The sequence below is a fragment of the Trichosurus vulpecula genome, chromosome 1 (assembly GCF_011100635.1).
Source record: "Trichosurus vulpecula isolate mTriVul1 chromosome 1, mTriVul1.pri, whole genome shotgun sequence".
Classification (NCBI taxonomy): Eukaryota; Metazoa; Chordata; class Mammalia; order Diprotodontia; family Phalangeridae; genus Trichosurus; species Trichosurus vulpecula.
Genome location: NC_050573.1, coordinates 177535196 through 177636745, shown reverse-complemented (window position 1 = coordinate 177636745; position 101550 = coordinate 177535196). Strand labels below are relative to the sequence as shown.

The following is a 101550-nucleotide window of genomic DNA, read 5'->3' as shown; positions in this document are numbered from 1 at the left end:
ATCTCTGGGGACAATGGGCCAAGATTTCACTCTCTTAACGTTTTGAAGCTCACAAGGCCATAGTCATCTCCAATCTTAAAGTAGAAAGAATAGACACAATAAGCAATATTTGCATAGCACTTTAAGATTTATAAAGCTCTGTCCTCACAACCTGTGAAGCTGGACGTGCAAAGTATTATAATTTCCAATTTGTAAATGAGGACACCAAAGGTTCACTCTAAGACTTCAAGTTAAACTATATGTTCCATGCATATAAAGACTGTTCCATTCATTGTATCTATCTCCAATGCCTTAGTACAATGCCAGGCACATAAAAGGCACTTAATAAATATTCGCTGATTGATTACTGATTTGCCCAAACATCTACTAAGAATTTATAGTATACAAACCTGGTCTCCTGACTCCTAAATCCACCTGTCGCTGCTGTACTGCACTGATCTTGAAGAAGTGGTTCCTGGATTACAACCCCAGTTGGTACACCAGATATACTGCCAAAATTAAGGTCTTATATTCAACTAATCAATTCAGGATTTGAAGGTGATCTTAGTGCCCTTTTACCTAGGAGTCTAGTATCTAGAGCCTTATTAAAGTTTAATTCCTTACTGAGCAATTAGAAAGTGCTTGCAAATTTAATTAATTTCTCGATTAATTGAATATAAAGTGCTATGCAAATGGTTATTAACACAGAAGATAAATTTTTTTCACTTTGTAGCAACCTTAACCCTTTACGGTTTTTATACCCAACTTTCAAGATAATCATTTAAGGTACATTCTTCTTATCTGATCATTCATTTACAAATTAGCATCTCTCACAAAAAGCACTGGTGCATGAAGGGCTGGTAACCTCAGATGTCATAATGGAAAAAACTTGTTGGAAAGGACCATTTAGTTGCTGATGAAATGGCACTTGGCAACTAACTTCTGGAATTGTTGTGAAACACTGCTACCTTGTGATGATTTAATGATATGGCACTGATTTCAGAAGGGAAGATGCTGTTCAAGATGTTTGGTGGTAAGTGAAAAAGAACAATAAGTAATGAAAGTGAAAGTCCTGGTTTTTCCACCAAATTCAGCAGCAGAAACTCCTCTGCCTTAGGTAAGGAACATACATTATGATTTCAGTTTTGTGGTCTTTATTCTCAGAACTACTGTATATGGCATTTCTATTTTCTTTGAGGTTTAAAGGTTTAAATTGGACTACAAATTTTAAGAATACAGTATTTCACATTATTTTTTTTCTTCTAAAAGGACGGTCTAAGACAAGACCTTAAAAAAACAAAGAAGGGACAAGAAAACAGCACACAGCTGCATTTTAGTTGTAGCTAGGTTAGGATTGGATTAGAATGTTAAGGAGGGAAAAATAGAGAACAGCTGCACAACAAAAATATGTACCTTCCCACAGAAAGAAAGTCTCTCCTTTCAATAGAAATTCTAATAGACGGGACAACTATTAAATGGCAAATCCATTGATTCACTGAGTTCCGTCAATAAATATTCATTGAGCATCTAACATATGAAAAGTGAATTCTGCTATTAGATGCTGTGGGGAAACAGGAAGATGCATAGCACACTTTTTGTCAATGTGATTAAGTGTGCCATGAGTTTGTACAGAAACACAGTGTATAAGTAATACGAAAAAAAATAAATAAATGTTTGCTGGATTGGATTAGACTCTCTGAAGAGGGATTAATTTCAGTCTCGGGGTTCAAATACACCTGCCATCCCTTAGTGCCCAAGTGATCTATATCTCCCCCCTCCACTCCCTTCAAAACCAACGAAGCCAAGGCACAGCTAGAAACTGCTTGGCAGACCAGAAGAAGTCACGCCTCCAACCTGTACTACCCTAGGAACCGAACCAAGATGGCGGAGGGCGTTTCCGCTCTGGAAGCTGGAGCCCCGCCCCTTCCACCTGAGCCCCTCCCCCTCTGATCACCGACTGAGAGTGAGGGTGTGAGCGCGCTCCCCATGGTTTCCTAGGAGACGAAATACACACGACGCGGGGGCTTCACAAGGGAACGAGCGAGGTAAGCGGGCGGCGCTGGCAGGTAATCCTGAGAGGGCCTCCGGGGCCCTGCCGCCCTCCTGCCCTTCCTAGTCCAGTCTAGCTGGCCCTGCCCGGCCCGGCCCGGCCCGGGATGCCCCCCCGGCCCCCTGCCCGACCACGGCCAACCGCCGCAGCCGTGAACTGGGGCCCAGACACCGGTGAGGGGGAGGTTGGTCTGGGTGGGGTTTGGGGAGTGGGGTGGCGGGGGGAGGGGCGATGACGGTCGGGGTCGCGGCGGGGGGAGGGGTCAGGGTCGGGGCTCTGGGAGAAAGTAGTGACTGAGGAAGAGACGAGTAAGAGACTTCCCTCCTTTGGGGAGCTGAAAGCAGGCACCTGCGGGATTAGGGATGAGCTGTCAGGGGTCGAGGAGTCCCCGCTCTCCGACTCCCTCAGCTCCTCTGCCCCGGGCCTCGGGAGGATGCGCTCTCCTTCCCCTGCTTGGGCATCTGGTGAAAACACTTGACTGAGTAGGGGACCAAGTTTAGTTCACTATTCAGTGGTGTGTGTGTGTGTGAGTGACAGAGAGAGAGAGAGAGAGAGAGAGAGAGAGAGAGAGAAAGAGAGAGAGAGAGAGAGAGAGAGAGAGAGAGAGAGAGAGAGAGAGAGAGAGAGAGAGAGAGGGAGAGAGAGAGAGAGAGATAGTGTTAGCTTTGGACAGAATACATGACAATATCGATACGTGAATGCATCCCAGTTGATGGCGTGATCCTTAAGTTGTAAGGCTTTTGAATGAGCGGAAAGACTTTGCTTTTCTGCGTTTTTGCTTTGCTGCTTGGACCCGCACCTCCCTGCTCTCTCCTCCATACCCACCTCTGTCCCCTGAGTATTGGAGGTAGCATGTGCTGGTAACTCCTGGAGGAGCTAATAAGCATAAGGTCTCCTTTCAGTAATACGATTTTCTCTCGGCTTAATGATAATCGAGGGCTCAGTGAAGTGCTTCAAAGTAGCAAAGTCTTGATTGACGGAGGATACAATATTTTCTATTAATGAAGCTAGTTCTCAGATCTGGCAGTTTAGGAGTGGGGGTTAGAAATCCCAAATTCCCAGAAAGTGTTCAGAAATACAATTTAGTAACTATATCAAATTCTTAATTGCTAAAATGAAGATTTTCTTTATTTAAAAGAAAAACAGACTTTAAAAAAGATATTCAATAGAAATATCCTCCAAGTTTTATATTAAAATTACTATTCTTTTCGGTGGTGCCAAACTCCTTGTAAAGAAAAACAAAAGCTCAGATTTGCCTTTGGACATAAGGGGGCATGCCTGCCACTTGCAAAAAAAAAAAAAAAGAAAAAAGGTGTCATAGTTTATCTTCCATACAAACAACTTTACCTTTCTCTGTACTTTTGCCTCCCACCCCCCGCCCCGCACCAGGAGGCAAACACTCTCTCCCTTTTATTAAAATTTTCCTCAGAAAAATATACATCAGACATTTGTACCGTAGTAGAAATTTGATGTTTACTACCTCAATGACCTTGAATAGTAACTAAATCTCCTTAGCTCTGTTTTCTCATCTATGAAATGAAAGGATTAAGACTTGATGTCTAATCTAACAGCTGTAGATTGGAGATTCTGTGAACTCAAATTAATCTATTACTCCTCTAGAAGATATTATTCCTCTTTCAAACCATGTCTCTAGTTGGGGAATGAAAAGATTTGTCCCCTGTTAACTGTACTTCAAATCTGGAGTGAGAATCACATCAGTCTATATACCAAATACAAACACATTCACACAAGCACATTATTATGTGTGTATGTGTGTGTATAGGAGGTGGTAAAATGTGTGTTTATTATGTATGTGTATCGGTTGTATGTAGGCATGTGTGTGTTGTTTCTGTATTTTTATGTTTGTGTGCATGTACATAAAATTTCTTTTTGGTTTCATCCATCCAGAGAACTCTTGCAGAGAAAAAAAAAAACTCTACTATATGGAAGGGTTTGAACTCCCTTCCAAATCTGAAATTCTTTAATTCTGTTAACTGTGATTCTAATCTGCTATTCTTTCTACTATAACACATTGACTCTGAACTTCACTTTTTTTCATCTGTAAAATGAGGATAATACTGCCTGCTCTGTTCTCATAAGGAAAGTGATTTTTAAACTTTAGAGCCATGTAGAAATGCACATTATTGCTAATAATTATTATGACAATAATTGTGTTTCCCAAATGCAATTCTAATTTAATGTTCAATTACAGCCCCTCCCCCAGCAAAACTCTAACTGATTTTGGTGTGGTCCCTTTATGTTTATACATTCATCCTTTCTTATCTCATATTTCGTCCAATGAGATCACTCAAAATGGAACCTTTTAAAGTTCAGTTGTGACTTCAGTTTCCTCAGAAATGAAAAGGACACTTTGCGTGATCTATGGTTTAAACATTTTCTAACTTCCCTAACCTGGAATCATCCTTGGGTAGAAATCACGTAACTTGTCTTATCTAAAGAGAATAAAAGGCCAGTCTAGTTTATTAGTAAGAAAGGCTGCTGTGCTTTAGGAGAAAGAATCAGGAATCACAGCACCTGGGGCACCAAGAAGATAAGTGACTTGCCCATAACAAGTTATGCATCAGAAACAGGACTTCAGTCCAAATCTTTCTTATTTCAAGGCTCTCCTTCAGCCTAGTGTATTTGTGTGCCTGAATATGCACATGCATGTGCATGTACTTGTGTGTGTATGAATGTATGCAATATGTTGCATTGCATATGTACGCATATATCTGTATGTTTATGTATAAGCATGTGTCTGATCATGTGTAGATGTATCCGTGTATTTGTGTATTATATAAATTATCATAAACATCAGGTGAGACATAAAATAGGGAAGACATATAGTTTAGGACATATATTTGGATGGAGAACCTATAGACTTTGTCCACCAATTTGTATGTCTGGAGACAGGAGACAGATGGTGCAAATGGCTAAGTTGGGCCCAGTGTTGAACAAGAGGAAAAGGGCCTTTTGGAAATTGCAGAGGTCCTCTAATGACCCTACACTTTCCATGAAAACAAAGGCCCATTTTTTATACCAGCATTCTATTTGTATTGCTGTATAGCAGTAATCATGGGTTACAATTCAGAATTTACAATTCTGAAAAATTAAAAATGAATATTACACAAAGAGCAATAGAAGAAAATATGTTAGGATATGAATAGACTGCAAAATATAACCAATGAATAACTTTAAAGAACAGGACTTAAAGGTAGTATCAAGAAATGGTATAATAAGAAAATAGATTGGGCCTATATGGCCAGATCAAGAGATGACTGATGAATAGCCAGAGTGCTCTGTAGGTATACCCAGGATATCAAGAGAAATCAAAGGCCTTCAGCACATTGGGTGGAGTCCTTACGTTGAATTTACAGATTGACGTGGCAAAAATTGACAAGATGGGCAGGTATGGATGGATTGTGATCTATGGTGTTGGAGGGAACGTCTAAATCAACAGAATCACAAAACTATTTGCGTCTTGTATGTGTATATTTGTATATGTTGTAGATGGGTATGTTTATATATGCATGTATGTATATATATCCTGCATATTCAAGTGAGTATATGCACTTATGAGTATGTATATTTGTATATGTACAAGTGTGTATTTGTATATGTGTTTGTATAAGTATGTGTATATTTTTGGAGACAATAGCATAGTGTGCTATTTGTAGCATAGTGGATAGAAGAGCAACCTTGGAGCTAGGAAGACCTAAGTTCAAGTACTCCCTATGACAAGTACTGTTCTCTGATACTTATGAACTATGGACAAGTTGTCCTCTCAGTGTCTCAGGTAACCCTTTAAGGCTGTAAGGTACAATTGAGCTGGACAGTTTCATTGGTAGAGGGAGTTTCCATATTAGAAGTTCCCTACACTAATGAAATAATAATAGCTAGAATTTATATAGCACTTTAAGGTTTGCAAAATGTTTCACAAATATCTCATTTAATCAGATCAGCTTACAGGGAGAGAAGGATAAGGAATATGGTAGGGAAATACCATTATGTAAAAAAAAAGATACCAGTGAAAACTTGTTTTAAAAAAAGAAAGAAAATATTTTTATATGTTAAGATGCATCTCAGGCACACTAAAAGAAGAGAGAGTTGACTTGGGAGTCAGACAAACCTGGGTTCAAGTCCCACCCCGACAAATTGGCTGAAGTTACCTTGGGCAAGTCACAACTTCTCAGTGACCCTAATGCAATTCCCAAAGCCTGTGATAGCGAGTAGATACTGATCTCCTTTGGTGAGGGAATTTCCTCCCTGGGAGTTCCCTACATGGGTGAAATCACTGATCTGCACTACCACTCCCAGATATATCTATAAATTTATGTGTGTGCATACATATTACATATGTAAGTCTAGAAAGTATCAGACTACTCTTTGAGGTGAATACAGAGATGATTATGAACAAAAGAAAATAGGCAGAGATCTCAACTCCTACTTCGTTTTTGTTTTCTCTGACAAGATCTTTGGAGTGGAAAGAATAGAAAACAAATGACCAATGTGTGTGTTGATACTCAAGTAAGGGCACCTATTTATTCCTGAAGAATTCAAGTCTCCTGACTTAGATGATCTCTGTCCTAGCATACTGAAAGAACTGGCATATGTGATTGCTGAGCCATTATATAATATTAAAAGATCAGGGAGAAAGAAGCTTCCTTTGTGGAAATGGAAGGTCTGTGGGTGTGGACAATTGCATATAACATCATTTTTTTGGTATGTTGATTGGTATTACTGAATTTTTTTCTTTTTCCTCTCAGGAAAAAAAGTATAAGAGATATTATAAGGAATGGCTCTCTCAGAGAGGGTAGGAGGAGGGATACAGGTGAAATCTAAGCAATGTAAAAACAAAATATTTAAATAAAAACATTTTTTTAAAAAGATCAGAGTGAACAGGAGATGCACTGCAGAAGTGGGAAAGGGTGAATATTGTTACAATTTCCAAAAAAGGAAGAGAATGGAATTTTTACTCTCAACTGAGCTTGACTTTGGTTCTTGACATAATTCTAAAGCATTATTAAAAAGCACAGATATCCTCAACATAAACTTTGTACAACTCAAGTCTTTGTTTTCTTTAGTGCCATTTTTATCTCCTCTAGATGCACATCTGGGATGGTGATATTAGAAACCATGTGTGGTGGCTCTGTTGTCCTTAATGGTGAGAATATGTGTAATAAAAAATTTTTGCATTTTGTTTCCATCATATTCTCTATGTTGCCCTTTTTCTATTTTATCCTTAAGTGCCCCGGTACAATGTTGTTTATTTGGACTTTGATCTCTTGTCAAGCTTTCTTCAAACTATCTTTCCACCCTCCATTGCTTTTTTCTTATGAAGTAATATTGATCATAAGTATCCACAGTTCTTCGTTGTAATATTTTACAGGGAAGTTGATATTCTAAACTAGTATTGTCCTTGGCCACCATCTTGGCAAGTAAGTCAAGTATTTGCTGACTTGGTACTTTTTAGGCTTCTTTAGTCTCTTTGTTACATTGATTGACTTACGTTTGATTGAATTTCTGCATAAAACTGTAATTGGTCTTAATGTCATTTCTTCTGTTCATTACTAATTTTCATTATCAATTTCTTGTTTCTATACATTAGGACTAAGGTGTTTCCTTTGAATGCTGCTTCTTTTTATCATTCAGCTTTTTACTAATTCTGATCTTTGTTCTAACAAGTAAATGATCCAACTATGTACAGACAACAGATTCCCAGCTGATTCATCAATAGTTAGTAGTTTTCTCTTCTTTTAAAACATAATCATTTTTATTTTGTGGTGTTGTTTAGTGTTTGCCGTATCCAGTGCCAACTGATTGATTCTTTTCTTTTAAGAAAAAAAGGTATTCATCACATAAAAGCCTGAGGCTCCTTTGTCTTTGGACTCTTTTATTCCATCTCCCCGAGTCAGCTTTCCCAGTATTTCTCATCATACTAACTTTTTTCTACTTTTTCATTGAAGTTTCCAAGCATCAAAACATATGTTAATATAATTTGGATGGTCTTATCAAGTTCTTCATAACAATTTCTTTTCTTTGCCTTTTCATCTTCTACAACCAGTATTGGTACATAGATTGCAATTATTTTTAGAGTTATCTTTTTGTAAATCCTTAGGATGAGCTTTATATTATAAGATAACCAAAATGACCCATGAAATGTTTGTACTGGCTTTAGGGTATGTGATAAAATCAACTTTTCCAGATCTTTTCTTTGAAAGGAGTACTTGTGAGCTATCCTATTTAGCTGTAACTTCCTTCTTTCTTCCTGTTTAGTTTCTGGTGAGAATGCTATGATTCTGCTCCTCCAGAATTATATCCACTCATTGGACACTGGACAAGGAATTCACATTTAGAATACCAGTAGTCAAGTTCAAATTTATAGACAGACTTAAAAACTGCAATTCCCATCTTTCTACCATTATCACTACAGAAAGAAAAGATACAAGGAACTGAGGGTCAGTTTGTATTTTTCTCCATAAATTCATACTTTGATGCCTTATAGGTGGTATGGAGGTGAGCCAGGGCTCTCCAAGGTTATATTAGCTGAATACAAGGTCTGTCAGCGTCTACCATTCTGGAAGGCTTTAGAGGACTTAGTTATGAAGAGGCTTATCACAAGTAGGCTGCCCATTTGATAATGATTTTTGGATATGGCCACACATTAAAAACATAAAAGATGAGATTCAGTAGGTTTAAGTATTTCTTGCTCTTGGGTTCCAGAAATCAACTTCAGAAGTACAAGATGCAGGGAGGCATAGCTAAATAGTCATTGATCAGAAAAAATATTTGTTAGGGGCCAACATGTTGATTCATTTTGCTTGTCTATGCATATTTGTTATCAGAGAGAATTTCCAGTGCGGGGTGGGGCAGTGGAGAGGGGGAGGCAGATCTAGGCTTAGTGTGGGTATTGACTCAGTAAAACATTTTAAATACACAAAAGAAAAAAGTGAAAAAAAGATACAAATAGAACAGTTATGTTACTACTTTGTTAAACTTAACTATATATACATATATAGTATATAATACGGATATTAGTTAAAGACCAATGGAAATTCACATTTTGTCATATCAATCTCTCCCCTATTCTATATGTTGAAATATCTGTTGATGAACATTAAGTTCACAATAAAAAATTTAAATGAAATTTTGTAAGAGTTGGCAGTTTTAATTGCTTACAAGCCCAATATGAGTCAACAGTGGAATGAAAGGTAGTGTCAGCTACATTAAGAGAGTCGTAGTGTTCAGGTCTGAGAAAGTGTGCACAGTCCTGTGTGACGACGTGTGGATCATTGTGTTCAATTCTATGTGTCATGTTTTAGAAAGAATGCTAATAAGGTAGAAAGGTAACTTTCAAAGAAGGCAGCTATGATGGTGAATGGCCTAGAGCTTAGGATAGATGAAGATTGATTGAAGGAATTGGGAATGTTTAATTTAAAGAAAACTAAGCTTTCTTTAAGTATTTAAAGGATTGTCTTAAAAATGAAGGGATTAGACTTGTTCTGCTTTGCCCTAGAGGAAATAACTAGGAGTAACGGTGGAAATTGAAAAGTAAATTTAAACATTATGTAAGGAAAAACTTATTAAGAATTTGAACTAACCAGAAATGGAATGAACCACCTCTGGAGGCTGTGGATTCCCCCTTTTTTTGAGGTCTTCATACAAGGGGCAGATGACCAGTTGTTAGAAATTCTTTTTCAGGTATGACTTGAACTAGAATTATATGCACTCTGAGGTTCCTTCAAACTCTGAGATAGTGTGTTTGTATACACATGAGTGTATAGACACACATGGAATATGGGGGAACAAGAAGGAATACCTTCCTGGAGCCCTACGAAGTGTACCTTTCTTGTGGTCTGAAAATTGGTCTCAGACGAGAGTGTTCTTAGATTGTTTTTTGCTTAATCTTTAGAAAAGAGAGCAATAGAAGAGAGATCACTTTCTTTTATTTGAACCACATGTTCTTCAATAATAGATTTTAAAAGATTGATTTATTGTAGCTGACAGTGCTGAGCAAAAATTTCTTAGTATTTGTGGGGTTTTTTTCCATTTTGATTGTACCTCTTTACCCTATGTACAAATTTATTTTCTTTATCACATAATATAGATAAATAATTCTGATGATTTTCTTCTCAACAGCACTGGCATTTTTAAAACTCCTTTTGAAATTTTAGTCATGGCATTACAAGAATGGTCTATAAATCAAGTCAAATCAAAAACTGAAAATTTTAATCTAAGAGCTGATTGACACATACATTAAGCTTTTTTGTCCTCTAAGTGTTCGATGTGTTAATCTTTCTTTAATCCTGTGTAAATGGATTAGCAATATGGGCCTGAAAATAAAGCTTAGGTTCCAACAGAATTTCTCTTTAAGGTCATCTTGCATAAGTAGAAGAGGAAGAAAATGTAGTTGAAAGGAAAAATAAAGGTTATATTTGTGTGTTATTTTGTTAAATATATAGTTTATATGTGGGTATATACACAGATATAGCCTTATATATAAGAAAGGACATATATTCTACATAAATGTGTTTCTGTATATGTATATACATAGGAGGAAGAAAATTATATAAATACTTGTGTCTGTATAATTGTATATATTATGTATGGGCTATAGGTGATGCTCCAAAGGAAAAAAAAATAGTGTTTAAAAAGGCATGAAAATTGAACTAAGGGAGGAGTTCAATAAATATTAGTTAGTTGGCTGATTGAAGAAAGTTACATTTGGGCTATAAATAGTTCTCTGGTTAAATTCCTTAAAATTATACTCACGTGTATATGGTTAAATTCCTTAAAAGACTACACTTATTTGTATATGTGACTTTTACTAAGTTTTACAATAGTACACAGATATAAACATATTAATACAAATTAGTGTTACTCTGTCCTCAGTTTGCAAAATTCACTTTCCTTAGTCAAAAGAGACCTGTAGCTGTTATAATTAAACATACCTCAAATGCCGTAGATAGTGAATTAAGTATGCTACATTTTCTTGATTTCAAATATAATATGCTACCCTATTTTAATAGTATAAAATTATGGATCTCTGCCATACTAACTTGACTTTATGTGAAATTGTTGGCTTAAATGTGTGAAAAATATCATCCAAATGATTTCTATATTATAAGAGACAGGAAGACACTGTAATAAAGGATTTTCATTCTCCTGGAAACATATCCACTTGGTGATTTTTAGAAGGTTAGAGCAGTGGTATCAAAGTTAAATAGAAACAGAGTCACTATACTGTACATAAAGATCCCTGCTAGTTGCATTTTGACTTAGAAAATCACATATTAATATTATCTATGTTCTCTTGTATTTTTATATGTTTTGTTAAATATTTACCAATTACATTTTAATCTGGTTCACCAGCAGTGCTGCCCATGTTTGACACCTCTGGTGTAGAAGAATCTTTTTGAAATATTTGCTTGGGACCCAGGGATTTAAATTTGCTCTATTTCTGAATATCATCTAGGTAGAATACAACAAATCAGTGAATTGCACACATATTTGAAAACATTTTGATTATGATTATGATTAATAAATAGGAATCTTTTTTCTCATGAGGTTGGAGAAAAGCTGTGAAATTAACTTACAAATGGTTTTTGTTCCAAAAGCTAATTTTTAAATCAGTTGTTTGGAATTCCAGATATATTTTCCTGTAGATGCAGTGCTATAAATTGCAACTCTTAGAGTGGCCCGTAAAAAATCAAGTTAATATATTATGTAACTGAAATAATAAAACTAGCCTGACTTACGATTCTCCAGGGCATATAGACCATGTGGTTGTAGGGGGAAAGGAGAAAGGAAGCAAGGAAAGAACATTTATAACATTTATTAACTGTTTTCTATGTGCTAGGCAATGTGCTAAAGTTTAGGGATATAAATACAAGAAGAAAGATAGCTGCCCTCAAAGAGTTTACATTTTAATGAGGGAAGACAACAGTGGGAGGAGGAGGGGAGATGAAGGTATCTGGTGAGGTCCTGGTTTTGAATCTAGAGAAAGTCGGGTTGAGAGCCCTGCAAGAAATAAAGGCAGGCTATCCTGGGACCAAGAAGGAAAGGAGAGCCTTGTGGAAGAATATCCCTGGGTAAGGTGGTTGGCTGTTGCAGGGCAAGGAGGCCCCAAAGGCCAAGGGACTTGTGGGATCTGACAATTAGAGAGGCATGCTTTGAAATCCAGAATGTCAAGCACAAGACCAGGAAAAGAATGAAAAAAGAATTTCCTTTTCCTTTCCTGAGTCATCATCCATAGCTGCCATCCAAATACTAAAGGAGGTAAACTATATCTTCTATGCCTTCCTATCTATATGCCTTTTATACCTTTCTGTGGTTCCCGGGAATCCTGGGCCTTCATTCTGCCCAGTATTCTGCTGCTGCAACAACTGACTCAGACCTTTCAGTGCTTCATGTTCCAAAATTACCTGTCTCTCTTCTCATCTTTGTTATTCTTCCTCCATCAAAATTCCCATTTCCTCAGTATACTTGTTCGTTGCCAGATATCAGTAAGAAGGCAATGGGATTAAATAAATATATACTGAAATATCTGACTCTTTGTGACCCCAGTTGTGGTTTTCTTGGCAATGATGTTGGAGTGGTTTGCTTTGCACATGAGGAAATTGAGGCAAACGAGGTTAAGTGACTTGCCCAGGGTTACACAGCTGATAAATGTCTGAGGCCAGATTTGAACTTATGAAGAAGTCTTCCTGACTCCAGGCCCAGCACTTTATCCACTGTCCCACCTAGCTGCCCTTAAAATAACAATAACAATAATGAGGTAGGGGTGTTTCATGTACCGTTTGTTCCTTTCCACGGCACTCAGATTTTTAAAGAGAATGCTTATTGACCTAAATGAATCTGTTATTGGTAGTATTTCAGGTAGTGTGCCTGGCATGGGGGACAGGCAAAGAAAATGCCTGAAGCAGAGAATTGAAGCGTTTTATACGTGGAAGAGCCAGGATGCCAGTATCATTGGATTGAAGCATATGCATCAGAAGTGGATAAGTCAATGAAAACCTGAACAGTTTAGGTGGAATGGCCCCAGTATAGGCACCTGGACAGCAATTTGCCTATGAAGTGGCCTCCTAGTCTCCACCTCTTATTGCCTGAAACTCTCCACTATTAAACTACCTGAAACACTACCAATAAGAGATTCATTCTAGGGGCAGCTAGGTAGCGCAGTGTGTAGAGCACTGGCCCTGGAGTCAGGAGGACCTGAGTTCAAATTTAATCTCAGACACTTGACACACTTACTATTTCATTCTATTTGATCTTAAATATCATAGGAAGCCACAGGAGTTTGAGTAGGGTGACATGGAAAATCATTTTGGCAGCTACATGGAAGATGAATTTGATTGGGGAGACACTAGAGACAGGAAGACCAATTAGGAGCCTGTTACAGTCTAAGGGAAAAAGGTAATTAAGGCCTGAATTAGGCCTTAATGTATGTGATGACAATGTGAGTAACAAGATGTGGGTCAGATGGGAGAGTTCCTGTGGAAACAGAAATGACAAAATTTGTCAACTGATTGGATATATAGAGTGTGTACAAATGAGGAGTCAAGAATGACACCAAGGTTGTGAACCTGGATGACTAGAAGAATGGTGATACCCTCAACAGTAATAGGAAATTTTGGGAGAGAGATGCATTTGAGGGAAAAGAAATTCTGTTTGGGTCGTGTTGAGTTTGAGGTGCCTATAGGACATCCAGCTTGAAATATCCAAAGGGCAGCTGATGATGTAAGACTAGAGAGAGAGTAGGGCTGGAGATACAGACCTGGAATAATTTGCATAGAGATAATAATTGAACCCATGAAATCTAATAAAGATACTGAAAGAGTATAAACAGAAAAGTGGGCCCACAGTGAGTGGATATGACGTAGGTGATTATCAAGCAAAGGAGACTGAAACTATGCAAAAAAACAGGTAGGACAACCAAGAACAGTGTCACAAAATCCAGATGGGGATATTTAAGATGAGAGGGTGGTCGAGAGTTTGTGGTGTTTTAGTGAAGTCAAGAAGGATGGGTAGCAGCTTGGGACAATGAGGTGCACTAGTTTTAGAGTCAGAACACCTGAGTTCAAATTTTGCTGCTGAGTGACTTTGGGCAAGTCAGATATTCTCTCTGTCTCCTTTTCTACATCTATAATATAGAGAGTTTGGATTAGATCAGTCGTGGGGAGCCTGTGGCCCTGTAGGTCCTCAAGTCCTCTTTGACTGAATCCAAACTTCAAACAACAAATTCCCTTAAGAAAAGGATTTGTTCTGTAAAACTTGGACTTGGTCAAAAGGCCGTACCCTAGGACCTAGAAGGCCACATATGGCCTCGAGGCCACAGGTTCCCCACCCCTGGATTAGATAGTTCTCTTCCAACTTTAAACCTATAATAGTATAATCATCCATTCCAACTTTCATGTTATGAAGCAGCTAGATGGCAGAGTGGGTAGAATGCTGAACTTGGAGTCAGGAAAACCTGGGTTTGAATTCTGCTTCAAGTATTTCCTAGGTATGTAATCTTAATCTCTCTGGACCTAAGTTTTCTTTGTAAGATGAAGAGATTGGACACATCATGTGCCTTCCAGCTCTAAACCTGTGATCATAGGAAAACACCATCATATTTGGCAAGAGGTCAATGGTAACTTTGTAGAACAATTTGATCTGAGGTTGGAAACTAGATTACAGAGTTTAGAAGAAAAAGTGAGAGGATGACAACAAATAAGACAAATACCAAAAACTTATAAGATGCAGCTACAGCACTTCTGAGAGGAAAACTTGACCCTGGGTAGGTCATCTAACCTCTCAATGTTCTAGTCCATTGGTGTCAAACTAAAAGAGAAACAGGGCCACTAAACCCATACATAAAGATCCTGTTGTAGGCACATATTGACTTAGAAAACCACATGACAACATTATTAATTTTTAGAAATATTTCCCAATTACATTTTAATCTGGTTCAAATGTTTGACACCTCTGCTCTAGGTAATTGTAAATTACAGACAAGGTGCTAAACTATATTAGTAGAGGGATTTCTCTTTATCCAAGATTTTACTGTTCAATGAAATCATTGGTCCAAACCCTATCACTGTCTTGAAAATATTAAATATTACACAGATGTCAAAACTGAAACACAAAATTCTCTGAAAGTAAAGAATCGTTTTGCTGTGTGACAGAGATGAAACTAGTACCAGTATTTGCGGGGTTTTCTCTTTTTTTTAACAACAGCAAATTAACAATCAGAACCAAATGAGATTTGGAAATAACAAGCCATACTTTTTGGCTTATCAGCCTTGACTATATTCTCTAAATATGTGCTAAAATATTATGCCTGTTTATCAATAATGACAGTAGAGATTGTAGGACAGGAGCTTATAAAGAGCAGACATCACAGAACAGGAAAACTTCTGGCCTGAAAAATGGGAAAAGGAAAGTTCATTCCAAGTAACATTTTGTACATTTCTTTGCTTCTGAAAATTCAAAGAGAAATAAAGCAGTTCAACTTCAAACTTTGAGGAGACTTTTTTGTTTTATCAAGTTTTTAATGTTTAAAGTTACATTTCTATGTGACTTTTATCCTAACTGAAACACCAGTTGAAATTACTGTGCACATGTATCACATGTGTTACCATTGATTTAGTGCTTGAAGGGATCTTAGAGATCATCTATAACAACCTCCCTTGGTTTACCATTGAGAAGGGCATAGAGATAGTAAAGTGGTAGAGCCAAGATTTGAATTTAGATTCTCTGACCCCAGATCCTGTGTTCTTTTCACTGTGCCACGATGATCCTGACACTATTATGGTTTCTGTTGCTTTAAAGTTGTAAGTAAATTGTCAGACCTGTGATTTCATTGCTGCAGGAAACTTCTAGATGAGGAGACCGCCCCCTCACCCCCACCCTCCCAGGACATGTTGGCACTTCTGTGCTACTCATGGTCTTAAAGACTTGCTTAGAGAACTGAGAGGTTAAGTGATTTGCCCCCAGAGTCACAAAGTCAGTCAGTATGTGTCAGAGGAGGGACTCTGACTCCAAGGTCACTTTCTACTTATGCCGACTAAAACATATGAAAAAAAATAAGGTTAATTTAAACTCCATTTGAAACAAATTGTATAAAACCTCAATGTATATGAAATGGAAACAGAAATATTTGAGAATTGTTAAATGTTACAAGTGGTGAAGTTCAGTAGCCTGTGCCTGATTAGTATTCATTAAATATCCACAAGATCAGTTGGAAAAGTAAGTCATGGTTCTTGTGTTAGCATTCTTCTACTGCTTTCATATCCTTTGACAATACCCAGTACTCTTAATTTTACTATACAAAGAGATCACCCTTTTGGATTTTAAAATTAGCTACTTCTTAGGTTTTTTTCTTCTTCTAGAATTAAGGGAACAGTTTAATAAATAGTATTTTAGAAGCAAGAGCCTTTGACTGAATCAGCAAACTTGGGTTTTACTTTTAGCTTTGGGGTCTTAGTTGCTGAGTGATGTTGACTAGGTCATTAAAACACTCAGTACATATTTCCTTATCTGTAAAATATGCATAAGACTTGAATTACACAGCTAATAAATAATAGAGCCAGGATTCAAATTCAGAATCCTGATTCCAAATCCTTGCTTTTTCTGTTGCTTCATCCTGTAGTTCCAAGGAATGTGAATTAGCCCTTACCCTAAGCCTTCCAAGTTTACATCACAGAATCACAAAATTTGGATTAAACCTCAGAGGCCCTCAACTCATACCTGAAAATGAATCCTTTCTATGACGTATCCAACAAATAGAGCACTTGTCATCCAGCCTATGTTCAAAGACCTCCAATAATGGATAATGCAATACCTCCTGAGGTAGTTTATTCTACTTTTCAGAAAATTTAGAAAATTTTAGAAAAATTTTTTCTTAAATTATGCCTAAATTCATCTTTTTATAACATTTACTCATTGCTTCTACCTTTACCTTCTAGAGTCTAGCAGAGTAAGTCTAATCCCCCTTCTTGACAATATTCTTGACAATAGCTATCATGTCCCTATAAGTCTTTTCCATAATGCCTTCACTAAATCTCTTTTTATTTTTCCATTGTTCAGATATTTTGTTGTTTCAATTAATAATTTATTTTATCTCCTTCCCACTCTTTATTATGAGAAGTAAAACCAAAATCCTTGTACCAAATACAAATACTCAAAACAAATTCCCACTAGGCGATGTCCAGAAATATACTTCTTATTTTCATCTTGAGCTCATCATTATCCACCTTCTGGAATTGTTGGTCATTGCATTGATCGGAGTTGTTTAAAAATATGGAATGATGCATATGTTTTAATGCCATGATGTATCAGATCCAGAATAGAATTTTCCTCTGTGGTTCTTTTACCTTTTGAAGAATGAAATTATTAAGTAAGGCAAATCGAGAAATAATTAGCCTCTGTACATTGGGGGAGAGGGAGTTAGGAGTAGGGGGAACAGAGAGGAAAGAAGAGGGGAGAAAAGAAGGAGAGAGGAAGAGGGAGGGAGAGAGAGAGATCTTCAGCAGATGTTTAGATAATTGAAGTCCCATCACTATAGCATACCTTTGTGCCGTGTTTGTAAGCTATTTCATTAGCTTATCCACTTTCTTTTTCTCTCCCGGTGTTCTATAACTCACTTATCCCTCGCTCTAAGGACAAAAATTCATTCTACACACACACAAAAAATTCTGCAAGGCTGAAATATTTATGTAGCTCCTAGTGCATTCTCTTGTACACAGGTCCCCCAGGAAAGCTGTCTTAACTTCCAGGTACTTTGTGGGTCCACATTCATTTAAAAAATAGCACCTGAGCCTCTACCAAAATGTTTATTTTTATTAGTCATCCAGGAGGAAAAAAATTAATTCAGAGCAAAGACATTTAATGAAATAGTATGGAAATACTTTTTAAATGCGTTATATTATTAGTAAGAGAAATGAAAATCAAAACACCTCTGGGGGCTTACCTTATACTCAGCAAATCGGCAAAGATGACAAAAGATGGGAATAAACGGTGTTGGAAGAGCCATGGAAAGAAACACTGATACATTATTGGTAGAGTTGTGAAATTGTCCCAACTATTCTGGAAATCTGTTTGGAATTATGCTAAGAAAGTGACTAAAATGTCCATATACCTTGAACCAAATATCTTAGAAAAATATACTAGACATATACCCCAAGGAGGCCAAAGACAGAAGGTATGGCCCTATATACACCAAAATATTCATAGCAGCACATAGCAAATAAAACATAGTAGAAGCTTATCTATTGATGGAATATTATTGTGTCATAAGAAATGGTGAATATGAAGAATTCAGAGAATCATGGGAAGATTTGTATGCACTTGTGGAAGGTAAAGTAAGTAGAACCAGGAAAACAGTATACACAATTACTACAATAATGTAAATGGAAAGGACTAAAACAAACCAACAAACAAAAATCTGTTATATAATCATAGTGCCCAGGCCTGTTACTAAAGAAGAGATGAGAAAATGCATCTCCTTCCTTCCTTTGTAGAGGCCGGGGACTCTACTTGGAACATACCACATAATGTTGGACTTAGTTGATGTGTTGATTAGTTTTGCTAAACTGCCTTTTTTTCTTTTCCTTTTTCTTATTTGTTGTAAAGGTGAGCTTACTAGATAGGGAATCTGTTCAGAAATGAAAGTGACATAAAAACAAAATATATCAATAAGAACTTTAAAATTAAAAAAATAGCATGATAATAAAAGTAGTAATATAGCATTTTCTCTAACACTCTCCCAGCAATAAACGCTAAATCAGTAGAAAGAGAACACTTGGGGGGGGGGGTACACACATAGAGAATACATGTGACCAGAATGTATGCATAGAGGAACACACATCAAAGAGAAATATGTGGCCAAGGAACATGTGTGGAGAGATACACATATAGCAAACACACATGGCCAGGGCACGTGTATAGAGGGATAGTACAGATTGGTCCAGCTTTTGGTTGATCTTGTGTGATGTACAATCTCTGCCAGGCATGTAATCTCCTCTGGATGTGTGGACATCGCTTGTCCTTTCTTCTGGGCATTTGATATGATACGTATTTCCTGCCTTGTTTGTAGATATTGATCCTGGCTGATCTGATGTATGCATTGCTGGATGGTGCTTAGCTAGTCTCATAGCTACCAGGTTGTTTTCTGCTAATATTGTATCAGTAAGGCAATAATAACAGTATAGATGATAATTGTGAAAATGCCTATGTGGTTCTGTAGCGCAAAATATATGAGACTTTCCACAAAGAAGGTAGAAGAAGTAAACCATTTATTCAGACACCCGAGGACCAGAAGTCATCCGCCCAATCCATCACAGCAGCAAAGAATTTGATACATAATATCACAGCATGGAACCTCGCCATCCCAAAACCTCTCCGCCCCTGCTGGGGCCTTCCTACAAAACAATCAAACCTACAGTACAGCTATCACAGGTCGGCTCTCTTTTCCCTCAGCTCTGTCATTAACAGCCATAACTGCTCTCTCAGCAATTTACTGTGACACAACTTCCTTTTCCTCTCAGCAAGCTCCTCCCACCACATGTGACTTAGACTTCCTGTGAGGTAAGCAGGTCATATGGCCTATTAATGGGTGGGAAAGATCTTCAAATCTAAATTGCTATTACACCTGAGTTTCATCTTTTCAGGGTACCTGCAGGCCATCCCAGATCCTAGTATGTAGTGCCTAGAAAACTGTTTCCTGATAAGAATGGGTGGGCTTATAGCCTGTCTAATATAGAATTAGAAATTCCATGCATTGCCCACTTAATATCCTTTATGTCTAAACCCACTAGGTTTTCTCAATCCCAGGATCATCTGGTATTTCATGAAAAAGAAAAAGAAAAAGGACAACAGGGAGTAAAATTCCCTAGATGGAGCATTGAGGTCTTGCTATTTACCTCTGTTCCAAATTCTGGCCTTTATTATGTATATGTATATGTTTATGTTGCTCTACATTTAGAAAGCCTATTTGCATTCATTTTAATGAAGAAAATTATGTAGTATTTCTGGATCCTCAAATAGTTATGCCTTTTTTTGACCAAACATGCATAAATAACAAACTCAAAAATTCCTTATCACTTAGAGAAAAGAGAAAAAGAAATGACTGAGTGTAGACTACGAAGAGCATGATGGAGGCCTACAGAACATTGCTTACATTGAAAACTTCCACAGGATTGCCAATTTATTCATCCCTTGCCAAAACATTTTGTAGTGATTGTAGAACAAAAAAAAAGTAAAGTAAAAACAAACAAATAGGTATAAGGAAGACTTCTTGCCATACCCACTGTAGCTTAGTGGATTAATTAGCAACAGATTGGTCTGCTTTGGCATTCTGTAAACCCAACTGCTGGACTTGTTAGTCCTTGTGCCTACCATTCCATCTCCTGTCTCTCTGTCTTTTCACAGTCTGTCTTCCATTCCTGAACTGCTCTCCTTCCTCACCTCTGCTTCCTAGCTTCCCTTAAGGCTCAGCTTAGGTGCCATGTTCTACATGAGGTCAATCTCGATCCCCTTCACTTGCTAGTATTAGTATTCTCCACTCATAATCATTCTGTGTTCACTTAGTGTAGACTTTGTCATCTGTGCACATTATTTCCTAAATAATCTCCTGGAGGGAAGAGACTTGTTTCCTTTTTGTCTTTATATTCCCAGGACCTAGTATAGTATTGAGCACACAGCAGGTATGTAAATAAGGTATGTTGAATGAAAGAATAAGTGAATATGCTATAATAATTAAACCCTATGCTAAGCTCCTCAGCATGTTTATTTTTGAAAATGCCCTCTCACATTCTAGCACTCTCTCACTTATAATAAAAGATCAATTTAAAGAATTATGGAGTCTGAATGCAGATTGAGACAAACTATTTGCTCTCTTTTTTTTCTTCTTTTTTGGTTGTTTCTTCTTTCTCATGGTTCATTCCATTGGTTATAATTCTTCTTTACAACTTGACTATTGTGTAGATAACTTTAATGTGAAGGTGTATGTAGAACCTATATTGGATTACATGCTGTCTTAGGGGAGAGAAGGGAGGAGAGGGAGGGGGAGAAAATTTGGAACTCAGACTTGTGGAACTGAGTGCTGTAACCTAAAAATAAAAAATAAATTTTTAAAAAGATCAATTTAATATAATTTTAATAATCACCATCCATGTACTTGTTGGTCATATTCTCTCTATAACATTCATATCAATTCATATGCATTATACGTGTATCTATTTGTAATTTCCTTGTACATTATAAATGCTCAATTTAAGTGGGATCATAGGATGATAGCTCTAGAGCTAGAAGGAACCTCAGACATCATCTAGTCTAATACTGTCATTTTACAGATGAAGAAATTAAGGCTCAGAAAATTTATATGTTATTCCATATTATTTGATAATAAGGCAATAAGTTTTCAAATATTTCTGCTATTTGGAATAAAAATAAAGATGAGATTCTATTATTTGAACTTAAAAATAAACTCTATTGAACTAACATTCAGTATATATTAATGCTATAGCAAATAAACCTAATTATATACCAACACTTAGATTTTTTTGATAGTACATTTTGAAGAAATATGTTTTAGATCTGTTTTATTCCACAGATGATTTATTGTCAAAACTTCACAATGTGTTTTTTAATATATATTATACCATTTGACAAAAAATGTCATCTGAAAATATGCAGGTAGCCCCTAGGATGCTTCCTCTTACATGTGGGATTCCTAAGAAGATTACTAGAGTCATTGTACTTTGTTAGGTATGCACTAATCTGTTTTTTAAAAGTACTATATAATCGTCTAAAATAAAAATGCTGTCTTTCATGTAACTAGTTGATCATTATTTTTTATTTTTCTTGTTTAGCTAGATAAAATTTTATTTATACTATAATGTGATCCAGAGTGGAAAAATATTTTTTGAAAAATATTTTGTGATTTCATAGTAAATTGGTGTAGGTATTGAAATTGCCCAACCCACAATGAAAGAGGCTGAGGCAGAGCTCTGAGCCAAAGGCACTTTATTAAAGGGTCCATGGTCCCCTCTAATGAAGTGGACCTCAGATCTTCCTCACAATCAGAGATGCCCCCTTCTTCCAGCACTTGTTTTTATAGTGTTTGATACCCAAATATGCAAAAGAGGCATGGCAAATACAGAATCTCATTGGTTGATCTTGCTCTCGAGGGCCAAAAATGACATATTGGGAGGGGAAGGGGGCTGTCACAGGTTGGATGAAGCATTGACTTATAAGGTCATAAGATGGTCACTTGCTCATGTTGAACAAGAGAGAATGGTCCAGAGGTACAAAAATAAATTGACGGACTTTCCAAAGCATCAAGATATCCCACCCATGCTGGGTTTGGATATGACATTTGAGTAAAACAGGATGGAGATATCTTTATCAGCATTCTTGCAGTTGTGCAAGTGAGCCTCATAACTTGGTAAATAAGTAGTGAACATTACATTAAAGTTTGAGGCCCACTATAAGAACCTATAGAATTATACCTACATGATTTATGTAAAATATCAAACTGATTAATACTGATTAGAATAGAGTAGGGGTCCAAATGAATTATTTCTCACATCATCTCATATAGGAGTCTCTAAAGAAAACTCATCTCATTCTTGTTTTGCTTTTTTAAAGGATGTGAATAAGAATGGACACATTATTTATTCACCAGATTCTTTATTCCTGGATCTCATGAACTTATAATCTCGGGGAAGACTGTGTATTAAATAATGACACACCAGTCACAAATCTAACAACGTTTTGAAGGAAAAGAAAGATTTTTTTAAAGAAGCATACAAGTTTCTTCTCTACAAGTAAATGATTTAATTTCATAATTGTGGCTGCATCCATTTTCCAAAATGAACCGATATACAACTATGAGACAACTAGGAGATGGCACCTATGGGAGCGTACTTATGGGAAAAAGCAATGAATCTGGAGAGCTGGTGGCTATAAAAAGGTAGCATTTTTGTGATATCACCAAATTAGTTTTAAAGCCAATTCATAGTTTACTGTTAGTTTGAGATTCATGGAGTCCACAGTGTGTTGGGGTGGGGGATACAACATGAACACAAAGAGTCATGGTAGAAAGTGAGGAGTGAAGGGAAAAAGGAGAGAGTATATTTGATATTTGAGTAGTGAGAGAACACTAATATCTAGGGAAATGAGGCAAGGATTCACATAGGAGTGGGCACCTGAGGTAAGGAAGAAAAGGATTCCTAAAGGTGGAGATGAGGAAGTACATTCTATACACTGGGTGTATGGTTTGTGCACATTCACAGAGGCAGAGGAGATGGCACCTCACATTGAAGGAGTAGCAAATGATTGAACTGCCTAAAACATAGAGCAAGTGAAAGGGAGTAATGTAAAGTAAGGCTGAAAGGCCAGAGCCAAATTGTGGAGGGCCTTCGGTTCCAGGCTAAGGAATTGTTTATTTTATCCTAGAGGCTATAGAAGATTTTTGAGCAGGGGAATGTCAAGGTCAGCCCTATCCCTGGGAAATGAACGGGTTAGGATAGATGACTTTTAAGATCCCTTTCCTCTCTTTCATCCATTCTTGGTTGTCAGAAAAGTTTAAAAATCCAGGACAAAACTTAAAAGAGACTAATGGCGTTCTTAGCTGACATACAGGCTCCTTTGTCTGCCTTGCCCCACCTGAAGAACTTCCCCTTCACCCTATCCGATTTCTGGGCCAGCCTGCCCTGTGTGCCCTACAGAGATCACATCCCACAGGGCAGCCCACCATACTTTTAACCCTATTATTGTTCCATCACTGGAGCTTTTACCATGGAAAAATTTGGTATAATCTTGCTTGTAGTACCACCCAAAGGTCTGTCTCTTCTGGAGCAACTCATCTTTCAGCTGCCTAGAAGCTGTGCTTCTCAATCTCTCCAATCAAGCAAAATGGGCTGCAAGCTGAACTTAGAAATATCACAGCAATTGTTACTAAAAGGGATGAGCTTATTGGCCCTGAGGCTCCTCTTTCCTCTCTAGGCTTAGATTCCATTAGCCCCCAGCCCTCAATGCAGAGTGGGAATCTAACCCTTCTAGCTAGAGTAGGAGTCTCCTTCTGTCCCATTTTATCCCTGGCTATGGATCCACTCTGTCCAAACACTCACCTCCCACTCCTTTTTCCTCAGAGAAGTAAAAGCATGGTCAGAGGCCTTTAAATTTTCCTTTTGACAAATCTGCTCCTGAGAGTGAGGACCTGGTCACTCTGTGGTAATGAGTTAAACTTATTAGGGGCATAAAAGGATTCACATAGTAGGAAAGATTATTAATTATTTATTAGTAATTGAGAAATTGAAACTAAACTATTTTCTTACACTAACCATCAGCATAACAAGAAAACCGAGGTCTTCCAATGTACACTGTCTTTCTTTATGTATTTCAGGATGAAAAGGAAATTCTATTCTTGGGATGAATGCATGAGCTTGAGAGAAGTTAAGGTAAAACTCTAAAGGACCCCAGAAATTCATCTATTGCTGTCTTCTGTCTCCATGAAAGGCTGTAGCAATATCATCTACCCCACACCATGTTTGCTTATCTTATTCTTAAAGATTTTTTAGGAAAAGAGACTATTTAAGCTCCCTGGGTCATCCTTTTAGTGGTTTTTTTTAAGCCTAACCTAAATTTTTCTTGCAGTAACTTAAACCATTTTTTTAAGTTTTCTTATCTATGGCTATAGAGATAAACTGATGGGCTTCTTGTTTATTATAATACCTCGTGTCACTTTCCTTCACTTTTAGTTATTTAACAACACTAAGCAAATCCTATGGGCAAAGTACTGAGCCAGATATCGGGTACAAGGAAGAAGAAATGTCTATAGGCCCTGCCTTCACAGAGCTTACAGTCTAATAGGGGGCATATGTCATATACTAAAAAAATTGAGAATACAAGATAGAATGTGACAGAGGCAACAGAGAGGTATTTAGGACAAATATTCTAGGACAATTTGAGGAGAGGAAATCACTTTGGTGGGGGTGAGGGGGTGGAAAGCAGGGAGGAGATGGCACCAGTGGAAGCCTTTAAGGAAGAGAAACATTTCAGTAGGCAAAGTTGAGGAATATGTCCATTCCAGGCATAGAGATTAGCCCCTAAATTCTTGAAGGCTTTGCCAATAGACAAGTCTCTTATATTATACCTCAGGACAAGATTAAAAAGGTCTGATATGTTCAATCACATAGGAAAAATTTTAAGCAAACACCCATTGACAGATTGTGCTGCCTGAATACCAGTTTAGCTAAGGTTCATGACTAGTGGGCTGGCCATCTAGTTCATAAATCCTTTGGCTAGAGCAGCTCAGGTAACAAAAATAAAAAAGGACTCACAGTTCCTTCTGCTCCACAGTTACAAGGGTAGAGTGGCAGGTGGAGTGGTAGTTAGCCTACCTCAAACACCTAGCAGATTGTGACCCTGGCATCAATACCAACAAACCCATATTTCAATTTTACCACTGTAACAACATATTTAGGAGAATGATCTACACATATATCAAGGGTATTCTTGAAAAAAAGATGAAAAGAAAAAAGTAGGCTTTTGCAAACAATGTTTTTTTACAGCAACATATCTTTACAGTCATATAATTAGCTGACTGAAAGACAAAGAATACAAGATCTTGCTATTTTTGTTTATTGATTACAAAACTGTCTTCTAATTGTGAGAGTAATATTCAGCTTAAATTCTCCAACAAAAAACATCTTCCATATATACATTATTATCATAAAAGTTCCTAGATAAGTGGAACCACAAAGGTAACTGTTCAGCAGTCTTCTGTTAATATCAGATGAGGCATAAAACAGGAAGATACCTGTTTGCTAAGGTGTTCACCACTGTTGAGGAGGATGTTTGATGAAGGATCCAAATAGAAAATGTTCCTCATAGATAGAAGGTCCTCCAGATGTTCTCACTTACAGATGATCTTGTGCTGATTTCATCAAGCCCTAAGACATTACAGTGGCTTCTGAAGGAAATCCATGTTTACTCAAAGGAGATTGATGCAAAATGCCTTCTGTCTAGATGATGACATGCATTTTGATCGCCAGTCATGGTGTATTGGAGAAAGTGCTGGGCTTGGAGTCAGGAAGACCTTGTAAGCACTTTGAGGACAAAGACTGTTTATTATTGGTTTTGTATTCCTTGTACCTAGCACAACATCTGACATGTATTGGTGCTTAATAAATACTTATTGATAGTTTGATTGATTGAAGATCTGGTTTGAAATCCTGCTTCAGATATTAACTAGCAATGTGACCCTTTACAAATTACTTAGCACTTCTGAGCCTCAGTTTCTTCATTTATAGTATAGAAATAATATTAGCACCTCCCTTACAGAGGATAAGGTAAGTATATATCTTACTTTCTTCATATATTTCTATTAACTACATGACTATGAAGGTACACGTTGCTGCAGAAAATTGTAAACGCCTGTTCACTTCTTATATTAACATCATGGTTACCCTTGATAGATGTGTAGATTATTCTCAAAAAGATTTTGTAAAGGTAAGAAAGCAGAAATATGAGTTGGCAGGTGTTGATGCCTAGGATCTTCCAGCTAGTACTTTGATATACTGAATGTACTGAAATTCAACATCATCTTTTTTTTTAAATATAAAATACTTAAGAATACTGTCATGTTCAACTTTTTGAGAACATTGGGTAATTTGTTTATATGCATAAACTATATTAGATGTTAAGCTTACATGTTTTACATCTAATAATTATAGGCATATTTTCATATTTTAGGCATAGCAAAATAATTTCCATGTTTTCAAATGTAGCAACATTTTCTACTTATGTAACGGCTTGCCAATGATGGCTATGAATTTCATTTTCTCTTATCCAGAAATAGCAAAGGATTAGGGGAAGGTAGAGTATAATGATTTTTTCCTTTCATGTGAGTCTTCCAGTATTGATATGGAGTATCAATTTTGTCCTGAGATATTAAATTTAAAAATTTTTACTTAATTTAAGCAGAACTAATTGATTGAGTGGCAGTACAGTTTATTGTTTGAGAGGAAGCTTGCTGCAGCGGAAGGAGCATTCCGTGTGGAGTCAGAGGACCAGGGTTCAAATCACGCATCTGCCACTGACTTCCTTTGCAAACTTGGACAAGTAGCTTAGCGTCTCTGGGCCTCAGTTTACTCACCTATAATTTTATAGTAGATGACCTCTAAGACACTTTCCAACTCCATTTCTATATCTGTGATCTTATGGTTAAAAGACATAGAAGTGTCAAATAGATCTGAAAATAATATCACCTAGGAAGGTACAAATAATAAAAAATAATGTGATAAACTGGTTATTAGTTAGAGCTGGTTCAGATGAGAGGTCATTCGTTCTTACGACACTACTATGAAAACAATTATTATGATCTATTTTAATTCATATTTTTTTGCTTTGTAGTCTCTGAAGAAACTAAATCATGCCAATGTGATTAAATTGAAAGAAGTTATCAGAGAAAATGACCACCTTTATTTTGTGTTTGAATACATGAAGGAAAACCTCTATCAATTAATGAAGGACAGGTATGTCTCCATTTTAAGATATATACAAATATGTAAATTGCTCCTCCCCCACCCATGTTGTCTTTTCCTTTAATTTCATCGATGTATTAAATAGTTACTTTCATGAATGTACTAAATACTTAATTTCATGAATCTATGAAATATTTTGAACTTTCATGTACTGAAAGTTGCCTTTTAAAAAGGTAAAAGACCCATATGTACAAAAATATTTATACTAGCTATTTTTATGGTGGCAAAGAATTGAAAACTAAGGGGATGTCCACCAATTGGGGAATGGTTGAACAAATTATGGTATAGAATGTGATGGGATATTATTTTGCTATAAGAAATGATGAATGGGATAGCTTCAGAAAAACCTAGGAAGACCTGTGTGCACCTGAAGTGAAGTGAGCAGAACCAGGAGAACAATCTACATAGTAACAGCAATATTGTAAAAATAATCAATTTTGAAAAACTAAATAACTCTGATCAACACAATGACCCACCACAATTCCAGAGGACTCATGATAGCACATGCTGTCCACCTCCAGATAGAGAACTGATGGATTCAGAGTGCAGATTGAAGCATATTTTTCTCCTTTTCTTTTACTGCTTTTTTTTATGGAACATGACTAATGCAGAAATTGTTTTGCCTGTCTGTATATATACATACATGCATACATACATATATTTGTAATAGGTTTTACTTTTCTGGCCTTCTCACTGGGTAGGGAATGGGGAAGTGGAGAGAAAGAATTTGGAACCGAAAAGTTACTTTACATTTGCCTCACACCTCGGGGATGGGGGAACAGTCTACAGCTATGGAACATGGCATGTAACACCAAATATTTTCAATGTAATAATCAGTTTTACTGATTATTTTCCTTCTTCTTTAACTTAAATTACTTTGTTACAAAGGATAGCGCTCTGGAGGGAGGCGTACAAAGAGAAATCTAGCCAATGTAAAAATATGTTCAAACAAAGTTCTCTTTAAAAGTGATCAGTTGGGCCATCAGCCAGCCCCACCTCTCTCCAGGCCCACCCTCAGTTCCCCCACACCACCTAGAAGAGAAAACTTTGAAGTCCTCCTGACAGGAGGACCCAGAGCTGGAGCCAAGAAGCCCCAGGAAAGGCAGGTCTCCAAGTTTTGAGGAAGATACAACTTTCTGCCCCATCCATTCTACTCTTTTCCTTCCTAGTCTCCCATGGTCTGAGGCACTGACTACTTGAAGGTCCTCAGGATTCTGCCTTCTCAGGTCCATCTGACTCATTCCAATTGTTTGTCAATCCCCAGAGGAGAATAAGGGGGAAAAAGGGATCTCCAAAGAAGGAGAACCAAGGGACTAGAAAAGGAGCCCTCTGGAGCCTCAGGCAGGGGGACAAAACTGGAACCATCAGGGAACATGAGTGAGTTTTGGCACAAATTGGGCTGCTGCGTGGTAGAGAAACCCCATCCAAAGAATAAAAGAGAAGGTGGATTGACAGGACCATGATTGGAGAACCTATGAATTTTGTTCATTTAACACACATTGGCTCTGGAGAGAAGGGGGCTGGAGATGGACTATCCATGACAGGTGCTGTACAAGAGCAAATGAAATCCAAGGAAACCGGGACAGGCTGTGGAGCAACTCCAGGGGCTTATAGCTCTAAGGGAGATGGTTTAGCCATCTTGGAATCCCCAGTCCTATGCTCAGCTAGGAAGAAATGCTGCCCCTTCCTGAACCAATGACCCCACTATCTTCCCTTCTGTCTTCCCTCCCTATCAGTGTCTAAAAGGGCTCGGGAGACTGGACTGCCCACTATACCACCTTGGTCAAGACCTCCTGGAGATGGGGTCAAGGCAGCAGAACTGACCAGATGACCACTGGCTAGCCAGCACTAGCCTTGAATACCCAACTGACCTGAGATAGGAGCCCTTACGCTCACCCCTGGGAGAAACCAAGGGTGAAGTAGTCTAGGTTCTTTAATGATGGTCTGGGCCCTGGGCTGCTCTTTAATTTGGACCTGTAACTTAGGAATCCTCTTCTTGGAGTGTATGGGTTGCATTGCCAAAGCTAAGGCCAGCTTTGTTGATTGCTACCTACATCCACAACCTCACCAGCTCCCTTCTTGGACTGAAAACAAATTTCGGGCAAAGGGCTGGGGAAGACAACCACCTACTTCTCTCATTTTCCCCCTTTGGACTCTAGCTTCTCAGCTCACAGCATTTCAGCATCTATCTCTGAATCCGTAGGGCCTTTTAACCCTGGTTTCTGTAGCATTAGTATCTCCCCACCAATTATCCCCTCCCCCTCCCCCACTTTTTTTTATTAAAAATTTAATTTTTAAAAAGTGATCACTTGAAATATATTAACTATCATGTCATAAAAAATAAAATCTGATGTCTGAGGAACAGGTGAGATGTAGCCATTAGATGATAGCGTGTCTCTATATAAATCTGTGTATAATAGAATACCTCTAAAATCAGGTTTTTTTGTTACCAATAATTTCCTGCAATTCATGAAAAGTATCTTACGCATTTTTAAAGAAAATCTATTTATAATTTAGCATTAAATCAAATGTCTGACTCAAGAAAAATCGTAACATAAATGAAGTTCATCTTCAGGGCTCTCTTCCCCTTTGGCGGTCAGCTTCTCCCAAATATCTAATATCCTTATTTCTCCCCTATTAAAAGCAACCAGATAAAATCTTTACTTACAGTATATAAATAATTGACAAATATATTACCCTTCTCTGTGTTATTGGTATCCTGCCTACTAAGATAAGTTGGCTGCTGACCAAAAGATCCCTCTTCCAAAGGCAGCTGCTTGATGTCAGGAGGCAAAATGATGACCACTCAGAAAGTCCCTCCTAAAGAGACATCAGGGAGGGAGGGTGTGGTAATATCAAGGGATATACAAATTCATATGTGATGTGGAATGTGAAATAAGGGAAAGTAAGGTCGATGTTGACAAACCTGGCCATGGTGTAAGAGAGAACAGAGCCTATGGGGAATGAAAAGTTGAAGCTAAACAAATGAGGCTATAGAGCAAGATACTGGTATGTCTGAAATAAATGGCTTTTCTTTTTTTTTTATCTTAGCAGCTTTGTGTTTGGCCTTTCTTTGGTCAATTGATCCTTCCCTCTTTTTCTGGGTATACATGCATAACACATAATCTCCTGTACTATTCCTTCTCCAAGGCCACAGGGCTAGGGCTTATAGGGGAGGTACAGATAAAATTACTAATACTGAGGCATGCAGTTTGCAAGCTGGTTTCTAAGTCCTGTTGTCCAGGCCACAGTCCTCCCAATTCACCAAACAATGGTGGCATCTCTGCCATCACTGGTAATCCAAGATGGCACATGGACTATGAATCCCCTTTGCCCTTCCAAAAGCAGTGGGAAAAGCAGACCAGTGGGAAGGAAGTTCCAGGAGCAAGATTTGTGCAGCAGTGTCCAATAAAAGGGGGTAGACTCTTAAGGAAGTGGAAAGTAAACGTAAGATGTTCTGGAGTGAAAAGAAAGTGACAAAGAAGGGTCTAATGACATGATCTAATAAATTCTTGGAAGGTAAAGTGGAGTAAATATTCCTAGTAGATAGCCATACCTGCTCTCTTATTTTCAGTGATTCCTTCAGGGTTCAGTGTAAATGCTCATTTTGTCCTACCTTGTCAGTTCCTAAGGTGGCATGAAGATCTGCTTGAATAACCTCAAATTTGCCTAAATCAGTACCTGCTACTGGGACCATAGTATTATGTGATTGGATTTGGAAAAAACAAAAAAGACAAGGGTTCTGCATGAAGTTGCTACACAGAGATAACTTCCATGAGGGTGGAGTGAGACTGGGTGGGCATGAAATTTTTTGCATTAGGTAATAGCTTTTGGATGTTGTCCCTCCATTGGCCCTCTGTGTTTTGATTGGTGGATATGTCTTGTTTAAGATACTAGTATAGTATCAGTTTCTAAAGTTGAACCAACTAAAGAACTGGGCCTAGAGGATCTGGCATTGGTTTAGCTTAAGTTCCAGTGGTCCATGAACATGGTTATTAGGAATTGTGACTCTTCAAAGTCTGCCTTACCTAACAGCAGTATTTTTGTCTAGATGAAATAGTCGTGCTCTGCCTTTTGATATATTTCAGGAGGGGTAGTATTATGTCCTCTAACAGTAACAGGTTGACTGTAAGGTAATATTTTGGCCACATGACTTTCAAGGACCAATCAATTTACCAAGTCATGGAGGGGGTGAAATCATACATACTTAAAGTATTGAAAGTAAATTGCAGGTCAGTTCACGAGTCTGTCTATGAGAAAACAGCCCCTTCTTCTAAGACATCAGTTTTAGTTTTTAAGGGCAAGGATATGCCTGCAGGAGGACATTGGTGAACTTCCTCTTTAGTTCCTGGAATTACTTGTTGAGTGGTTTCTATTTGGCCAAGAGGATGCATTTGGGGTCCTCAGAATGTCTGTAAGTGGGGTCATATAGGGTGAGACTGGGTGGCTATGGGTTTTAATGAATTCCTAATATATCCAGTAAATCCCAAGAACCATTGCAGATCTTCTATGTTCTTGGAAAGCCCCTAACACTGTCTTCCTATCATTTTCTCCTTGTCTGGGCATAGCTCATTATCCATCTAGCTGGGCCTATCCAAGATATATATACTATTGAACCTTCAGTAGCTCTCTTTTGCTAGTGGGATTAAATTACAAACTCCTCACCTTGATATTTTAAAGCCCTTCACAATCTGGCCCTTCACATTAGCTCCTTCACACACTCTGTATTCTAGCCAAACTAGTCTGCTTGCTGGTCCCCAAAATCAGCAGTTCATCTTACAGCTTTCTGCCTCTGCACAGGCTATATTCTATTCCTGGAATGCACTCCTTCCTCAACTTTGCCCCTTAGAATTTATGGATTCTTTTAAGGCTCACTTCATATGATTACCTGCTATGGAAAGCCTTTCGTCATCCCCTAGTTGATAGTACTTTCTGTCCTCAAATAATTATGTCTTTACCTATTAACCTGATTAATTCCTACAGTAAAATATAAAATCCTTGAGAGGATGGATTGTTTTGCATTTTGTCTTTGTATCCTTAGAACTTGTTACAATATTATGCATATAGTTGTTGTTTGTCCTTTGTTCTCGAGGTGATGTCTTGATGTCTTGACTTGCGAGTGAATTGAATATGAGCGGGGCAGAGCTGCCCAAAGTCATCAGCCTCACTCTGTCCTCCAGAGTCAAGGAAGTCCAGTGGCAAGACAAGGGTCAAGATGACTAGAAATGGCCCAGGATACAGTGGGTGACCTTGGCCTTTCTAAATTAAGGTCTTTCTCATGTCTCAGTTTGTCTGAGTCCAAGCCCATTCTAAGGGCTGGGTAAGAGTTGAGACAAAAAATGGCTCAGTGTACCATCATGAAGATATCAGTCTGGGAGGGAAAGGAGGAGAGATTTTGGCTAGAAAACAATTGCTATTTATACTCTAAGCCATAAAAGGCCATAGAGGCTTGGATTGGGGTTATTATTAGCCATTTGATGAAAGCTGTAGTGATTTGGGTTTTAAGGTAGAGTCAAGTAGCTCCATTTGAAACACAATGGACTTTTAAAAGTCTATCTTTTCAGACCTATATTTCAAGAAATCAAAAACACAAAGCACACAGGACAAAAAGTAAATTTTCCCAGCTTTGGGGGAAAAAAGTAATAATGAAGAAAGAAGGAGGAGGAGAAGAAGAGGGGGAAGAAGATGAAGAGGAGCAGCATTCCCCAACTTCTGCCCAAATTGGTTGGGTCCCCAGAAGGCAATGAAATGTTCTCCTAAAAACCTAGTTGGCTCCTTTCCACCAATACAGCCTCCATGGGAGGAGTGAACTTAAACTTGGACTACCATAGTTGTTTAAGAAATGTGTGTGATGAGGCTTAACTCACAATACCTGCTCAGTAAGTCCTTCTCTCTATGTATTGACTTCATGCAGAACCTTTTTTGTGGTTGTCGTTTGTCCTTCATTCTCAAAGAGCAAATCCTTGTTAGATTGTATTAGATTGAACTAACTAAATGGATTGACCTTGCAACTACATATTTAGGCAGTCCGCATTTTTATCCACTTGATTTTTCCTGTATAAATTGCTAGGCCAAAATCTTTTAAGTGGCTTTAAATCTCATTGAAGAGACACTATTGTGTTGAGGATTGATGTAGTCAGCACAATGAAACACATAAACAGTGGCATCCAGGAAACCTCACCATTCATAAATAATTGCTTTTCTCTTTGGTCTTTGTGCCAGTTTAACAGAGGAGATTACTGCTGGTTCTGAAAGCAAAAAGAAGGAACGGATGAATATCAGAAGGATAGAGATTTGCCTCAGTGAAGAAGAGCAGGAGGACCTGAGTCTTAAGATCTAGAACTTAACATGACATTAAAGATCATTTAGTGCATCTTTTGTGGGTTAAGAAGCTGAGATCCAGAGAGTTGTGAATTGAGGTCACGTAGTTCTGATTCCAGTTCTTGTGCTCTTTCTGTTGTACCACTTTACCTCTTACTATACATTGCTACATCCTCTTCTATGACCAGAGGGAAGGAGTAAAGGGTAGGTGATGGTGGAAAAGTATTTTGAATGAAAAAGAAGAACTGAGAGAGCTCATTCAGATTATGTTTAGCTTCAGTGAAGCAGAGATCTAGTTTATCTGCTGCATGTATTAGTGAGGGGTATGTTGAGAATGAGAGAGGAACAAAAGTTTGGAACATTCCTATCAGAAATGATATAGGGAGTCAATAGGGATAGAGTAGGATTGGAGAAAACAAGTAAGGGACCCACTGAGGTCATTTATCATTAATTTGTAATGGGTCAAATCAGGCCAATTTTTTTGACTTGAATAAGTGCATAGGAGGGGTTTAGAGATGAGGATCCACAAGTCAACAACACTTAGAGATCACAGGAACAAGATATTCTAAGACAATAGCTCTTGAAAAGTGGCAAACCTTATGGTTAATGCTGGTTATGGATACTAGTGAAACCAAAGTGGGGGAAATAAACTGGGAGAATGAAGGTGTATAAATAACCCAAAGGATCTAATGAGGGGCGAGTAGTTTTAATGTGAGTAGGACAGTTGGAGATGTGGAAAGATAGTAGAATGTCAAAGTTTGGACCTTGGAGGCGGTCCAGTTCTAAAAGAGAATAAGGTCTAAATTAACCTTAGTGTACAAGAGAAATATAAGATAAAGGAGATAACTGGAGTTGACTTGGTTAAGAACTTGTGTGGTCTAGTTACTAGGGGGTTTCATCAGAATGAATATTGAAATCCTGGATCATGAGCCAAGTACTAAAGTCATTGAAGAAAGTTGGAAAAAATACCTTGAGATCAGAAGATAAAAGCAACAGTGATGCTTGGAGGATGGTAAAGATGTGTTCTGGGAACTTTAAAAGAGAAAAAGTTATCAAAGGATAGTGATGAAGCAGCAGTGGAAAACAAGGCAGCTAAATGGCATATTGAATAGAATGTTAAGGTTGAGGTAGGAATTTGAGTCCTGCTTCACACATTCTAGATGTGTGACTCTGGACAAGTCACTTAATGTCTCTGCTTCCATTTCATCTATGAAATGAGGTGATTATACTAGATTGACTCTCAGGTCATTTCTAACCCTGGATCTGTGATTATAGCATGAGTATGACTATCTCTCCTCTTGGTCCTGTGACTCTGGGTAAATAGCAGAATGGCCTCCAATGGAGAGGGTTATAAGAAAGATATGATGTAAGATAAGAAGGTTAGAGCTACAAGGGATCTTAGAAACTCACTTTCATTTTCTGGATCAGGAAACTGAGGCCTAAAGAGGCTAAGCAACTTGCCTAAGGTCACACAGTAAGTTACAGAGACGAGATTTAAACCCATGTCCTCTGACTCAAAAATGCAATGCTTCTTTCCAGTTACCATGTTGCTTGAGGAGAGAACCGAATTTCTGTTAAAGTAGGAAGATAGAAAGGAATATTGGTTAAAAATTTGAGAATGTAGGAGAGTTTGTTGAGAATAAACGTTCTAAAGGACATAGTAGTATGAGTTAGAAAATGGTTGAACAAGTTTGGAGAAAGCCTGGGGAGGTATAAGATAGATCTGTGTATTAATGAAGGCTCAGGAAAAAATACCATGGAAATGATACGTAGATCTGAATAACTGAATACTCTGTTATTGAATAATCAGGATTGAGGAACAAGTCCAATGAGAAGTAGATTGATTTATGGGGCCTGCTATATTTATGAAAAACATAGTTAATCCACTTCAGATTTGGAACATTGGTACTATTGTGTGCCTTTACAAGATTACTTCCCCAGATATCCTTTGTTCCTACATTGATAATCCATTCATACTATCCATATTGATTCTGAAAGTCTGTCTTTCATTTTTGGGCTAGTCTGGATGCTCTCCTAAGCTCTAGTTTAGACCCCCAGAAGGTCAGTAAGGGAAGACAATTTTTGTTAATGGTTGTTGATTTTGGTGGTGTTAAAGACCAAATAATCATCACAAAATCATAGATTGCCTTTATTTTTTAACAATACCAGTGCCTTGGTTAGGAAGCACCTGGTAGGTGTAACAACAACAACTTGCAGCTACTGTGGCTGTGTAAGGCCAATGACACCAGCACACAGGAGGGCTGCTAGCACAGGAAGGAAAGCTTTTCTAAGGAAAGCAACTTTAAGGGGTTAACAATCTCAGTTTAATTAAACATACATGTATCATTCACTTAGTTCAGGGGGAAAAGCCAGCACCCTGAACTTCAGAGCAAATACAAACAGAAACTATAAACATATCAACAGACAGGCTTTGTCTGAACAAGACATCACATACATAGTTACCAAAAAGAGAAACACCAACATCTGGGTTTTCAAAGCTGGGGGGGTTCTTAGTAATGGCTACCCAGAGTCTCATCTGGTCAAATCACACAACACTTTTCCTGTGAGTGAGAGCTCCAAAACAAAACGCCAACCTTAGATCTTATATAGCCTTCTCAGGGTCAGAGGGCATCACAACCATGAGACTCAAACCTATATGAACTAGTCTTTCTTGTTTCTTAAGCAGGTCAAACTCTTGATTCAATCAAAGAAACAAAAGACAACAAAAAGTCCACTTTGCTTGCCATTATATTTGAAAGGCAAGACTCATCAAAGGTACTTGATTACCTTAGCATTCTAAAAGAGAAAACAAAAAAGTCCCACTCTAATTACCATAACAGTAGGTGAACATCAGTTAACATAAATGATACTCTAGCATTTTTAAGATCTATGATTTTATTGGTTTGGGTGTTCCCTTACCAGCAATGATGACCACTCCACTGTGACTTAATAGATGATATTTGAGAAGTAATGTGGCCAAAAATTCCTTACCTTGTGGCCAACCTAGTGATGAGTCATTCCAAATTAAGCTAAGTTGTTCCTTGGACAGTAGGCATACAATCCACCATGGAGAATTTATTGTTTTGATAATTTTTGTTTTTGAGCTGGTAGTTCTTTAGGATAAAGTTATTTAATCTCCAATTAATTAAATATTTAAATGCTATGCCATGCAGTACATACATAATAAATATTGACATTGATTTGTTAGCTATTGTGCCTTTAAGCATAGTGTATTTCCTATGTTAACCTTTTCTTTAATCTTTTCTCTTTTTATTATAGCTTTGTCTGAAATTATAATTGCTACCTCTGCTTTTTTTTAGTGAGTTTTTGGGTTAGTTATTTTGTACAATATTGTGAGAGGGTTATCAAGAGATTTTAAAGGATTTTTTAAGTTAAAAAATAACTTACTGTTGTTCATTTGCCTATTTACAGAAACAAGTTGTTCCCTGAGTCAGTCATCAGAAACATCATGTATCAAATTTTGCAAGGACTAGCTTTTATCCATAAGCACGGTATGTATCTTTTGAGTGTCATTAACATTGTTTCCTCTGAATAAAGGCAAGATATGTGCAGGAATTGTAAGTGAGGCATTTACAATGACAGATTACGAGCACATTCTGATGCCAGACGATTATAAGAATGGGAATTGAGTGTACCACACTGACTCCATCTTGTGATTCAATTCTGGATCTAGCTCCAGCTCCCTTTCTATTCAATTGTGGGAATTATGAAAAAAACCTTATTGCATTGTTTGAACCTAGCCCTGCATGGCTAGGAAGCTAGACTACCTGTACCTGTTGCTTAGAGACCCTTAACCTAAAAACCTAGGTTATGCTGAGCAGAAAACCAATCTTGATGCAGAGAGTTTTCTCACAATTATACATCTCAAGCAATCCATATATCTTATCTGAAAAAGGGTCCCATACTGGTCAATCAATTACTGTACCCTTGTTCCTTTGATTGACTAGATACTTACAGGGAGTGGGACACCTCTTTTTCTGATTTCAGGGAATTGCACCTGTTTGCATTCTCCCTCCCCGCTTGGAAAGTCCCTATTCTTTCCTCCAACTGAAAATCAAATTACATAATTTTTTCATTTCCTAGTTAATTTTCTTTTAATTAATTGGCCTTATTTGATTAATTACTTTTAATACATAAAAATTTGTCTTATTCTGTAGCGAGTCTTTGGACTGACTGGGAAGTCCATTGACCCGTTTTTTATGCCTGTTTGCTAATAAATTGTATAGCTTGGATGCCTCAGTTAGTATTAATTTTCAGCCACATAAGCTAAGTGCCTAAAAAGAAAAAAATTGAACTACATTTCAAAAACTTTTTCCTTGTATATACATTTTGTACATAAATAATTGTGGTTTTAAAATTTTGAGATTTGAATACCTAAGAGAAATGAAAATTAGGTACTCATTTGGAAAAAGTTGGCAAGCCCAACTATACAGAGATCAGTTATTTTTTAGCCTTTGTCTTTTTATCCTCAGGACCTGGTTTTATTGTTGAATGTATATAATATTTAACATTTTAAAGCAATACTTTAACCTTGTCTATGTCATAGACCCCTTGGACAGTCTTACAAAGCCTGTGGATCCCTTCTCAGAATAAAGTTTTTAAATGCAAAAAATAAAATAAGCTAACAAAGGAAATGGATTATATTAAAGTAGTATCTGACATATAGTAGGCACTTAATAAATGTTTGACTTGAGATAACTTGACAGTTATCAAAATATTTTTAAAAAGCAAGTTCCCAAGTTAAAATCCCAAGTTAAGAACTCCTGTTTTTAAAGCATTCACAGATTCAAAATGATGCTCCAATCCACTAGACATTTGTTAAGCACCTACTATGTGCCAAGTACTGTGCCTTTAAGCACTGGGAATACAGTTAGTAAAAAGAGACAGTTCCTGACCTAAAGAAACTTACTAGAGGAGAAAACACACAAAAGGAGGCAGGAAAGCAAAGAGGAGGGAGTTGGAGGAAGGGCCATCAAGGTTACCCAGTGCAGGGGCATCTTGTTCCATGAAGCTGAAACCAAAGCAGGGCAGCAGATGAAAAGTGGAGTGAACTGAGTCCACTTTCTGCCCTCTCTAAGGGAGGGCATTGGGAGGAGTGCAACACTCTGCCCTCCAACCCTTCAAGCAGAGGGGAGAGGAGGCTGAGGAAGGTGGCATCAGTCAGGGCTGAATTAGCAGTGTGGCAATGAAATCGACATCCCTTAAAATTTTTGTGCAGCAATTTTTAGTCTTTAACTAAAGTTGTTCGCTGCTTTCTGCACATTTGTTGTTTTTTCTCAGTTGTGTTGGTGTAGAGAGTCACTAATGACACTTTATATAATTTTACATATATTTTGAACCCCCTCTTCCTCCCCATCCCACAAAGATCCCTAAGCCCCAAGTCTAATAGATAAATTGAAAATATATTAAGTTTCTATCTAAGCTTTTCAAGGAAAGTTTTTTCATATTGCTTTCTCGTAAATGCTTTCTGAAAATATATCAAGAAGACCCTTATCTTCATTCCCTGGTGTATCACAATCCTATTGGTTTTATACTTTTCTTTTAGAAACCTTTTTCTCCTTTCAAATTTATGTTTTTTGTAAACTCTGGGTTTCTAAATTGGAAACTATTGGTTTCTTAAAAAACTATAAAAACATACATTTTATACCTAAGCATTGCAAATATATTTCATAATTCCAAATTTTCTTTAGTCTTATTTTCCCCCATAAACTGTTATGTAAACTGAACTGTTTCGTGTCTAAAGATTCAAAAATGTGCTGGTACTTATCGGTAAAGGTTGATTATGCATGCATTCATTATAATTATAAGCAAATGATTTGGATTGAGCTGAAAACACCTGGAGTCAAACTCCCTAATTTTACAGGTGATAAAGCTGAAATGTAGAAAAGTTGTGATTTACCCAAAGTTACATAATGGAGGTAGAATTTGAACCCAGACTGTTCTGATTCAGGTCCAAATCCCTCTCTGCTAATCCAAGCTGCCTCTCAAATGACTGAAGGTAGTTTAATTTTCCAAACAGCATTGTGAAAAATATCAAATTTAATCAGTTCATTCATCCAAATACAATAAATGTTTTATTGAGTGACAACATGATTTAATATGAACACTGGACTTAGAAACGGATGTCCTGAGATTTCATCCTGGTTTTTTCATTTACTAGCCTTGTACTTGTGGGTAAAGTCATGTCAAATCTGCTGAATCTCAATATCTCTTTCAGTAAAATGGCAATAACTTTGACAGGGTTGTGAGTAAAATGCTATATAAATATGTGCTGTTATTATTATTGACACTTTAATGGAACTGAGTATGGGCATGAATAATTTAAATTGGCTTATCATACTAAAATCATGCATATTTGGTTCAGCAATTAATTATAATTTGGGGGCAGGGTCAAGATTTGCCTTCCTACTTAATGTATTTCCTAGGCTAATTATAAAATTAATTTGCCTTTGCTAAACAGAGAAAAATTGTTAACGCAAGTAGATTGAAGGAGCAAGTCAGCCTCAAATCAAAATTATAGCAGATAATTCACAAAGTGAATAATAGATGTTTAGAAAATATGCAGTCAATTGGATTAGAATATATTTCTGACTTTAAACACTAAGGCTCCAAAGTGATGGATGTTTTAATAAACACCAGTTTGTTTAGTATGAGAAGCACTCCAGACATACAGTTTGTAGAAACACATCATTAATGACCTACCAACGGTAAACAAGATGGCTTTTTGAATCAAACTGAATTAGTTATTGATATATTTAACTATGGAGTTAAAAATTGAAATCTTACCTGTTAACTACCAGGCTTCTTAAGCTAATGTTGGTGAGAATCTGCCATTGGAGGCATTATAATTTTTAACTTTATATGATGAAAATGAGACTTTTTTCTGTCTGAAGTTAATCTAGTAGATTCGACAAGTCATCTTATTTTCTTAGTGCTCGATAAATATTTCAGGGAAACAAAGCTACTTGTAATATACCTACTAAGGTCTTTTCAAACAATCTAAAATAATTTGTCAGGGTGCAGAGTTGGCATGGAAGTCTTTTTAAGTTTTCATCGTTAGCACTAACCATTACCGTGTTTACTGTTACCAACTCTAGACATCCGTAACATTCATTTAATGCTCTCCCATGTCACTTACACTCTGATATTTCAAAGATTCATCATTTCATCTCTATGGGTGTTCCCTGCACAGATGCCTTTTGGAAGATTCATCATGACGCCAACAGAATACAATTATTTGAGCATGTCAGGTGTATCCAGATTCTCTCATAAACAGGAGCTCCTAGGAAAATCAAACAGAAAGAAGATATAATATACATTACATATTTTTAGGCTCACTGATTTTTGCAAAATCTCCTATTTTTGTTAGGTTTTAGAAATGCAGATCTGCTCCTGTTGTTACACAAGTAGACTGTGGTAAGAACCCTTTAGACTTGTTTTACATTAAGACCAAATTAGTTTATCATAAAAGGATTTTAAATTACCATTACTGTAGGTAAAGGAACTAATTTAAGGATTTTTTATTTGTAGGTTTCCAAAACAGAAATATTAAACTCAAATAATCTCACCTTTAAAGAGAGAAATGTGTGGATAAATTATTTTTTTAAAATTATCTTGAAAATACTTTTCAAATGTACAACCCTATAATTTTGTGATCTAGAAAGTCAGATTATTAAAGAGTCTTCTAAATGCCACCAATGCCTGTGCCACAAGTATTCCATTTAGGCTAATCGTGTGATAGTTCATCTCTATGATGTGTTAAGAGAAGGTTTATTCTTATAGAAAATATAAAATCTGGATAATAGCCACAATAATTCATCAGGATTTTTTTTCTCTGTTTTTAAGGATTTTTCCATAGAGATATGAAGCCAGAAAATTTGCTTTGTATGGGTCCAGAACTTGTGAAAATTGCTGATTTTGGTCTTGCAAGAGAATTAAGATCACAACCACCATATACTGATTATGTCTCCACCAGGTGGTAAGTAATTGATACAGGAAAATAAAAGTAAATTAGATTCATATTGAAGTTTCACTAAAAATACTGCCAAAAAGCTTTTTGTCAATTCACTATTCACCTAATAGAGAATGTAGAACCCAGAAATTTCCTTTTGTTAAAATTTAGGAATGTCTTGATTAAATGGAGATTTAGAGAGAGAAAAAAATATTACAAGTATGTTTCTAAATAGAACACATCATTCTAGCTATTAAGGATAATGGGGTAAAAGACCCACCCAAGCCCCATAATTTGAGAAATTCTTTCTTAAAATGAGAGCAGGACTAGAGAAAGTGAGTGAAAAGAAACTCAAAGATGAGAGTCAGGGTGGTACAGTAGAAAGATTTGGAAACAGAAGACTGAGTCAAAAATCACACCTTTGCTACCTACTACCTATGTAAGGTAGTACACAGGGTAAGGCTTGGGTAAGACTATTTCTCTGTGCTTCAGTTTCCTCATGTCACAAAGAGGATGAACTAAATAATTTCTAAGGTCCCTTCCAGCTCTAAATATTATGCTAAATTAGAAGCTGTAATAATATAATTTTGCAGTGATTTAGAAGAGGAAGTTCCTTCAATTGGGCTTCTAAATTATTATAAAAATATCTTTACTTCAGAGAGCACAAAATCTCCCTTTGATGGAGTGTATTCTACATATCTGGGGTGACTTCTGTGTGTCTTAACATCTATGCCTTTTATCATTTTATAGAAATAATTCCCCCAAAATATGTAGGAGTCAAAATCATTATGTTAATAATTTGATATTAAGTCTCCGTAGTGCAGGTTCTGGTAGTGCTATCTGAATGCTAACATATTATCTTTCCTGAGTTATTCTCAAAAATCAATCTTTCCTCTGAATTCCATGATTGCACCAATTATCTGTGCCAATGTGGTGTCCACAATGCAATAGGCTTCATGGATCTTATAATCCCAAGTTTTGGGTTTTTTTCCCTACCAGCAAGCTCACTGCTGCTTTTCTCTGGTCACTAATAATTCCTTCAGCTCCCTACAGTTTCTTCACTCTTTGTCCTCCACTGCGGAAAAGACCACAAATGGGTTTCCTTCACCCCCACCCTCTCCCTTCTCTTCTGCCTAGACTCCTAGAGAGAAAAGACTCCTTTATCTGGGCCCCAAAGCTGCTGTCTTTTGAGTTTTCACTTTGACTGCCTTGTCTTTTCTCTGAGGTCATAATGCTAGCCTCTTCAGAGTCTGCTTACCCTTTTGCCTTGCTTTTCTTCTAACTGGTCTATCAAAGAAGGTTTTACAAGCTGGATCTTTTGCACTGGACCTGCACTTAATGGTATAGTCATATCTTTTACCTACAAGGGTCATATGGACCTTCTGGGCCTTTGCCTCCTCACAGTTCCAAACTTGACTTCCTCTCTAGTTCTGAACTCAAGCTCCCAGGTGGCCCCACTTCAAACTCTTTTTTTTAGTATTAGCTGAACTAAGGTGAGGAGCATGCCCCAATAGAAACAGGAATCCTTTATCTTATCTTGGGTGAGGCATGGAGCTATCTCACAAACTATGTGCATTTTACTGTAATTACAAACAAAAAATTCATAGGAGTTTGGTAATATCAACTTTGTACCGCATCTCTACTCTCTAGGAACCAGGTGGGGTATAGCACCACAAACACTTAAATGCTATATTGCTTTATAGTTGTCATTTTGTACATGTGCTTGTGTGTGTGCATTCTGATATATCAACTAGATTATAATTCCCATGAGGTCAGATTATATTTTATATCCCCAGCATTTAGCACAATATCTTTCACGTGACATACTCAGTTAATGTTTGCTAATTGGCCAAAGCTAATAAATTGAGTTGGAATCATTTTGTTAATAAATAATAAATCATTTGTTAATAAATAAATATTTGTTAATAAATAAAACATATATCCCATTTTGTATTTTGTTCTTCCACAGGTATCGTGCCCCAGAAGTTTTGTTAAGATCTTCAGTGTATAGTTCTCCCATTGATGTGTGGGCTGTTGGGAGCATAATGGCTGAACTATATACATTGAGACCACTTTTCCCAGGGACAAGTGAGGTAGATGAAATCTTCAAAATTTGCCAAGTGTTAGGGACCCCCAGAAAGGTAAGCACTTTTAACTCACAAGTTTTGAAAGTTGAATCAGATTTTTACCTTTCTTTTCATTGGCTAAGTTTTTTTGGCCTATGGAGAGATCAGCTTAATCTCAATGGGTTCCTCAATTAAAGTCCAAAAATGAAGTACAAAAGGGAAAATAATTACATCTACCATAAACAACAAAGCGAACAGATTCTGTTATATATTATTATTAATAAATATTACTGAAACTTAAAACAGTTATGTAAGGAATGACTATAGAGTAATGAGGTAAATTTCACAAATCACACAGGAAAAATCAGACTCTATTTTATAGGTATACATAAAGTCCATTACTTATATTTTATTTAGCACAGTAAAACCTTAGTTATAGTAATCTCCACAGGATAATTTCCCTCTTGGAAAATATATACGTAAATATATCCTGGCATTCTGGAAAAAAAATCACACTATGACTCATCATAAATAAAAATATTGAGTAGTGAGGAAGAGGGAAGAGTCAAAGTTGACTTAAGGATTAAGAACCTGGAGATTGGGAGAAGGTTGGTGCCAAAGAGAAAAATAGAAATAGTAGAATGAGAAGTAGGTTTAGCTAAGCTAGATCTGGTATATGTTGAATTTGAGGTCCCAGTAGAACTGGCGAATAGTAACAGATGTGTATCTGAAGTTCAAAGGCCAAAGTCAGAGCTGGAGATAAATATATGGGAGTCTCCAACCTAGAAGTTGTAGCCATAGAAATTAATGAAGTTACTAGGTGAGAGAATATAAAGGTATCTGAGAAGCTAGGACTGGCCCACATTAAGTGTTTTGGAAGACAATGAGAAGTCAGCAAAGGAGTGGCCTGAATTACCAGGTGAGGAGCTAGAAGGGAATTTAAAGACCATTTAGTCCAACCTTGTTTTTTGATGATGAAACTGAGTCCCAGGGAGATTCATTGCTTTGTCCATGGTCATACAGCTCTCAAACTTGCCCTCAAATGGAGGACAGAAAGGAGCAAGGACCAAGAAGTGACAAGTGGACAAAAGTATAAAAAGCTTCATATAACCCAGGGAGAATAAGGATAGGAAAAAGGACTCAATAAGTAGGAAGTCATTGGGGACCTTTGAAAGAACAACTCCTTGTTAACCATTTTTGGTTAGTGAGGAATAAGGCTACTACCTCGTCTTCTGTGTATTCAGTAAAAGCACAGAAAAATATAACCTAGAAAGTATTTACTGAAGCTTAGCAGGTACATTTTTTTGTTCATTTCAGTTTTAGGCAATTTTTTACGTGGGTGGTTTTAATGTTTTTCAGATTTTTGCTAGTTTTTCAAAATTATAGTTCTCGGGGAAAAAAGTAAGGTAATGTGGTCTTATTCATAATGAAACTAACCCCACAAACCCTGCATGAAAATCATCCTCATCATGTTATGATCACATTTCATACATGAGAAAAATAGTTTTGTTTTGTTTGACTTTTTATTACTTTCAGCCTAATTCTATTAGCTTAAACCAGCTGTTTATCTCTCCCTAGACATTCTCAAGTAGGAAACACCTGTGTTCAAGCTCTGCCTCTGACACCTACTGGTTCTGTATCCTTGAACAAGTAACTTAACCTCTAATTACCCCAGGCAGTTCTCTGATACTCTGAATTTTAAAACAGTTGCTGATCTGCATTAGTGTGGAGAATTTCTTCACTGGGAATTTCTTAACACTGGTCCTTAACTGAAAAAAAAAAACAACCTGCTTACTCATTGAGTTACATAGATATTATCTTAATTCAAAAACACTAATTGTATATGATTAATTTTTAATGCTAGATCTATATTGTGTTAAGATGAGATATAGCATGTACATATATAGGTTGGCTTTGGATCTGTATTTCCAAATGAAAAAAGAAAAAAACTGTGTCTTTTTTTCTTTTCTTTTTTTTTAATAGAGTGACTGGCCAGAAGGGTACCAACTTGCATCCTCTATGAATTTCCGCTTTCCACAATGTGTTCCGATAAATTTGAAAACTCTAATTCCCAATGCAAGTAGTGAAGCTATACAACTTATGGGCGATATGCTGAATTGGGACCCAAAAAAACGGCCAACTGCAAGCCAGGTATAATGACTCTTTCCCTCACGTTTATGGTAAATTCCATTCTTTAAAACATTTTCAGCCAAAATCCTTTTCAATACAGGTATCTAGTGTCCCTTTAGCGGGGTTGACTTTGACCAAATTACAAAATCTTTGAATTATAAAGGATTCAGAATTCTGTTTCCCCTTTGCTAAGGAAATTTCTGTTTAAAAAGAGAAGCCTAGAGAGGACCATACTCAACCCAGAGAAATGGCAGGATTTTAGACAATCTTTGAAAGGAGTATTTCAGGTCAAAGATGAGTGTATTTCAGATCACATAACAAAGATGATCACCAACTCCTCCTCTGCATAAGACTGGTCCTAATTTGAGGGTGGAATTTTTATTGTTGCTACACAGAGACACCATGCAGTATTGAAAAGATCCATTCCTTCATTCATAACCACATTATATTATTCCCTGCTGTGTCACAGTAGTTTTTCTGACCCCAACCACATAAGAATTTCTGTTCCTGACCCTCACAGATAGGTAGCATGGGGCAAGGCAAAGGGGCAGTATCATCCCTTCACTCTCTGTGCTTTCAGTGTCTGTCCTGGTGTTTGCAAATTTGGCACACTCAATCACATCAGTCCGTAGTCTTTTAAAATTGTATGACTTTTCCCTAAAGGACCTAAAAAAAAGTGATTCCGAGGATTAAGCAAAAAAGAAATGCTCAGAATTCAGAGTAAGGCAGAAGAAGCAGGACCTAAATTCTAATGAGACAAAAACTAAAGGAGGTGGTTATATGTTGCTTCTTAGCATTTAATTTCTGGTTATCCAGGAGTAAAAATATATTCTTGCCTACCTGTTTCTTTTGTTCCCTCAATTTCACCATTCGGTCGATTCCTTCTGAGTATGCTTTCCCCCTTCTACACTACTTTTAGTCTTTTTTCAGGGTTCTAGCCTTACCACCTCTCTGTATTTTCCATTATGATGGCTTCTCTTTTCTTCCTGTGTTTCTTCCTCATTCTATCCCCATCTTCCCCTTTCTCGCCATTTACTCATAGTTCTGCCAACAGATACAGATTGAGAGGACATAACTTTTTACACAGGACTTTTCTTCTTTTAAGATACATGAAATCACCATCCCATTATTTAGAGAGTCAGTGTCTTTGCTAATGAAGTGTAACCTTAAAGCAATTTCATTAAAGCTAAAATACAAAGGTGATCTGTCATTTCTTTATCATTTATTTATACTTATCATGTGATGGTGACTATCGTGGTTATCTCTACTTTTGTTTTATTCTCCTACTTCATTATGAGGCATCATTAGACCAGGTACCTTTTTCTAGTCAGCCTTTGTATATATCCCCAAGGCTTAGCATAATACTTTGCACGTAGTAGGTGTTTAATATCAATGTTTACCGAATTAGATGATTAGTACATGTATGTATTATTAACATTATTTCTTTCCCTTCGTGTTTGTCAATGCGAATGTATTCCAATAAAAAATTCAAGAGTAGGGTAGGAACCAATGATATTATTTAACTTCAGGAAGTTTCAAATATTAAATGAATTGCACATTAACTATTTTCAGGTGTTAAAAATTATACTGTCTGATCTATCACTAGTTTATCACTATAAAGAAAAGGACAAAGCTCTTTTGAGTTCAACATAAAAACATTTTTAAAAATTACTGTGAAAAGTTTTTATGTATTAATTTATATTTTATATATTAATTTATATTTGTTTTCTTTAAGATTTTAATTGTTTAAACTGCTCTTTTTTTTGGGTTTATAAACACATGCTCATCAAATACTTGTCGGTTTAAAAAAATGTGTAAAGTACATAGTCTCCATTGCTTCAGATTGTACATTTGAATTTCTTGCATATTTCCTATCTCCCTAGATTTAATATTATATACTTTATGTGTTGTACAGAGAACCTCCCAAATAGTCCAGTCTCTTCCTCTAGTCCCTTATAAGCAATTTTCCTGGTAAATTAGCAAACCTTAAGCAAACATTAGCAGATAATCAAGGGCAAAGTGACTTAAAGAGGTATCAGTCCCTGCCCTTGAGTAGCCCTCCTCTGCCCCACCTCTTCCCCACCGGGCTGATCCTGGACTTTTTGGTAACATGGTATCCTAAGATTTCAGGAATTACAATAGGACTATTACAATAGAATTACAATACAAATATGCAAAGGACCCCGAACTGTCCCTCTGGAAGAGAAGATAAAGTGATGCAAGTCAGGTGCATTTTCCCAAACCATGCCCGCAACTAGTATTACTTATAATTACCCCCACCCAAACTACCGGTCAACAATAGTTCTCAGTCTTCCTGGGCCCTGAGCCCTTAGTTCACTAAGAGAGAGCTAGGCTTAGTTCCTCCCTTATCTGCCTTTGCTCTCCTCTCTCTGTTTCACTCCTGCCCCCTCCCCTCATCCCCAGCAACCCTGTCTACCAGGAAAGCAATGTTCTTTTTTCTCCATTCAGGAAACAGAAAGAGGAATAGTCACTTTGCTTCTTGTAGGTGAGGAAGGATTTAGGAATAGATTACTTCATCTTCCGCCCTACCTGAGAATTTGTTCTCTGAATGACCCCACAAGATGTCTGAAAAGCCCTACTCCATAGAATCGCAGGTCCATAGAACTTGCAAAGTATATTTTTAAAAATTATTAATTCTGTAATAATACATTTATGACAAACACCAATTAACAATCAAACAAAACATGGAGTAAATCTTCAACCCAGATTCATAAATTTGGATGGTTTACATTTTTATTAGATAGGGAAAAACAAAATAATATTATGCCATATTTAAAAAGTTAAGGTTTTTTGATGTTTACTGTGTCCCCTTCTGAATCTGTATGTCACTACCTTTGATCTTCTTTTTAAATTAGCCAAAATATTTATCATTTTTATCAGCCTACTTCTATTTTGTCTTACCAAAAACTTTCTTATTTTAGTGCATCTCCATACTAAGTCAGTGTTGTATATTTGATATTCAGCTCCTTATAGTTTTCAAATATTGGCAATTATGATAATTAAGATAGTGAAAATTATGAATAACTATGAAACTGAATGTTACATAGAACATTCAGATCACAAGTTTTCTTAAACTGCAGTTAGAACTGATTTGATTATTTTATCTCCACTAAAAATCAGTATGTAGCTAACTATCACATCTAATTTAAAGTAATAACAAGAAAACAAACCAATTTCAACAAACTATATATTAAGCTCTTTAAATATTTGGAGTTCTGGAATCATGATAAATGCTACATTTACAAGTGAGATAACATATGTAAAGCACTTTGCAAAGCTTAAACTGATTTCTAAATGCTACTTATTATTATTATTTTAATTTTTCATATATTCATTTAATGTCTTCTATGTTTTGTCAGGCTTTGAAATATCCATATTTTCAAGTTGGTCAAATATTAGGCCCTCCACCACAGTACTTGGAACCAAAGCAACCTGTGAATAAACAACATCAGCCAATAGAGCCAAAACAATCCTTTGTTGAATTAGATCTTAAACCTCCACCAAATGACCAGGCCCATTCACATGCCCAACAGAAAATTAGCCATCAGCCACTACAACAAATTCAGCTGCCACAGAACTTGCCTTCCCAGCAGCCTTCAAAGCATCAGCCTCACCAAAAACAACAGGAACCATTATTTCCAAGTATCATCAAAAACTCATCACCTGTAAGTAATTGTCAATAACAAAATGGAATGGTTTTACTAATGAGATTGTCCAGGCCTTGTTTTCAGACGTTTCCAAGAAACCTTATAAAAATGCATGTCAGTTCTGTATTAAAGTGCTTCTTGCCCAAAAGAGAATCTTGACAAATTTATGGGTTCAAATATTCACAGGAAAAAAAAAATCCACTCTTCTGCCACTTAAGTAGGAAAGATAAAACAGAAACCAGACGAATTGAAAGCAATTAACAAATAAACTCTATACATTTTTTAAAAACTAGTCATTGAGCTGCAAATGATTTCAAAATAAAAATTTTAAAGAATTCAGTTCTTGAGTGCTAACTTAAGTTCTTAAAAATTTTTCCTATCTATTTTATGTTGTTTCTCACTGTTAATTGGCCTAAATGGAGAACGTTTTCTGAATTAAATAATATGCAGTATTAAACTTTATTTTTTAATGTTTTCTTTATATACCCTTCTTTCTCTCCCCCAACTGTATATTCCCAAAGGTTTGGTCCTTGGTCTCCTTCCCACAGAGAGAGGAGAGATCTCTCCTATAGTTTCAACTCTTACTTCTATATGGATAACTTCTAAATTTTTATCTTCATCTCTGACTTTTTTATCCCAACCTTTTGCCTTGCATTTCCAGCTGCCTCCGGAACATACTCACTTTGATGTCCCTCATTTCTATCCAACTCAAAACATCTAAAACTAAATTCCTTATCTTCTCCTCAAGAGTAGCTCCCTCTCCCAGCCTCCATTTTTCCATTAATTTTGCCATTTTTTCTTAATCATCCAGACTCAAGATTTTAGTTAACTATGAGTCCTTCTCTCTCCTCTTCCGTATCTAGTTGTTACTAAGTTCAATTGATTCTTCCTTACCATTCAAATTCATCCATTCCTTTCTAATTAAAGAATCCCAGGTTTTCAAAGCTGGAAATAACCTCAAAGACTGTCTTCTCTAGCCCATAACTGAACAAGAATCCCCACTTCTATCTGGAAAATCATCATCCAGCCTTTCATGGTGAGAATGTACAACCACCTGAGGCAGCTTGTTCGGATTTTCTGTAGTGCTGATTATAACGAAGTTTTCTCTTATATCAAGACTAAATTTGCAATGCCTTAGTTCTTTTTGGGGCCAAGTGGAACAAGGCTAATTATTTTTCATTTACTTGGAGGCAGCTATCTTAATCCCTTAAGTATTCTCTTCTGTGGATTACATATCCCCAGTGTCTTCAGTCTTTCCTTTATAGAGCATGACTTCAAGTCACTTCATCATCTTTTTTGCACTCCTCTGAGTGTCCCTCCCAGAACAGAACATAATAACTGCGGTCTGACCAGGACAAAGTATAGTGGTATTATCACCCACCTAGTCCTAGTCACTGTGTCATTAACTTTCTTGGCTGCTGACACACTGTTAATGTGTATTAGGCTTACAGTCTACTACAAACTCTAGTCCTTTTTTTAGACAAGCTGTTGGCCAACCTCAGCTTCCTACTTTATTCTTGTAAAGTTGATTTTTGGAATCCAAAATTGAGAATTTATCTTATCTCAGATGCACTTTAAATTTCATCTTCTGAGATGTGTCCCATACTCTAATCTAACATCTTTTTTAGTCCTAATTGTTATCCAGTGTGCTAGTTCTCCCTTCCACCTTTATGTCATCTGCAAATCTAATGATCATGCCAGTTATGTCTTTATCCAGGTCATTGATAAAAATGTTATAAAGCCAAGGGCCAGGTACACATCCTTAGCACACTGCACAGGGGCCTTTCTTCCAAGATGAGATCAAACCATTAATAACTGCTCTTTGGATTTAGCCATTCAACAAATTCTAAACCCACCTACCAATGCTATCATCCCATGTTTCTTTATCATTTCCAAAAGAAATGCGAGAGTTTGTCATATGCTTTGCAGAAATCCAGGTAAACTACATCTGTAGCATTTTCATCACTTCCTAGTCTATTAAACCTATCAAAAAAAGGAAATCATTTTAATTTGGCATAACTGACTCTTTGCAATCACCCTTTCCTCTCCTGGTACATAGTAAGTGCATAATCATTCTTGTTGACTAGTCACTCAGCAATAATAATAATAGATTAATAGTGATGATGGTGGTGGTGGTGATGGTGATGATGGTAGCTGAAATTCACATAGAGCTTTAAGGTTTACAAAGTACTCTACAAATCTCATTTCAGTTGAATTTCACAAGATTGTGCAATATGTGTTATTATTAGCCCCTTTTACAGGTGAGAATGCTGGAGTTTAGAGGGATTAAATGACTTACTCAGGGGTGATGAAGCCGTTGGGCTGAGATGCGATTCAGCCCAAGTTCTCATTCCAAGTTTCATATTCTTTCTCCTGCATTGATCAGCCTTCATATTTAATGAGAGTTCCTTTAAAAACATGTTCTAGAATTTTGCTAGAAATAAGGGTCAGATTCGTTGGCATAAAATGAGCAGTCCATTTTTTTTCCCGTTAAAAGCAAGTCAGCACATTGTCTCTCTTTGCATTTCCCATATTCTCCTTGATCTCTCAAAGGTCACTTCTAGTGACTTTGCCATCATGCCTGTGATGTCTCTCAGTCCCCTAAAGATGTAGTTCATCTTGGCCAAGGACCATGGATTCCCCTTCACTGGAGATCTTCAAGCGAAGGCCAGTTGACTCAAGTGTATTATAGAGGGAATTTTTGTTGTTCAAGTGTAGATAGCAATTAAATGATCTCTTGCTGTTTCCTTATTTATCTTAAGTTTTATCTTCCATCTAGTCATTTATGTTCCATCTTTTCCATACCAAAGTTCTTTCTCCTTGGCAGAGAAAATAGCTATAAAGTATGAGTTGAGCAGCTCAGACTTTTCTCTGTTGTTACTTATCATTGCCTCATCTACCCCAAGCAGCATTCATGCCAATTTTCCTTATATAACTAAAACCTAATTTTTGTTGTCCTTTACCTTCTTCACAAGCCTCACATCATTCTAAATTTCAGTGCTCTTAATGCTATTCTTAAATAGCTGTACTGTTTTTAATTTATTTATGTTTACCTTCCTTTGCATCCATCTTCTTTACATATCTTTTAAAAATATAAGTTAATTGATGAGTTGTTTGTATGTCCCTATCAATCTTAAATGACATTTCCTGTTATTCTTCATTAAAATTTTTTTCTTTGTAGCTTCAGAATTAAATCTTGAGAGTTCATTTTCCCCTTACTTCTTACGTAGAATTTTACTCCCTGGATCCTAACTATTATTCTTTGAACCCTTTAAGAACACCCAAATCTAGGCTGCATGTCAGATCATTTCTGATTTTTCTGTCACAAATTTTGAATGAAGTTCTCATTGACTGCCAGGGTTCTCCTTCTTTCCATCCAGCAACCAGTACCTTCTTTTTGGTGAGAATCAAATGCAGAATAGACTTCCCTTTGTTCCTCTATCTTTTGAAAGAATAAAAATACTATTTAGTCAAGTGAAGACATGATACGATGATCTACCTTTGGCAATGAGAGATCTTTAGCAGATTGTCTGGGCTGTTCTATTCTATATTCTCATCCCAGGCTTTGAGTCTGTTTCCTGAATTCCCCATCTGTTTACACCTCCTTCCTAGATGGTGTGTATTATTCTGTGAAGATGATATCGCTGTTAGATATTCCCCTTTTGATCTTCAACCAAATGCTCTCTGCCATGCTTTCCTCTCCCCGTTTCCTGGATTTCTTATTCTTAGTGTATCTTCTTTATAATGTCTAATGCTGCTATTTGGCAGAAATTAAATTATATGCCATAATCTTATACCATATTCCATAGGAAGACCCAAAAGGTAAACATGACCTAAATGTGAGAAAGTATATCATAAAGATAAAGGAGAACTGAAGGAAATATCTTTCAGATTTATGGTTAGCATGAAAATTCTTAACCAAGCAAGAGACAGAGATCGTTAAAGGTCAAGTAGACAGTTCAGTTACATAAAATTTAGAAGATTTTGCATTGATAAAATAAGTACAAATAAAACAACCTATATTCTGAGGAGGGGGGAACTTTTACATCACATATATCTGATAAAAATCTGTCATCTAAGATATATAAGGAATTGATGTATTTGACTTAAAATACAAATACATTTCACGTAAAAATATTCCCCAGTAAATAAATGGTGAAAGGATATGAACAGAGAATTTTCAAAAGAATTGCACATTATTAACAACAATATGGAAAAAGTGGTCTAACTCACTAATAATAAGGGAAATGAAAATAAAACAACTCTGAAGTTTCACTTAGGACTCAACAGATTGGCAATATGATTTTTTTAAAAGTAATTATTGGAGGGTCTGTGGTGGAACAGCCCACTAACACACTAATGGTGAATCAATAAATTAATCTAATTCTAAAAAACAATTTGTAATGATGTAAGAAAAATCACTAAAATGTCCATACCTTTGGACCCAGTGATCCCATTCCTTAGCGTTTATCCAAGTAGTCAGTGCCAGAAAGAATGTTCCTGTATGTAATGAAATAGAGTATGGTGGTTGTTGATCGTTTGCATTTTGCTCTCAAAAAGTGTTTATATCTTTTGACCACTTATCTGTTGGATAATGGTTCTTCCAACTCATGTGTTTTCTCACATGGTTACTCCTAACTGGAAGGTCCTTTTCCATTTCTTTGTATAGTATTCATCCTTTGAAGTAGTGCAAAGCTGACCTCTTTCATGGATTCTTTTCCAGTTATCCAGCTCAGAGAGATCTTTCTTTTTTTCTTAACTCCTATAAGACTTATTGTTTAGAATCTAGATATTGGTTCCCAAAGTGGGAGATACCGCCCTCTGGGGGTGCTAGAATGATGGAGGGGGCGGTAATAACTTCAGGTGCAATTGGGGGCATTGAATTAAAAATAAGGGTTAACCTGCTAAATAATTTTTTAAAGGGGGCAGTAGGCCAAATATGTTTGGGAACCACTCTAGACAATCTAGTCTTTATTTTTGTTGCGTATTATTATTAATTAACCTTTTATGGTTATATTTCTTATCTCAACTAGATTGTAAGTTAATTGAGGGTTAACTCTCAAGTGTCCAATACAGTATCTTGCAAATAACAGGTATTCAATAAACTTTTCTTAGTCATAAAAGGCAAATGCAATATATAGAGAGGAGTATAATACCTAGAGTCAAGAGAACTGATCTCACATTCCCACTCCAACACTCAGACTGAACCTCAGTTTCTTCACCTATATATGGAAATAATAAAATTGAACTACTTACCTCATAGGATCATTATGAGAAAAATGCTTTGTAAACCTAAAGGATATATAACTATGAGATCATGATTATGATTATTATGACTGATTTTTTTTTTTACCGCAAAAGCACAATGTTGCAGTAGGTCATAAAAATGGTAGAAGACGTTGGGGTCAGACTGTGTTCAAGACTGGAGATAGCTGGGAAGATATTGATGATTCTGATTTTGGAGTCTCCCATTCCAAGAAGCCCAGCATCTCTGTTCCAAAAGAAAAGAAGAAAAAGGATTTGGCATTTAGGTAAGGCTTGCCTTGAAACAAGTGAAGGCTATTTTGGCTCATGGCGATTTTATTATGAGAAAAGATTCTTGGAGATTGTTTCCTTTCTCTTTTTATCTCTCACATTCAGACATTAAATCCTATTGATTCTTCAATCAGTTTTGGTTAATTAAAAAATAGCAGTTATTTTCATTTGCTTTTGTTCCAAACCATTTCATTGTATTTCTTAATGGGCAGAAATCTTTACTTCTAACACACTGTGCCATTCTTTAAAGATAAGTATTAGTTGTTGATGATGAGTGTTATCTGGTATTTTGTTTTGTTATGTGTTTTTGTTAAAGATGCTACATAATGAATTTAAGCTATGTGTAGTATAGGATTTGTAGCTGCTTTTTAATAAACCCTTAAAAGATATTCTAAATTAAGCTCTGTGACTGATGAAATATATAACATATGTTATGGCCCATTTGCTGAAAAATAACTCTTTACAATGGGCATGACTATTAACAAATGAGCAGATGAGTCCTACCCCCATGTGATGTTAGCCATATTACTTTGTTGATGGAAAAAACAGATTAGAAATCTTTGGGAAATTTTTCCAACTTTTGCTGAAAAAAATTTTTTTTAGATTTTAGTCTGTGATATTTCTTTTTCTTAATTGGCAAGTTAGGTGGAGGACACTCTGGGTGGAGTAAAAGAGGTTAATAAATATTGTTAAGACTTATTTACTTTGGTAAATTTATTTTTAAATTTTTTTCTTCTAGGTACTCAAGAGAAGGCAATGAGAAAAGGGATGATACAAGTTAGGGAAGCTTGTCCAACAGCTATTTGCCATCATGTAGTGCATGGGCTGCCACCTTGAAAACCTAAGGTCGCCCAGTTTGAATCCTGGTTTGCTGTGGTTTTGGCTTTTTAATAATATATACATTTATGTGTATAAATCTTAATTCACAGAGAATGCTGACTGATTGCTTTTTTAATTGTCTTCTTTTGGTATTTTCAGTTTGGGATAAGAAAATTCAGTACAGGTGAAAGTGTGCTAACCAGGGTTGATATAAAGGCAGTTTTTAATTAAATAATGTGTTAATCTCTCACCTACATACAAGTTCAAATGTCTCCCTCCTCCCTCCAAAAAAAGTTCAGGCACCTACTGAGAGGTTTGAATTGTATTTTTCAACAGACTGTAGGAATTTTTTTAAGCCCACACAATTCTCATTTTAATTGAACTTTATTAAATTTCCCTGGGGCAGGGGCAGGGGCAGGGGCAGGGGTGAAGAATAGGGAACAAGTAAAAGAGAAGGGAGTAATAGGACAATTCTCCCCAAACCAGGATTTGAAATAACTTAGATTTTAAAGGTAGTAGTCCATGCACTACACTATGGTAAACTGATAATGGATAAACTTCCCTAATTTATATCACAATTTACTATTCCTGTTCCCTATTCCCTTCACCTCTCTCACCGCACCCCCCCAAAATCAAAAGCAAGAACAAAAGGTTTAACACAATTCTCTTAATTATTTGATATGTATATACCCTGTAAGATTGAGATTGCAAATTCCTTGAAAGTAGGAATCATGCTTCCTGCTTCTTTAGGAAATCCCAGTGTGTTTTGTGGATTTCTAGGTATATGGCCAGTATTCGGATAAATACATGTTGAATAGCACATATTCATTACAAAATATTTTAAAGAGTTATCCCATTCGATATCCTTATAAGAATCCTGTGAGGAAGTGGTGACAGTTTTATCTCCTTTTTGTAGACGATGAAACAAAGGCCTTCTGTAGACGATGAAACAAAGGTTTAGGCAAATGATTTACTCAGTGTCATATAGTTGGTAAATAATAGAACTAGGATTCAATCCTAGGTTTTCTGATTCTAATTCAATTAAATATACTTTTTTCCTATTCATAGTATCTCCTACAAATTTGCTCATAAAAAGATACTAGACAGTAATAAAGGCCCAAAAATCACCAAAAAGTTTATAATGATGAGAATAATTCATTCAACCAAAATATATTAAGAACTTACTGAATGCAAAGCACAGTGCTGAGTGCTACAGGTCCTGTAAAGATGAAAAAGATATAGTTCCCGTTCTCAAGGATCTTACAATCAAAAGTGATAAATACACGAAACCAAATGACTTTAAAATAATGTATTGGTACCACAATAGGGATAAAAGTGCTAAGAGAGTTCAGAGGAAAGAGAGATTACCCCTGGCTGAGGAGTAAGGAGAGATCAGGGGAGGTTTCATGAAGGAATCTGGCAGTTAACATGGCTCTTGATTAATGGGTCCGATTCTTACAGGTCACTAAATCCAGATAGTAAGAGAGCACCTAGCTCCTCCTGATGAATTCGAGCCTCTTAGCTGAGGTAAATTATATCGTAGGGTACTTAACTGAAAGTTGTGATTGTCATGCCACCATCAGTGGTGTTAGAAACATTATGGAAAAGAAATTGGAAAAAGGTAAAAGTGGTCTTGATTTTCAAAAAAGATAAGTGGCCTAAACAATAGTACAGTTAGGTGAATTTAGAACTAATTAAATGCTCATTCTCAAAGAGTAGTCATTAATAGTTTAAAGATAACTTGGAAGGAAGACTCCAGTAGAGTGCATCAAAATTATTGTATAAGGAGTAGAAGACATGATTATCAGATCTGCAGATGACAGAAACCTGTAAGGAAGAACTAGCTTACTGTATGACAGAATCAGGATTTAGAAAGATACAACAGTGGGCTGACACTAGTAAAATGAAATTGATTAGGAAGAAATGTCAAAATCTTAACACTTGGGCTATAGAAATCAACTTCACAAATACAAGATGGAGAAGTCTGGGTAAACAGTAGTTTATCTAAAAAAAGATCTGGGGATGTTGGTGGGGTACAAGCTTAACAAGAAAACTGATTGACTCTTGGACTTCATTAACAGTAGCATAGCTTCCAGCAGTGAGGAGAGGTGGTTGGTCCCACTATCCTGCCCAGACCACCTGTGCAGTTTCATGTTTAGTTTCACACACCACACATATTTTATGAAGTGCATTGGTAAGAAGAGAAAAAAGTGTCCAGGGATGGATAATGGCCTTGAAGTTATACCATGTATCATTTGAAGGAACAGGGGATGGTTAGCCTGGAGAAGACAAGAGAGTGGAGGTAGGGAGTGGGGGAATATGATAGCTGTCTTCAAGTATTTTAAGGGCTATAATGTGGAAGAGGGACTAGACCAGTTTGAACCCATCTGGAAGGACTTGTAGAGAGGCAAATACAAGCTTGATGTTGGAAACAAAACAAAAGAGTTCTTAACAATTAAAACTATCTTAGCTAATTTAGCAGGTTTCCCCTCATTTGGGTTCTTTTAGCAAAAGCTAGATGACCACTTGTTAATTATATTGTAGTGGGCTTCTTTTGCAGGCATAGGTTTTACTACCTAGTTTAGCTCGAAAGTGCTGTGATACTATGGGTTATATTTGAAGGAATTCAGCCTTCTAGGCATTCTGCTGGGCACAGATTTCAGCTCCCAATAATGGTGAACTTGACAACTATTAGAGTTGTTCCAAGATGAAACTAGATGCCTCATAAGATAATTCCCTCTTACTAGGAGTATTTAAACAGACTGGATGAATATCTTTCAGAGACATTATAGAGTCAACATCATGTAGAAATTTTAAACTCTTGAGGCTCCATCCAGCTGTAAGATTCTAATAAGAAGATAGACATTTTTAGCTAATAGGCCATAACATTATTCATATTCATACATACACACAAACATTTAAGTCTTTATGCACACATATATTGGTATGCTAACTGAAAATTACATTTTGGAGCACAAATCCTCCAATCGTATTCAGTCCACTTCCTAGCGTATCTTAATTAGGAAATGGTTTTTACTGCAAATTAAGGCAGAGGTGTTATGAGACTCCAATGAGATAATGGATTGTAAAAACACTTTTGCAAACTAAAACACTATATAAATACCAATGATTTTTTACAATCTTTTTTAAAAATTTTAGACAGATACTAAAACTTAAATACATAATAACAAAAGAAAAAGAAACATTATAAATATAAAATAAGAAAAGAAAAATATGTCATATGCACAGCAGAATGTAGGAGAGGATTCAGAATATATAGCAATAACTTTCTATTTCAAGAAAGCCTATATATTAAACACTCCGTATTATGTTGGTAGCTGTCAGTCTTTTCTTTGCTTCCTTGTAGGTTTTCTGTTCTCTGCTGTATACACTTTTTACTTTGTTTTTTCTTCCCCCTTCCTCCTGCCTCCCAGAAACTCCACCCCCCCCCCACCAGGCTACAATTAAGTGTGGATATATTTAGATATTGATATTAATATATACATACATGTATACATATATATATACGTACATACAAATATAAACATATGCTTTCCCTAAGAGATTCTACTCTTAATCCTTGTTTTTATGTTTGTGTGTGTATGTGTCCCACCTAATTGCTCTACATTACTTCTACCTGCTCCCTTGCCCTCCTAATACTTAACCTACCCCATCCCTGCGCCAGTGATCCCTCTCTTACCCTCTCCTTCTCGTAAATCAAAACACCCTTTTGTACCCTGCCAATCATGTCAATGACTATTTTAGCCAACAGTCACCAGGCCTCTAGTCTGGTGATAATTTCATTCCCTAAGCTAGCATACTCCTGCTGAGCTTGCACAGTGTTTATAGAGCAGTTCAGGGGTGTGTTAACTAGACTTTGGGGAGGAAAATGTATGCACACACACTTTTAAGTGTAATCTTTGTTAACACTTTCTTAGCTCTCAACAATCAAACAAGCCCTGATTTGTAGCAATTGTAGCTATCAGAAGTGTAATAAGTGTGATATCTGAAGTTCACACTAAAAATGTAACAGCTTCAAGCCAGAGCTAACCCTAACACACTTGCTTTATTAAGGTGACCATAATTGCCTTACCTTCCTACTATTTTAAGAACGATTATAAACCTATGACCTATTAAATTAAGAAAACTTCATTTTTCTGAAAGATTAGAACATCATTTGTACATAACTTACTAAGCAGTTAGTCTAACCAATTAGTTAATGTCACCTGATGTAATACAACATGAAATGATCTTCTATTCACCATAATATAAATTGAAGAGCAAGGTTAACAGCTAATTGCTAATAGTACCAACCAATATTTCTGTTAAAGAAAGCTTATGGGAATCATTTAAGGTGTCGCATTAGCTGTTCAGAAAGGATTTATGAAGAGTAAATAAGAAAAGAGCATTTTTGTTTTGTATAGTCTGATACTATTTTACATATTTACTTTCAGTGTACCAGAACCCAAACCCTCAGGCTTCAGTCAGTCAGGTGGGGAAAACAGGAGTTTGCCTGCTGCTATCTTAAAAAATGACCCTGACTTTTCATCTGGTTCAGCTGCCAAACAGTACTACTTGAGACAATCAAGATATCTTCCAGGTAAGTAAAAGACTACATTAAGTGACTTGTATAATTTTTATGAAAGGCATAAAAAGAATCATCTATGTGTGTATATATTCATGCTAGAACCTTTATATCCATTTTATTTAAAAATTCAAATTTGGACTAATCTATATATGTGCATATACACACACATATATACTCAACTCCCGATCTCTCTATATAACAAATTTTGAATATGAGGCAATATGTACCCTGTCATTCAGAACATTTAGAATCATAGAATCATAGAAATTTAGATCTGGAATGGACCTTGAATATCAGCCCCATCACTTTACAGATAAACCTTAGAGAGGTGAATTAATTTACCTAAGTTCACTCAGTTGTCAGTTCTTCTGGGCCTCTTCTCCTGCCATTAGGTGATGTATACTCAAGAACATTATGATATTCAAGGGATTAACATTAAAGACTGGTATGGTGGAGGAAACTTAAAATAAGGGAGAAGGGTTATGAAGCAAGAACAAGTAGGGGAGCAACAGGTGAGCTTAAGGAGAGGAGTAATGTAGGGAAAGAAACGAAATTCCAAGCAGCCTATTTATCTTCAATGGCCTAAAAATGCAACGTTGTTATTATGATAAAGGAATACAGTTGTATATACTGTTAGCTCCCAAACTAAGCAGGAAAATTGAACACATTCCAAAGCTACACGTATAATTTTTATGTATCTATACATGTGAATCATTCATTGCTCATTCCTTCTAGTTAATTGAACCTTAACTTTGATTATGGTGAAAGAAAATTTTCCTAAAACAATACTTTTCTGGAACAATTATATTTACTAAATTCCATATTATATTATAATTATTACAGATAGTTACAATTTATGTTAGCTATAGATATAGATATTACCAAGTGTATAATTAGCACTTTTGGTATCTGGGAAAAGCACAAAATCTGCCCTCAAATCTACTTTGTAATTCTTGATGTGAAATAATAAAAGAAATAGGAAAACAAATTTGGTTGAATGGGGGAAGGAAATTAGTTACTATAGTAATTTCTACTCTGCTAAAGGAGAGAATGTATTAAATTTCAAGCCCTCTAAATTTTAGTGCCTTGGAACTAAGCCCCAGTTGTCCCACCCTAATTATAGCTTTGATTTTGCCATTTTAGTTCAAAGTTGACCCCTAATTTGAACGAGCATGCATACATATAATCAACCAAGTACAGAATTAAATAAATAAGACATTTTCAAATTAGGGCAAGAAAACTCGAAGCGATTACCATTGTACTAACTACGGATTTCATGGACTGTCTTTTTGATGTGAAGATAATCCAATACTAGAGCTACAAAAACACCTGAAGCTCTGCCATCAACATCCTTCCCTATTTTAGTTGTTCTTTGGCTACTGCTTTCATCAGACAATATTCTTTAAACATGATTCTGCCCTTTCATATGCCAGGTAGAAATTTTTTTCTATTGAAGCTCCATAGTAGTGGGCAGATGTTACATGTTGGTAAATTTGCTTTAGCGGATATTTATATCATTTAATGGGCTATTCACACATTGCCCCAATAGCTGTCCATAAAAATTGCTTTTTAGAGCCTAGTATTCTTCATTTATGAAAAGTAACCATCACGATGAAATTGTTACGCTATTATTTTCAACCTGAGAATTAAGGCTAATCCCAAAGGCATTTTGAAAAAGTAGTAAATAATTAAAAACTTGAATAGCAATTTGTTTGGCCTTCACAGCAAGAGGTAATTATCAAAAACTAAATGTAATCCCCAATCAATGGGTCCATCTGCCATCTCTATATCCTTCTCTCCCTTACTCTAGAGCCTTGAAGGCTGCTTGTGAGGTTGTGGCTAGGCCCTTTTGGGACCTAAGGGATTCAGGTGTTGAGGATGGAGGGGGGGAGCAGAGTTGGGGGCGGGGGGTGAGACAAGGGGAGACATTTTACTTTAATTTGTGGATCCCTTGATGCTTTAATTATCCACTTGCTACAGAGAAGATAGCAGTTTTTACAGTCTGTTCGAGCACACATGACTCACAGAGAGAGGTAGTTATTTTATAGGGAGATAGGAATGGTTGGTGAGATGCAGGAAAGGGTCAGAGGCCCATTGTGCCACAATTGATATACTAGACTTCTAATACTATAATAATTTTCTGAGTACTAATGATTAGCACCCTTCATGATGGCTAAGAAATTTTAAGTGATGAGGTTATCATGTTGGATGCCAATAATGAATTCAAACAAGTTCTAGAAATGAAATTTTGGGGATTAAGAGGAACCATTGAACAATTTACTGATGTCATAAGAGTGTATGTATACTATGCAACCAGCTCCCAGAATCAAATCTAGTTTCTATAATTGCCCCTTTGGAATGTTTGTTTGGTGTTTTTTTCCCCCTGAAAGTCACTAGTTTTTCTAAGTTTTTCACAATCCCTTCAGCCTGTAGGTCCTCAACTCTTTGTAGAGTTTCGTAGAAGGTAACTCTGTCTGTGCCTAGAAATATTCCTTACAGTAACATGAATGGAATTTGGAATTCTTACACTACTCCAAGGTTTTCAAATTCTAATAATAATAGTTATCCTTTCCTTCTCCAATCTCAAGGTAAAGAAATTAGTTATCTGTTAGCATAAAGTAATCATTTCATAATAAAAAAGTATTCTGCCATAAATTAAAAGGCTGAAAATTCAAGAGGTATGTAAAATATAGATAAAGCACATTAATTAGGACTCCCTTAATTTGAAATATATGCTAATTCAGACAGATCTGGGCTGAAGTTTAGATTTGTTCTAATAATTGGAGGAGGGTTGGATAGGAGAGAAAGGACGTACTAAGTAAATCAACAGGGTGATAAAATTGCAATAAAAGCGCCCTGTATGGCAGAAAGGCTTAAACTGTGAGTCAAGATAGATGAGTTACGGCTCTGGCCCTATTTACTGGCTAAATGACTTTGGGAAGTCACTAAACCTCTTTGGGCTTCAGTGTCCTCATCAGTGAAGTCACTGGGTTGAACCAAGTGAACTCTGAGATACTTTCCAGCTCTAAATTCTATGATTTTGTTTAGCTTAACTTTTTTTCTTTAGAACTCATATATACATATATATACACATATATGTACGTACATATATCAATTAACATGCTAAGATTATGCTTTTCTATTTATTAAAGAAGTTCCCAGTGACCACATTTTGCCACCAGCCTTCTGAGTTACTGTGTTTACTTGAAAATAATACAGTTTTCTTAGAGTTGTATATTTTGAAAATATTTTGTACTTTATACTTCAGTATATTTCAGGTTGGTCTTTCCACTCAGTCCAAATTAGTGAACCTTCTGTGTAACATTAGGTAACCTTATTCTAGTAATGTGTTCATTCTTATTCAAAGGGAAAATAGATAATATACCAGTTATTATTGATAAGTGCTATCAAAAGAGATATTATTGTGCAAAGTATTGCTTTCTTCCCCAAAACTTAATTTTTGTAAAGAAAAAAATTTATCTTTATGTTTCAAAAAATACTTATTTTTAATTGCCTTGAATCAACAGATTATATATATATACACACACATATATATGCATATATATATATATATATATATCTTAAAGTCTGATACAAGGAGGTTTTTCTTCTTCCTTTATGTTATTGAAATTTTTGGCAGGGACTTACACTATGCTCTAAAAGCAGTAGAAGGCTTTAGGGCTCAACTGAGGAAGACTTACCTCCTGCATCCTAAGTAATGTGATGAGACCCAAACTTAATTTTCTTTGGGAAAAAGAGAGGTAGAGAATTACCAAGGGTAATAGAAGAAATCCTGACCAAATTGTTCACAAAGATGAGGTTTGAATATAACATCTACAGAATATATTTGCAGTCAGTTTTTGTGATTAACTTGTCCCCAAATTAACTGGATTAACTTCTCTAGGACAGCGCACTCAAACTTATTTGTATTAATTTTCGACCTTTGGAAGTAGCTCCCCATTTCCAAGAACCCCTGATTTTCTCCAAAGGTCCACTGAGGACAGCGGGTTTTACTGATGTCCTTGCAGTTCTGAAGCTTCCCTTCCTCCATAGCTGGCTGGCTACCTGAGTCCTCGAGGTCCTGGAGTACATAGATGGCCAAAATCTGCCTACATTTTGAAAAGAAATGACTTTTCTGCTGGAAAGAGCCAACAGTCTTACAAAACCATAGACATAGACATTAAATAAAGTGAGTTCTCTGTGAAACAAAGCAAATTGTTGTATGGCTTCTTTTCTCCTCTCCTAAACATTGTCCTTTCTCCTCAGTCTTCACTGTGTTTTCAACCAGATTATTTACCTTAATTTGTAGCATTTTCCAAATTGTAATTTATTGCCCCAAATATTATTCTACTTTTCTTCTTCTTTGTCTTCAACATGTTTTAGAGACTCAATATAGTACTTTATTTTTTAAAAATAAGGATATACTAAACTCTCATTACATATTATTGGCTAAATTTTACATTTCAATATGATATGTTCAAATTCTGAAATAAAGAGGGCATCTATCCTTATTCTTTATCCTTTGTCCCCAGTCTTTTTCCTCTCTATTCTATTTCTTCCAAATCTTATTCCTTTTCTACTTCCTCTTCTTTTCCTTATTTTACTATATTAAAATATTTTCTACCCACTTTTTAATCCACAATCCTCTTTTTCTTTCCCAGTCATTTATTTCAACAAAAAAGAAAAGAACCACCTGCATGGCCTATATTTTAACATGGTTAATATTCCCTTCTCCTTCCTCACTGACTTTTTTTTTAACGCAGGATAACCCTAACCCTAAATGCAGGAGGGTAATAGAAAATATCTATGGGATATCTAAGAGATGCCTGTGCTTTTAGGGCTAATCCCATAAAAGAAGCTTTTAGAAATAATGGAAAATATTGGAAAGAGCACTGGCTTAGGAGTCAGGAGCTTTGGGTTTTAAACTGTTGTAGTTAGTTCTGGGTACCACATTTTAGGAGAGACATAAACAAGCTGCTCTGTCCAGAAGTGGGTGACAACTAAAATTGTGAATCCTTCCTAGGATTGGTAGAAGAATTGGTGGTTGTTAGCCTAGAGAAGACTTAGAGGGAAAATGAACTTTGTCTTCAAATAATTGAAAGGTTCTCTTGTAGAAGAAAGATTAGCCTTACTCAGCTTTGTCCCAGAAGTCCTGTTATGCAATGGAGAGCTTGCTAGGCTGGGTAATAAAGGACTAGAGCTTTAATCCTGCCTCTGTCACTTACTGCCTGTGTTACCTTGGCAACTCACTTCACTTCTCTTGCCTCAGTTTTCCTCATCTATAATATGAGGGACTTGAACTAGATGACCTCTAAGGTGCCTTCCATATCTAAATCTACAGAAGTAGGACCAGTCAGGAGAATCTTGTTCAACAGAGACTAGATTACCATGTTTCAGCAATACTGTTATAGAGGGCATTCATGCTTCAGATTAGGGGATGGATTAGGTGAATTCTGAGGTTCCTTCTAGTTGCCAGCTATGTGACCTTAGGCAAATCACTTTTCCAAATCTTGATTTCCCTCATCTATAAGATAAAAGTTGGGCTAAATGAATTATAAGGACCCTTCTTCCAGTTCTTTTGATTTTAAATCTGTAAATTCCCTAGAACCTATTGTGAGCATACAATATTTCAAAGTCTAAATAAATACAGAATGAGCAGTAGGAAAGGGTGCAACAAGTTAGGCAAATAAAAACAAAGAAGTGGAAATAAAAATCTCTAGAAAAGATGTCTTAATTCAGTTCTGTGAAATTTCAATGGTGACAAGGCCTTGTACTTGTTACATTATCCCAATATCTAGATAGTTATGCAAAATGTGCACATAAACCAGAACAATCTTGAATATAATGCCCTTGACATACAGAAAGTGGCATTTTAGGTCATTGGAGAAGAGCTTGGGGACTCTGCTGAGGACATTAAGGACCACGGATGTTGAAGGTTTATTCTCTCTGAATTTGGAAATGAGACAGCAATGTTACAGAGAAGATTGGTGATAATCATTTTTAAAATTGTTTTTCCAACAGTTCTTATTTTACCTTAAAATCTCTATTTTATGTAGTATTTTTAAAATTATAAGTGATTTCTTTAACTCATTTTAATTCAACTTTATAGGAGAATCAAAGTATCACAGTGATAATATCATTTAGAGTAACAATCCATGCACCCTTGGTTTGACTTGATCTTCTTTATCATAATAGTAGGTACACCTTTCATTCATTTAATCCACAAATTCAGCACTGCAAAAGGTATTCATGACACTGATGTTGTTTGAATCATAAAAGCTATAAATATTTATTGTACAGTTTTTCTAATTCTCTATCTAACTGAAAATTAGTTGTGCATGACCAGTGCCTGGCCTGTGTGGGACAGTGGATAGAGCACTGGACCTAGAGTTAGAAAGACCTGAGTTCAAATCTAGTCTCAGACACTTACTAGCTGTTAGATCTGGGCAAGTCACTTTACCTCTGTTTGCTCCTATTTCCTTAAATGTAAAATGAGGGTTATAATAGTACCTCCCTCTTAAGGATTGTTGTAAGGATCAAAAAAGATAATATTTGTAAAAAGTGTTTAGCACACTGCCTGGCCCATAATAGGGTGCTATATAATGCTTATTCCCTTTCCTCTTGATAAATTAATGGATGCCATTGTGTTAAATAAGATGAGATTCTGATACTATTGTTTTTAATTAGCCTCATTTACAAAGAAAACTATTCAGGCAGTGGTCATGCTAAGAAACCCAGGGTTCTAGCAAGGGATGACAGGTAGTACAAGGCAGTATAACCCTACTTTACAATAAAGGTAGCCCAACAGCTTGTGTTTTTCGTTCAAGAATAGCTTTTCTGAGGAGTGAAACCCAGGGAAAATCCCCTTTAGGTTCTTCCACATTCTAGTGATTCCTACATCAGAAATGCCAGTAGCATTGCTATCCCCCAATCTTGGTCCTATGGTACCTACGAATGACTTTTTCTCCTTGACCAAAGGAATCATTTCACTTATGTTTTTATATCTTTTGTGCCTTGCACATAGTGTGTAAAAAAGCTTTGTTGTTGGATTTGGAATGCTAGCTTCATGTGTCTCTAAGGCACTTACAGACACACAAAGAAATCAGGAGCACCTTTCAGTTCTGCAAATAAAAAACTCATCATATAGGATTTTCATTTTATAAGCCATGGTTCTTTTGTATAATTTAACTTGATCATAGGAAAGGAGAACAGATATCCCTTTCTTTCCTAAGACTAGTTTATGGAAAATTATACTTAGCTTTTAAGATGTTGATTGGGACCTCAATTTCTTCAGTCTGAGTTCCAGAAAGTTAAAAAATAATTTCATTATGATATAACACTACCGTAATATATGAATGAAATAAAAGCAACATGCTTGTTGGTTTTGAATTTTAAAAGGGAGAAGTTTGGACTACGTAGTTCTAGTTATTACTCTAACAATGCTCTACCTGTGTGTTAAGACACGATACCTAACTTCTTTCTGTCTCGCACACAGAGTCAAACACACAGAATCTAAGAGTTGGAAGGGAATCTGTTCCTGACCAAGAAACTTCTCTACAACATACCTGACACGTGGTCATCCTGCTTGAAGACCTTCAGCAAGGGGGTACCCAATATCCATTCCACTTTTGGATTGCTCTGATCGTTAGAAAGTCTTCCCTTAATGAAACCTGAATCTGCCTCTCTGAGCAAGCAAAACAAGTCTAACTCATTTCCACATGACAGTCCTTGAAAATAGTTATCATTTATCTATGCCCCATCCTCTACCCCAATTCTTCTTCAGTCTAATAGTACTATTTCTTTTCAACTGTCCTCATGTGGACATGCGAGCCCTAGGTGTGTGGCCCTTTGACTGAATCCAGACTTCCCCTTGAGGGGAGCTAGAGGTTCTAAGATGTGGAGGTAAGGAGACACAGGGGACAACCTGTGCAAAGATTTGGAGGTGAGAAAAGGAATGCTGTGTTAGATTTGGTCCAACATTCTAGGCTGTCAAGATCTATCTAGATCCTGACTCACAGAATGGGTTAATTAGCCCTCCTAGATTTATGTTATCTAAAAATTCAATACCCATACCATCTATGCCTTTGATAAAAATGTTAAGTAGCACAAGGAAAAATAATTATCCCTGGATTGCTCCATTAAAAGCTGCCTTCCAAACTGACGTTGAATTATTGAGCCCAGCCATTCAACTGCTTTTGCATCTAACTATACTCTTGTCTAGTCCACCTCTCCTCTATCTTATCAACAAGAATAGCAGTGTTTTGCTAAAATCTAGGTACTGTAAACTTGAACTATAGCATTCCCAATCCTCTATTTTAAACTCTGTGAAAAAGAAAATATGATTAGTCTGGCATGCCTTTAAAGTAACCAGAGTAGCTCTTTATAATCACTACTTCCATTTGTCTCTCTAATAATAATTTTAGAATTTTGTCAGGAATTAACATTACGTTCATTGACCTACATTTCTTTTTTTTAATTGAGACATCTTTCAAGTGGCTCTTCTATTCTCTACTATTTTTCTTTTTTAAAATTTTGATTCTTTTTGTCACATCCCATTTGTTTCTAAATATATCCTCTTCTTCTCCCCTACCCATGGAGCTATCACTTAGAATAAAGATTTCCTCAAAAAAGAGTAAAAGAAAGCAGTAAAAGAAAACCTATAGTCATGTCAACAACTGACAAGATATATGGTATTTCACTCCCAAAGGGCCCCCCACCTCTACAAGGAAGAGAAAGAAATACATCTCAAACATTTCTTTGGGGTTAAGTTCCATCATTACAATTATACAGCTTCATTCAGAGACCATCGATAGTAATTCATTAATAATATTCAATATAATTCATTTCAATTCAAGCATTTACTAAGTATCTACTATGTGCCTGGCAATATACCAGGGGCTGGTGGGAATACAAAGACAAATATCAAATAGCCCTTACCCTCTAAGAACTAGAATTCTACTGAGGAGAAATCATATGCATGCCAGTAAGTGAACATAAAAGGTACACAAAGGAAATACAGTATAATTCTAGCAGGGAAGAGCATGAACAACTAGGGGATTGCTGAGTTTTGACTGCAAAATATAGTTCATAAAGAGGAAGTAATGTGACTGGCAACCAGTTTGTTAGCTATTCCTTCCAGCTTTGTGTCATCTTAGATTTGATGAGCATCTCATGTATACCTTTATCTAAGTTATTGATAAAAATGTTAGCACAGGGTCAGGATCTCTGGGTTATTTCACTGAAGACCTCCTGCCAAGCTGGTATTGCACAATTAACAGCTTTCTTTGAATCTGGCCATCCAGTCAGTTATGAATCCATCTGATTGTATTATTATCTAATACAGTGGTGTCAAACTCAAATTGAAATGGATCCCTTGTGAGCTGTATATTGACTTAGGAAACCATAAATTAATATTTTCTATGTTGTATTCTTATTTATTATGTTAAATATTTCTCAGTTACATTTTAATCTGATTCCACTGTACTGGGGAGTGTTGTGGGCATTGGCCTACATGTTTTGATGCCTCTAATCTAATCCCTATCTCTCCATTTTCTCCACAAAAATGGCTTCATCAAAAGCTTTGCTAAAATCCAGGCAAATTATAGCCACAAGTATTTTATTCACATACTGGTGTAGTAATTCTAGTTTAGCAATCCTGTCAAAAAAATGAGGTTAGTCTAATATGACTTGTTAATGAAGCTCTGATGGCTCTTTGTAATCACTGCTTCCCTTTCTAGATGTTCACCAACCATCTCTTTAATGATCCATTCTAGAATTTCCCTAGGAATTAGAGTTAATCTGTTGAACCAATAGCTTGCCAACTCTGTTCTCTTCCTTTTTTTGAAAGCTGAGACAACATTCTGACCATCATCCCATCCACTCTCCTCATCTATCTCTTTAGAAAGTTCTCTCAATCATTGTCATATTTATTTATTATTTTGTCTTCAGAATTTCATCATTCAGAGCTTCCTTCCTTGGAAGGAAGGCTAACTTCTTTGGAAGAATGTGAGTTCGTTAAGTTCCTACCAGTTACTTCTCTGAACTCTGAACCCTTTCCCTTTACTCTATCACAAAGTCTAAGATGGAAATTCTTCCTCAGGATTCACCAGTTCCTCCTTGTTCGTGTAAATCAGGCATAGAATTACAATCTCCTCATTGCTTCCTTCAGCTTTTGAAGGATAAAGTTTTCATTAAGGCAAACCAAGAAATAATTAGCTGTTCTTTGAACAGAGACTTCTAGCTAATATTAGACAATTAAAGTCCCCTATCATCATTTTATCTCGCCTCCATGCTAGGCTTTTTTCTCCACACTTCATCTTTATACTCTTTCTGTCCAGGTGGTCTGCAGTCCAATGAGAATATTTACTTTTGTTTCTGCTTCCATTCTTTTGACCAGATGCTCCCCACCATTCTAGTGTCTGGATTTCTTAATGAATATGCCTATTTAATATACAATTCTACTTGCTCCCTTCTCCTTATCCTGTTCCTTTTAAATAAGTTAAATGCTTCCGGAGTCATAAGTCATGGATCCCATCCCAACATGTCTCCATAATACTTCTGAGGTAAAATTGTCCTTGTTGCATTAAGATTTCTAGTTCACTTTGTTTACTCATTCTTTGTGCATTTGTTTATAAGTATTGGGAAGCATAGGTTTCATTGCTGGTTCCTTTCTTAAATTTTGTCTCCTGAAAGCCTCCTAATGTTTCTTCTGCTATCCTTCTACTTATATTGGAGCTACAGTCTAACTGATGTAGGTAACTAACGTAGCTAGGCAACTTTCTCTCTTTTTCCTTCCTTTTCAATTTACAGCCCTTTTCGTTATGTTTGAATGACTCCAGGCAAATATATGGTTATCTCTAGGTGGGAACCAAATTGTAAAGATCTTTAAATGACTCTCTATTAAAACCTAGAGGCAACAAAGAACCATTGTAGATGTTTGAGCAGGGAATTGACATAATCAGACAAGTGTGTTGGAAAGATTATTTTTGCAGCTACATGCATAGATTGGAGAAACATAAAGCCAAAGATAATGGGATAAATCAGAAAGCTCTTACTACATTGGTCTATATGTGGTGAGGATCTAAATTAGAGTAGTAGCCATGTGACCAGAAAAAGTAGACAGATGCAAGAGATATTATGGAAATAGAATTAGTGATTGATTGGATGTGGAAGAGGGGTGTGGGAGAGAGTCGAATCAAAGATGATGCGAAATGTATAGATCTTTGTTAGTAGAATAGTGACACCCTCAAAGAAATAAAAGTTTATATAAGATGGTCAGGTATATAAGAAAGGATAATTGGCTCTATTTTAGACATGTTGAGTTTGATATTCCTATGGAACATCCAGGAGAAAATGTCCAGTAGATAATTGATAATGTAGGACTAAAGATCAGAAGAGAGGACAGAAGGAGCAGATCTACAGATAAATGTAAGCATTACCTAAGTAAAGATGTTTTGGAAACTGACAAGATCACCAAAGGAGAGAGCATAAAGAAGAGAAGAGAGCACTAAACAGAAACTTTGTAAAGACCGATGATACTCCAGCAAAAGAGACAGAGGAAGACACTGTCAAAACAGTAGAACCACTATAGAGAGAACTATCATGAAAAGCAAGATGAAAGAGGTAGTCAGTAGCAGAGAGGTCAGAAGTCCATCAGATGTCAATTACTTGACTGAAACAAAAGAGGCCAAAGGTTTATAGTCTACTCAGTGGCCTCATGCCTATAGATTATAATCATTTACTTTCTTTATAAAGATAGTTGAATGGCACCAGAAATGTCAAAACTAAACATTATTTTTTCAAAGTGAAATTGACAATATCTAAACAAATAAGAAATGATTGATCATCAATGTGTAAAGTCAGACCTGTGTTGACTTATTAGAGCAAAGGTCAAAATTAAGATCAAATTAGAATAAAGGAAAAATGAGAAGATAATACTATATGCAGTTAGAATAAATCCAGCCTGACCTATTTAGAGGATATTTGAATGCCAGAAAGTAGAAAATAGATAAAGGAAAAGACATTGGCATCTACTAATACCATTTATTATCCACAGAATTTTAACCAATGCAAAGACATTATTCTAACAAGAAAGTCAGAAGAGCCAGTGAAGCACTCCAGGCAGCAAAGATTTTATACTTTTTGATGAGAGGACAGACATGGCAGCCAAAAACTACACCAGCTTAGATTATAAACTTAATTACAAAATGTTACAGAGGAAGATGGTTCAGTATTATCAATTCACAAAGCAACAAAAGGTAATGGAGGGGAAAACATCTGCAAAAAGCTTGGCATGAAGCCAAACTAAGGCAGGTCATCACAAGAACATTTATAGATGAACCTAAAAGGAACATGACAGACAGACACAAAATAGACCATCTAATTCATGGTTTTCATCATTGATAGCAGTAGAAAGATCATATTTGGCCTCTAACAGCATAATCCTAAAGAAGATGAAATCAAAGAATAGAGGGATTATATAAAATAAAGAAGGTATCTAGAGGCAAACTAATTTTGAAACCACTGAGATAAAATTTTAAGATGTCCGTAAGAGGGAAAGATCTAGAATTAGAAAAATCATGAACAGCATTATGTGGTTCAGATGACATTAATAACTACCAATCCATGTTGTTTACTTATCCATCTCAAAAAATATAAGAACAATCACCATACATAGTAAGATTATCCTTTTAAAAAAAAGATTATCCTTTTAAGATAGATGAAAAGTCAACAAAGTGACTTTTGCAAACAATTTTTGTACATTAAAACCCTGTTAGAGTCACAGGTTACTGATGGATTTAAGAGATTACAGAATCCCGTTGTGTTTGTTATTTATTTATTGTAAAAAATTTGAATTGGTAGAATAAAATACCTTCTCAAAGTCTCCCCAACAAAGGGTTTCCCATGCATATGTTAAGGTCACAAATAATTTCTTGGTCATTGTAACAAAGGAAATGGCTTTGTTCTCCTGTCCTCTGATTATTAATATGGAAAAAGGCTTATAATCACAACATATGCTCACTGAAAAAGTGCTTGCCACTTTCATGAAAGATATCCTGTTAAGAATTCAAATAAATGTAAGAGGGATTTTTGCAATGACATTATACTGATTGTAGCAAGACCCAGAAAATTACAGAGCCTTAAATAAATTATAGCTTGTTAGTATAGTGGAATATTAAGGTTCTATTACAATGATGAATGCCAGTAGTATGTAAGGACTTATATGAAGTGATATAAAGCAATATAAACCAGAACTGCAAATAAAATGACTATAACTATGTAAAAGAAAGAAAAGAAAGCCAGAATTAGTGGGATAGACTTGGAAAAACTTGAGGAGATACACAGTAAAAGCATTTTCTTTGCTCATTGATTGTTCATTAATTTTGTTCTTCCTAGTTTTAAATGCTATGAGTTGGGGTTTTTTTTGACAGATTTTCTTTTTGTTTATTTTTTTATGTTTATAATAAAATAATTTAGAATATTTAATAGAATAGTATAGAACTTCTTCAGTGATATTTACAATGATTGAAAAGGGATCAGCCTAACAGTATATGCAGGAAAAAATAAGTAGCTGGGGAATGGTTCTTGTCCAGACTATGACTTGTTATTGCCTGTATAAATGCCTCGGATAGGAACACTAACTGGACCCAGGAGTAAACAGGAAGAAGCTTCTGGAATATATTGCATTTGGAAATTGACCCCCTTTCAGGAGTCCCAGTCTATATATCCTGCCACAAACTCCTATCTTTTTTTAGCAGAGGTATTTCTCAAGTCATTTGTGTCTCTGTGAGCCTTGAGGCACCACAATCTACAAAAGAATCAAATTTCACAAGACCTAAAGGGTAACAAAGAAACTTTTGGTGTCCATAAGTGAGGTACAGAAGGACATTATCAATGAGACTTTGAGCGTAAGAAGCAATATAATATTGCCAAGAAAATGTCTGGCCAGAAAGGGAGGTGGGTTATTGATACATCAAGAGAACAGATTGTGCTGTACTGGTATCCATGGAATGTTAAAGGACCTTCAGAAAGGCCTCTGAGATATTAGGTAGATCCTCTTTGGAGGATTTATGAGAGGCCAGGAACAAGTTGTAAACAGATTGTGATCAGCATTGTTGAAGGGAATACCTGAACTGGTAAAAATCGTAGCTTTTTTAAAGCATTGAAGCACATTTGCCAGGAATCTTGCAGATCTTATAATTTTTTTTAAAAACAAAAAGCTTAAAACTGAAAAGGAAGGAAGAAAAACTGCCTCCCTAACCCTTCTCAACAGTAGTTACAATGTAGAATGAAGAATAGCAGCAGAGATACCTAGAAGCTCACAGGAGACAAAGTCCGAAAAAGGAGCCAGAAATAAAACCCACTGCTTCATCTTTCTATATACAAAAGCACAAAGGCTAGGTAGCAAGCAAGATGACCTAGAGATTCTAATTCAAGAAAGCAAATTGGATCTCATAAATAATATCACTGAGATTTGGTGGACTGAGATCCATAAGTAGATTTTGCCTCTGTAAAGTAAACCTTATTCTAAAGGACTGGGTAGGTAAAAGGGTTGGGAGGCAAATTAACATTGCATATTTTTTTTTACTAGACCTATGATTTTATCAGCATAAGAATCTCCCAGTAAGGAATTTCCTCCTACCAATGCAGATTGGCACCTTCTCTGCAACTTATAGTCTTAAGAGAATTACCTGAGGACCGTGAGAGGTCAGAGTAGCTAATAATTCATTTACCTTGGTGATAATTTTATCCTTCAAAATCTAGAACTAAGATGAGAAATTCTATTCTAGATTTGCCTCATTAACCAGGAGGAACTGTTTGCTGGAACAGAAATGAAGAGAACTTTGTGGGATAGTGATCACTTACTCCATCTTAAATTTTATAGTGGAGAAGGAGAGCCAGGACTAGTTTGACATGTACCCTAGATTTTTGAAAGGGCAAATTTCAAAGGTCAAGAGAAAATGATAGTTAAAATTCCATGGAATAAGAGCCATTATATAGATAAATAGAGATTGAAAACTCTCAAGAATGAAATCCAGAAAAATTCTGATAAAGAAAAAGAATTGTCTAAAGAGACTGATATGGATGCATAAGGAACTTGCTGGCCAACACAGAAACTAGAAAGAACCTTGTGTCTCTAGTTCTCTCTAGACCAGTTGTGGGTCAACCACATGTGTCTGGTTCCTGTTTTAATGAGAGCCAAGACTGAGCCAACCCTTCATTGGGGGGTCAAAGAAACATGGCCACCTGAATGGAGTTTTTAGCTTGAGGGTTTGGAGCAGGAATTGAATGAAAGTTGTAGCTTGTGGTTCTTATGACTAGTTAATACAGTGCCATTGATGTGCTTTTTTATGTCATTACTTTGATGAAAGCTTTTATAAAGTAATGATATCAATAGAAATGATTTGATGAAGCACATCTCAAAGGGGCAGAAAGAAAATTGTGAGTGAATGAGGGCAAATGAGCTGAGTAATTTGATTGGTGGATGTATTCACACTCAGACGTCCCCCAAAACTCAGACATAAGGACCTGACAGCACTCACATGGGGTGGATTTGTTGTTCAGTCATTTTTAGTTGTGTCCTACTCTCCATGACTCCATTTGCGGTTCCCTAGGCAAAAACACTGTAGTGGTTTGCTATTTCCTTCTCCAGTTCATTTTACAGATGAGGAAACTGAGAAGTGACTTGACAAGGGTCACACAGCTGGTAAGTATCTGAGGCCAGATTTGAACTTAGATCCTCCTGACTCCAGGGCTCGCACTCTTATCCACTGTGCCACTTACCTGTCCCACATAGGACAGCAACCAGCTGTCCCAAGTGTTTGAAGAAAGTAGGCAGTTTGGCTTGGCCAGTACAATAGCAGACACCTTTTAGAGCTGGTTGTCATGGCACCAAGATAATTAAGGAGATAGTAAAGACGTAGCTGCTCTTGAAGAGTTCAAGTCACTTTGCCCAAATAAACTCCATTCTGGGATATTTTAATAACTGGCAGCTGTTATTGTTCAACCACTGTCCACGTTTTTTGAATAGCAGGACTGGAAAAGGACAAATGTCCTATTTTCAAAAAGAAGAAGAGAATAATGTTTACGAACTAATGTTTGCTGGTGAGACTGAAATCAACTCCTGGCAGAATTCTGGAATATGTTATTAAAAGATGGTTAGTTAACATCTAGAAAAAAAAAGTGGTCACAAAGAGCCTATGTTGTTTCTCCAAAAACGGGTCATGTCAGACCAAAAAATATTTTTGTTATAATTTTGCTGATCTAGCATATCAGGGAAATGCTGTTAATGTAGTTTACCGAGATTATTTCAGCAATGTATTTGGCATAGCTTCTCATGCTATTCTTGAGGAACAGATGCAGAGAGGTGGGCTAGACAGTACAATTAGGTAGTTTGGAATTAGCTGAATGGCCAAACCCAGAATAGTTATTAATGGTTCCATGTCAGCTTGGAAGGATATCTCTTCCGGAGTGCCCCAGAATTTTGTTCCTGACTCTATTTTTTAAACATTTTTCCCACTGATAAAATGGTCAAATTTTGTCAGTGATTAGATAAAAGTATAGATGACATGCTTATTAATTTGGCAGTTACACAATGCTAGAAGAGATATGTAACATTGGATGAAAGAGAATCAAAGTAAATTCTTACAGCCTAGAAAACTGGGTCAAATCTACTAAGATGAAATTTAATAAGAATAAATGTTAGGTTTTACATTTAAGTTCCAAAAATTAACTTCAGAAATACAAGATGAAGAAAACGCAGCTAGATAACAATTTTGCCTAAAAAAGAGCTAAGGCTCAGTGTGTTATAGCAACCAAAAAAGCTAATGTGATCTTTGTCTGCATTAAGAGAAGGATGACGTCCAAAACCACATAAGTAACAATTCAGCTGTATTGGGACCTGGCCAGAGCACATTTGGAGTATTGTGTTTAACTTTGGATGCCTCATTTGGTAAGGCCACTGATAAGCAGAAGAGCCCCAAAGCATAGAAGAAGGCCTTGAGATTATTCCATGTAAAAATCAAAGGAACACCAGATGTTTGGCCTGGAAGAGAAAAGACTTCGGTGGGATATGATTGTTATCTCAATTATTCGAAGGACTGTCAAGTGGAAGAGGGAATAGATTTGTTCTGCTTGGCCCTGGTGGGCAGAATTGGAGCAACTGGTGAAAGCTTCAAATTTAGTACGATGTAAGGAAGTACTGCCTTACTATTAGAGCTATCAAAAAATGGAATGGGCTGCCTTGGGTAGCTGGAAGCTCCTCCTTCCTGGAGATCTTCAGTCAAAGACTAGACAACCACTTTCCAATTATTCCCATTCAGCTGTGGATTGAACTAGATGGCCTCTGAAATTATTTCTAACTCAGATTCTGATACTCAATCTGCCAGTATTATCATCTGCTTTGAAAAGAATCAGCAAGATATGTATAAACTATATCAAATTGCTTACTGTCTCAGGGATGGGGGGAAATTCAGGGAGAGAACTTAGAATTTAGGATTTTTTTAATGAATGTTAAGAATTGTTTTTACATGTAGTTAGGGGAAAATTCATAAAAAAACTAAAAACCAGCAAGGTCATTTTTTTTCAAATCTCTGGAAAAGAATTATAAAAACAATTCTTTTTGACTATGCAACTAAGAATACTGCTTGTATTTTAATGAATTAAATCCACAAGTAAATTCAGATTGTCATCATTTAAAAAAAATTATTTCAGCAATGGAATTTTTTTTCAATGAATTTTATCAAAGTTTAACATTTTTACTTTGGTACCAGTGCTAATAACATCTTAAAACATTTTATTTTTACAAAGTGCTGTGTGAATATTTTTCTAGAATATTTTAACATGGTAGCATTCATTGTTTTAAAAAAAAGCAAGGATACTGTTTTCAATGAAAACTGAACTGAAAACATTTTAACCTAAAATTCTTTCTATTCTTGGTTTGAGAGTGCTTGTTTTATCATTCTTCAACTTTTATGTTTACCTTCTAACCTTTAAAATTACTGTCTTGCCTTTTTAAGGTGTCAATCCTAAGAATGTGTCTTTGTTGACCCATGGAAAAGAAGGAAATCCATATACCTGGAATAATTCACTATTTTCCAAACCACTGGGGCCCATTGGTGCAGGACTTGCTTTCAAAAGGTCTAATGCAGGTAAACCAGGAGATCACACTCAAAGAAATATTTCCTCCATTTTTTCCCTAGGATTTTTTTTCCTTTAACAAAATTTTAGAACATGTACTATATACAGAGATATTTTGGAATAAAGTCAAGGCACCAGCTTCAGTCTTAAAACTTATTTGTGCAACGATTACGCAACCATTTTGTACTGCTTAGATGTCAGTCTAGAGCCAACGTGGCATAAAGAGCCAGCCTAGAAGTCAGGAAAACCTGGGTTCAAGACTGGGCTCTGACACATACTAGCCATTGCGACCATAGGTAAATCATTTGATCATTCAATTTTCCAAGCAACTCCTTAAGACTATAAGTGACAGAAGAGTTGCCAGTGTGCATCAGTGAAGGGAATTCCCCACACTGAAGCAATCATATATGTCCGAAGAAGTAAAGAAAAGATTGTAGCATTATGATTTGATCAAGTGTTTTCCATTAGTGGTCAAGATGAAGCAATTCATCTTCAAAGTTATTATCAATCATACTCTTTGTTTCTTCATTAGTAAGCAAGAGTATAATTGAAAATAATATCTGCTGTGGTTACTCACTGCATACAGAACTGACATCAGACTTGTCCCAAGGACAATCACTTATTTTCAAAGTTCAGCTTTTCTTTATCTTTTTCAAAACTTATTCGTTCATTGAATAAGTCTTATTTAAATGTCTTTTACGAGTAAGGTGCTACGCTAGGTGCTGGGGATACAAAGACAAAAAACACAGTCACTTCCTTAAGAAGCTTATGTTCCATTGGAGGACACAACATATGCAGTGATTGCAATGTATTAATTTGAGACCAGAGAGAACACTAACAACACTGGGACCATGAAATGTTTCCCTTGGGCTGGGGGTTTCCAACCTGGTGTCCATGAACTTAATATTCTTAAGAAAATGTTTTGATAGCTGCATTTTAGCTTTTTATATATTTATATAATATATTGATATAGTTTATAATATAATAAATTCTTTGTAATCCTGTGTTTTATGCCTTTAAAAACATTGCTCTGAGAAGGTTCCATAGGCTTCACCAGACTGCCAAAGGGGTCCCTGAAAGACAAAAGGTTAAATACCTCCACTTTAGGAGGGGGAACCTAAGTTGAGACTAAAGGAAACTTAAGGATTCTAGGAACGGAGTTAAGGTGAGTTCATGTAGGACATCTGTAGGCACAGATTTGGGAGATGGAATTCCAGGTTTGTAGAAAAGTGAGTACACCAGTTTGGCTAAAATGTACAGTGTGTGAAATGGAGTAATATGAAAATAAGTGTGGAAAGGTAGACTGGAGTCAAATTGTGAAGGACTTTAAGAGCCTACCTAGGAGTTTATACTTCATCCTAGAGGCAATTGGAAGCTAGTGAAGATTGTTGAACAGGAGTAACATGGTCATACCTGTGCATTAGGAAGATTATTTTGGGAATTGTATGAATGATGAATTAGAGAGGGGAGACTACAGTTACGAATATACTGATTAAAGAGACTGTTGTAATAGTCCAGGTGAGAATTAATGAGGGCCTGGACTAGGTGGTAGCCATGTAAATGGAAAGAGAGGCCAGATACGAGAGATATCGTAAATGTAGAAGTTACAAGATTTGGCAACTGAGTGAATACAGAGATGAGGAAAAGCGAATAGTTAAAAGATAACTTTAAGGCTGTAAGCTTGTATGACTAGAAGGATGGTGCCCTCAACAGAAATAAGGATATTTAATGGAGGGCCAAGGTTAGAAGATGAAGGTAATGAGTTCCATTTGGGATATGTTGACTTTTAGATGCCTATTTGATATCTATTTGGAGATATCCAGCAGCTGGTTGGTGATGTGGACTGTTAGGAGAGAGAATCAGTTATTTCCTGTTTTTCCTAAGACATTTTTCATTCTGTTCATTCTTTCCTTTCATCTGCCTTCTCTATAGAAGAAAGCATAATTAAACCAATTGAAAAGCTATCATGCAAAGAAATGTTACCTGAAAAAATAGAGGAAGCAAAAGGTAATATTTAGTTATTAGAGGTTGGTGTATTTTATTCACTGTATTTATTCATTTTTCTTTTCTTCACTTGCTTTGTACTCAAAACTGGCTTGTTGCTACACAGACTTTACATTTCAACCATTAATAAAGCTACCAGCCTTTTTTCATTAACTTTAGATTGCTAATTTTTGTCTGTAGAGCTCTTAAGAATAAGGAGATGTGGCTAGAGCCCTTCTGTATCATTTATTACAAAACTAAAGAGTTTCTCCTTCATTTTTCTTCTCAGTAGAGAAATTGCCAAATAGTCTGGGAAAATTGAAATAATCTCTCTTGCAAAATCTTTGAACAGGGGGAAGGAAGGAAGCTCCATTGGTTCTGTTTAGTATCTCCTTTCTTTCCTTCTCTCCTTTCTCCTCCCAGTCTCTTTCTCTTCCATAGTCTCTTCCCTGCAAGATATCCAGGGCCATAATAACCTGGGAAAAGAATGGATCTGCTTCTGAGAGATAGGTTTGGAAGACAGAGGGAAATGTGGCACAGAGAGAGATAGAGAAGGGATAGAGAAAATTTTTGCTTTAACTAAGAACAATCTTGAGGAATAAATACTGTGATGCAATGGTAGTAATTCTGTGCCTGACAAATCTTTCCACATATTCTACCCTGTTTTCCCATATTAAATGATGGCTGCTCAAAGAAATCTAATTCAGCTAAAAACTATAAATACTGTTATATTTGTATTATAAAACTAATATATTTTATATTTTTGCCAATGTAGATAATAGAGTTCTATTTAAGTACACACAGCCATGTTTAAAAAATAAGTTAACTGGATGAGATAGAGAATGTGCAAGTGTAAATTTTATACTTTTGATAATAATAATGTTTGATAATTATGAACATCTATGTGTAGTTTGTTGTCTTAGTACACTCCCTATTCAAAATCATCCTAAAGTGTTTTTGGCTTTTTCATAATCTGACTGTAAAACTTCATACTATGTCAATAGGAAATTTTGGAAGTTATACTACTTATAATCAGCCAGGATATATCCCTTCATTTCACAAAAAAGAAGTTGGCTCAGCTGGCCAGAGGATACACTTAGCACCTCTTGGTCCCACAACTTCAGGTAAGAAGTGGCCTACTATGTAAATTTCAAGCTACAGATTATGTAATTGCTGTTTCACGAAGGCTAAAAAACTTAGAGGAATCAAAAACCCATTGTTCATTTTACGTTTGTTTACGCTGATTCAGTCATTACTTTGCTAACAAAGTTCTGTTTGTTCATTAGCAAAAGGTCTCTTGTTCTGGGCAGGTTGGTCTGGGTCTCACAACAGGCTTTGTGAGATCATAGGATTTAGAACTGGAAAGAACCCCCTTCCCTTCTTTCACCAATAAAGAAACTGAAACCCAGAGAGGTGAGGAGACTTTACTCAAGATGCCACAGTATGTGGCTTTTTTCTATAGCCCCTTTATTTAGTGCACAAAAGTCATTTTGTCATCTGATGTCTTTTAAAAGTCGTCTGTTGACTTTTATTTCCCAAATTTAACCCTCAGAGGGTCTTCTCTTCACTCAAAAAAAGTTATCTCTGGTATGCTATCACCCGGTGGCAGTAGTGACCCTTGGCTACCCAGCTTCAGAGCGTATGCTTTGTCTGTGATTCAAGATGGAGCCTATATGTCTGAGGTAACTTAATCATAAATTCTCCACATTTTTATAGATAAAATTAAGCAAACATTAAAATGGTACTTTTAAAGCAAACAAAGTATATTTAGCTTGATATGAGGAAAGAACTTCCCAATTATAGTAGTACAGATGTGGGATGGTCTGCCTAGGAAAGTAGTGAGTTTCCCATCCCTAAAACTGGTCAAGAGGAGAACAGATGATACCTTGTCAGATAGAGATGTTGTGGAAGGGGGATTCATGTTCATATATGGTTTGAACTGGATGGTCTTTAAGAAGTCACTTCCAACTCTGAAATCCTGTCCTTTTTCAGAAAAACTACTCTAAAACACAATTCATTATTTCTGCAGGAAGTCTGATTATTACATTTATCCTGCCCCTAATATTATATATTGACTCCAATCAGAATTTCTAACCTTATTAACTCATCCTTCAACTCGGAGTCAAAATCTTTTTTGAGTTTGCACTTGACTAGTGTCTGGTACAGTTTGACCTTCTAGTTCGTCTTGAACGCTAATCCTTCTTCTTATGCTCTTTATCAAAACCACTGATTGAAAGTTTCAAAACTTATCAAAGGAAACACCTTGGACAAATCACCTAGCTTCTCTGGGGCTCAGTTTCTTCATCTATTAAATAATGGAGTGGCCTAGATAACGAGGAAGGTTCCTCTCATATCTATAATTATTAATATATTAGATAACTACTCTTGCTTTAAAAAAAAAAAAGGTCCTCTGGCTTCCTGCTCTAAGTTACTTTCTTTTCTGCTTCCAGTGAAAATGAAGGAAAAAGAGAAATAGATACAGCTGTGCTGTGCCCCTGGGTCTAGTACCCCATTTGATGGCAACAAGCATACTTATCTGCCACTTTACCCTTTGGTTCAGAAACTAAAGAGCTTCTCCTTCCTTTATTTTTTTCAGACTGGGAGAGTTTTTAAATATGTTTTCTTGTAATGGAAGCTTGTTTAAATTCATATGCATACTATTTTAAATTGGTTCATTAGGCCCAGAACCAAGTTGGTCTAGTCACACCCATTGGCGACTTTTTTTTTCTCATTATGGACGTTTGAACTGTTTATGTCCCCTAAAATAGTCATCTGAATAAAATTAAACAAAATTAAATAGAATAAACTTGTTTCATAAGCCATTACTTTTTTCTCTAAGATTAATACTTCACAGTTAGGGTTTGGAGACTTTAAAATATAAAAAGTCCTGGACTTCTCTGCTTAATTTTTATATTTTGCATAGAATTGAACTGCTTGATGGAAATTTAAAGTGACTGGTGCTCAGTTAACCTTATTTTTGAAAAGAATTGCTGAAGGAGACAAAATAAGTAACTATTTTATATATAGAAATGATTACCATAAGAAATATTGCAATAAAGCAGCCTCGTAAGTAATCATTTACCATTACTGAGCAATTCATAGCAGATAAAAATGCTTTTTTCCTTAATTAACTATATATTTTAATAGCTGGGTACAGAGTTGGGACGAGGTATAGGTAAGGTAGGGAGTTGCCTAGGATGAAGTATATGGCAAGACATTGAGGACAGTTTTTAATATTATTTTGAAATAAATGCTTTTATTTTCAATGCCTGAGAATTCCAGCATTAAACACTGTAATTCCAGCATCAATTCACTGTACAGGAGTCCTCTTGGACAATAATGTGTTGGGTGGGGGATACTGAATGTCATTTTCAAACCTGGCCTAAAACCCATGGATACTGTGTCCCTGCCCTGCTTCTGTACCTCCTGTAGGAATAATCAGCTGTTCTTTAAAAAAAAAGTATTTGTTAAGATTACATTTGTAAACAATATGAATGTTGTAATTCATATAGTAATTGTTCTGTCAGGTTGTCATGCTTATTCCTGTTTCCTTTTTCCAAAGTAAATGTTATCTTATAATTTTTCATCTCTTCATTTACTCTGCCTATCAGATAAATCTACAGACGGTGATAGGAGGAAAGGTAAAAAAAAGAAGTAAATGTTAATCACTCTCGAGTGATAACCTTAGGAAAACATTGTGTGTAAGAGAAGTGTCTTCCAGTGCTCCCACTTTTGTGAGTCTCCCACAAGAAAATAAAACCAGGTCATTACCGTATTTACTCAAATATTTTCCCCCTCTTGTATTCTCTTGCTCGCTTCCTTCTTCCCCCTCACCCAATTTTGAGAAGAAAATCAAGAAAAATCCTCCATTGTCCTCCAGGATCACACACATTTATACATTTTTGTCTCTGCTCTGGAATGGCAACCACAGCTGCCAGGAGAAGGTCCTTGGGCTTTAAGAACTTCAGTCAATTTCACAGCTCAAAGCAGCTTCTTGTTCCAAGTGGAGTATCCTTGGCAAGGCAGAAAAAAATGTTTAAATTAAGGCCATACCATACCCATGCATCACAAGACTGCTTGCCAGTAGCTGTGGAGTCTGGGGAAAGAGAGTAGATTGAATCAGCATTCATTTCTTTATCTCCATGCAACAGTGCCTCTCCCTACAGTACTCTTTGAGGTTACTGGCAGATGTGACAAAGAGACGAGGTGTTTCCAGCCCTGCCAAAAGACACTCAAACAGTTATCTGGGGATTTTAGTAGCTGTTCCTCCACCCCCAACCTCCCCACACCAATGGTATAAATATATCACAGAAAGTTTCTAAGGAAAAAAATTCTAGATGGAAATACCACAATTTAATCAGTTTTCCTAATGATTCCTCTCTGAAGCACTTTCTCAGTCTTCCTCAGATAACTTAGTAGATACAGATACCTGTCTGGGTGCCCCTATGATACTTTCCCGCTCTTTACTCCCCAATACTCAGATCTTTTTGCTGTCATGTCCCTTTCAGCCCCGCCCTTTAAATGTACTATCATATCTTCCAGCTCCACCATTTAAACAAACCCGTCAAATATCTCATCCACTCCAGCCCAGGGTATTAGCTAGCTAATATATTACAGTATAGCTTATGCTCTCTCCATAATGTGAAAGGCACCTTCGTGGAAAATTAATATACGTGCATTTTAACTGGTGTCTTCTGGGGACACTAGCCCTCACCTTTTTTTTCTAACTTGTCAGTGATTTTAAGGTGGGAAATTTCAAGCCAAATAAGAAAAGAGGATTAGCATCATGTTAGGCAAGTGAGAGAGAAATTTTCCTGGCAGTCATTGCCACTTTCAACCACTTATCAAATATCACAGTTCATAGGCTGTGCTACTTAGTATAATGTGATGTGGACAGTTCCATACTTAAAAAAGTCTTTTTCACTCTAAGCTAAGAGTGGCAGACGAGTAGGACTCAGATGCTCGCATAATTCCCCCATCACACCCTGTTTTAGAATGAAAGTATCAGAAAGAGATGGGGGAAATTATGCGAGTAAATACGGTATAATTGGCCTTAATGTGTAAAAATGCCCCATTTTGGCCTTTACATTTCATCTTGACATTTGGGCTTTAATGCAAGGATGGCAGACACTACACAATGTGAATCGATATCTCAGTAGCAAATCAAAAGCATCACACAGCAGAACTCATGACAGAGTACCTACTTTACCAGGCCAGTCACTTAATTTTAGGGAAAAAAAATATGGCAACTGTAAATTAGCTATAAAGTAATTTCGTTGTAGTATCATAGGAAATAAGTATGCCCGCAACAGATTAGCTAATGACCAAGAGTAAAGAATATATGTTTTTCTAAGTCAACTAGACTTTTGGCTGAATAAACCCAACCCATTAATAAAATATCCTGCTGTCATGTTTTGGGCTCTGTAGGAACATTACTCTAATTAACAAATGATCAATAAGTTAATCATTCACACTCTTTCTTGCCTTTTGGAGAAATTCAAGTGTTCTTGATTCAAAGGAAATAAATTTTCCACTTATAAAATAGAGTTGTTTTACTTTGTTACCCCACGAATACTTGTTAGGAAATCTTTACAGGATTCATGATACCAATTGAATTTCTATAGTTACACAATGTTTCAATACCATGTACTTGCCTCATTTAGACTCATCTGCATTGTGACTTTGGACAATTCACTAAAATTATGTCTATTTAAGGGTTCCTAGATTGAGTAAAGACCAGAAATTCCAAGTAGATCCAGCCAGCCTGCCCCAATTTCAGAAAAGGCAGGGTGTAATCAGAATAATCATAGCTAGCACCCACATGGCGCTTGAAGGTGTGCACAGAGCTTTACGTAGTGGCAAGAGCCCTGGATTTGGAGTCAGAAGACCTGAATTAACATCTTAGTTCTATAACCTATTACCTATGTAACCTTAAGCAATCACTGAGCCTCTCAGGGACCTCAATTTCTTTATTCATAAAATGAAGAGGGCAGACTAGCTGAGGTCTAAGTTCCCTTCCAGCTCTAAATCCTATGGTCCTATTAAAAAAAATGTGTGTATATGTACGTATACATACACACATATCACTCCTTGCCAACATGAATCAGATTTCCAGCGGTGTGAAAACTTGAACATGTGATTCCCAGTCTGTTGCAAATTCCAGTTATGCCAGCACAGCTGTAAAAGTTCTGCTATAGCTCTATATGGGCAGTGCATTAATCTTTGTTTCTGTTTCCAAATCTATAAAATAGAGTCATTGGAGGCGTTCAGTAGAAACCACGGAGTGAGTCTTTTGAAAAATAAATTGAAATTTCAAAACTTTCCCCCCTAAAATGACAGGATTAATGACCTTTGAAATGTTTGTAATCAAATCAATTAATGTAGTTCTCATTTCTAATTTTGGTTTCTTTCAGATTATGCCTGGAACACAAAAACTGGTCGTACCCAGTTTTCAGGCCCTACCTACAATCCTACAGCAAAAAATATAAATCTTTTAAATCGTGCACATCCAGTTCATTCAGTACATGGAAGGACAGACTGGGTGGCCAAATATGGAGGCCATCGGTAGAAGGGTTGTTTCACAATGCCCTCCTTGTTCTGGTACAGTATGTTCCATTGCTATACTCCGGGAAATGTCTACAAATGTTTATTTCCACTGATTTCTGGGAGAGATATGCAACAGTGGATAGCTTAAAGGCAAAAAATCATCCTGTATTTTATTCCATCCTTAGAAATGAAAAACACACCTCTTAGCATTACTGTCCACAACACTGATTTAAGGGTAGAATTTTACAAAGTATTGAATAAACTTTGCCAAAGTATCAAGTATTTTGATCTACAAATGAATAGATAATAAACACCACAAGAAACTTTTCTTTTTAAAAACTCCTGAAACTTGGGCCTTTTTTATACATTAAATATTCTCTCCTTGTTGCATTGTTTTGGAGTGACTGGCCTCAGATTTCTGTATTTATCTAAAAACTCCTTCAGACTATGGTAGGCTCTTGAAGATGATGCTTATTTGAACAATCCTTTTCTTACTCTATTGACTGATGGAAAGTAAAAAAGATGATAGCTTGCCATTTTATGTTTTCTATTTTATAAATACTATACAGTGGTCATTTTAACCTTCCACAAATATTTTTTTCTAAGAAGGGTATAATTAATGCAGAGTGTATCAAAATTATGCTATAAGGATACAGTAGAGGAAGATTCTGTGCACCTTGTGTCTAGTCTTATCCACCTACAAATTATATGTTCTGGTGACTGTAAATTTCATTGGCCTGAGGACTTACAATTAAGGATATGAAACCATCAAGGATGTCCCTGAAGTTATGTGAAATTTCTGTTCACCAGCCTTACAGAATGTTATCACTGTGTTCCACTGAAAACAACTATGAGATATGTGATCTTGTTCCTGAAAGTAAATCGTTGTTGTAGATCACTGACTGCACCCTTTTCATTTGACCTAAAAAGCAAATGCCTTCATTTGCTGAGGCAATGGCACTAAAGACATATTTTGTAGTTTTATTTCAAAATCTGTATTTAAGGTAGACATCTTAAAGTTTGTACTACATTTAAACCTGCCGCTTTGTTAACTAGAAAGACTGTTTATTCTTTTAAGATACAACGTTGTCAATTGATATTTTTATATATTTTAATACTTTGTAAAAGAAATGTAGCTGTTACTGCCATCATCTTGTGGTTCTGTAACTTGTGAGCTGTATCCAATGGCATGTTAGCAAAAATGCAAGCATCTTTGCTACAATAGCTGCGCCTTACATTGTTGAAAAATACTGTATAATTCTGGGAAAACATCTAAAGAATAAATTGTCTGATTAGTAATGTGCCACAACTTTAAATCAGTCCTATTGCTCTGTGTTTCTTTGTACCGTTTGGTCAGTTCTTCAGTCTAATAAATCGTTTATGCCATCGACAATCTCCTAACTCTGAATGGTATCAATTGAAACAATTACAGTTAAATAATAGAATCATAGATTGTTAGAGATGAAAGAGTTCTCAGAAATGATCCAAACACCATCTTCTGACTTTGTGAATATGAAAACAAGTGCTCAGTTAAAGGGAAGTGACATGCTCAAGGTCACATAGCTAATTCGTCGAAGAGTTAGAACTAGGATCCTGGCCTCCTGACTCCCAGTCCAGTGTGCTTTCCACTAGATTAGGCAGCTTTTCATATTTAAAGTAAAAATGTAACCGTTATTCCTCAAGGTGTATCTTTAAAGAGAAGATAACCTTAGGGCAAGTCTTGCCAGATTAGCTATTTGCCACATACCCACAAATAATATATGCCAGGTTAATAGGAAAGAATATTGATTTTATTTATTCTACTAGTGTGGATGACCTGAGTGGTCACTTACAGTTTGGTAAATCCTTGCTATTTATTCACAAGGTTATCCATGCCTATGATAGTATTTCATCATTGAAAAGTTATGCTAAGAAATGTGGGATGAAATTTTTACATTGTCTTAATTAGCAGGATTTTCAGTGTTTTACTAGAGCTCAAACAAATGCTGAGTGCCATGGGCTTGTAAGCAGAAACAAGTACAAAGCTCACATCATACTTACTTTACAGGACACAAGAATATTTAAAACTATGTCAAAATTATCTTGTTTCCTTCTACTTGAATCCATCCTGATTTTCCACTATGACAACAGGCATTTTATTCATTGAAATTTAATGTGAGCACTACCTGATAGTTGGGGCAGCTGTCAAGCTTTGAATGTTCCAAGGGAAGACTCAAGGAACTTCCCCTTTCCCATCACTGTGGGATCTATTCTGCATCCTAAACAGAGTCCTGAAACCTTAATTTAAGAAAAAAAAAAAGTGAGCTTTTTATACTTGTTTTTTGTTACTTACACATCCATGACATTTAGCATTTACCGAAGAGCTAGTAATGATAAAAGATCTCCTTAATTAAGACAATGCCAACAATTCTAAAATTCCTACCATAACTTTCTGATTATTAAATAGTCATAGCTATCTTTAGGACCTACCTGTTGGAAGATAACGTGGTTCTGGGTCTCCTCCTCTGGGGCTTCTGCTCTGGAAATGGTTCAGAGCAAGGGACCTTTTTGGTACCCATGGAGAGGCAGAGTGGCCTAGTTGACAGAGCAAGCCATGGAACCTGGGAAAATAACTTAACCTCTGGGCCCTAAGCAACTCTCTCCATATAAATTGCAGAGGAGATGTTGACTTGCAGTCGGTATAGGAATTCCTGTTTCATTGAAATCACCCTTCCAGTCTCTCCTATTCCTCTCAGGTGATGATCAGTTGCTTGGGGTAATCGACAACCTCCTTTCTCATCCAGGTTTCAGACCCACCTCAGCTGCAGGCTAAAACACGTCTCTGATCTAGGCCAAACCTTATTCAAATTCCTACCCTATGGAAATCCTGAGGGAAAGAAGTCGGAAGGAAAAGTTTAGGCCCTTTGAGCATTCAGGGTTTTAAGCAGATACCACTGACCTACTGACACAAGCTCAGCCAACAAATAATTGGCTTGTTTCATATATTGGCTTGATATCACAAGGAGAGCAAGGAACTGTTATAAAAACCTCACACTGAACTAGAACTTAGTACTATTCCCAAGGCACAAGTAGTATTTACAAAGAATGACTGTCATGTTAGCAAAGTAAATAAGAGACCTAGAAGAGAACTGGGGAAGTGAATTGTCATGAGTCTTTCTGGCTTTCAGAGAAAGCAGTTATATGTATTTAAAAAAAAAATAAGGAAAGAATACCGACTTAGGACAAGACTGCCCACAGCCCTGGTAGCTTTTAAAAAAAAAAAATTTGGAGGGGGAAGGCAGGGCACTTGGGGTTAAGTGACTTGCCCAAGGTCACACAGCTAGTAATTGTGTGAAGTATTGAGGACAAATTTGAACGAAGGTCCATCCTGACTCCAGGGCTGGTGCTCTACTCACTGCACCACCTAGCTGCCCCCAATAGCTTCTTGAAGAGGAAAAGAACCAAAAAGGTGTAGCTGTGTTCTCCTGGTGCACAGACCCACTGGGAAGGCAGCTAGAGGGCAGGTGTAGTGTGTTGGCAGTTCTCTGAACCCTTTCACGATCTAATGTGCCTGTGCTTGGGACCTCCTGCAGAGCTGGTGGGCATTGGTAGAATTAGTCATGAGATGGGAGAGTCTATGATAACATGGTCATTCAGATACAATCCAAACTATGTTCTATAAAGGTCAATGATCTGAGTCTCTTCCCTGTCCCTCTAGGAACAGATTTGAAGATGCTATGAAAGTATGGGGCCAGGTTTATAATTCCAGCCTTTACGAAGAATCAAGTTATAAGTGGTTATGCTATTGTACATATGGGAGCATTTCTCAAACAGGTCCCAGCAAACTAGGGATCATCTGAAGTCCAAATTTGCCCTTATTCAGGTAGCAATTAGTTCCTGTGACCTGGGAAAACACAAAAATAAAATCCATCCTGTTAGGCATAAAAGATTTCCCAGTGGCTTACACTAGAAAATGTTTGCTCAAAGTATTATATGTTCACTTTTCTTATTAAATGATGAGAGGCTGGTAGAGTACAAGTGAAAAATACCAAAAGACTAAGCACCAACTTAACCCCAATCTGCCCCATTCAGTTCCCTCACTTTTCCCAGAAATACATATTTCTGTAAAAACCCAAGAAACAACATCAGAAGAAAAAAATGTTACAGCTGATTGATTTTCTCTATGCCTTGGGATTTTGCAAACTTTGCAAGGCTTAGTATTCAAAGATGAAGCTCTGATTCACTGGGGGTACAGACCAAGGCACAGAACTATGAGGGGTAATGTTTATAAAAGATATTTTTTTTGTTGCCAATATCAGAACTCATGTTAACTGATGCCAAAGTGTGTGCACACATATACATACATGTGTATAGATATACATGCGTGTATACACAATGTAGAGAGACTCACACATCAAGTTCCTTCACTGTCTCCCCCTAAGTTACTAACCAGGTAAGCAACCACCATATAATTAACATCCAACCAACCTTCTTCATGGAATTAACCTTAGCACAGAATAAAATATGTGGCCTGGAAACCTGTTCCTTGCAAGGAATCTTCCTATGGAATGGGGAGAGAGAAAAAAGCTTACTAAATATCTAAGTGGTAACACTCTAAATACTTTATTTGTCCTTGCCTTGCACTTGTAAGTAGAAAATCTTACTTTTATTGTAAAGAAGGGAAAGCTAAGGGTCAGAAAGATACAAAAGCTCCATCTACACAGATGAGAAGCGATCAATACCCAGCTCCAAATCTGCTTGAGGGTCTTCATCAAAGTGGTGCAATCAAATCCAGATACGAACCCACTTGAAGCAACTGCAGTTATTTGAATCTCTTTCTAAATTTAAAGGCCACACACAGTGGAAATATCCAGATTACTAGTAAAGTGAAATGAGTTAACCTGGAATACATCCACAATATGTGAATACAACTTAAGAGTACCACAGAGTAAGTCAACGACAAGGCTAGAAATCGAGGCCAGATTTCCCACCTTCACAGCAGGGAACCATGTTTCTTGTAGTTCTAAAAATAAAGTGTGTGTGTGTGTGTGTGTGTGTGTTTCAAATCCTGAGAAACCAAGTAAATATCTTCAAAATTTTCCAAGGTTTTGAATATAAAATAGAAATAAAGGTGATCATTGCCCACTAAGGGGGTGTCTGACAGCTCTGCTTCACGTTTTTTTTTTTTTGTCAATTTTCCAACTTTCTGGTCATTGGACTGGCAGATGGACAGACTTCAGATCCTGCAATCAACTACCAGCCATGTACTGGATAGTTCCCAGGGTCACCTTCTGAAGATAAATAATACGTAGAACCCTTACCATAACATGGCCTGCTAGACAGAGCACAGAACTGGTGTTAATGTCGGTCTGTCTTCGTTCTCATGCAAAGAGTTTGGTTGGGTTAAATTTCCCAAGCTGCAGTCATTTACAACATTTACAACCTGTGACACAGACGCCCAAGCCCATGTTCTTTCAAGGCTCCACGTAACTGAGACCCCATTTGCAATACGGTTTTCATATTCTTTCTGCACACATTCAAATGAGAAATTTCTCTCTCTTCTAAGTCTTGAGAAAGCTCTCCTGCTTGCTTCTTAGCTCATACAGTAGCTCGGAATACACCATTACAATGATCCTGCAAATAAACTGTAAGTAACAATTATTCGGCAGATGATCAGTAAAGAAAACACTCAACTGCAGACGTGAGGTACCAGAATACCATGACTGCATAAAACATTTTAATTGATGCTCTGAGACAAGCGTGTATAACTGGGGATAACCAAACATGATGGAAATACAAATTCTTCCTTATCGTCCTTTCACAATGTGGCTCTTTGTGATATAGCAGACAGCTCCTGCAACTGGTACAAAATATTTCATTTGTCATAAGATGCTGAAACCCAATCTCTAACACCTCTGGAGACAACTTGAAGACCGGACCAAACTGTATAATGGCAGCCTGCTATGAGATGGGATTGCTGCCTACGAAGAGATTCAGTAATTGACGGGTCACAAAGTTCAGTGCTTCTCCGGTTAAAAAACAAATCTCCAAAAATATCAGGATACGTACAAATGCTCAGGTTCTCTGCTCATTTCCCATAATACACTCAAGTGCGGGGAGTTTTCAAAATTCCTAATCTCCTGTCAATCTTGACTCAGATTTATAGTCATGCTTGCCGAGGTTTATCCAACATCTTCAGCCCAAGTCTTCCAACCATTAGGAGACTATTAAAAAGAAACACAAAACAACAAAAAAAAGTTAGACATGCCTCGTCTGTTTTGTGGAACTTGTTAACTTCTTCTTGATTGCAGTCGCTGACTGCATTTTTAATCTGCCCTTAGAACAACAGTTGGTTATAGTAGATAGTGTGTTTTACACTTGGGAGTCTAAATAGTAAAATGGCACCTGAAACCCCTACTTCTACCTCCCCTCAGAGATACAGACTCATTCCAGGTCTTCTTTATAACTGTCAGAATAAAAATTTCTGCGCAACAAAAATACCTTCTTGCCCAGTAATTTCAAGCAATGCTTAACATGGTAACATTTCAGTATAAGGATTTAACCGAATTCCACATTCAAGGAAACTTTTAATCACATATCCATTTTAAGGTAAAGCACCGTGTGAATGTAAGACTGTGGAAGGAGCCTGTGACAGTAAGCTTAGGTGACAGGAAGAATACAAACAAGGTAAAAGAACTCACAGTTTTAAAGTCTGAAATGGATTCAGGCTAGGGAAAAAAAAATCAAATTTCTAAAACTTTAGGGATTGTTAAGACCAGAGTAGAAAGAAACTGCAAAGTCAGGTGAGGAAGCACTGTATTTCCATTTCCTATTTTTTTTAAGTTCTGTGACTTGTTTTGAGTACAGCACATTAGCCTCCTAATACTTTGTGCACTGTTAACATTTTAGCAGGCAGTGATTTTACTCTTGATATGAGATTTTTTAAAAATCTGCTACAATTTTAAGGTTGACTTTTAATTACAAACTAAGGATATGATAAAATTTCTTCAAAATAGAATGCAATGGTTCTATGATGGAAATCAATAGAAAAAATGGAATTCATTTAACCAAAATTTGCTTTAGAGAAAATTTTCCACTAAGCAAGGGACACTTGTATAGATAAGGAGTATTAGTAATAGTCCCTTGATGTTCATAGTAATTGTTATTAGTGTGGCCAAAAACTAGGGGACTTCCCTTCACAGGATTCTTTTATGAAGGCAAACTAAGCCATCTTTTGCCTCAATTCTTACCTAGGCTTTAACTACTGAATGGGTGTTGCCTCAGACAAACTGAGACCCGGGAAAGACCTTAGCTTAAAAAGGTCAGGGTCTCTCACTGCATCTGGGGCCATTGCCACTCATCCTGACCTATGTGTTGGATTCCAATGACTGGAAGAGGGAGTGGGGCTCATGATTTTGCATAGCTCTGCCTCACTTAAATCCAATTCACTTGCAAGTCAAGGCTTTCTGATGTCATTGGTCTCCTTTGAGAATGGAAGGACTAACAAGAACAAGTAACTTTCTACCTAGGTATGCCTTGGAAACCTCTACTAGTGCAGAGAACCCATCTATTCAAGAGGGCACCTGGCTGACCCAGGTGTTAGCAAAGCTACTTTTTGGTTGGGTCTTCAAATGAAAACTGAAGCCAACCTGTTAGTGTGTTTCAGGCTGGCTGATCACATTAGGATCTGCAGAGGTCCAACAAATAACCGTGCTTGGGAATGAAGAGGAGTGAGAAGGGAATGGTCAGGGACTCGGAGGCAAGCCATTTCAACTAAGCCTGCTTGGTCACCTGGGGTACCCCCTTAGGTATGACATAATCTTCATCTTCTGTTTCAGGCTTTTCCTTCCATTACAGAAGGTAGGTTTATAACCATATCATTAAATTACCACCTAGAACTGCACCTGCTTTAGAGAGGGGGGCTTTGTCATTAGGTGAAGGTATGTGAATTTAACAAATAGTTCACGACATCTTTCTTTGCTGTACTGAAAAAAATGCATCAGTAAACTTAAAAATTATCTTAGGCAACAAATAAATAGCTATCGCGGATAATCTCTACTCAAAACTAAATGAAACAGAAGCATTTTTTGACGATACCTGGCACCAGCAATTAAGCCTGCTGGCATGAACTTTCCAGAGTTGTAGAATCTCATTCCCATGATGCCAGCCAGAGTTCCAGATGCAGCTAAAGTGTGAGAAGAATGGTCAAAATAAATTATCCAGTATGTGTTTGAGTGGCAGCTAGATGGCGTAGTAGATAGAATGCCAAGCCTGGAGTCAGGAAGGCTCATTTTACCGAGTTCAAATCTGGCCATAGACACTTACCAGCTGTGTAATCCTAGTTAAGTCACTTAACCCTGTTTGCCTCAGTTTCCACATCTGTAAAATGAGCTGGAGAAGGAAATGGCAAACCACTCCAGCATCTTTGCCAAGAAAACCCCAAGTGGGGTCACGATAAGTTAGACGTGCCTGAACAACCACAATCTATGTTTGGGAATAATGAGGTTGAAATCCTACTTATCCCTTAAGGCCCACCTCATCCACAGCCTTGTCTTATCAAAGGCAGTCTGATCAAGGCATCTATGAGTGCCCTCTCCTGACACTGAATTCCCAGAGAACTTATCTGTACCCCCCACACACAGCACTTAGTGACATACTTACTACACACTGAATTGGTTTTGCTCCCCCTCATTGTCAATGCTGAAGCTAATAGGTCTGAGTATAACCTCCACTGTCCTTGGTGATTTCACACACTCATTTCAGTAAGAAAACACAAATCATGACTACGCAAATATACATAATAGTAAATTATGCTCTATATTTAACTTTTTCTGAATATGAACAGAGGTGAAAACAATTGGAATTTTTTTTCCATTCTGGATCTGTGACTTCATCACTGCTGTAGATCAGCACCTAGTCTTGGAGTTGCCCAGGTACACAGAGGCTAAGTGACTTGCCCTGAGTCACACAGCTAGTCTGAGAAAGGACTCGAATACAAGTCTTCCAGACCCTAAGGTCAGCTCTCTGCCCGCTACAACATACCGCCTCTCAAACAACAGGAAAAGTGTCTATAAATATAACCAATTCACTACATACCACTCCATCAATACCCTGGAGCTAACACTGCCTATTTCCCAGACAGATCATAAATCATACTTACCTAGGGAAACCCAAATGTTCTTGGGGTCCTGAGATACCTGATAAGCTCCCAGGCCTGCCAGACCACCAAAGAGAAGACCAGCAGCCAGGGACGGGACACTTCCTAGAACAAATCAGATCCACATTAGCTATTTCACACTGGGTCACAGGCGGCCTACCCCTGCAATGAGAAATATGCCCTTTATTACAATGAGAAATATGCCCTTTATTACAATGAGAAATATCAAAAAAAGAACTGTGGTCCAACCAGTTACTGAGCAAGGAGAAGAAAGGGAGGGGAGAAAGGGTAAAGGGGAAGAAATGAAGAGACTAGAACTAGGAAGGAAGAAAAGAAAGAAGGGAGGGAAGAAGGGAGAAAAGAAGGAAGGAAAGGAGGGAGGGAGGAAGGAAGGATGGAAGGTGTAATAACAAAGTTGCCAGCAGCTGCTGTGGAGGTGTAAGACCAACAACACCAGCACGCAGAAGGGCTGCTAGCATAGGTTATTTGTTCTGTTTTTCTAAGGAAAGCAATTTTAAGAGGTTAACAATCTCAGTTTAAATAAACATACATGTACCATTCACTTAGTTCAGGGGAAAAAGTCAGCACCCTGAACTTCAGAGCAAATACAAACAGAAACAATATAAACAGATGAACAGACAAGGTTTCTGTCTGACCAAAGCATACAATAGTTACCAGAGAGAGCAGCACCAACACCTGGGTTTTCATGGGGGGGGGGGGGGGGGGGCTGCTCCTTGACGGCTACCCAGAGCGTTCACAAAAACACTCTTCTAGTGAGTGTGTCCCCAAAACAAAATGCCAACCTCAGATCATATATACCCTTCTCAGGGCCCTGGGGCTTAGTACCTACTTAGCAAAAAGGCGTGGGGCTTGGGGCTTTCTTGTTTCTTAAGCAGGTCATCAAAGACCCTTGATCCAAACAAAAACTCTTGATTCAAACAAAGGACCCTTATCAAAGGCACCTGATTGCCTTAGTGCTGAGAAGCACTCCAAAACAAAAGACAACAAAAAGTCCAACTTTGCTTGCCATCACATTTGAAAGGCAAGACTCATCAAAGGTACTCCTTCACTTTAGTGCTTAGAAGCATTCCAACCAAAAACAGCAAAAAGTTCTACCCTGCTTGGCAGACAGGCAGGCAGAAAGGAAGGAAAAAAGACTATATAGAATAGCTCCCAAGAAAATAATCACTGAGAACCTCCAACGAACTTTCTCAAAGTCTAAACTGCACTATTCATATATGGAAGCAGGAAAAGAACTGGGAGCTAGTGAAGTGGGCAGAATATGCTTGTCTTGGAGCCAGACGACCACGGTTCAAATCCCACCTCATACACATTACCAACTATGTGACCTTGAGTAAGTCACACAACTTTAGCTCTCTTCCTCACTTGTAAAATGTGAAACTTGAACCCAATGACCTTTAAGGTCCCTTTCAAGTTCTAAATTTATAAACCTATGATAAACAAGCTTACAAGGATGAAAATTTTGTGAAGAGAAATGTGTGCTGCAAAGTTCACTTTACCAAAGTGTGCAAGGGTCCTAGCAGAATGGGGACTCATAGCAAGGTCCTTTCTGGCTTTACGAGTCTGGGATAACTATTTGGCATTGAAGGACAATCACATGCCTCGGCCCTGTGGTCATTTGTATAAAGACAACACTGAAAATTACAAAATCAGAAGCAAGCTGTTTTACTGGTACACTGGATAACCTTGAAAAAACAAAACAGTGAGCTGTATCTGTGTAAGTACTACAGTGGACAGAACATTAGATCTGGAGTCAGTTAAATTCTGGCTTAGCCACCTACTACCTGTGTGAACACCACTAAGTCAGTTCGTCTCTCTGGGCTTCAGTTTCCACGTCTGTAAAATGAAGGGACTGGACTAAACGATATCTAAGCTGCCTTCCAGTACTAGCTCTGATCCTGGGCCACAAGGCCTACAATAAGCCCCTTCTCTCTCAAGCCATCCATGTGGTTTAAGTGAAACTATAACCAAAACAAAGCCATCCCTTCATATAAATTCATCATTCATTGGTCCTTCAAAATGGCCAGTCACTAATGAGAATCAACTATGAAAAATTTAGCTATTCTAATCAATGCAATGGTCCAAGACAATTCCAAAGGTGCCATAATGAAAATTATTATTTATATCCAGAAACAGAACTGATGAACTCTGAGTACAGACTGAAGCATACTTTTTTCACTTTATTTTTCTTTCTTTCTTTTTTGCAACATGGGTAATATGGAAATATGTCTTACATGACTTCATATGTATAACTGCTTATGCTTGCCTTCTAAAGGGGTGGGCAAGGGGCTAGACAGAGGAAGAGAATTTGAAACTCCAAATGGCAAAATAAATCAATGTGAAAAACAGATAAAGTGGCCAGTCACCACAGTTAGAAAAACATGATTTGTAAGAATCAGAGCATACCTGCTTTCGCATAGCCAATTATTCCACCAGAAGCAACCAGTGCTGCATAGCCAAAGCCAATCCAGTCTAGAGACATCCTGAAAATAGAAAAATAGGAATTCACTGACAATAATTAATAACTCTTCCTTTAAAAACAAGTTGTCAACTAATTGACAAGCACTTATTTATTAGGTCCCAGGAGCTTTGCTGGGCACTGGTGATACAAAGACAAAGATGAAGCAGCCCTGGCCTTCAAGAGTGAAGGCAGCTTAGTCTTAAACATCCTTCACTGTTCACAAAAGTACTATCACTGTAACCTCAGAATCTGGTTACTAGTATGGGTTCTGCCAATATACTCCTCTAGGTGACTCAAGGGAAGGCCCAACATCTTGGGGACTCATGACATTTGTAAAATGGAAGAGCTGGATTAGAAAATCTCTAAGATCCTGCAGATCCTAAAAGGAACCTAGAGCCTTCCATTTAATACCTGGCTTAGGAGACAGAGCACAGGCAGCAGGACCAGCTTCCTTCCTAGCGTAGTTCTGGCTGGATTGTCGGCTATAGCCTACCACTAAGGTAAGCTAATGTTTCGCCCACGTAGAGTTGTTGCCTACTCAAACCAGGGCTAAACGTAAGTATAGGCTCTGCACATGTAGGCCACTTTACCTTCTTGTTAATTTAAGCCAAAACCCAAAGTCTGAAAGAAAAGCCTCCAGTCTCCTTTGCCCTTGACCTTAATAAGTCCTAGGTTTGTACTTCTGAGGTCGCTTCTTTTTTGTTTTTAATAGTGAAGGGAAGATACATTTATTTTAGTTTTTAAGATACAGTAAAACTTTCAAGGGCAGGGATCCTGCCTTATTTTTCTTTGTATCTCAGCACCTAGCACCTGGCATTGAACACAGCCCAACACTTCTAGTTTCCTTGATTGCATATGTAGGAAACTCCCCCCATCAAAAGATCACAAGCCCTACCTACTAGGCTTCTAAAGTTGGAGGGGGGTAAAAAAAGGAAAGAAAAAAAAAAGGAATCCCTTGGAGGTCAAGCCTCTTGGCTCATCCAGTCCCCAGGCTCAAAGCACTTCCAAGTTATTAGGACTGAGCTTGTGTTCTGCCCCCTGGCATTTAGCCTGAGAAAGCTGTCACTGTCCTAACTCGATGAAGCTTCCAAATGCAACTTCGGAGGAATCCTACATATGACAGGTGCTTGTGCTTAAGATAACTGCTGAATATAAGGTAATTTTAATTAGAGTTTAGCCACATGGCTCCTTTAAAAAAAAATTATACTCTGAGGGAGAAGGAACAAAAGGTTAAAGGGAAAATCGACTTGTCTTCCAGCTCCGCAAACATAAACGGCTTCTGCACAGGCTCTTACGGTAGCTTCCAGCAATTTGGTTTTGTATTTTAGCTAATGAGGCTAGAATCCACCTGCAACAGCACAGCTCCTACTGTATTTGGCTGATGAGGCCACAATTCACCTTGCAAGCCTCTCTTTCCCCTCCTTTAGTTATTCACCGCCGCTGGGACCTTCGAAGAGTGAAATGTGTGTACGCGTACACACACGTACGTACGTACGTACACACACACACACACACACGCACACGCACACGCACACAGCAAAAACCATGCCTTCAAACAGTTAAACGTGCACACACACACCCCAACATGCCAGGAAAACATTATCGGGAAATTTTTTTAAGAAAAAAAAAGGACGGGAGCATTACACAATCCGTCTGCGACAGACTTTCATTTCTGACGCTGAAAACTGTCTCAAGTTAGTCACGACTCCGCGATGGCCATTTAAGCAGTAGTCAATACTTTTTACTTAGGGGGTCTCGACCAGGATTCACATCATGCTTTTAATTGATGCAAACAACATAAAACCAGAGAAACCAACAAAACCCCGTGCCACTTAACCGCTCCGTACAACGCACTGAAATCCCTTTAAATGGAACACTGCGGGGAAGCAGACACCTACCTGAGTCTGGTAACTAACCTGAGCAGGGCGCGCTGGGGTGGGAGACGCGGGCGGAGCTGAAGGTTCTCGGGGAGAACGTTCGGACGCTCACCGTTCCACTGTAATAGAACACTTCCGGGGGAGAACCAGGGGGCGTTACTGAAAGAGCCTTCCTTTAAAAAAAAAAAAAAAAAGTGGCCAATCACCACCGCCGAGCCTGCCCTTTCAGAGGGAGCGGGCAGTCAGGTCCCAAGACCCGGCCCAGGCAGGGGCCAGGGAAGTCTCCAGCCGTGCTGAAGCCCCGGAGACCCTGAAATGAGGAAGAAAAAGAGTTTGCAGTGAAACTTGTGCCCACGGGCTCCTGCTGTTGGAAGGGAATAGGGGGAAGTAGTGTAGCCACGTGCTGAAAAATGTTTGCACCCTGCCCTCCTCCCACCCAGCAGTTTATTAAATTTCACTGTGTGCTGTCCAGCTAATGAGGGCTAATTGTTTTGAATGACTATATATACTTATAACGGGTTTTTTTTCGTGCTTTGTAAGTGGGCGAGGGAGAGAATTAGGAAATGAAAATAAAATTGAATTTAAAAAAATTAAGGAGGCTTAAGCGATATAAATGATGGAGGTGAGTCGGGGCAAGTTCAGTGGTTTTCAGTTGTCACACTCTTTCGTGACCCCGTTTGGAGTTTTCTTAGCAAAGATACCAGAGTGGTTTGCTGTTTCCTTCT

General features: G+C 37.0%; 2 protein-coding genes and 1 pseudogene across 3 annotated transcripts; 2 read left to right on the top strand and 1 right to left on the bottom strand.

Annotated features, from left to right (window-relative positions):
* Positions 1-22778: 22778 nt before the first annotated feature.
* Positions 22779-87676, top strand: MAK (male germ cell associated kinase). The gene is made up of 14 exons (XM_036742260.1): positions 22779-22988; positions 24423-24477; positions 27434-27555; positions 37318-37397; positions 41752-41884; positions 43827-43998; positions 45907-46074; positions 49434-49739; positions 55083-55252; positions 60530-60675; positions 78681-78812; positions 80734-80808; positions 81789-81908; positions 87198-87676. The coding sequence occupies exons 1-14, from the start codon at positions 22888-22890 to the stop codon at positions 87350-87352; spliced, it is 1935 nt and encodes a 644-aa protein (XP_036598155.1). The 5' UTR covers positions 22779-22887; the 3' UTR covers positions 87353-87676.
* On the top strand, positions 28911-29178 carry LOC118834818 (annotated as a pseudogene).
* A 5335-nt stretch (positions 87677-93011) lies between the features above and the next one.
* LOC118838297 (transmembrane protein 14C-like) lies at positions 93012-100966 on the bottom strand. 2 transcript variants are annotated; one of them, XM_036745580.1, is made up of 5 exons: positions 100865-100966; positions 98894-98970; positions 96470-96571; positions 95407-95494; positions 93012-93533 (listed from the first exon to the last, which is right to left on the bottom strand). In XM_036745580.1, exons 2-5 carry the CDS (start codon positions 98967-98969, stop codon positions 93476-93478), a joined length of 324 nt encoding a protein of 107 aa, XP_036601475.1. In that variant the 5' UTR covers position 98970; positions 100865-100966; the 3' UTR covers positions 93012-93475. The 2 variants fall into 2 exon arrangements, with proteins under 2 accessions (XP_036601475.1, XP_036601549.1); XM_036745654.1 differs by having other exon boundaries at positions 100847-100959.
* Between the last annotated feature and the right edge of the window lie 584 nt (positions 100967-101550).

Coding starts and splice junctions, on each gene's coding strand:
- MAK (XM_036742260.1), top strand. CDS start 22,888: ATGAACCGATATACAACTATGAGACAACTAGGAGATGGCACCTATGGG. Junction 43,999..45,906: donor TGTTAGGGACCCCCAGAAAG/GTAAGCACTTTT, acceptor TTTTTTTAATAG/AGTGACTGGCCAGAAGGGTA. Junction 81,909..87,197: donor TCTTGGTCCCACAACTTCAG/GTAAGAAGTGGC, acceptor GGTTTCTTTCAG/ATTATGCCTGGAACACAAAA.
- LOC118838297 (XM_036745580.1), bottom strand. CDS start 98,969: ATGTCTCTAGACTGGATTGGCTTTGGCTATGCAGCACTGGTTGCTTCT. Junction 96,572..98,893: donor AATTGGCTATGCGAAAGCAG/GTATGCTCTGAT, acceptor GATTTGTTCTAG/GAAGTGTCCCGTCCCTGGCT. Junction 93,534..95,406: donor GGCTTAATTGCTGGTGCCAG/GTATCGTCAAAA, acceptor TCTTTTTAATAG/TCTCCTAATGGTTGGAAGAC.